This window comes from Macaca mulatta, chromosome 4, assembly GCF_049350105.2.
Source record: "Macaca mulatta isolate MMU2019108-1 chromosome 4, T2T-MMU8v2.0, whole genome shotgun sequence".
Classification (NCBI taxonomy): domain Eukaryota; kingdom Metazoa; phylum Chordata; class Mammalia; order Primates; family Cercopithecidae; genus Macaca; species Macaca mulatta.
This window is the reverse complement of record NC_133409.1, coordinates 122002386-122146564: the sequence shown is the minus strand read 5'-3', so window position 1 is coordinate 122146564 and position 144179 is coordinate 122002386. Positions and strand designations below refer to the sequence as shown.

The window sequence follows — 144179 nt, the reverse complement described above, 5'->3', positions numbered from 1 at the left end:
TCGCACCCGCCCTGCATGGAATATTCTTATCCTTCCTTCACTTTCAGTGTATGTGTGTCTTCACAGGCGAAGTGAGTTACTTGTAGGTAGCATATAGTTCAGCCTTGGTTTTTTTCCATCTATTCAGCCAGTCTGTATCTTTTTACTGGGGAATCTAAACCATGTATATTCAAGATTGTTATCAATAGGTAAGGACTTGCTCCTGTCATCATGTTAATTGTTTTATGATTATTTTGTATATCTTTTGTTCCTTTCTTCCTCTTTTATTGTTTACCTTTATGATTTGGTGATTTTCTGTAATAACTTGATTTGTTTCTCTCTCTCATTTGTGTATCTGCTCTACCAGTGACTTTTATACTCTCATGTGTTTTCATGATGTTAGATAGGGTTCATTTGCTTCCAGATGTATGACTCCCTTAAGCTTTTTTGTAGATTCCCTCTAACAGTGATGAATTCCCTCAGTTTTTGCTTTTCTTAGAAAGACTTTACTTCTCCTTATTTTCTGGGGGAAAAAAAAAAAAAAGCTGTACTGATTATAGTTTTCTTCTTAACTACTGGGGTGGTAATTTTTTCTTTCAACACTTTGAATATATCATTTCATTTCCTCCTGGCCCATAAGATATCTACTGAGAAATATGCTATTAGTCTGATGAGAATTTCCTTATATGTGACTTGGCGCTTTTGTCTTGCAGTCCTTAGAATTTTTCTTTGAGTATTGATAGTTTGACTATAACATGCCTTGGAGAAGACCTTTTGGGATTAAATCTATTTGGGAATCTTTGAGCTTCCTGTACCTAGGTGTCTATATCTCTCTGAAGATTTGGGAAGTTTTTAGCTATTATATTATTAAATAGATTTTCTACATGTTTCCCCATCTCCTCTCCTTCTGAAACTCCCAAAATTAAATATTTGTTCACCTTTTGGTGCCCTACATGTAACATAGGCTTTCTTCATGCTTTTTTATTCTGCTGTTGTTGTTTTGTCTGACTGGGTTACTTCAGACCGGTCTTCAAGTTCAGAAGTTCTTTTTTCTGCTTGATCTAGTCTATTGTTGAAGCTCTCCCTTGTGTTTTTTTCCCTTTTATTGAATTCTTCATTTCCAGGATTTCTGTTTGTTTGTTTTTTTAATGATATCTACCTCTTTGTTGAATTTCTCATTCATATTATGAATTGTTTTTCTGATTTCCTTGTATGGTTTATCTTTTATGTCTCACTGAGTTTCCTTAAGATCATTATTTTGAATTTCTTAGACATTTCATAGTTTTCCTTTATTTAGGATCTGTTATTACAGAATTATTATTTTCCTTTGGAAAGTCACATTCCCTTGCTTTTTTATGGTGTTGTGTGTGTGTGTGTATGTGTGTGCGCGCGTGTGTGTGTCTTTACATTGTTATCTGCATACCTGGGGTAACAGTCACTTATTCCAAATTTATGGATTGGTTTTTATGGTGAAAGGCTTTTTTCCTGTCAAAGTATCTATAGTGTTCGTTGGGTAGGTGCTTTGGCTTTAATTATGGGTGGACGCAGTAGCGTAGTCTCCATATGATTTCTTCAGCTATAATCAACACATCAGCAGTGTCTCTGAGTTCCTCAGTGACTTAGGCTGCACTTGTTAGTGTTGGCTTTGGTGAGGCTCTGCTGGAAACTGGAACACCAGGCAGGCCAGTCCTCAGGCTCCTGGGTAGTGCCTATAGGTACCAGCAGAAGCAAGCTGATCCTCAGGCCCCTAGATGGCACACATGGATTCCAGCAGTGGCAGTGGACAGGGCCGGCCGATCCTCAGGCTCCCACACAGCATGCATGGGCATCACTGGTTGTAGGTGGTATCAACTGATCCTCAAGCCTCCAAACAACATGTATAGACACCGGCAGTGGTGGGCTAGGCAGGCCTGTCCTTAGACTCCCAAGCAATGTGTTTGAGTGGATCGGTCTTCAGGATCCCTGAAAGCATGCTCAGGTGCTTGTCCGCCCTGACTCTGGAGTGGATGGGGTTGCTGTCAGTAGCAGCAGCCCCAGGAAAGTAGCTCCCAAGGCTCTGGAGATTATGCATTATGGCTCCCTTCATCCTGGGAGAAGACTTCCTGGTGTGCTAGTCCACCTGTTCCCTGGGATATAGGACACTGCATTGGCTAGTGTGATGGAACCCCCTACAACACTAGAAAGGAAGGGTCCAGCTAGCATTGTGGCACTGCAAACCCTAAACTGACATTTGAGAATGTCAGTGGGGCTAAAGGATATTTGCTTTGCCTTTTGGTTTCTGCCTAGCCTCTATAAACCTTCCTATATTGGGGGAAAACCCTATCTTGAGAGTCTTTGGGCAAGCTATACACTGATTATCACAACAGAAACAGAAAATATCAGATTCTCAAATGTCTAACAATGCAGCCAACCTGTGTACCTTATCTAAGCACAGACATGTGTCCTCTCTTTAACCACTTAGAGCTACCAGGATTCTGAGTCAAAGGAGCAAGGATACAAAGCAGCAGGGATGGTGAAGATTTCATTTTAGAGCTGGTAGCAGTGATTGAAAGTTCTAGTTTCCAGGGGTAAAAGTAGTGATGGTACAAGTCGCAAGACATGGTGTCCCATGGGTGATATCAGTGGGTCAAGCTACATCACCCAGTGTACAATGGCAGAGGTATCTTTGTAAGCCCAGTTCTGTGTCATGCTTTTAGTTGTAGTTCAGTCTGTTACTCTTCATTTCCAAGTTCCTTGATAACTCTGCAAGCTGTTCAATGTCTTTACAATTTTTCTGTTTAAATCAACCAATTTGATTTCTGTCACTGAGAACCCCAATTGACACATATTATTTATGCAATTATAGAATTAGTTCAGTTTAAACGATTTAAGAAATAGTATTTTTAACTTGAAATGTTATTATCTATGTATTGGCATATAATAGATGATTTAAAGCTGTTAAAATTATTTAAAATAGTTAAAAGAGGGTTGGAAATAGTCGTGACACATGCTATGATTCAATAAACATAATGAACATAGCAAGTAGTACACAAAAAATAGTTATACTTTATGTCTATAAAGAAAATATTAGAATCATATTTTTTAAATTCAGTCAACAAAATGAACTCGAATGTCAGTGTCCAAGAACTACCAAATAGAAAACTGCTCAATAATTTCATTATAGTGTGATTCATAAGATCTCACTAAAAGCACTGAAGTGTATTCTATATAGGAAGGTTTGGGGATCAGCTTTTTAAGTTTTACTTGCAAAATAATAGGAATTAATACTGTCCCTTTTTACATCGATCAGAACCATGCATTGAGACTCAGATATAACACCAGGCTTTCAAATTCTGGCCCTAGCCTATGTTAGCTTGATTGTGTCAGTTAGCCTTAATCCTTTATTCACCAATCATGTTTCCTGCAGTGATGTCACACTGACCATTTCCTGCAGTGATGTCACACTGACCATTAACCACTGAGGAGAACCACCAATCTCCTCTCTCCCCTACATTTACTTATTCAGCCTGCTTCTGAGTTGAAAGTTTTTCCTAGTTGGATCAAAATATTGCTTCTTCTCAAACATATGAGACCTTTTCAGATTTACTTCTTGGTTTTAATGACATTATAAAATGTATTTAATATAAAAGTCTTCAAGTTCCTTAGGCTTTCATTGCAATCATGACTTGCCTACTCACATCAGAGTTATAAATATAATAGTTTGAATGTTAATTATGATTTTATACCAACAAAACAGTTGAAAGAAAACAGTCTGTAAACTAACTCATTATGTAGGCTTGCATAATTTTTTAATTAAGTCCTATTCACATTTCAACCTTAATCTCCATAAAAGATTAGGCATTCAATTACATATTTATTATTTCCTAGTTACTTTCATCAGTCTGAGATATGATCCGCCATTTAAGAGTTCCTATCACTTTGAATTATATGTTTATAAAACAGAACAGTCAAAAAATGTTACTTAAATAAATGTGTGTGTTTAAAAAGGAATTACCCAGCTCACAATTTTTTCAGCTTATAAATAAGCAGTCCTGCTCTGCCCTTAGTTGCTTCCCTGTTACTCTCCATGTGATCTATAGTGGAAACCTAGGCTCTGGCTGATGACAATGAGTAGGGTATGGGGAACATTCCTACTCAAGCAGCAAGGAAGAGTATCAGAACTTCCCAGGAAAGGGAATGCTTTTTGCAAAATATGATGGTAGGCAGAATTCTAAAGAGAGATCCCCCAAGATTTCCTTCCTTTGGTTATTCAATCAAACTACTCCAGGTACTGCTGTGGAGGGATTTTGCTAATGCAACTAAAATCCCAAATCACTGATTTTAAAATACAAAGATTATCTGGGTGGGCCTAATCATATCCTATAAGGCTTTTAAAAGCAGTTTTCTCTGACTGACAGAAGGGAAATTCAGAGAGGCAGGAAACCATTAGGATTCAGTGCACCATTGCAGGCTTGAAGACGGAGGAGGCCACATGACAAACAATGAGAATGGCCTCTAGAAGCTGAGGGCTGCCCCCAGAGAACCACCAGCAAGGAAACGGGGACCTGAGTCCTACAGATGGAAGCCATATTTGATCAAAAATCTGAAAGAGCTTGGAAGTACATTCTTCCCCTTAACCTCCATATGAGAGCCCAGCCCAAAATCAAAACGTTGGTTTTGGCCTTGTGAGACCCTAAAACAAGAAAACTCACTCTGACTTCCAAGTTATAGAACTATGAGATAATAAATAGATGTTGTCCCCAAATTAGTAGTAACTCATTACACAGTAGTAGAAAATGAATACAGTGATAAAGGGCTAGAAATAAGCGTGGCTTGGACTTCTCAGGAGCAAAGCTGTAATTTAGAAGAAAATGTAAGTTACTTTTGAAATTCTGAGGAAAAGTAATTTCAAATTCAAAACTATCTATCCAGTCAAACTATCAAGCAGATGTGAGGATATACCAAGATATACTGAAGACACAGTATTGTGATTATGAAGTCTTTTAGAAGGTTACTAGAAGATGTGCTCCGCTACAAAGAAAGTCAAATAAAAAAGAAGAAATCATGCAGTTCAAGAAACAACAGATCCTACTTACAGAAGAAGTGAAAAGAGTTCCCATGATGATGGCTGTACACAGGGCCCACAGGGAAACCATTCCAGATGAAAGCAGTTCTGCAGGCCTGGGAGAGATTCTTCAGAATGATGGACATTGTAAGAATGCCTGGTGGGTCTGAATGTATGAAGAGGAGATTTAGACAACTGGCTGAGAGTTTACAGCCAAATTGATTATTAGTATATAGAAAGACAAGCAAATAGAAAAAAAAAAAAAACAACCGTTATTAGCCCAAAGGAAAATGAAAAGTTGTAGTACAGAAAAAAAAAAAATCATAGAATAATATTTGGCTAAGGAATAAATAGCCTTTATAGTCAAGATACTATAAGCACACATAATACTATAGACTTACAATGTGATAATGTGATTGTGTTAGAAATGCATACCACTATCAGTATTTTGGTTTATAGTATTATGTGTTCATTAAAATCTACCGTTGTCCTCTGTAGCATTGGTTCACAGGAAACCCAATCATCCTTAATCACTTAATTTCTAAAGGAAAATACATTCTATGACCTAAATAAGAGATTTACAAATACACTTTTGGAATTGACACCATTAGCCCACAAAAATAGATATTCCTTTCAAAAATTATAACATGAGCAATAGAAGGATGAAACCCAGACTCAGAAATATATGTTTTGGGTTGGGGAATTCTTTGTTTCCTGTTTAACAGATTTTAATAAGGTGGTTTCTTTTCTATTTCTTCTCTTTTACTTTTCTGTAAATTTTACATTTTAAATGCATATTCAATAACCTCACATCTGTGTCAGCTAAGATTGAGTTCATTTGAGAATAACAGAAAATCTAAAATAATAGTAGCTTAAACTAACTAGAATTTTATTTTCCTCCAAAAATAAAATTTAAAGACAGGCAATTCAAGTTTTGTAGTGTATTCCAAAGATATGGTATCTTCATTATGAGGCCTGTCTTAGGTGATTATTAAAAGTGCCAGAGATACCTTTTTTATATATCTTGTTACTCCACCAATCACAACCATTGCATTTTCCACATGAGCCAAGATAGTTGTAGGTAGCTGATATCATGTTCTCACTTCAGGCAGCAGGAAATCCCTGTCTAGGTGGTCATGCCCCTCACTTTAAGATTACAACCTTCTGCTTACATCCCACTGGTCTAGAATTAATCACATGGCCACCCTACTCCAAGAAAGATTGGGAAGTATTGTCTACTGTGGGCAGCCATTTGTCCATCTAGAAATCATGGGCTCCATAACTACAGAAGCAGCAAAGAATGAGCCAACGAACACTCTTTGGTCCAATATCTTTTACTTAAAAATTTAACCCCGCTTATTGAAAGACCATCCTTTTTATAAACTAAATTTCCAAAACTAAATGGTCTGTTTCTGGATTCCATATTCCATTCTGTTGATGCATTTGTTGAATCTTACACTAATTCTGCACTGTTTTATTTACCACAAATTTTAAGTATACTTTTGTGATATTGTGACATAGGAAATATCTATTTGGTCTCTGTCCCCAGTTCCTGGCAAATAACTCCCAAAACTCTTCTAATTTCCTGAGCAATAGGGGTGCTAGGTGAATATTTTGTTCTAATAAAGTCTTTGGCACAGAGCTCCCAATCCCTTGAAATTTCCTGGGTGATAGGAGTGTCTCTTGTTTTAATGAGGCAACTCTTCGTGGGCATCTGCATGAAGGTTGGTAACCAGAAAGACTAAGCCATGATTTGAAGCCCCGAACTTTTGAGCCCACCCCACCATCCTCCTGGAAGAGGAGAAGAGCTGGAGATTGAGTTAATAATTGATCATATCTTCTTGAAAAAGCTTCCACAAAAATCCCCGAACAATGGGTTTGGAGAGCAACTGGACTGCAGAACACATGGAGATGCTGAGCCCCAGAGAGGACGTGGAAGTTCTGTACCCCTTCCCCATATCTCGCCTTATGCATCTGACTGTTCATCTATATCTTTTATAATATCCTTTATAATAAACTGGAAAACAAAAGTAAAGTGCTTTCCTGAGTTCTTTGAGCCACTCTAGTAAACGATTAAATGATTTAACCTAAGGAGGGAGTCATGTGAATCCCAATTCATAGCCAGCCGGTCAGAAGTTCCCAGATTGCAGTTGGCCTCTGAAGTGGGGCAAACCTGTGAGAATGAGCCCTTAACCCATGCGATGTGACTCTAACTCTAGGTAGGTATTACCAGAACTGAATTGAATTATCGGCCTGGAACTTTCGAGCTCACCCCACCATCCTTTTGGAAGAGGAGAGAAGGTAGAGATTGAGTTAAGGATCTGTCATGCTTTCTCAAAAAAGCCTTCATAAAAATCCCTGAACAATGAATTTGCAGAGCTATGGACTGTTGAACACATGGAAAAGCTGAGAGGGGTAGCATGTTCTGGCGAAGTCTGAAAGTTCCAGTCTTCAAATCATAGCTTAGTCTTTCTGGTTACCAGTCTCCATTCAGATGCCCACCAAAAGTTGCCTCATTAGAACAAGAGGCACTCCTATCATCTAGGAAATTTCAAGGGATTGGAAGCTCTGTGCCACCAGAGACACTCAGTTGATGTTTGCTGGAGCATCAATATGTGGGCAAAAATAAATGCTACACTCTGGTGTCAGAAGTGAGGAAATGAGAATGAGTAGTGAGTAGGAAAGGGAAAAACAGTTCATGGGGCAAGTCTTACTTCATTATTTCTTTTCAAAACTTTCTTAGTTTTAGGTACTTTTCCGTACTGATTAATTTCAAAACCAGTCGTTTTTGAAAAAAACTCCAAAGTACTTTGAATTTGCATTAACTAAATATTTGGGGGAAATTGAAACTTTTACAATTTGGAGGGTTATCATAATGATATGGTTTACTATTTATTTAGGTCTTCTTTGTGCTCTTCAGATAAGTTATAAGGTCTAATTTACTGTTCAGACATATAATTCCAAGGTCTATGTCTTTCCTGCTTCAGTGTCTTTTCTAATCCATCATTATTCCATCAGTTCATTCACTCATTCATTCTTTCATTCATTCATTTTTTTCCAAGATGGCTTTTTTGAGTATGTTTAAAAGGCTAGAGAGGTCTCTAAGATAACGTACTGCTTTATCTTACAGTGACACATTTAATGAAATAAGATAATTGATGCCAAAGTCTTTTGAAAATTTGGAAAACTACCACGTAAATATCTGTTCCATTCTTATTCTCAATTAGTCACTAAGTGAAAACGTGTAAGCTGAATCTCACAATGACTAATGTTTCTGTAGCCTGCTTAAATAAGCGGTAACTTATTTAAAAATCCGAAATGCTTGCTGAGTCATATATGACTCATAGAGCAGAGTCCCTTAGTCAGGAATGACTTGTAGGGAAATATTCCTAATATTAGAAAAAAGTTAATTGTGTGAATAAGAAAATAACATATAAGATCAAGTCTGCTTCTAGCTCTTGAAAATTTTCTTAAAATTGGAGCAGAAACTTCTTTCTCCAGGTAACAAAAAACAAATAAAACTACTGATTTATAACAAAAGAAAGCATAAATAAGCTAGTCATTCAATACTAGCCAAGAGCTGAAGAATATAGTCTAACGTAAATACAGCAGCTCAGGAAACAATGACCTTGAAAACTAGCAGCCACAAAACAAAGAACAGACTATCAGACTAATATAAAAGTATGGATTGGGAGGCAGAGATGGGCAGATCACCTGAGGACAGGAGTTTGAGACCAGACTGGTCAACATGGCCAAAACCCCGTCTCTACTAAAAATACAAAAATTAGCTGGAAGCTGTAGTGCATGCCTGTAATCCCAGCTACTGGGGAGGCTGAGGCAGGAGAATGGCTTGAACTCAGGAGGCAGAGCTTGCAGTGAGCCGAGATCACACTACTGCACTCCAGCCTGGGCGACAGAGTCAGACTCTCTCTCTCTCTCTCTCTCTCTCTCTCTCTCTCTCTCTCTCTCTCTCTCTATATATATATATATATATATATATATATATATATATGTGGAAATGTAATTAAGTATTCACAATGCAGGTCTATGAGCTCTTAGTGTGCATGGCATTCTGGTTTCTATTTTGATGTTTTAGTTAATGGCTCAACAGATATTTTGGAACATACCATCTCTACAAGGCACTACTAGATGTTGAAGAGAGACATCTTATTGCAGATCTGGCCTATAGGAATCTGCATTTGGTAGGAGTAATGGAGCATTTATTTAGTATCTTAACCCAAAGTAGGATACTAACTGCACTAGAAATGCAGACTTTTACTTTTTTTTATTTTTTATTTTTATTTTTATTTTTGCTTTCTTAAAATAGAAGTGGGGTCTCTCTGTGTTGCCCAGGCTGGTCTTGAAATCTTGGCCTGAAGCAATCCTCCTGCCTCGCCTTCCCAAAGCACTGAGATTACAGGCATGAGCCACCACATCTGGTCAGAAGGACAGATTTTTAAAACAAGGTAGTAAAGGCTTTCAAAGGGGAACAGGGTAATGCAAAGTTCTTTGGAAGAGTTAGCATTGGAATGCAGCTTGAAACAACTGAGACTTGTTCCTGTAAAGTTGAAGATAAGGAAAAGAGGGCAGAAGTCAAAGCACTGAGCTTGCTATGCACTGAAAAACAAGGTGAATACTCAATTTAATGATGCGTGAAGAAAGGAACAGAAACAGGGTCCTTTAGACCTTGATTTTCAAAGACCTGTTTACATGCCATAGGATGCCCTCAAACTTTTGGTTGTTTTGTTGTTATTGACTTAAGTAAGATAACAAACTTCATCAGAACTGTGCTTTGGAATGATTCATTAAGAAGCCACTCTGTAATGTAAATTGTGGGAGTATTAGGCAGAGATTGGAGACTGGGGGCTAAATTAGGAAATGCTTGTAGCTGATGAGAAGCATGGTTGGCAGAATTCTAAAAAGACCCCCTAAATTTCCAACCTTAGTGTAAACATACCTTCTCCTAGGTATTCAATCAAACATTAATCTAGGTGTTGCTGTGAAAAGATTTGTGATGCGGTTATGGCCTCAAATCAGTTAAGGTTGAGAAACATTCTAAGAGAGTCTGACCTAATCATGAACCCTTTAATCCGTGTTTAGAGGTCAGCAACAGGGAAGTTGGAGAGATTCAAACTATGACTGCAATTCGACAAGGGAGAGTTTTTCCACCACTGCCTTTGAAGATGGAGAGGACCACACGGCAAATAATGCAGATGGCCTCTGGAAGCTGAAAGTGCCCTTGGCCAAGAGCCAGCAAGGAAACAGGAACCAGAGTCTTACAATAAAAAGGGCTTAAAATAACACAAATTTCCGATAGCACAGCTTCTGTAGATGAGATGTCCTAATGGCGTGATTGAGTTCTGTGCTCAAGTTACCATAAGACTGAAATCAAGGTGTTGGGTAGGTTGAGTTCTTGCACGGAGACCGGGAACAATCCACTTCTTAACGCATTCTGGTGGCATTTAGGGATAAGCTGGCTTATCCAGGCCAGCTTCATAGAATACGAATACAGTTCCATTTTAGTTATTAGAGACCTATGCAAAGATTTAGAAGTGAATGCTTGATTATTTGAAAGCATTTTAAAACTATTCATTCAACAAGGAAAAGTTGAAAAAGAGTTCAGTACCTATCATGTAAATTATTAAGGTTAGTGCAAAGTAATTAGCAAAAACCGTAAATACTTTGGCACCAACCTAATAATTAACTTATGAGGAACAGTAAAAGTGAGTAAGCCTTTTAGTTAAGAGAACTGGATTTATAGAGTTATTCTAGCTGTGCACTATTCAATTATTACCTTGATTTATTTCATTCTTTCTTTGGTTATAATATGAAAGCAACTACTATATTAATTATTTCACAGGGTTGTTAGTAGGACCAAATTTATTAAAATATACAAAGGACTTCACAAACTGGAAAATATTTTACAGATTTTAATTATAATTATTACTGGATCTAGTCATAGTTATTTGTCTGCAAAACATAAACTATCTCAGTGCATTCAAATTAACCTGGTTGTGAAGATTTAAATTTTTTTACTTTATTTCCGGTTTTAATAAACAGCATACTGAAAATAGTGCCACAGGCACATCACAAAACTAACTATAAAGTAAACAGTTCAGGCCGGGGTAGTGGCTCACGCCTGTAATACCAACACTTTGGGAGGCCAAGGCGGGTGTATCACCTGAGGTCAGAAGTTCCAGACCAGCCTGGCCAACATGGTGAAACCATCTCTCTACTAAAAATACAAAAATTAGCTGGGCATGGTGGCACACGCCTGTAATCTCAGCTACTCAGGAGACTGAGGCAGGAGAATTGCTTGAACCCAGGAGGTGGAGCTTGCAGTAAGCAGAGATGGTGCCACTGCACTCCAGTCTGGGCCACAGAGCGAGACTCCATCTCAAAAAAACATAAAACCAGTTCAGATGACCAATTGGTAAGTAAAACAATTGATTTTTTATCCTAATAAAAAAGAATTTGCCATTCAATCACTAACATCCAAAACTATTTACAGTGCTACATTCTGAATATTTGTGTCCCCCCACCCAAATTTGTACGTGGAAATGTTAGCCCCCAAGGTGATGGTAAGAGGTGGGACCTTTGAGAGGCGATTAGGTTATCAAAGTGGAACCTTCACAAATGGGATTAGTGTCTTTATAAAAGAGACCCCAGAAAGATCCCTTCCGCTTCCACCATGTGAGGTTACTGTGAGAAAACCCTGTCTGTGAGGAAGCAGACCCTCACCAGATGCCAAAGCCGCCAGTGTCTTGTTCTGGGACTTCTCAAACTTCAGAACTGTGAGAAATACATTTCTGATATTTATTTGCCAACCAGTTTATGAAGTTTTTTAATGGCAGCCTTAAAAGATTAAGACAACAGGAAGGGAAAAAAAAAAAGCAGATATTTGCTTGTAAATATCTTTGTGCGTGTGCGCGTGTGTGTGTGTGCGTGTGTGCGTGCGTGTGCGTGTGCGTGTGTGCGTGTGCGCGCGTGCGTGTGCGTGTGCGCGTGCGCGCGTGCGTGTGTGCGCGTGCGCGTGTGTGTGTGTGCGTGTGTGTGTGTGCGTGTGTGTGTGTGCGAGACAGAGAGAGAGAGACAGAGACAGAGTCTCACTCTGTCACCCAGGCTGGAGTGTAATGCTGCGATTTCGGCTCACTGCAACCTCTGCCTCCTAGGTTCAAGTGAGTCTTGTGCCTCAGCTTCAGGTAGCTGGGATTACATGTGCCCGCTGCCATACCAGGCTAATTTTTTGTATTTTTAGTAGAGACAGGGTCTTCCTATGTTGGCCAGGCTGGTCTCAAATTCCTAGCCTCAAGTGATCCACCCACCTCAGCCTTCCAAAGTGCTACAATTACAGGTATGAGCCACCACACTCAGCCTAAATATCTTAAATATGAATGTCAAAATAAAACTAACAGCTATCTAATGATCTTCACCCCTTTGATTTACATGGATTTTAAATGAGGTTTCAATGACATATACTGTATAGTCTTTTTAAACCTGAGACTGATTTACTGTTTCAACACATTAGGGAACATTTAAAGAAAATTGTGTCATTGCCTCAGGATTTTCCAATGTATAAAGAATTTCTTGTAATGCCCTTGTAGATATGGTACTTAAGAGTAAGTAATAAATAGACAAATAATTTTAAAACAAAAAATGGTTGAGACAGAAATGACCTTCCTGGAAAATAAATGCAATTAGAAAGAAGAGTATTGTTACATAAAGTGAATTATACTAAGGATGTTTCTAGGCAAACAGTAGGTGGCAACATCTACACAGACTTGTTTTCAAAAGGCTTGTATAACATCAAAACAAAACTTATAAGCTAATGATTCACGAAATATGGGATTTTCCAAAACTCACATATTAGTAGAGATATTTATGCACAAATCCATTGTTTTGTATTCTTTCTATTTTGGAATGTCATGCTTATGCCTTATCACAAGGACTCCACTAAGATCAATAATCTTAAAAATGTTTTATTTGGCCAGGTGCAGTGGCTCACGCCTAGAATCCCAGCACTTTGGGAGGCTGAGGCAGGATTGCTTGAACCAAGAAGTTCGGGACCAGCTCTGGCAATATAGAGAGTCTCCATCTCAACAAAAAATACAAAAATTCACCAGGCGTGGTGGTGCATGACTGTGGTCCCAGTCACTTGACAGGCTGAGGCAGGAGGATTGCTTGAGTCTGGGAGATCAAGGCTTCAGTGAGCCATGATTACACCACTGCACTCCAGCCTGGGCGATAGAAGCAAGACCTTGTCTGTCTCTCTCTCTTTCTCTCTCTCTCTCTCTCTCTCTCTCTCTCTCACACACACACACACACACACACACAGAGTTTTATTTGTGGGTTTTGTTAGAGACTGTTCACCTGTCTCGCAAATGAAGGGATAGAATTTTTTTCCCCTCACATTGTTTGGCCAGATTAGGTGGTTGAATTAGATAAGAGTAAGGATTAATGAAACCATGCAAACAGTTGGATTTTTTTTATTTTTTATTTTTTAATGCCACAATATGACCTCAATTACTGGAGTTCACAGAAGTTGCAGAAGACACATCCGGTGGTCAAGAAAAGGGGAAGTTACCTCAAGTTTCCTTTTCTCTTGTGAGCACAACAACCTCCATCTGTCTTCCTCTGTAACGCTGAAGACAGACAACGCACGCAACCCTGGTTCTCACAGATGAACTTTCAAACCTAAGAAGCCATTTTAGGAAATAATTGGAGAAGTCTCTGTAGCCTTTGAACTCCAGGATATTTTTGTTTTCCAGAATGATGAGATTGGTTATTGAATGTTTTAATGGTTGGAAACCAGAGTAGCTTTAGAGGCAAGCAGAGGTGCTGCTTTATAACAGCAGGGGTCAGTAACACCAAAGGGGAAGGAAATTGAGGAGTCTGGCCAGAAATTGCAGATTTCTGTTGCAGACTCAACAGGCAAGAGGCAACAGGCAACATCCTAAGACACACAGGATAACCTGATCCTTAGTACCCAACAGGGTCTCCTGTGAAGAAAATGTTTCCATCCCTGGCAACAGTGCCTTCCTGGATATGCTCACAGGTGTTTAAGACTCTCCCTACCAGAGAAATAGTTTCTACTGCAGAGTATTTTGTAGGGAACCATAACGGAACATAAAGTAAAGTTTTCTACTATACTCTTACAATTATTGAAATTTTTCCTACTTCATTAATACCTGGACTTAGATTTCTCTTTTAGCAAGAAGCAGTTTGTAGCAAAAAAAAAGAAAAAAGAAAAAAGAACGTTTTTCACAGAAATAGAAAAAACAATCTCAAAATTTGCATGAAACCAAAAAAGAGCCTGAATAGCCAAAGCAATCCTCAGCAAAAAGAACAAAGCTGCAGGCATCACACCACCTGACTTCAAAATATATTACAAAGTTATAGCAACCAAAGCATCATTGCAGTGATACAAAAACTGACACATAGACCAATGAAACAGAATAGACAACCTGGAAATAAGTCTATATATTTAAAGGTAACTGATTTTTTTAATAAAGTTGCCAAGAATATACGTTGGGAAAAGGGACACCGTCTTCAATAAATGGTGCTAAGAATACTGGATATTTATACACAGAAGAATGAAACTAGATCCCCATCTCTCACTACATATAAAAATCCACTCAAAATGGATTAGACTCAAACATAAGACCTCAGACTATAAAACTACTAGGAAAAAAACCTAGGAAAAACACTTTAGGGCATTGGTCTAGGCAAAGACTTTATGGCTAAGACCTCAAAAGCACAGGCAACAAAAATAAAAATAGACAATGGTACCGTATGAAACTAAAAAGCTTCTGCACAACAAAGAAAACAATCAATAGCATGAAAAGACAGCCTGCTGAATGGGAGAAAATATTCGCAAACTGCTTGTCTGACAAGGGACTGATATGCAGAATACACAAGGAACTCAAACAGCAAAGAAATAAATGATCCCTTTAAAACGTGGGCAAGGGGTCTGAATAACATTTCTTGAAACAAGACATACAAATGGCCAGCAAATACATGAAAAAATGTTCAACATCACTAATCATCAGGGAAATGTAAATTAAAACCAAAATGAGACACTATCTTACCCCAGTTAGAATAGCTATTATTAAAAAGACAAAAACATAACAGATGCTGGTGAGGATGCAAAGAAAAGGTAACTCTTATACATTGTTGACAGGAATGTAAATTAGTACAGCCACTATGGAAGCAGTATGGAGGTTTCTCGAAAAACTAAAAATAGAACTACCATACGATCTCTCACTACTGGGCATTTATCCAAAGGAAAGGAATCAGTATGTTGAAGAGACATCTGCACCCCCATGTTTATTACAGTACTATTCACAACAGCAAAGATAGAGAATCAACCTGTGTTCATCAACAGGTGATTAAAGAAAATGTGATACATATACACAATGGAATACTATTTAGCCATAAAAAAGAATGAGATAATACCATTTGCAGCAACACTGATGGAAGTGGAGGTCATTATGTTAGTGAAATAATCCAGACCCAGAAAAATAAATATTGCACGTTCTCACTCATATGTGGGAGAAAAAAAAAAAAAGTTGATCTCTTGGATGTACAGAGTAAAATGACAATTACTAAAGACTAGGAAGGGTATGGGTGTGGGTGTGGGTATAGGGGAGGGAAAAGGAAGAATAGTTTCTAATGTTCCATAGCAAAGAAGGGTGACTATAGTTAACAACAATGTATTGTATATGGTTCAAAATAGCTACACAGAGGACTTGAAATGTTCCCAACACATAGAAATGATAAATGCAAAAGGTGATGTGTATCCGAAATACCCTGACTTGATCGTTACACATTCTATGTATATAACAAAATATCACATGTACCCTACAAATACGTACAACTATTATGCATCAATTTAAAAAAGAATGAAAAATAAAATATTTACCCCTACATTCTTTTGGCAAATATGTATTGAGCGCTAGGCACTGCTCTAAGTACTTAAGGTACAAAAGTGAAGAAAATGTACCATGTCTCTTTCCTCTTGGTAATAGTCCTGTAGGGGCAGGCAGAAATTGAACAACAAAAATAGTACATCATATGCCAGGTGGTGTATTCATTTCCTAGGGCTGCCATAACCAAGTACTGCAAACTGGGCAACTTAAAACAGCAGAAATTTATTGTGCCATTCGTTCTTATGGCTGGAAGTTCAATCAAAATGTCCACAGAGCCATGCTGTCTCTGAAACCTGGAGGAAAATCTTCCTGGCCTTTCTCTCACTTCTAGTCATTTGCTGGCAATCTTTGGCATTCCTTGGCTTGTAGATGCATCAATCTACTACTCTGTCTTTGTTTTGTTTTGTTTTGTTTTGAGACGGAGTTTCGCTCTTGTTGCCCAGGCTGTTGTGTAATGGTACGATCTCGGCTCACTGCAACCTCTGCCTCCCAGGTACAAGCGATTCTCCTGTCTCAGCCTCTCAAGCAGCTCGGATTACAACATGCACCACCACGCCCAGCTAATATTTTTTGTATTTAGTGGAGACGGGATTTCACCACGTTAGTCATGCTGGTTGTGAACTCCTGATCTCAGGTGACCCACCCGCCTTGGCCTCCCAAAATGCTGGTATTACAGACGTGAGCCACCACACCTGGCCAATACTCTCTCTTTACATGGTGTTATTCCTGTGTCTGTTCACATATTCTTCCTTCTGTTCACATCTATATATGTGTCCAAATTTCCCCTTTGTATAAGGACACCCGTTATTTTGGACTAGAGCCCACCCTAATAATCTCATCTTCACTACATCTGCAAACATTGTATTTACAAATAAGATCACATCCTGAGATCCTGAAGGTTAGGACTTCACGTTATCATTTTGGGGAAAAACAATTCAACTCACAGTCCACATTTAAAAAATAATAATAATAAAGCAGACCAGGCGGAGTGGCTCATGGCTATAATCCCAGCACTTTGGGAGGCTAAGGCGGGAAGATGACCTGAGGTTAGGAGTTCAAGACCAGCCTGACCAATACGATGAAACCCCGTCTCTACTAAAAAAATACAAAAATTAGCCAGGCATGATGGCTCATGCCTGTGATCCCAGCTACTCAGGAGGCTGAGGCAGGAGAATCGCTTGAACCCAGGAGGCAGAGGTTGCAGTGAGCCGAGATCACGCCACTGCACTCCACCTTGGGTGATAAGAGCAAAACTCTGTCTCAAAAAACAAAACAAAAAAATAATAATAAAGCAGAGTAAAAGAAATAAAAGTAACAGTCAAGAGATGAGGCATGTTTAGATAAGGTAGTCAAAGACATGACATTTGGATAGAGAAGGTAAGATCTGAACAGACATTGAGGAATTGTGCCATGCATATACCCAGGACACGAGATATCTTCTCCTGCAAATATAGGATGTTAAGCGCCAAAACGGCAACATGACCAATTGTCTTCCATCTTTAAAATATCTTTATGGTTACAACAAAAGTATGTTAAAATTACAACCCCAGATTTTTAACTTGGAACAGGTGGATGATTTTCAGTTAACTTCTTGTTAGCAAGAATGAAGGGGAGGTTGATTGATTGTCAACTTTAATGATCATTATTTAAACAACAAATATTCATTTTGCAGATATTGCGCATCAGGCACACTTGTAGCTCCTGAAACACAGCAATGGACACAAAACATAAAACTCTTTGTCTTCACGGAGTTTTCATTTCAAGAGGGAGCAACTTTGAATTTGACTTTTCATTGATTTTCCTGACTGGTTTTGAAGTTACAGACAGACGCCTGCTCAGAGACTAAAGTGCATCTTACAACAACCAGGAATCACTGCATTTCCTAGGGACCCTTAAAGGCTATCTGGTCCAAGTACTCCTCTGATGGTGAATCTTTTATAGCACTCTCCCTGCAGCTTTATAAAATTCCCCTCAGCACCTTTAGCAGCAGAAATTCAAAATCCCTGACCTCACCATCTATGGGAACTTTCTCACTCTTGTCCCCTCTGTTCCAGAAATACAGTCCTGTTGGGATTCCTAGAGAATGCCAGGCTCTGTACTTGCTGTTATCCTCTAGACTCCTTCTCAGCTAACCACTTCCCCTCCTTCAAGCCTCTATTAAAATGTCACCTTTTCAGTAACTATTTCCCGGTAACAACCGTTTAAAATTAACACTCCTCCCCCCACCCCGTACACACAGCGTGTTGCCACTGCGATGTTCTTACTTCACTCGTCTGCATTCTTTTTCTTCAAAACATCCATCAGCCTCTAATTTTTAAAATTCATTTATTTTGTTTATTGTCTGTTTCCTCCTACCGGAATGTAAACTTAACAAAGGCAAAGATTTTTATCTTGTTTTGTTTACTGTTATGTCCTCTGGAGTAAGAAGGAAGCCTGGCACAGAGTCACTGCAAAATACATATTTGCATACAGAATGGATATTTAAACACACACTCCATCAGCATTCCTCTATTTGTGCTAAAGAGAAGTTGACCAAAAACCATCAACTTGTTCCAGGTGGGCCACATCTAAATATTAACACTATGATGACTACCTTCAATTACAGTTGCGGGAAATCCAGAGACTTTCCTTCACGTTGGTGCTGCTCATATTTGTCGCTATAAAGGTTAAGGGTATGTCTTTAAATCTGAACAAGGAAGGGAACATCAGTTTAAATGTGCTGTTTTATGATGACTTAACTTCATAAACAGAAAAGTTGGAGCACCTGACCAGAGAACTCTTACAATAATACCACAAAACATCCATCCAGCATGAACTGTAGGCAGAGTCTTAAGTCATGTGACTTGCAATATGTATACTTGCTACTTTTTGAAGTGTAAATAGATGTCCATTATGACTAATAAATATATCAGGAGAAATATGTCTACATTGGCTTGAACACATTCATATGCAGGTGTAATTGAAGGTATTGAATATTAGGTGGCAACAATGCTAGGTCACTTGAAATCTATTCTGATACTGAAAGGCTCCTGTTGTAAAATAATGTAGTGCACATCAGGTTATTCTGTGTGACAGGCAAAGCGGTAGTTCGCCAGTGTGTTTACAAATGAGAATCACCTGGGAAAATTTGGAAGCACTGATGCCCAGTCTTCACCCCAAAGGTTCTGCTTTGATTGTTGAACCATGGGGCCTACTAGTTTCTCAAGCTCCCTGTGCAGGTAGGTGGAGAGTCAATGCAATGAGAAAATGAATATTCTCTAGGAAGTGACTGAGAGAACTGTTAGACTTATATATTGAGTTTACAGAATTCTTTTCAGAAGCATGCTATCTTTATAGGAATAGAGTACTCAAAGCACTTAAGAAAAATAAGGCCAGGCGCGGTGGCTCACGCCTATAATCCTAGTACTTTGGGAGGCCAAGGTGGGCGGATTGCCTGAGCTCAGGAGTTGATACCAGCCTGGGCAACTTGGTGAAATCCCATCTCTACTAAAATACAAAAAATTCTCTGGGCGTGGTGGCACAAGCCCGTTGCCTCCCAGCTACTCGGGAGGCTAAGGCATGAGAATTGCTTGAACTCAGGAGGTGGAGGCTGCAGTTAGCCAAGATCAGGTCACTGCACTCCAGCCTGGGCGACAGAGTGAGACTGTGTATCCAAAAAAGAAGAAGAAGAAGAAGAAATATAAACAAAAGTCACATTTCTTTTCCAGGTATTTGCAACATGGAGATTTACAGACATTAGAATTTTGATAATAGAAATTCAATAATTTCAGCTTATTATAAAGACATTTGAACTATTCATGCCAGATAACATCCCCCTCAAGTAAGAAGTCACATTGCAAAGTCTGAGCCCTGAGGTAGATCCCAGAACACAGTAACCGACAAGATGTGCTGGCATGGTATCCCAGGTACAGGTATAGAATACCAGGTACAGGTATAGAAACCTAGGTTGAATTTCTCTTTTTTTTTTTTTTTTTTTTTGAGACAGAGTTTTTTGCTCTTGTTGCCCGGGCTGGAGTGCAATGGCATGATCTTGGCTCACTGCAACCTCCACCTCCACCTCCCAGGTTCAAGTGATTCTCCTGCCTCAGCCTCCCGAGTAGCTGGGATTATAGGCATGCACCACCAAGCCCAGCTAATTCTGTATTTTTAGTAGAGATGGGGTTTCTCCGTGTGGGTCAGGCTGGTCTCGAACTCCCGACCTCAGGTGATCCGCCCACCTCGGCCTCCCAAAGTGCTGGAGTTACAGGTGTGAGCCACCGTGCCCAGCCCCTAGGTTGAATTTCTAATTCTGTGACTTAGAAGGTGTGAACACTCATAGTTAACTTCTTTATCTATAAAATAAGAATCCCAAAACCTACTCAGAAGGACTTATAAGCAGAGCTATACAACCAGGGCAGTTACATGATCATGCAGATTCCCACACTCACATAAGCCTATGTTTAGGGTTTAATGCCCAGAGGCCACTACCTTAAAATTCTTAATTTTGTTTGACTTTGAATTTTGTAAGTGAAGTCCTGTGGGACATGGAGCAGGCACTGGAGGCTTGGAGGCTTGACTCACATGGGTCCTGCCTACACATCTCCCCAGGATGAGATCTCAAAGATGTTCTCTTCACCCAGCAACCGCTGGTGCCCTCCACCCCTAGCTGAGGCCTGTGCAGGGACACAGAGAGGGGCAGGGCCAGAGGTAAGCACTCTGCTTGCCAAGTATCAAGGCAGGGCTCTGGGTTCCTGTGAGGGTTTGCACTCATCCTGGAAGTAGTCCCATGCCAGGCAAACACAATATTAAATAACAAAATTTTTAAAATACTATGACTGGTAGAGAAAAAACTTCAGAAATAGGAAAAAGCATTTTTCCTGCTTTTGGAACAAGAGGCCTGTGTTTTCACTTTGCACCGGGCCCTGCAAATTACATAGCTGGCCCTGCTTGTGAAACACAGATTTTTATCATATGCAATTTTTGCGCACACATCAAAAAGGAAATATAAGACAAACAGATTGGTTCTGTCAGAGTGGCAAGTCTAGCATCTAGCATATATTAATTTCTCAAAATGTTAGTTAGCTTTCATCTCTATCATTATGTCTTTCCCTTTCAGCAAAGCAAGTTGTAAAACTACTAATGAGCATTTACTGAAAACTAAACTGTTTCTATTCAGATGAATCTAAGTAGTTAAAAAAAAAAAAAAAATCCTAGAACATATCCTGGGTGCTCTTCTAATGCTTTCTATTTTCTAGAATCTTTGGATCAGGACCAAGGTCAGTCCCTGCCATAGCAATTCAAGTCACAGGGCCCTGTCGTATAAGAACCAATTTCTATGAACACTTTTATAAACAACCGAACCAAGGGATTTGCTCTGTAAACCACTGAAAACGGCACTTCCCTCTAGGGAGACTTATATTCAGAACAATTAGAAGTTTCCACTCGACAATGATTTGAGATTTTGAACTATATTAAATCCTTTTTTTAGAAATAGATGGAACATAAATAAAAAATGAATGTAATCTCCGTTAGAGCCATCTGGTGTTGATATTTCTGCTGTACCTCTGGAGAACTCCTAAGAGCCAAAAGGAAGTCATAATTCTGTTCACTGCAGCTGCTGAAGTTGTCACCAACTTTTTTCCTACATTTACCTATAAATGAGAACCAGCAGTCAAATAACACATTTTCTTAGTATAAATGGTTATTAGTCAAATAGGGAATGATTTACATTGTTATAACCCAATACTAATGACTTTTGGTCCTTTAAAGTTCCTGGATTTAGACAATGTAATTTCTCAGGTGCGGGCTAATAATGGGAGAAAAAATAGAGGCCCAGAGTAGTTTTGGTAAAGAACTGGCTTATTCCTAGTTCATATTTTAACTGCAGCAAACACATTTTTCCCTTAATCTTCCCTTTGCAGAGTAAATACAGTATTCTCAAATCTTTTCATTTTTCATGAGAAAGGCTTTTACTCTAATCTATGCTTATTGTCACTGATGTCTGCAAAATCGCCTCCAATCTGGGTCTTCCTTGAGTTTGTTGACTTAGAAATTATGTGTATTTGTCTCATGAAGGCAAATAGGCTATTTTGTGACTACAAAGTCTCTGCTTATGCTACTACTCTTGTTTCACTTATCATGCAAAAGAAATACAGTGAATAAAACAGGCTCCTCTGGGGCTACTGTGTCCAGAAGACCCTAGGTGGGCTGCTTAGTCCTGGGCTGTTGACTATGTGGTAAAACAAAAATAAAAATCTTCCCAGCTCTCTAATAATAATACCCCATGAAGCACCAAGATGTGTGAAAGTGTTCAGTTAGGCTTCATTTCTTTGGTCAAGCTGACCTAGGGCTCTGTACGCACAAAAATCCAAATATGCTGAGATAGAATACTGAGTGATGCTACTGTCTTTCCTAACTCGCTTTAAATCAGTTGATCTGAATTTTTTTCTAAGAGCAGCTGTGTCCCTGTGTGTGGAGGAGTGGGTGGTAAGAGAGGGGGAAATAATGATTAGATGCCACCAACGGGATTTTCTAAATAGCAAAGAATTTATTCTACTTCATAGTTTTCACTAGGGCTCATCACGCTGATGATACATTGTAAATTATTTTCATCTGACTTTCTTTTAGAAACTGTAAGAATGCAATTTAGAGGGAAATGAAAGCAAAGAATAAAATAGTAAGGACTAGATCAGCAAAGTCCTTATCTTATAATGTCAAATCTTCCATCATATAGAATCTAAGACATCATAATTGTAAAACATGCCATAATGTACTAATAAAAAAGAAAAAAACAAACTATGATAGAAGGCTTTCCTAACACTAAGAATATTCATTTACACTTATTTTAAAAGTTCTTTTGCACTTAATTATATGTATATTTTTATTATACATCATTGTGTGCACATACCAAAAAAATAAGGTAAATAAATTGGTTACTTTTTTCCTACAATTTTTTACATCAAAGTCTACCTTTTGGGCTCAGTCTCATGTTTTAATTTACTTCCACAAAATATCCTCTGTTACATTAACTGCACTGGTGACACAGCATTTCATAAAATAATCTACCAAAGAACCAAAAGCCATTGTTGCTACTTGAGACTATGTAAAGCTGGCTGACATCCCTTTGACTCCCAATGCAAGCACATTGCAAACACATGTGACTCACCACCTCCTGTACCTCCTCCACAGCCATTTTGTTCCTATGGTTTAGAAGAGTGCTCAATTAAGAAATGATGAGAAGAAAAAAGATATTTAAGTGAGCACAGAGTTTCTTCCTACATGATACATGTTAATTACCAAAGGAAAAATAGTAACTACAGTGTGGAGGAACCTAGTGACGTCATGTTAACCCAGTGATCAAAGTGATAAGACAAAATGACATCATCAGGTAACTCCTAATATGCTACACTGAAAATGGTATCTGTGATTTTCCTGCCCCACCTCTCCTCCACCAAAAAATGTATAACCTGAATCTAACCATGAAGAAACATCAGAACAAACTCAAATTAAGATACATTTACAAAATAACTGGCCTGTAATCTTCAAAAATGTTAGGTCATAAAAGAGAAGGAAAGATTGAAGAATTGTTCAGATTAAAGGAGATTAAAGAGACAAGACAATTGAATACAAAATGTGACCCTGATGAGAATTATTTCTTTTGCTTAAAAAGGGCATCTATGGGGCGGGGAGCAGTGACTCATGCCTGTAATTCCAGCACTCTGGGAGGCCAAGGCGGGCAGATCATTTGAGGTCAGAGGTTCGAGATCAGCCTGACTAACATGGCGAAACCCAGTCTCTACGAAAAATACAAAAACAATTAGAAGGCTAAGGTACAAGAATGGCTTGAACCCAGGAGCCCGAGGTTGCAGTGAACCAAGATGGGGCCACTGCACTCCAGCCTGGGTGACAGACAGAGCAAGACTCTCTAAAAAAAGGCAAGGGAAGGGGAAGTGGCATCTGTGGGACAATTGACAAAATTGGAATGTCTTTAGATAGAATATTTTATCAATGCTAATGGACTAATTTTGATGTCTGTACTATGGTTATGTTGAAAATGACCTTATTTTTAGAATATAAACATTTAAGTACAGTATTATTTAGGTGTAAAGGCATTGTGTCTGCATGCCCGAAACTTACTCCTAAATTATTCAGAAAAAAAACACCACCAATATATATTACCTAGATAGAGACAGAATGGTAAAACGTGGTAAAATGTTAATCTTTGTGGAATCTGGGTCCAGCTTATAAAGAAATTATTTGCATCTTTTTTTTTCTGAAAGTATGCAATTATTTCAAAACAAAGTGGTTGCAATAGAGCTCCATGATTTTTTTTTTCTTTTTTTTGAGACAGAGTCTCGCTCAGTCACCCAGGCTGGAGTACAGTGGCACGATCTCGGCTCACTGCAAGCTCCGCCTCCTGGCTTCATGCCATTCTTCTGCCTCAGCCTCCCGAGTAGCTGGGACTACAGGTGCCCATCACCACCACGCCCAGCTAATTTTTTTTTTGTATTTTTAGTGGAGACGGGGTTTCACTGTGTGTGTGTCTCCTGACCTCGTAATCCACCCGCCTTGGCCTCCCAAAGTGCTGTGATTACAGGCATGAGCCACTACACCCAGCCAATTTTTTCCGACATTTTCTTTGAAATAGTTAACACTCATTCTGTAAGTTTTGCTGACAATGCTTCTAGGTTCCAAAAAGAAGGGTAATGCCACTACAGCACCTTTGCCATCTGACCAGTAGCAATTGTAAGATGTCATTGATTCTAAGATGCATCTCAATTTCCAAGAGGTTAAAATGAACAAAATACACCACTTAGGATAATAAAAACACCTTGTAGTTGGAACAGACACATTTGCAGACCAGATTTGAACAATGATTCTCCCATTTAGTATCCACATTTGTTTCTTATTGCTGCTATGACAAATTAACACAACTGTAATGGGTTAAAACAAGATAAAAGTGTTGTCTTATGGTTTTGGAAGTCAGAAGTTCAAAATGGATGCACAGGGAGGCTGGAAAGGAAAATGGTTTTTCTTGTCTTCCCCAGCTTCTAGAGGCTGCTTGCATCCTTGGAGTGAGGGCCCTCTCCGTTATTGTTTTCCACAGTATCCATGATAACAAAACCTACACCTAGCTCAGATATTACATGTGCTATTCCTGGATGTCTCAATATCTTGCTTAAAGAAATATTGCTGTGCAAATATGGTCTTGTAATAAAAGGAAATTGTGACTGGAAAAGAGAAAAAAAAAAGTTGCTGATAATAAAATGTTAGGAAAACCTGGTCTTGGGAAGACAGTTTGACATTTTGACACAAATGTTTCTTAATTATCATGGGAACTCTGTTTAGGTTATAAGACTCTATTGTTATTGATGTTATTGTGGATTTTCTGGGGCGATAAGAAAACATGTTATCAAGAATTAATTACGTTTTTGCTTTTTAATCATTTTCTTTTTAAAACATTGACTGAGAGATACAAATTCTAGAAATTCAGGAATTCCAGAATTTTAAAATTGGGTTAAATATACCCAGAGCTGATAAAAACACTATAGACTGGCCAAAAGAATACGCTGTTGGTAGTCCTCATAATCAATATGACTTCCTGTAACTGCATTAAATTAATTCTCACACACACATATATACATATATGTATATATTAGAAGAGTGCTTGACAATTATATGAGTTAGCTATTATTACTATCTATTTATATTTCTATTATTATATAGCAATTATTATGATCTTTCTTGGCAAATATTACTACTAGTTTGCACTGAAATTGCAATAAAACCTGGATCATATATGGAAACATTTTTATTCAGATTCCCTAGGTTGATACATGAAGCAAAATATGAAAACACTCACTTATGTGGATATGTATATATTTGTCTGTACACATTATCTACTTCATTAGTTGTTGGAGAGATTAAGAGGGTAATGTATTTAAGGCAGTTTGCCCTTGGCTGGTACATTATTTTTAATAATAAGTGTTACTATTTCTCAACTTTGAGAAACTTTTTAAAGGGTCTAGACAATGCTGAGTTTGGAAATGAGATAAGAAAAACAAGAGAGAAAGATAGCATGTTAGGAAGTGAGTAGAAAATTACCTCCTTTAAGTGAGATAATTCCCGAATCAAAAATATTGCCTATGATATTGATAATAATAGCTAATGTTTTTTGAGCACATATTATGTTCTAGGTATCATGATAATCACTTTCTACATATCGTCTCGTTAAAGTGAATGTTGTATTATCCTTATTTTGCCTAGAGATTAAGTAATTTTCTTAATGTCACAAATTAAATATAATAGTGCTGAATGATATCAAACCCAAGCAGTCCAAACCCATGTTCTAAGACACTGTGCTATGCTCTCTCCACGATATATGATTCTTTACTCCACAGACCCTACTTCATACCAGATTATTTTGCCCATGTTCCCCCAATGCTTGCTAACTGTGCTTACATTTTCTGTGTTTTGTCTCTCTAACCATTGCTACACTCTTCAAAGGCAGAGAAAAAGCTTTCTATTTCTTTTTTATTAATCCAAAAGCTTATTATTAAGGGCAGAACACAGACTGTTTCTAAAGAGACACCCTAGGCTCATGGCAGAGAGCAATGCAGATAATAAACACCAGGAGTACTATCTAAAACCTAAGAAACATCAAAATTATTCCCCTTCCTCACTTTTCTTAATCAATACTTTCTATTTATTCAGAGCCAACTTATGAAGGGTGAAGGTAGACTTGATGAAGAGCAAGCCCTCTGGCTACTGATGCTGACATCTCGAAAAATCACTATGCTTGGATTCAATATTCTGCACTATAGCTCCCTAATAGACTCAAACAAATGGCAATGGATACACTCAGCCTTTTCTGAGCTTCTAGAAAACATTCATCTATTGCATTTCTCTTTAACTTCTTTTATAATTATCTGACTGCCTCTTACCTGAGCCCAGTAGAATTTTAAATATGAGAAAGGAATCATCAGAGAATAGGCTTAAAATGAAAAAAAGAAACAGGAAATTGTATTTTATTTGACTTTTTAAAACTCATCTACTTTCAGATTGAATCAGTTTGCTAGCTAAAACAAGATTTTGGGGTGAATAACTTCTACTAGACATACAAAGTGCGTTTTAACAATGGTCTACATTCACAAGTGGCCACTATTCTTGTCCAAACACAGTTCAGCTGAGTGATCCTAGGCTACCAAACCCAGAACAAAACAGAACAAAAGAAAAATATACTATTTGAAGTGTCTTGCTTGTGCTTTTCTAATCTAAACAGACTGCTCCCATATTAAGAAAATTACTTTAAGTGCAAATGATACCTCAAAAAGAAGTAGATAGATACGCGCTGATTCTTTTTGACATTATAATTTATATCTAAAATTAATTTTAGACTAATTTTCCTCTTACTTAGAGCAAAATATTGCTAAGGGAACAGCCTGTCTTCATCTGGCTTATAGTAAACATTTGCCACTTAGTATTCTGGAGCAAGCTGGCTTTTTTAATCTTTGGCGATAGACACTAACATATCTTTTATGAATTATGACAAGCCAATAGGCAGAGAGAAACCCAGAGGGTGTAAAAGGTCTAACAATCAACCAGGGAGTACAGTGGGAATTGGTAACCATCAACTGCATGCCCTGAAGGCAAATTTTCCACAGCCTTCCAGATGCTGCCGTGCTGCCTCCCTCACTCCAGCTTTTGCCTCAGCTCTCCAAACTCAGCCCTGGGGAGTTGGTTCATTCAATCCTTCAAAGAAGTGCATTAGCATTAATCTATTCATGAGAGATATGCCCCCATGACCCCAACACCTCTCACCAGTCCCCACCTCCGATGCTAGGAATCAATGTCAACATGTGATTTGGGGGGACAATATTCAAACTATAGCAATTACTTTGTAAGTCATGTTTAAGGAGTTTGCTTTATTCTGAGGGCATCAAAGAGCCAATGAAGAATTTTAAGCAAGATAATTAAAGGACTGGATTCAGAGTTTTTTGCAGCTCATCAGGGTTTCCTCCCCTATTACTTCTCCTCACCTCTAAGTGGATAGGGAGTCTTTCAGAAAACTATCCATGAAAATAATGCTGTTAACAAATACGAGATAGTTAAAATCAACAGAATGATCCCTTGTCGCCCCCATCCCTCAATTAAAAGCATGTGCTTTTTTGAGTGCCTCATAGAGCAAATGCCCCCCTTCCCCTTCTTCTTTTTAAAAGCTCCTAGTTATGGTGTAGCAGCCTTGAGGAAGATGGATCATTCAGGCATAGTCAGGCAATGATATGTTTTAGTAAACAGAACCAAGAGAAGCGGGTACCATGAGGCCTGAGCATTGAGAATGAGGAGACACTGCTGTTACTGGCACATCCTTTCATTCCTTCTAGACACAAGCCTCAGCAGACATCCAGTGCCATCAGATCACTCTTAAAGAAGGGCCTCAGCATAGCATCCACAGCTAGTCACAACTTCCTCAGGGATGACTTGCACCTGGGAGGAAAAATAGGAGAAAGGTGGAAGTACAGTTGATGCTATTTCTTTCTTTATCTGTATTGCCGATAAAATTGCCTTTTCAATTTCTCTCAGTGATTAATATCTGTATGATGTGTGTGCATCAAAACAGACTATAGCAGGTCCTCTTTGACGACCCTTGCTCCAGTGGTCAATAACTCAATGATTAGCAGAAGGACCTCAGAAGCTTGTTAAAAATACAGAGTCTTAGTTCATGCATTCAAGTTACTTAATCAAACTCTCTGGAGTAGGATCCATGAAGCTAGTTTTAGTTGTTTTTGTTTTTTACAAAAATTTTACAGGCTTGTAAAATGTTGCTGTGGTTAATGTAGAAGAAATCTGCCATAAATTTTTTTCTTTTTTTTTTTTTTTTTTTTTTGAGATGCAGTCTTGCTCTTGTTGCCCAGGCTAGAGTGTAATGGCGCAATCTCAGCTCACTGCAACCTCCACCTCCCAGGTTCAAGCAATTCTCCTACCTCAGCCTCCCAAGTAGTTGGGATTACAGGCACCTACCACCACACCCAACTAATTTTTTTGTATTTTAGTAGAGTCGGGGTTTCACTATGTTGGCCAGGTTGGTCTCGAACTCCTGACCTCAGGTGATCCACCCGCCTCAGCCTCCCAAAGTGCTGGGATTAGAAGCGTGAGCCACCACACCCAGCCTCATAAAGTTATTTTCTAGCTAAAGATCTACTATGGCTTTTAGTCATTTGCAGGGTTTTGTTTTGCATTATTTAAATGTGTCTGTTTCAACACATCTCTCTCAAAAAAAGTTTTCAAAAAACCAGAGACCTTGTCTTCCTGCTGTTGAATTTCTGTGCCACTTTACACATTGGTAGGTACTTGGCAGACATCTAAAAAATAGAGAATAGAAAGCAATAAAATCAATGTGAATTGGTATTCTTGATGGAGATGAGTCTGCAGACGCATATTACAGGAAAGGAAACGGCATTCCTCCCTAGGGCACAGACCTATTTTTATGTTCAAGCTGCTCCCTTTTGGTAGACAGCGTCATAAGCATCACCAACTTAAATCTGCTGTTTGACAGGTGGAGTCTTATGTGATTGACTTGGTAACATTCACTTTCTGAACACATTTTTTTTTCAGCCTTCATAGAGAAGTTATGGAAGGAGCATTTTTATTGCCATGTTGCAGGTTAGCCAACAGGATAAAATTGTGTTCATTGTCGCATCAAAATAAAAAAATAGCTCTTTTCTTTCTTTCCTAAATTTTTGTGCTCTTTATCCTCACTCTAGATGCCATGAGTTGTATTTGCCTTTTATATGCATGTTTTTGCTTTGTATTTAACACAGGTTTGAATATTTCAGAAACTTTACGGAAATATGGAAACCCTATTTGGAATTCGATTTTAATTTGCAGAAGGAAAGTTCAGGAAAAAAAAATTTTTTTCAGTTAAGAGACAAGCAAATACCTATTAAAAGTGATGGGCCAGGCATGGTAGCTCATGGCTGTAATCCCAGCACTTTGAGATGCCAAGGCAGGTAGATCGCTTGAGCCCAGGAGTTTGAGATCAGCCTGGGCAACATGGCAAAACCCTATCTCTAAAAAACAAAATACAAAAAAATTAGCCAGGCGTAGTGGTGCACACCTGTAGTCTCAGCTACCCAGGAGACTGAGGTGGGAGGATCACCTGAGCCCAGGAGGTCGAGGCTGCAGTGAGTCATAATTGTGCCACTGCACTCCAGCCTGGGCGACAGAGTGAGACCCTGTCTCAAAGAAAGAAGAAAAAAATTTGAGAGAGAACAGCTTATGATGCAAAATAAAACATATGGATGTCAATTAATTTCAACTTTTCTGTAATCTGTATGCCAGTTTCATAAGGAAATAGTTCAAATCAGGGCACCCGAAGGAAGAAAGTAGTTGGTTGATGAAATTTCTTCCTCTGCTCAAAATTTAACCACCGCCCTTAAATTTCATCATGAAATACTTGACCTTGGTACTGAAAGAAAAGGGTAGTACTAAGAAAAACTTTTTCTTCTTCTGTATATCTTACCCTTCTTGAAAATAACTTCTTATGAAAAGTAATATCAAATAGGCTAGCATTTCCATCATAAAAATTATCCAGTAGAAAGCCTTCTCAGTACAACTGGTTAATACCATTTAAAGTTATTGTTTCTGAAAGACCATGAATATCACAACTTACCTCATCACCACAAGTTTGCAAATTAACCCATTCATCTGGAAAAACTAAGTTAGATCAAAATGGCCATGATAACTATAATTACAATAAGAAATTATAATAAAATGCAGGTGGCTGCTTGATATTGCCGTTTCATCTTGTCCAACTCCAGACCCAGCAAGCAATGGAGCTCAGAAATTGCCCTGAGTATGGCATTATTCCTAAAAGCATAGTACCCTCTAAGGAAACTGAAATGTTTCTCTGTCATTAGTTGAATGTCAGCAAACAGTCACTAAGGGATAATATTGTTTCTTTAATTCCAAAGAAAATGTTCCTTCCTGACAACATGACAACTCTTAGTTAAACACTGTATCGCATTTGCACACTCATGCTGAACCTACTAGCACACGTATTAAATTTCCTGATAACTTAAAAATAAAAGCAATCCCCCAGGTGCTATTCTTCTTCAATCATTAAGGCTTCTCATTTTTAAGAGAAAACAGAAAGCTTAAAATAGGACCCTTGAATATTGTATTTCCTCTGCAAAATATATTATACTTCATAAGCAAGCATTTTAAAATAGAGAGAATGCCATCCAACTGAAGAGAACTTATGTTTTTATATAGACTTAAATATCTCTTTACTATAAATACTTAGTAGTAATAATATTTGTTTTAACAATAAAACCCTAGTTAACCAAAATTATTGGTGTATGTCTATAGTACATTGGATATGTCTTTATGCATCCTTTTAGACCTTCACCTCACCTGTCTTGCATTCTGGCTGCAGGTGAGGCAACCAGTCTGTGCACCTCCAACCACTTTAGTATAGGTTCCCCTTTACAGCACCTTGCCTCAGATCAGTCCCCAAGAGCCTCTCTTCTTCTGCCCAGGTGTTCTCTGTTGACCCCACTATGTGAGATGACACAGAAGCATGTTTTGCACCCATGCATGTGTTACCCAGGAGGGTAAAGCCAATCATTTGACCATTGAGAGGTAAAGGTTTCTCACTGTCTCAGAAAGACAGTCCTAAGACACATTTTATATGCCTGGGTGATTGAGAAGCTAGTTACCTGTACAGATATACACTTAATAATACATTGTCATTTTGCATCTCTCTTCTGTTTGGCTCACCTTTGATCCCTGGACTCATACTTCACAATAAAGTGTTTTAAAACAAGACTTTGTCTCAAGCTGTGATTCCTGGCAAACCCAAGCTAAGATATAACTGTACAACATACACAAATATAATAAGATTTATGGTTGTCACATACTGTTAAGTTACAACAGTTCAAGAATGGGTAAAAGTCAATACTATTACCATTATTAGCCATGAAAAACACAAAAGAGATTATCTGGCTCAATGATCTTTCTAAGTTTATGTAAGACCCACATTCTAATTAATTAAATAGCTACAGGCATATGTATCTCAAATTCAAGAGACTGCTTAACCTTTCCTGCTTTTGTTCATATGAAGAAGGAAAACCTTAAGCACCTTTAAAAAGAGCAGATTTATTTATTTGTTTGTTTTTATAGAGACAGGGTATAGCTATGTTGCCCAGGCTGGTCTCAAACTCCTGAGCTCAAGCAATTCTCCTTCTTCAGCCTCCCAAAGTACTGGAATTACAGGTGTGAGCCACCATATCCAACCAAGAGTGGATTTTTTTTAAACTTTCCCAGTGACAGAAGGGAAGTCAACCAACTCATAGGTTCATACCCACACAAAATAGCACATAAACCTTGGTTAACCATTACACATACACATACACACACACTTGCATGAACATACACAGACCCAGGGGATCAATAGCATATTCACACAGGGATAAGAATATACCAGAACAGAATAGACTAAAACTTACAGATAAACCTTTTGAACAGGGCGTTTTTTAAATCCAGGTAATTACCTGATGATCATAGTGCAAATTACACCCTCATAAATAAAAATAAGACACAAAACAGATTATAGAAATTTTAAGTCTTTACTGAACTAACTTTCTCAAATTGTGCTGGACACAGACAAGTCATATACTAGATTCAATACTGTTAATTATATATTATAATAGTTTCTAACATCCATGTATTACTTTATATTTTAATAACTTTTTCACTGAGTTGTCTTATTTAATCCTCCAAATCTGTGAAATAATTGACTTTATCATTCTCATTTTACAAATAAAGATCAGAGAGGGTAAATAACTCATAGAGGATACAGTATATTGCCTGCACTGCAAAGTCAGAATTTATAGAACTATTTATTGAGCCGCTCTTTCAAACTCATTTTATCTCTCATTATCCATTAGTATTGTCTCCCATATACCAGCTTCTCTGCTAACCACTTCTCTAACTTGACATTCTAAAAGGATCTTAAATGTCTGGTTTCATTTCCCTAGATTTCACCACTACTTAGTGTATTTAAGATGGTCTCCTCTGCTTCTAAACATTTAGACCAACCCAAATCACCCATAAATCACAAACCTATGATGATTGTGCACACCAGTTGGCTGACTTCCTAGCAGTCCTCCCCAGTTTCTTCCATGCCTGAAGGGCCCTGATTTCATTTGATGCGTACCTCTCTTCCTGCTACAGAACCAAGGAGGGGTTACCCCATTTTCAGTTCCAAGAGTAAATCTTGATAGACCTATGCCAATAATTATGACCTCAGTTCTTTTTCTAAGGATTGGTGTAAGCATGATCACATGACCTAATTCTGCACAATGAGACACGAGGGAAGATGATATGGGAGAAACTTATGGAAAGGTTTTCTACTACCGTTATGAGCAGAATTATGTTGAATTCATATGTTGAAGCTCTAACTCCCAGGACCTTAGAATATGAATGCCTTTGGAAATAATGCCTTTTTAATTAATTAATTAATTTATATAATTTATTTGTTTGTTTGTTTGTTTTATTTTCGAGATGTAGTTTCGCTCTTGTTGCCCAGGTTGGAGTGCAATGGCGCAATCTCGGCTCACTACAACCTCCACCTCCCAGGTTCAAGTGATTCTCCTGCCTCAGCCTTCCAGGTAGCTGGGACTACAGGTATGCGCTACTACACTCAGCTAATTTTGTATTTTTAGTAGAGACGGGGTTTCACCATGTTGGTCAGGCTAGCTCGTCTCAAACTCTTTACCTCAGGTGATCCTGCCTCAGCCTCCCAAAGTGCTGGGATTACAGGCATGAGCCACTGAACCCAGCCAAGTAATGTCTATAAAGAGGTAACTAAAATTAAATGAGGTTATATGGGAAGTCCCTAATCTAATTTGACTGATGTCCTTTTCAGAGGAACTGTGGACACCTGAAAAGACACCAGGGATAAGTCAACAGAAGAAAGACCATGTGGGGACACAGAGAATGTGGCCATCTGCAAGTCAAGGAGGATGACCTTAGAAAAAAACAAACCTGTGATATCTTGGTGTTGAACTTTGAGCCTGCAGACTATGAGAAAATAAATTTCTGTTTTTTTGGAAACCCAGTCTGTGGTATTTTGTTATGGCAGCCCTAGAAATTTAATACAGTCATTTAAAAATGACATATAAATGAATTTTAAAATAATGACACCAGGAAGGAAGCACCCTTTCTGTTACTGGACATTTTGATTTCTGATTATGAAGATGGAACTGCTTTAGCCATCTTACACCTGTACAGAGAATCCATCTGAGAACTGGTTTCCATGTTGAGTATGGCAGATCTACAAAAATATATATAAAACAAAAATCTGTTTCTTAATGATGCTGCTGAACCACCAAATTAACTAAACTTGGATCACTCTGTCTTCAAGTGTCCTCTTATATGAAAATATGTTTCCCTGATTTCTTTAAGCCGTGGTTTTCTATAAATTATAGCCAAAATCATCCTACTGATACAATCAATTGGATAAAGTTTAGCTATTGACAAGCTAACGCTGTTTCAGCAGTTACTCTAGACTTTACTCCTTCATTCCTCATCAGTTCTTAGTCTTCTTCCATTTCCAACTCTATACTCTTGGCTCTTTGCCTCCAACCTGTCTCAGAGCTTTTAACTTATCTCTAACTTATCCATAGTTTTCTAAGCATTAGACTCTCAATTGTCCGCTATAAACTTGCTTAGTTTCTCTTAGGTAGGAATTACAATCTTGGATCTATCCACTTAAAATGAAGTCCAAGGTCAGTTCCAAAATGTAGGCAAATTCAGAAAGATAAGCTAATAACCTATCTTTTAGTTGACATGGTCAACCCAATACATATATCTGTGTTATGCTGTTTATAAGTAATGGCAAATTCCTGAAGGACCGACACCCAATATTACATAGGCAAAAAGTCTGAGACCTCAAACCCAATTTCCTAACACCAAATACTTTACTAATTCCATTATTCATTATTCTAACCAATTAATAAATTTGATGTTAATATGTTGGGACCAGATAGTATTCACTTAACAGTTTTAAAAGATTATAAGGTGATAACCACTACACTACAGAAACCACATACAAAACTCACCATCTGTGCAAAGCAAATGCAGTTTGGGAGTCAGGAGTTCATGCTCTAATATTGCTTTATCAGTTTATTTCACAGATAATGGCACCTTAATTATTATCAATGACCTGCATGCCGTTGCTTACTATTCCTTCTTAGATATGTTTTTCTGAGTTATTCAAATTGTATTGGTGTTTACCAGTTTGACTCTTCTAGGAACTAATACCTACATTTCTATAAGACAGAATTCTTCTACAAGACAGAAGAATTCTTCTACAAGACAGAAGAATTCTTCTATAAGACAGAAGAATTATCAGATTGATTTTCAGAAAATAAATTATATATGTCATTTTCTAGTAAGTTTTTGATAGTTTCAACTAAAAATAATAGATTCTAAAGAATTTTCTAAGTTAAAAAAGAAAACAGACAAGAAAATGTCTGGCAATGCTAATTTGGATTAAATTTGTTTAGAAAAAACACATTATACAATCTTTGAAATACAATCTATTATGGTTAAAGAAAAGCACTTGGAGTATCTGGTTCTTAATTTGTATTTTAAACAAAAGTAAAAGCACACTTATTTTGCATACTTATTTAATTATGTCTATTCATTTTTCATCTTAGTCATGTGATTTTCAGAAGCGATTTCCACAGACATAAGTAGCTTTAATCTCCATACATTGAAATATCAGTGAGAAATAAACACTTCCCATTTAATGGCTTTAACTAGAGAAACGCTTATGTTGATTAATGTCTATCAAGTTTTCCTTGATTTACTTGGAATGTGTTTTTTCTACAAATGAATAAAACATTAATGACTCACAAAAAAAAGATTATAAGGTGAAAATGTAGAAATACATACAATTTCTCATTAACTTTATAAATTGCCAGAGATTTAAGGATTTATAAAATATTAAAAGGATTTTGGAATTGTAGACTCTTACCTCCCTACTTGGAAGTTTGATAGAATCTTTATAAGCAAGAGACTCTGTGATAGACCCCTTTGTGGATACAGGTAGAATGAATACATAGAGCTTAACCTATAATCCAAAATTCAGCAGGAGAAGACAGGCCATCAGGTAAACATTTTACTTTCTGGCCGGGCACGGTGGCTCACGCCTGTAATCCCAGCACTTTGGGAGGCCGAGACGGGCGGATCACAAGGTCAGGAGATCGAGACCATCCTGGCTAACACGGCGTAACCCCGTCTCTACTAAAAACACAAAAAATTAGCCGGGTGAGGTGGCGGCGCCTGTGGTCCCAGCTACTCAGGAGGCTGAGGCAGGAGAATGGCGGGAACCCGGGAGGCGGAGCTTGCAGTGAGCTGAGATCGCGCCACTGCACTCCAGCCTGGGCGACAGAGCGAGACTCCGTCTCAAAAAAAAAAAAAAAAAAAAAACATTTTACTTTCTGTAGCTTAGCTACAAATACATTGACCTTAATCCAGCCATTGAGAATATCGTTGACTTCCAGAGTTTGGGTTTTTTTTTATTTTATTATTATTATTATTATTGCTTATTTGTTTGTGTGTTTCTGGCTAATTCTCCTTATCTGATTCCCTGACCCTATTTTAGTAACCTGTCTTTCATATTTCCAATCTCATTTCCTGCTTTTTGCATCACTTTTCATCAGGTATTGATTTCTGTATTCCTAGCCATAACCAGCTAACCTAAATATCATTCTTGACAATGCTTTGTATCTAATAATTCATTTTAATGGTCTTGGAACTGTACAATACTTTGATTATACACACAACATTGAAGTTCAACAAAAGAACCCATGTTCCTTTCCCTGACTCAATAAATATTTAGATAGGGTAATCTACTGGGAAAAGAGTAATGTGGTTTCTGTAAGGGGATATTATAGTCGTCTAGTAGCATTCTTTGAAGAAGTAAATTAATAGATAAATAAGGGGCGGGCGTGGTGGCTCACGCCTGTAATTCCAACACTTTGGGAAGCTGAGGCCAGTATGGATCAACTGAAGACAGAAGGTCAAGACCAGCCTGACCAATATGGTGAAACCCCATCTCTATTAAAAATACAAAAATTAGCCAGGTATGGTGGCATGCACCTGTAATCCCAGCTACTCAGGAAGCTGAGGCAGGAGAATTGTTTGAGGCCAGGAGGTGGAGGTTGCAGTGACCTGAGATCACACCACCGCACTCCAGCCCGGGCAACAGAACAAGACTCTGTCTCAAAAAAATTAAAGAAAAATAGATAAATAAGGACAACACGCAAAGGTAAAGTGCCTAGACTTTAAATTCAGACCTTCAAACCAAAGATTATCTTAAAGGTGAATCACTCACTGTCGGATTATACAATTAGCAGCCCTCTGTATCCATGGGTTCCTCTTCCATGGATTCAACCAACCATAGATCAAAAATATTCAGGAAAAAAAAATGCATCAGTACTGAACACGTATCGATGCATTTTTTCTTGTAATATACCTAAAACAACACAGTATAACAACTATTTACATAATTTACATATTACATATCTTTGCTGTGTTAGATTATAATGATTTAAGAGGTGATATAAAGTATACAGAAGTATGTGCATAGCTTACATGCAAATACTTTATCAGAGACTTGAGCCACTGTAGATTTTGGTATGCTCCAGAGGTCCTGAAACTAACCCCCCTACAGATACTAAAGAACAACTATATTCACAGAAAATATTTTATCATGGATTAAAAATATATATTAGTGCCAAAAATTAGAGCCTGAATTTTAGAGGAATCTATGCAATGGGAGAGATGTCACAGAGATCAGTACTGAGATTAACTTTGATCAATAATTTTTTTTTTGAGCCAGGGTCCCACTGCAGTGGCATGATCATAGCTCATGATCATTGCAGCCTCAATCTCCCAGGCTCAAGCCATCCTCCCACCTCAGCCTCCTGGGTAGCCGGATCTACAGGCATACCACCACACCTCGCCTGGCTAATTTTTTATTATTTATTTATTTATTTATTGAGTCAGAGTCTTGCTCTGTCGCCCAGGGGAGTGCAGTGGCATGATCTTGGCTCACTGCAACCTCTGCCTCCCAGGTTCAAGTGATTCTCCTGCCTCAGACTCCCGAGTACCTGGGAATACAGGTGCTCATCATCATGCCCAGCTAATTTTTTTGTATTTTTTTTTTTGTAGAGACGGGTTTCACCATGTTGCGCAGGCTAGTCTGGAACTCCTGACCTCAAGTGATCTACCCACTTTGGCCTCCCAAAGTGCTAGGATTCACGCCTGTAGCCACCATGCCCAGCAATAATTTTTGAAATAAAAGATGACTATAGAGTATCATTTCATAATTTAAAAATGACTTAACAGTGGTGAATTATGAAGATAAGGAAAAAGTTTAGGAAATTTCACAAGGTAGGCAGTTGGACAGAAATGTAAGATACCAGCTTCTTGATGAGAAAAGTAAGGTCCTATTATGAGCTAAATTGTTTCCTGAAGATTCATATGCTAAAGTCCTAACCCCCAGTTCCTCAGAGTGTGACCATATTTAGAGACAGCATCTTTAAGGAGGTAATTAAGTTAAAATGAGGCCAGTTAGGGTGAGCCATTGTTCACAGCAGAAGCCATGCTTTCCTTAAGGTTAAACACAGTTCCTTCAAATTTGTCTCTTTAACTTTTGGTTGCCACTCTGTGCTGCGAAACTGCTACATGGTTGCATTTCTTTTTTTTTTTTTTTTTTTTTTTTTTTTGAGACAGAGTCTCGCTCTGTCACCCAGGCTGGAGTGCAGTGGCCGGATCTCAGCTCACTGCAAGCTCCGCCTCCCGGGTTCACGCCATTCTCCTGCCTCAGCCTCCCGAGCGGCTGGGACTACAGGCGCCCGCCACCTCGCCCGGCTAGTTTTTTTGTATTTTTTAGTAGAGACGGGGTTTCACCGGGTTAGCAAGGATGGTCGCGATCTCCTGATCTCGTGATCCGCCCGTCTCGGCCTCCCAAAGTGCTGGAATTACAGGCTTGAGCCACCGCGCCCAGCAGCATTTCAATATTAAGTATGTAAGCCAGTGAGTAAACCAAACCATGGTATTTTGTGAATCTACTAATGGAGAAGATCATATCAGTACTATTATTTCAGTACAGAAATTCAAAGGTAATGCATACAGAAATAGAGATAATAAAATACAGTCATTTTAAATTACTTTTACACTAAAAACTAATTTAGTCATTGTGCTCCAGACATTAAGTGCATTAATAAGTACATGCTTCAAAGTTTTTCTCCTTTTTCTATTACTTCCCCATCCCCCACAAAAAAAAAGTGAGAGAAAATTTTCTAGATCTAATCTGGAAAAGACAAGACACCTTTTGTGAATGCTAAGTAGGGAGACTTAGAAAATGAAGAAAGAAAAGACCCTAATGGTCTCAGAAACTGTATAAGAAATAATTCTACAGCTGAAGTATTTGGGCACTTTCTTTTTTTTTTTTTTCTTTTTTTTTTTGAGACAGAGTCTCAGTCTGTCACCCAGGCTGCAGTGCAGTGGCGCAATCTTGGCTCAATGCAACCTCCGTCTCCCAGAGTCAAGCCATTCTTGTGGCTCAGCCTCCCAAGTAGCTGGGATTAAAGACATGCACCACCACTACTGGCTAATTTTTGTACTGTTAGTAGAGATGAGTTTTCACCATGTTGGTCAGGCTGGTCTTGAATTCCTAACCTCAGGTGATCCACCCACCTCGGCCTCCCAAAGTGCTGGAATTACAGGCGTGAGTCATTGTGCCGGCCGATTCCATAAATTTTGATCAACTATTATTTTCTTAGAATGCATGACCTATTGCCAAATTCACCACTTCATTGTCACATTTTTCTTTTTAATCAATAGGGAGAAGATTGTTACACAGGAATTGAATTTGTTTTACTGAAAATTGGAATTGAATTAGTTCAGATAATATCCTTAACTTTCTTATCTCTCTCCATTCACTTTCAATTATTCAAATTATAACAAGTTCCATTGGAAAAGATGCATACTTTTACCTTCTCTTTGAATTAAAGGTAATCTGAAATAAATTGATTGCTTCTGCTAAATAGACAAATATAATTACTAAGTATTATCAGGTTTCAAATAACATTAATAGAATATGTACACAGGTAAGACTCATTTAGTATTATTTAAAATCTCATTTTTAAAAAATATGATAATGGAGACAAATTTGCTATTAAATAATTTATTTGTAATGCATAAATGCCCTTAGCGGTCAATCCTATTTGGGTTTGAGAAAAACATGACATTTTCAAGTTATCTTAGTTGGTGTAGGTCTAAAGATACGGAAGGGAAGTAAGAACCAAGAGGTTGTGTCTTAGCAACTACTCAGCGGGCAGCTGGAACTGTAGCTCATTGAGAACACACAATGCAGAGGACTGATAGCAGCTCTTCCACTCAACAGCAACATCTGCAAAGATCCATTCAGCAGTAAACTTCTGCAGCTTTTCTATGACAAGGATTCCCAACTTGTAAGTGGGTTGATTTCAGTCTCTGCTTGTAACTCTGTATCCTCCAAAACTATTCTCTCCACTTGTCTTCTCTCCAACTCAAGGTCTGTGTTAGCTTTTACTGTCTTGTGACTTCTGAAACCTCAATGTGTCTCTAGTTTCTGCTCACTTAAGTTTCCCTCCAAACTCCCAAGGGAGATCTGCTTTATGGTTAGTCAACATCCAATATTGACCATTCTTGCTGGGCAGAGTTTAGTAACACTTCATGGGCTGATAGCTAGGATTTTAGCTATCTTTGTCTCAAAGGTTAATCCTTGAACTGAGTCAGCTGACCCAGGAAAGCAGGAGTCACATGATGTAAAGCATAATGGCCCTAGAAGCAGAGAAACACTCAGCTGTCGTTCATAGATGAGGTCTTTGGATATGGAAGGACAATGGGCACGGGTGTATGCACAGAGCGACATGGTCTCCTCTCCAATGTAAGTCTTCTTTAGAGGAATCAATGATACGAACGTTTATTTTTAAAAATTATAAAACAATAATGTTGGTTTCATCCTCCATCCCAAAATTCCAAGTAATTATATTCAAGTACTGTATAACAACATTTTGGTCAACAATGGACCACATATAAAACAGTGGTCCCATAAGATTTATAATAGAGGAGGGGCATGGACCAGAAATCTGAGAGAGGTCAAAGACACCCAGGCCAGGTGCCCTGCCACAGGTACTCCGGTCCTGATATGCAGTACGAGGGGCACAGTGTTAGAAGCCCCTTCCTCAGTGCTGCCAACCAGACACCCAGCCCATGGCGAACCCTGGCCTTGGGGCTGCTCCTGGCCCTGGGCCTGCCTCTGCTGCGGGCCTGCTGAGGCCCAGCCTTGAGACAAACCTCCACAGCAGGGGCCCCTTCTGTAAATGAGAGCAGCACTATTATGCCCACCAGGTCTAGCTCCAGTGGGGCCCTGTCTCAGGGGCATTACTGCTATCATGTGGACTTCTCCATCCTGACCACCCTGCTCCTGGCTGTGGGGCTGGAACTACCAGTGCAGAAGCTTCGGAAGAAGCACAGATGGAGGCGGAAACCTACCCGCCCAGCAGCAAGGAACAGGTGGGTGCCCATGTACCACAGACCCTCAACTTCAAGTTGCCTCTGGAGGAGTAGCAGCTCATCTGAACACTGGTGTCAGAGGCCTTTGAACCAAAGTGACTCCATCTTGAATAGGGGCTGCGTAAAATTGGTAAACGAGTTAAGAAGAAATTACTTAGGCAGATAATGAGGGTACGGAAGTCTTCGGGAAGGTTGTCCTTTTAATGAAAAGCAGCCCCAAATTACTTTTTCTTTCTAACGAAGCGCAGCCTGTAAAATCGAGCTGCAGGACACAGATTGGCAGTTGTGCCAATCATGTTCAATATGGGGGCTCCATCTTCCCTTGTTTTTTTTTTTTTTTTTTTTTTTTTTGAGATGGAGTCTCACTCTGTCGTCCAGGCTGGAGTGCAGTGGCGCCATCTTGGCACACCACAACCTCTACCTCCTGGGTTCACGCTATTCTGTCTCAGCCTCTCCTCCCCCACCTGTAGCTGAGATTACAGGTGTGCGCCACAAAGCCCGGCTGATTTTTTTTTGTATTTTTAGTAGAGACGGGGTTTCACTATGTTGGTCAGGCTGGTCTCGAACTCTTGGCCTCAAGTGATCTACATGCCTCAGCCTCCCAAAGTGCTGAGATTACAGGCTTGAGCCACTGCACCTGGCCCATCTTCCCTTCTTCTGTACAGTAAGGAGCAGACAAGATGGCGCTGGTTAACTGGAAAGCCCATTTGCACAATAAGATTAGGATGGGGGCAACCAGCCTTACCACAAGCACTATGAAAACATCATACCTGATCGAACCAATCTGTGAGCCTTATGTAAATCAAACACTGCCTCCTCAAACCTGACTATAAAGTCTGGCCCATCCACTGCTGGCAGGTCTTTCTTCTCAGAAGTTCCCTCTCTCTCAACAGACAGAGCTGTTTTATTTTCTTTTCTTCTGCCTATTAAACCTTTGCTCCTAAACTCCTCATGTGTGTCTGTGTCCTAAATTTTCCTGGCACCAGATAACAAACCCTGGGTATATACCGCAGACAATGTAGCCGCTTCAAAATGAAGCTGAAATCTACTGGGCTGTATTCCCATGAGGTTAGGTATTCTAAGTCACAGGATGAGATAGGAGGTCCACAAAAGATGCAGGTCACAAAGACCTTGCAAAATAAAACAGGTTGCAACTGGGCGCAGCGGCTCACACCTGTAATCCCAGCACTATGGGAGGCTGAGGTGGGCAGATCACCTGAGGTCAGGAGTTTGAGAACAGCCTGGCCAATATGGTGAAACCCGTCTCTAGTGAAAATATAATAATTAGCTGAGCATGGTGGGTGCCTGTAATCCCAGCTACTCGGGAGGCTGAGGCAAGAGAATCACTTGAAACCAGGAGGCGGAGGTTGCAGTGAACCGAGATCACACCACTGCACTCCAGCCTGGGCAACGGAGCGAGACTCTGTCTCAACAATAATAATAATAATAATTAATAATAAAACAGGTTGCAGTAAAGAAGCTGGCCAAAACCCACCAAACCAAGATGGAGATGAAAGTGACCTCTGGTGGTCCTCACGGCTCATGATATGCTAGTTATAATGCATTTATAATGCATTGGCATGCTAAAAGACACTCCCACTAGCATCACTATGGCTTACAAATGCCATGGTAATGTCAGGAAGTTACTCTGTATGGTTTAAAAGGGGGAGAAACCCTCAGTTCCAGGGGAATTGCCCACCCCTTTCCTGGAAAACTCATGAATAATCCACCCCTCATTTAGCATATAATCAAGAAATAACCGTAAAGATAACCACCAGCCCTAGGGGCTGCCCTGCCTATGACATAGCCATTCTTTATTCCTTTACTTTCTTAATGAACTTGCTTTCACTTTACTCAATGGATTTGCCTTGAATTCTTTTTTGCACGAGATCCAAGAACTCTCTCTTGGGGTCCGGATCAGGACTCCTTTCTGGTAACACTAGGGCCCACTGCAGCCACTGCCACTGCCCAGGACTGCCGGGTGCTGGCTTCCTGTATACAGCAGCTGCCACCACCTCTGACAGCTCAGAAGGACTTGCAGGAGGGGCTGGGGGCACCCGCCTGGCAGGCACTTGGCTGTGCCTGCAGCTGAGGGTGTCAGGGCTAGGGATCCACCTCCTCGCTTGTAGAACCATCTTCCCTCTGTGTGCACTGCAGGCCTGACAACTCCCTCTCCTTTCTTTCAGTTCTCCCATGCAGTTGAGGCCTAGGTCCCTCAGGACTCCAAGAAGAAAAGTGTGGGGCTGTGGGGCTGCCTGCCCATCTAGTTCCCCTCTCCCCCATTTGTCCCACTTCATGGCTGTGTGACCTTGGGGAAAGGTAGAGCCCTCTCTGGGCAATCAGATCCACCCAGTTCTTAAGAACAGCAGGGAAGAAGGTGTTTCAAAGACTGCTCCTGAGGGCAACGGAGGGTAGGGCTGCTAACTTTTTATACACTTATATAAAATGAATAGTGAAGTATAATAAAGTTTGTTTGTTTTTGAGCTGGTGGAGGCATTAGCCAAGATGGAAGACACAAATGCAGAGGAATTGTAAGGCTGTAAGGATCCTAGAGTATTGGGGGGCTTCCTGGAACTCCCTTCTAGGAGCCAGTTAAAGAGGCTGCCCTTGGAGGGTGAGAGGTGGGTAGGTTGTGTTCCCCTCCAGAGAAAGGGCCTTAGAGAAATTCACCAGGAAAAACCAGCTTCTGACTCTTGTGGCTTTATTGAAGGACAGGAGTCTCCTCCTGACCCTTGATCCTTAACTGTCAAAGCACTTCAGATCAGCTACTCTGGGGGCTGGCTCCTGGCCTGGGGCTCTTGCTGGTTGCTTGTGGGTGACAGAATTCAGGCCTCCCAGTTCTTCCAGTGACTGGAGGTGAGTGTGCTCTACTAGCAGGACCTTGGGAGGCTGGGCTCTGGGGTTCTCTGGAGAACTAGAATCTGGGGAAGGATCAAGAGGCTGGGCTGTCTGGGCAATATCAAAGTTGGATTTTGTGGGGGCTGGAATTTGGGGGCTTTCTGGAGGGCTGGGCTGGGTGGGCACAGTGGAGAGCCTGGAACTGGGGCTCACCTGGGCTCTAGAATCTTTGGCTGCCTTGTAGGGAGGGGAGGGATAAAGGATTAAGGACTCTGTGAGAGGAGAGTGTTCGGGGTCCCCTCCACTACTTGGGTCTGCAGGAGCTATTGAGGACTGAGATGGAGAAATGACTTCTTGGTCAGCCTCTAGGACAGCTAGGACTTGAGATTCCTTGAGGAGGAGCTTGTAGCATCCACAGATGAGGTATTTTGCAGAGACGGCAGGTCTGCAGGCAGGGCAGGGGCTGAAGCTCCTCTGGCAGTTTCTCATTGTCTAGTTGCTATCTTGCTCTTCCTGGTATGTTGGGCCGGGCAGGGTGGAGAGATAGGCAAGTTGTTGACCTTTAGATGGCAGAGGGGTTGGCAAGATGGATAGACCATTCGGGTAAACCTTGGGGAGGAGGCAGGGCATCCACCAGGATGAATCAACTGTCTAGGTCCCCTCTGTGACAGCAGTTTAAACTCTGGCCTGGTCTCAGGCTGCCTGCACTCTTGGCTCCAACACTCCAACTGTCCAGAATCTCACTCAACAAATCCAGTTGTTCTCTAGACCTCAAGATGCTGCTGCCTATAGCTTCTTTTGCCCATAGATCCCCCTCATCCTCAGGACTCAGAGGAGGTGTTCTGGGTGATGATGGGCAGTCTTAGGTACTTGCCTGAGAGCCCCAGCCCTGGCCAGGCTGCTCTGGAGTTTGGGGACCCTTATCCCCATCAGTTGTGGCTCCTGCTTTCAATATTGGTGCTCCCCTTTAGATTTGCCCCTCCCTTGGCGGCTCAGAAGGTTCCTCTTCCAGCTGGAGTCTCCTGCTGGGGTGGAGGGGCTGGTTCTGCAAAGTGGGGGGAATGACAGGACCTCAGGAGCTGCAGAATCAGGGGGCTGAGGCTTGTTGGAAGAGGGCGAGTGTGAAGTGGGTGCCAAATATTAGGGTAAGTGATGAGGGAGGCAAGATGTCTGGATGGGGACTGTGGTGGGTGGAGGATTCAGTGATAATACCAAGTGTGTCTATGGCGGAAGGGGTGTTCTCACCTGTTAAAAGTGCTGAGTGACAGGCAGGTGCTGCTGCAGGTGATGTGAGTGGCTGGTGAGGGCTGGGCCCTCACCAAGCACCTCCTCTGGAGGCCAGAATCCCCATCTGAGGAAGAGAATGCCTGATCTGGGAGCCCCCCCCCACACCTCCTAGACATTAGCCTTTGGCTGGTCTTACCTTATACATTAGCAGGCTCTGCATCCCCCTCAAGCTACTCTTGGCCTATGGAAGCACGAAGGGAGAATTACACCTGAGGCTGATTGGACCCTGGGCATTTCAGAGCTCAATCCTCTTATCTCAAAAGACAACTTCATCTTGCCATCTGTCCATCTCTGTGTCTCAAATATGTCCACAACCCTCCATGCACCATCTAAGAAATCAACACAAACTTTCACTCCTTTGGCTAATACAAAAGGAGTATTCCGGGAGGAAATAATCCCCACATAAAATGGAAAGTGGCAAAACAACATTGTACAAGTGTTCATGGCTCAAAGCCATAAAGTATAAAATCATGTGAACAATTTTGAGCTGCAAAAGTTGGCTCCAGGAAACTTGTGGGCTTGGGAGGAAAAAAAAACCCCACATAAGGGCAAAAGCTGGGATTATATGGTCCAAGGACAAAGGATGTTTGCCAGTGAATCTTGGTTGTCAATTTTAAAGAAGCAGGCTATGATTCTGACAAAAATGAGCATGATAAATGGAAAATAAAAGTGAGAAGACTTGTTAATAGAAAAAAAAAAAAAAGATTATGGGCTGGGTGTGGTGGCTCACACCTGTAATCCCAGCACTTTGGGAGGCCAAGGAGGCTGGATCACTTGAGGTCAGAAGTTTTTGAGACCAACCTGGCCAACATGGTGAAACCCCATCTCTACTAAAAATACAAAAATTAGCTGGACATGGTGGCACACCTGTAATTATGCCTGTAATTACACCTGTAATCCCAGCTACTCTGAAGGCTGAGGCATGAGAATCACTTTAACCTGGGAGGCAGAGGTTGAAATGAGCCAAGATCATGCCACTGCACTCCAGCCTGGGCAACAGAGTAAAACTGTGTCTCACAAAAAAAAAAAAAAAGAAAGAAGAAGACGACGACAATGAAAAGAAAGCAAGAAAGAAAAGATTATAATGAAGCTGAAAAAAATTTATTGCCTAGCGATATCATAGCTGTCATAATGTTGCAAGGCAACACATTACTCGCATGTTTGGAGGGATACTGGTGTGAACAAACCTACTGCATTGCCAGTCATATAAAATTATAGTATGTACAATTATGTACAGTACATAAAACTTGATGATAATAAATGTTACTTATTTATATATTTACTATATTATATTTTTAATTGTTATTTTAGAGTATACTATTTATTAAAGAAAAAAGTTAACTGTAAAACAGATTCAGGCAGGTCCTTCAGGATGTATTCCAGAAGAAGGCATTGTCATCACAGGAGATGACAGACAGCTCTATGTGTGTTATTGCCCTTGAAGATCTTGAAATGGGAAAAACTGTGGAGGAGGAAGCCAATGATATCAATGACCCTGACCCTGTATAGGTTTAGGGTAATGTGTGTACTTATGTCTTAGTTTTTAACAAAAATGCTTTAAAAGTAAAAAATACATGTAAAAATAGAAAAAAAGCTTTTAGAATAAGGATATAAAGAAAGAAAATATTTTTGTTTGACTGTACAATGTGTTTGTGTTTTAAGCTAAGTGTTATTACAAAAGAGTAAAAAATTTGAAAAAATTATAAAGTTGATAAAGTAAAAAAGTTATAGTAAGCTCAGGTTAATTTATTATTGAAGGAAGAATAATTTTGAAAAATAAATTTAGTATAGCCTAAATGTGCAATGTGTATAAAATCTACAGTAGTGTACAGTAATATCTTAGACTTTCACATTCACTCACCACTCACTCACTGACTTACCCAGAAAAACTTGCCTTTTTGCAAGCTCCATTCATGGTACCATTTTTTTTAATATACATTTTTTTCTTTTGAGATACGGTTTTGCTCCTGTTACCCAAGCTAAAGTGCAGTGGAAAGATCACTACTCATTGCAGCCTGAACCTCCTGAGCTCAAGCGATCCTCAGACTTCAGCCTCCCAAGTAGATGAGATCACAAGTACATGCCATGACACATGGCTAGTTTTCAAAAACTTTTGTAGAGATAGGGTCTCCCCATCTTGTCGAGGCTGGTCTCAAGCTCCTAGGCTCCAGCAGTCCTTCTGCCTCAGACTCCCAAGGTGATGGGATTACAAACATGAGTTATCGCACATGGCTTCATTTTTTAAAAATATTTTACACCATATTTTTACTGCACCTCTTCTATGCTTGGATACACAGATATTTATCATTGTGTTACCATTGCCTACAGTATTCAGTACAGTAATGTGCTATACAGGTTTGTAACCTCGGAGCAATATGTTATACCTTATAGCCTAGGTGTGTAGCAAGCTATAGCATCTAGGTTTGTGTAAATACACTCTATGATTTTCATACAATGAAATCACCTAATGACACATTTCTCAGAATATAGCTGCATCATTTAGCAACACATGACAGTATCAAATTTTTTTTTTTTTTTTTTTTTTTTGGAGATGGAGTTTCGCTCTTGTCACCCAGGCTGGAGTACAGTGGTACGATCTTGGCTCACTGCAACCTCCGCCTCCCAGGTTCAAGCTATTCTCCTGCTTCAGCCTCCCAAGTAGCTGGGATTACAGGTGCCTGCCACCACGCCCAGCTACTTGTTGTATTTTCAATAGAGATGGGGTTTCACAATGTTGGGCAGGCTGATCTCGAACTCCTGACCTCAGGTGATCCACCTGCCTCAGCCTCCCAAAGTGCTGGAATTACAGACATGAGTCACTGTGCCCAGCCATTATTTTCTATTTTTTAGTGATGGAATCTCTCTCTGTCATCCAGGCTGGAATACAGTGGCACAGTCGTAGCTCACTGCAGCCTTAAATTCCTGAGCTCAAGGAATCCTCTCACCTCAGTCTCTTGTGTAGCAGGGACTACAGGTGCATGCCATCACACCCAGCTTTATTTATTTATTTATTTATTTATTTATTTATTTTATTTGGTAGAGATACAGTCTGGCTATGTTGCCCAGACTGATTGGTCTTGAGCTCCTGGCCTCAAGTGATCTTCCCATTTCAGCCTCCCAATACACTAAATTACTTTTAGGGTTTTCTTGTTCTTAACATAGACTTAATTCTCTGTTAATGTGTTTCTACATAATTTTGATATAGACTTCAAATTTATTGCAAAAATAGTCCTCATTTTGTTTATCTTTTAATATTCAGTATCATGAAGATGGCCTGGCATATAAAGGGTAATAATACATGTTAGTTGAATCAAGTCCATGAAACAAGTAAATGATGACAGAGACATTTGTATTGATGTCACTGAAGACAGCCTCAACTTCAAGCCTGGTAAATGAGAAAACTTGGTTGGCAGGGGCAGGACCCCTGGGCATCTGGTCTACTGGGCAGGTGCACTGTTAACAGAAGGGCAAGAACATTTTCTTATAAGCTGTAAACTTCTTCAGGAGTCTAGGAAAGTGGGAGGGACACAGGTAGGAATATAGCAGAGGTCCTACCAAAAGATGGATAAAATGCACCTCCAGGACATTTAATGAGCAGGCCAGCTCGCTAGATAACCGTAGACATCCTCCTGGCTTAATGTAAGATGAAATACAGTCAAGGACTCCACATGAACATATGCATGCTCTGTCTTCTAAATGTGGTTTCTGTAAATGTTGCAATGTAAATACATGCATATCTCTACTAATCTTTAAGGTAATGATACTGTGTTTGGGGGCATTTCATATGGAGATTGCATCAAACTGACATCATTGTTACCCAATCATCCAAAAAATAAATATTATGTACAATAAAACATAAATTCCAGCCGAGAGTAGTGGCTCATGCCTGTAATCCCAGCACTTTGGAGGCTGAGGTGGGTGGATCACCTGAGGTCAGGAGTTCGAGACCAGCCTGGACAACACGGTGAAATCCTGTTTCTACTAAAAATACAAAATTAGCTGGGCATGGTGATGGGCGCCTGTAATCCCAGCTACTTGAGAGGCTGATGCAGGAGAATCACTTGAATCCAAGAGGTGGAGGTTGCAACGAGCTGAAATGGTGCCATTGCACTCTAGCCTGGGCGACAAGAGCAAGACTGTGTTTAAAAAAAATAATAATTCAATATTAATACATATTTGATAAGCCCATTATTATAATGTAATTGGACTTTTATACCAACCTGTCATAAGCAAATTCAATACATTTTTCTATACCTATGTCCTTCTTATGCACAAGGATAAACTCAGAGTTCTCCAATTATTAAGACTTAGTTATAAAACCAGTTTAAGCACAGGATTTCAAACCAGCCTGGGTAACATAGAGAGACCTCATCTTTGCCAAAAATTAAAAAAAAAAAATTTGCTGGGCATGGTGGCACATGCCTGTGGTCCCAGCTACTTGGGAGGTTAAGGTAGGAGGATTACTTGAATCCAGGAAGTCAAGGCTGCAATGAGCCATGATCATGCCACTGCACTCCAGCCCGGGCAACAGAACAAAAATGTGTCTCAAAAAAAAAAAAAAAAAAAGCAATTAGTTACAAAACTAAGGTACAGGTTAATTCAAAAGTGAATAATTAATAAATACAAAAATAACAAGTTTATAACTATCACAACATGTCCATTAATCAAACTAAGAATGACAAGGGCAGAAAATTTTGAGGTTATGTAAAAAGCAAACTACTTTGGAAGAATGCAACTTGCAAAAGGCAAAATTTAAACCAATCTATTCATGAATTGCCTAGCTGTAAGCGGGAAGGATCAGTAGGAATACATGCCATGATCTATAATATCAGCCATGGGCATGTAGGTGAAAATTGTGCCACGTCTTTCACCTTTGGCCTAATATCTGGTTTAGCTCTAGAGAAGTCTGTGTTAAAATGTATGCAACTGGAGCATACAGTGATGATGACAGGGCAAAAGGCTGATTTAAGATTTTCTATTGGTCAGGGTTACATAAGTAAATAGATGGCACACCCAAAGGTTTAATCAAAGAAAGCTTAATGAAGGTAGTACTTACCAACATGTGAAAAGGGATTAAGGCAACTGACAAGGAGGAGTAAAACTCCCAGTGATGAGCAACTGTAAGCAGCCATTACTACTGCTAAGCATGAAGGCGTGAGCAGCAACCAGAACTCTTGCTGCTAGCTGTAGAGGAGCTCTTGTTTTCTTGAAGACGTAGGAGGTGAAAAAATACTATGAGAGTGACAAGGTGAAGGTGGATGTGGAAGTTTGATGAGAGTGTATTTTTTTTAGTCAATTTAAAGTGAGAAATTTAGCTAATGAACGAAATACATAGCTGTCAGGCAACTGAAAACCATTGAGCCTGTTGAACATAAATTCTTAGTGAATTCTGCACTCTTGTGTCTTTTCTCCAGTAGTTTTCAGATAGCCAGAAGCAAGCTTGGAGAAAATATGTGGATTCACCCCATGTTGCTTTCACCAAGAAGATATGATGGAAAGATAGAAAAATAATGTTTAATATTTTTACAAGAGAGTAATTTAAGAACTTGACCATGACATCTAAGATAGATAAGGAAGAGCCCTGACTGATAAAGAGTAAGAATCAAGGGCCTGAAGATTCTTATCTCTTCTAAAAACTTTTACCATAAAAGTACTTGAACACATAAGCTGAAATAATAAGGGACTTTGGTCAGGAAGTGGACTATTTGAATTAGTGACTTTGGAGTAGATCCTGCCTGGTGATTTTCAGGCTCTGAATGTAATTTTGGAATAGATATATAATTGGAGCAGGCAGGTCATTGGAAATGAGAAGTTAATAATTGAGCAATCTGGAAATTAGCTGGGTGATGTGACGATAAATCTCATGTGTCAACTTGACTAGGCCATAGTACCTAGATATTTGGGCAAACGCCAACCTAAATGTAGCTATGAAGGGTTTTTTGTTTTTTTTAAAGATGAGATTAACATTTAAATAAGTAGACTTTTGATAAAGCAGATTACCCTCCATAATGTGGGTGGGGCTCATCCAGTCAACTGAAGGACTTAGGAAAAAACTGAGGTACCCCAAAAAATAAGAAATTTTATTTCCAAACTGCCTTCAGAATCAAGCTGCAATATCAACTATTTCCTGGCTCCCCAGCCTGCCAACCTATCCTGTAGATTTTATGCTTGCCAGGCCCCACAGTGGTGAAGGCAATGAGATATACGTGTTTACATGTATCAGGTTACATGAGAGACTTGCTAGTCTCTCTCTCTCTCTCTCTCTCTCTCTCTCTCCATTGCTGGCTTTTAAGAAGCAAGCTGCCATGAGTCCTACAACCACAAGGAAATGAATTTTGCCAACAACCCATTAGAGCTTGGAGGAATATATTTCCCTAATAAGAATCCAGTCCTAGATGACACTTTAATTGCAGCCTGTGAGACTCTAAGCGAAGGACCTAGCTAAGCCATGCCCAGACTCCTAGGAGATGCTCAGAAACAGAGATAATAAATGTGTGCTTTAAGTCACTAAGTTTGTGGTAATTTATTACATAGCAATAGATAAATTATGTACAACTTAAAATGCAATCACGGACACTTTGATACAAATGTGTTAACTTAAATTTCCTCAAAAAATACGAATTACCAAAGTTTACTCAAAAAGAAATAGATAATATTAATATATGGAATCTACCAAAAAAAATCTAGAACTAATATGTAAGCTTAGTAAGATTTCTATTTGTGATAGAAATCTTAGTCTGTTCAGGTTTCTATTAAAAAATACTATCAAGTAGGTTATACACAACAGTTTATTACTCACAGTTCTGGAGGTTGATAAATTCAAGATCAGGATACCAGCAGATTCAGTGTCTGGTGAGGGACCACTTCCTTGTAGATGGACATCTTCTCCCTGGAATTCCATATAACAAAAGGGTCAAACAAGCTCTCTGGGGTCCCTTTTATAAGTACACTAATACCATTCATGAGGGGATCACCAAAGGCCCCATCTCCTAATGTCATAACCTTAGGAGTTAGAATTTCAACTAACTTTTATGGGGGAGACATAAACATCCAGTCAATTGCAATGATCAATATACAAAAAAAATTTTTTTTAAGTATTTCTATATACTAGCAGCAAATAATCAGGATTAAGTATTTTTAAATATATTTGTTTTTCTTTGAGATGGAGTCTCACTCTATTGCCCAGGCTGGAGTGCAATAGTGCAATCATGGCTCACTGCAGTCTCGAACTCCTGGGCTCAAGTGATCCTCCCGCCTCAGCCTCCCAAGTAACTAGGACTATAGGTGCATGCCCAGCTAATTTTTAAAATATTTTGTAGAGACAGGATCATGCTATGTTACCCAGGCTAATCTCAAATTTCTGCCCTCAAGTGGTATTCCTGCCTCAGTCTCCCAAAGCACTGAGATTATAGGTGTGAGCCACTGCGCCCAACCAAAAATATTTTTCGTAATATCATAAATATATGAAATATTTAGGGATACATCTCACCAAAGATGTTAAATATTTCTTTAGATTAATGTAATCTTTCTTTAGATACATTAATAACCACCAAATGTAATCTATTCAGTCTATTCAGGCTTTTTAAGATAGTTTTACATGTATCTAAACTTCTTGATTAAGTATTCACTTTACACAATTGTCAGAAACAACCAATTTATATTTTGCTAAGTTTTAATGATTTCTAACCATTATGGCAGTTCTTAAATACCAGATTTGGGGTCAGATGATCTTATTTTAAATTCCAGCTCTGATCGTTTATAGCTGTATAATCTAAGACAAAAATTCTGGATCCCAGTTCCCACATTTATAAAATTGGGATAATAATACTTAATAGCTCAGATGGCCTTGTGTTTTTATACAAACTCTGAGACTTTCTTGCTACATGATTTGGGTCATGTTAAATATTTATGGTCTTTAGGTATTACCTCAGCCAGGTGTGGTGGCTCACACCTGTAAACCCAGCACTTTGGGAGGTTGAGGTGGGCAGATCACTTGAGGTCAGGAGTTCAAGACCAGCCTGGCCAACATGGCGAAACCCCACCTCTACTAAAAATACAAAAATTAGCCGGGCGTGGTGGTGAGTGCCTGTAATCCCAGCTATTCAGTAGGCTGAGGCAGAGAGAACTGCTTGAACCCAGGAAGTGGAGGTTGCAGTGAGCCAAGATAGCGCTATGCACTCCAGCCTGGGCAACAGAACAAGACTCCATCTCAAAAAAAAAAAAAAGTAAAATAAAATAATAAGGTATTACCTCATCTATAAAATAGTACCTGTCTCTTAATATGGCTATGAAGATACAATGACATAAAATATTTTAAAATGATTTAGAATAGTACCTGGCACTCAATACGTGTTAACTTTTATAATGTTCACAAAAATGGGTACAGGTTTGACACATATAAAGTATCATAATGTTGATGGCTAAGTCTTTTTTCCTATTATCTATAATTGGGCCATTCTAAACTCAGGAAAGTATACATATTTGTCAAAATGTTTTGACTTTTTGTAGACATTCATTTAATCAAAAGTGGGACTCTATAATATTATAAAATTGAGTAAAGTCTTCATGGAATGTTTATATTAATTTTTAATAAGACTCTGAAATGAGATACCTGAGATCATTAGTTTTTCAAACTTTGTTTAGCAGCAGAACCTTTTTTCAACTAAAGTCTTATTCAGAAGATCAATATATAAATATAAATCAACTGTATAAAGCCAATAAAAGTTTTTCAGTTGAACCGTAAACCCACAAGGCTAATACAATTTGGGCATTTATTATGTGCTAGGTGCAATTCTAAAATTATACCAACCCCAGTATTGGCTCTGGGGCTTCTTTCTTGGAACCATAAAGTGCAATGAACACAGTTTAAAACCTGCTCCTTTGAAATTGTTAAGCTAGTCAAGGACAAGAACCTATGACATGTGTTTTAACCAAGTATTTAGTATGGTATTGGGCACTTAATAGGTGTTGAAAAAAAATTGGTGGACTTGGTTAGCACAGAAAAAACTAACGAAATCTTAATGACCCCACATGCTGTTAAATGGTTACTGCCTCATGCTCCAAACATACCACTTCCTCAGAGTAAAACCAGTTTTTCTCCAATTCCCAAGCAATGAGGTTTGGCATAAAGCTAGGCCAGAAATGTCAGTCCAGACTATTTCCTGGGGATTTTTAGAGATGCCTATTGAGTTAGTAGGAAATGTAAATTGTGCCTAAAGTTATCTGGATTATTTTTCAGACACACAACTACAGTTCATCTCATCTCTGAAGTAGCCTCAGGACTCCAGAATTACTCCAAGGGCCTCTTCTTAAAATTGACTAGAAATTTTGCCAGCTCTCTAAAGAATAATATTGACTGTCCCAAAGATCTCTTGGTCAAAGTCTATATTCATGATTTGGAATTTTTCCAAGCACCAGGAATTACACTGTGAGCTAACATTTATGCAGAAATTCTCCCAGTTACTTTCAGTTTTCGGTTCTGTTAGTTATCAAGTAAAGGGGATAGCGGATAAGGAGAAAGTAGGCAAAGGCATCAGAGATAAGTTACACTAGGACGCAGCCTTGGCTTGTGTGTCCTCTTCTTTCTAAATGCCATTTCTCCTCCATTACTGAATTTTAAGATCTGTCCTTGAAGACAGAGACTTTGATCTATAGTTATATTGCACTGCTCACACTAGTAATGGTAATAAAAATAAAATGAACTTTTATTGAGGCCTTATGAAGTGCTTAATATTGTGCTAAGGCCAGGCATAGTAACTCACACCTGTAATCCCAGTACTTTGGGAGGCCAAGGAGGGAGGATCCTTTGAGCCCAGGAGTTTGAGCTAACCAAGGCAACATGGTCAGACTCTGGGTCTACAAAAATGGTCCCCCTGCACTCCAGCCTGGGTGACAGAGTGAGACTCTGTCTCAAAAAAGAAAAAAAAAAATTGTGCCAAAATAATTAAGCGCCATCAAATGTGCAAGTGTTCAATGAACATTTGGCAATTAAAAACTCTAAAATAAAATATCTTACGTAGAAATATTTCTGGGTAAGCAAACAAAACAAGTAGAAATAAATGAGTTTTTATTTCTTCTTATACTAAAGGTAAAGAGAAAAACTTAAAATAATGAATTTTCAGGATTGTTTTTAGAGACTTGAAATGATGGCAGGTTGGGCGAAGTGGCTTACACCTGTAATCCCAGCACTCTGGGAGGCCGAGGTGGGCAGATCACTTGAGCTCAGGAGTTCAAGACCAGCCTGGTCAACATGGTGAAACCCTGCCTCTACTAAAAATACAAAAATTAGCTGGGACATGGTGGCACAAGCCTGTAATCCCAGCTACTCAGGAGGTTGAGGCAGGAGGATCACTTGAACCCTATGCAAACTGAGATCGCGCCACTGCACTCCAGCCTGGGCAACAGAGCAAGACTCCGTCTCAAAAAAAAAAAAAGAAAGAAAGAAAGAAAAAAGGAAAACAGAAAAGAAAAGGAATGAGGGCAAGTTAGAAAGGAGAAATTAATCATAAAATCATTTGCTAAAATAAGTCAATAAAATGAGAACAATATAGGGGGTATCATAATCCCTATAAACAATTATACAAATCCTGAAAAAGTAAAAACAGTTTCTGAATTAAAGTACCAGTGTTGAACACTCATATTAATAAAATATAAAGCAACACCATACATTACAGAGGTTATGCATTATCATGGAGATCTGTGTAATTAATAATAATCTATTATTATTTGACATCTAATTTTAGAGACACCATTGAAGCTTTACAAAATTAACTCTAAATGCAATTTCATTCCAACCAAGGAAACTGATAATCAAAAATAGTTATATTATTTTCCTAAATTTATAAAACTTTTCTTCTAAGAAATGGATACATAATATTATGAAATTAGTTTAAAAAGAAAGATTGGTTGACATTTATTACATAAATGGTTGTTTCTCCTAATATCTAATTTTTACTCCTCTCTTACTTAACTAGATTTGTGACTGATGACATTGCTTTATGAATAGCATAAGCCCTGTTTTAACTAAGTGGATCATTGGGCTAGAAATAGAGATTCCTGTGCTGTATTTCTATCTCTGCGTAGTTCTGTGACCTTAGGCAAACTTCTCAGGAGGAATCTCAAATTATTCTAATTAAAACTAAAATGTCATTTTCCACCCACTATATGTATTGCATAAAGGTTGTGACATGATTATCCCTCTTTTTACAAATAATTTTTACTTTGTATAAAGGCAAAATGCCATAAAATTATTTCTACATTAATGTCATATTTAATAATCTGAAATGATTTCACCTTAATAGGATAAGATAGTGCAAACAGAATAGAGTTCTGATTATCCTTTAAAGTTAGTAATTATTGTTAGAATATATACTAGCTTTCGTGTATATATATATAATTCATTTATGTTCAACTAAATCACCATGGCTATCTTGAATACTAGAGGCAAGAGAATTCACTATTATATTCACCAATATATTCAGTATCAGTGGCTGTTATTAAAGGCTTGGAATTAATATAAGGGGGCCAGTTGAGAAGACTGGCCACTGGAATCACAAACACTGCACTTCCTCTCCCATGTCCTGCTTTGTAACTATGATCAAGTCACAATATCTCAGCCTCAGACATGAGGATAATAATGCTGTCTTAATTTTGTTTTGTTTTGTTTTGTTTCAGGAGAGTTAAATGAGCTTCTGGGTATAAACTATCTGGCACAGGGCCTGATGCACCTGAGGTGCTAATTTAAAAAAGTTAGTCTTTATTCATTCAAGAAATCCTATGAGATCCTTGATCTTTTTGTTGTCACATATATCTGTAAAATATCCCATTTCCTTGAGAACCTGTCGTTAAATAGGTATAAAGTTTCAGTTATGTCAGATGAAAACGTTCCAGGAGCCTGCTATACATCATAATGTATATCATGTTGTAGTCTCCAAAATTCTTAAGAGAGTAGATATGTATTCTTTAGGGAAAAAACCCAAAGGGACACAATGAAACTTTGAAAGGTGTTGAATATGTCTATTACCTTGATTATGGTAATGCTATTGCCAGTGTTTGCATATGCAAAAACTAATAAAATTGTACACATTAAATATGTGCAGCTTTTTGTATATCAATTATCCCTTAATAAAGCTTTTTTAAAAAAATAGAAAATGTGCTAGGTGCAATGGCGCATGCCTGTAATTCCAACACTTTCAGAGATAGTTCCCTTGAGCTCAGGAATTCTAGACCAGCCTGGGCAACAGGGCCAAATCCCATTTCTACAAAATACACAAAAATTAGCCTTGTGTGGTGGTGTGGGCCTGTAGTCCCAGCTACTCAGGAGGCTGATATGGAAGGATTGTTTGAGACCAGGAGGCAGAGGTTGCAGTGAGCCAAGGTCATGCCACTACACTCCAGTTTGGGCTACAGAGCCAGACCCCCTTTAAAAAAAAATTAAATTAAATTAAAAATGAAAACTTTAAAAATTTAAAAATGGAGACTTTTTAAAATAAAGAGTAAAATAAAATATTCCTATTAGTTCGTTTTCATACTGCTATAAAGAACTGCCCACGGGGCACAGTGGGTCACGCCTGTAATTCCAACACTTTGGGAGGCTGAGGAAGGTGGATCACCTGAGGTCAGGAGTTCAAGACCAGCCTGAGCAACATGGAGAAACCCCGTCTCTAATAAAAATACAAAAATTAGCCAGACGTGCTGGTATGCACCTGTAATCCCAGCTACTCAGGAGCTGAGGTAGAAGAATCTCTTGAACCCTAGAGGCAGAAGCTGCAGTGAGCTGAGATTGTGACACTGAACTCCAGCCTGGGAAACAGAGGGAGACTCCATCTCAAAAAATAAAAAATAAAAATAACTGCCCAAGACTGGGTAATTTATAAACGAAAAAAGTTTAATTGACTCACAGTTCAGCATGGCTGGAGAGGCCTCAGGAAACTTACAATTACAGTGGAAGGCAAAGGAGAAGCAAGGCACCTTCTTCACAAGGCAGCAGGAAGGAGAAGTGCCAAGGGAAAGGGAAAGAGCCGCTGATAAAACCATCAAATCTTATAAGAACTCACTATCATGAGAATGGCATGGGCGAAAGCGCCCTCATGATCCAATTATTTCTACCTGGCCTCTCCCTTGACTCATGGGAATTATGGGGATTATGAGGACTGTAATTCAAGGTGAGGTTTGGGTAGGGACAGAAAGCCTAACCATATCAATCCCCATTTCTCGAGATACCTAGAGTGACTTCCACGGCCTAAAAGTCAAAGAGCTTCCTCAATCAATTACGCTTTGCCACTTCATGAAGTTCTAAATTGTTGATGCATTTTACTTTGCACATTTTCCTTTCACACTCCTATAGAGGTTGAGTAAGTAGTGTTATGTGAACTCTCTTTCTTTAGATTCACCTGGGCATTTATTATTCTTTCATCTAATACCATCAAATACATGGAAAATGTATGCATTGGGAGGAGGCCATTCATTTGATCTAATAGATTAAATAAAATAAAACATCCAAAATGAAGCAAAATGTCCTCATTCCCTATTTTCCTCACCATTGAGAAGAAAGCTCATAAGCTCATAAACCTAGATTATTTCATCTTTATCTCAGATTTCATCTTTCCCTTCCATTTCCAAGGAAGATGCTTTTCTCCTTTTATTTGTTTTTTCAGAATATTTAGCTAAGGGTTGGCTCCATGGCTCATCTCTGAAAAAAAAAATTACTTAGAGGCAGCATGATTCATTGCTACTGTCTCAAATGCTCCTAAGACAAAGAATCTTCTACCAACATGGGCATACATGTTTGAACTAAGCATTCCCTATAGAAGTGAGCAGTTAATGGTCCAAGGAAACATCAGATGGCATTGAGGGCCAAACTGAGAAATAATGAATATGTAGATATATTTTTGATATCCTGTATCGCATCCTACCTCATGTAACTCAGTCTTTCTTTGCACTCCTTACGCCCTTCAGGCTGCCACTAATAAATGAAATTTAAAATTCTTAGAGTAGCTGAATATGGGTTAAAATAAACTGAATCTGTTCATAAATAGAGTGGTTTACGTATTTTGTACACACAATTTATAAAATACGTAGTTTTTTTTTTGTTTTTTTTTTTTTTTGGTTTTTTTTTTTTTTGAGACGGAGTTTTGTTCTTGTTGCTGGGGCTGGAGTGCAATGGCACGGTCTCGGCTCACTGCAACTTCCACCTCAGCAATTCTCCTGCCTCAGCCTCCAAAATAGATGGGATTACAGGCACCCACTACCATGCCCAGCTAATTTTTGTATTTTTAGTAGTGACGGGGTTTCACCATGTTGGCCAGGCTGGTCTTGAATTCCTGACCTCAAGTGATCTGCCCGCCTCGGCCTCCCAAAGTGCTGGGATTGCAGGCATGAGCCACTGGCCCTGGCCTAAGTAGATATTTAAAGGAAATATATATACATATATACACACACACACACTTTAAAAGTGTATGTACATACATATGTATACACACACACTTTAATGAAAATTGAATTTACAGAAGAGAAATAAAATACACAGTCCTCATCAAAAACAGATGTGAAACAACATGAAAATACCCTCTTCTTTAACCTGTTTTGTGATGCTGCACCTGGCACCCTGCAAACCACAGTTCTGCTTTGCCAGCTGACCCTTGAAGGCGCTGAAGGGAGACTACAGGCTGGAGGAAGAAGAGACGTACTTCTTCTTGTCTGCTTCCCATTCCTATGAGAATCATTCCATTAATACTTCTTTCCCCCAGCTGCAGCAGTTCCTTTCCATGGCTGCAGCTGAATCTTGTGTGCAGTTTTTTTAACATTCGCAAAACCAGGCTTATCACACTCACACCCCTGCCCCACAACACACCAGCACCAGTCAAGTAGTGTCCTCAACTCTGTAGTTTGAGTTTCAGCTTTTCAGGGCCCTTCCTCTAAGATTCTAAGTTTCTAAGTTTTACTAATTCTCCTATCTTCTCTTTATTCTCTCAGTCTTAAGGGTGATAGCTGCTTCCTATAGTTGCTACCTCCTTGATGATTAGAATTCACTTTTTACTCTTTCAGTTACCTGGTTAACAACTTTATATTTTGTTACTAATTCTTCTGATTCTGTCTGTTTAAATAGCAGATGTGATTTCTGTCTCCTATCTGGACCCTAACTATTATATGGCTTAACACATATAAACTGGCATCACATAAACCGAGTACACCAAGATTGCTTTAAAATAAAACTACGTAAAAGTGTGGCAGGGAAAAAGAGTAAAGTAAATGTGTAGCTGTTAGAGGTTGTCAGATGGAAGGAGGAGGAAAATGGTGGAAGAAAGGAAAGGAGGACCCATGGTACTGAGTGTGAAGACCTGCCCATGAATAGATACAGTGACCGTGTGACTGTAACTTGATGTTACACTGGTAAACCATAGAACTGAAGATTAATGATATATGCCAATAAGATTGAGAGAAGAATAAAGATGAGGGCAATGCAACCAAATTAAATTATTTTGTAACACAGCAGAATAACGTTTAGAGGTTATACATTTTAAAATAATGAACAAGTGCATTACCATATTTAACTATATGGAGATAAACCCCCAAATACCTGGAAACACATTATTACAGTGTTCTTCTCTAAGAAACAATACTAGACGTATGCAGAAGTGAGATAAGGGTAATTGCCTTTCCCATAAATGTTTCCATTTAATTTTTAGTATTTTATTAATTTGATTGTTTAAATTTTAGAAATGCAAAGAAAAAGACGGTGACTTCTGGAATTATGTAGTAGACACTTTTTCATATTCCTCACACTAATGTCAACAAAAAACCCTAAACATTATATATAAAACAAACAGGAGAGGCGCAGTGGCTCATGCCTGTAAACCCAGCACTTTGGGAGGCCGAGGCGGGTGGATCACGAGGTCAAGAGATCGAGACCATCCTGGCCAACATAGGGAAACCCCGTCTCTACTAAAAATACAAAAATTAGCTGGACATGGTGGTGCACGTCTGTAGTCCCAGCTACTTGGGAGGCTAAGGCAGGAGAATCTCCTGAAGCCGGGAGGCGGAGGTTGCAGTGAGCCGAGATTGCACCACTGCACTCCAGCCTGGCGACAGAGTGAGACTCCATCTCAAATCAAAAATAAAAATAAAAAATGAAACAAACATAAAACTCTGGGAGATAGAAAGAAGGCGGACAGGCTAGGAACCTCAGGACTCAAGGGAAAATATAGTGATGACATCCCTGGATTTTCTTTTTGTCTCATGTATTCCAGATTTAGAGCTGAAGAAGTCAGTAACTGGGAAACACCAATGTGTATAGACTAAAAAGCCCCACAAAAGTCAGCTACTTCTAGCCAAAAAACCGGGAAAGGTGCAGCCTAGCAGGGTAGAAAACTTATAGAAAATAGCTATTCTAAACAAACCCACAGAAAAAGTTGTGCCCCACCCCTACTGTGCCAGCAAAGAAAGCTAGACTTTCCTCTTCATAGCGTGAGGGGAACTTTAATGCCCAGCCTAGCAGTAATGAAGCAACCTTCCCTTTCCCCACTGAGGTGGTGCCAGAGGATGCCCAGCAGAGTGTCAGGGCTTTCACTATCACCCACAGGCAATGAGGCCACACCTGCCATGGTGTCAGTAGAAGCCAAGTGAGGAGCACTGACTTCTTCAGCTCTAAATCTAGGATACAAGAGACAAAAAGAAAATCCAGGGATCTTATAACCGTATTTTCCTTGAGTCCTGAGGTTCCTAGCCAGTCAGCCTTCTTATTTCTACCTTCCAGAGTTTTATGTTTGCTTTACATACAATGTTCAGGGTTTTTAGTCGTCATTAGTGTGAGGAATATGAAAAAGCCTCTACTATAATAAAGCACTAAGGCGCCTGGTTGCAGTCAAAATCCTATGTGTGATTTTTTTTTAGGCACAACCATAGATAATTACGAAGGCTTTACCTAGCAGGCCTCAAGGAGGAAAGATGCTCTCCCCACACCAGATTTGATGCACAACCAATACACTGCAAACTGTGAAGGGAATTAGAGCCAAGGATTCAATCCTCCCTGACCAGCCATGCTTTTATGTATATCTGCATTCCAAGCCCAGGCTCCTTCATTTTGAGGTATCCTTACCGAAGAAGCTTGAAGACATTTTCCTGCACTCTGCCTTAAGTGCTTGATTCGGCCGGGCACGGTGGCTCATGCCTATAATCCCAGCACTTAGCAAGGCCGAAGTAGGCGGATGCCTGAGCTCAGAAGTTCGACAGCAGTCTGGTCAACATGGTGAAACCTGTCTCTACAAAAAATACAAAAATTGGCCGGCCCTGTTGGTGGGTGCCTATAATCTCAGCTACTCGGGAGGCTGAGGCAGGGGAATTGCTTGAACCCGGCGGGGCAGTGGTTGCAGTGAGCAGAGATCGTGCCTCTTCACTTCAGTCTGGGTGAAACAGCAAAATTCCCTCTCAAAAAAGGTACTTGGTACTTTTTCACTCCTAGTCCTTTCCCTTCTGCATCCCCCCGGCCCCCTGGGCCCATAAAACTACAGTAGCCTTGAAGAGGTCCTTTACACCCCTTGTAAGTTGGATTCCTAGGTATTTTATTCTCTTTGAAGCAATTGTGAATGGAAGTTCATTCCTGATTTGGCTCTCTGTTTGTCTGTTACTGGTGTATAAGAATGCTTGTGATTTTTGCACATTGATTTTGTATCCTGAGACTTTGCTGAAGTTGCTTATCAGCTTAAGGAGATTTTGGGCTGAGACAATGGGGTTTTCTAAATATACAATCATGTCATCTGCAAACAGGGACAGTTTGACTTCTTCTTTTCCTAACTGAATACCCTTGATTTCTTTCTCTTGCCTAATTGCCCTAGCCAGAACTTCCAGCACTATGTTGACTGCTCAGTGAAATAAAAGAGGACACAAACAAATGGAAGAACATACCATGCTCATGGATAGGAAGAATCAATATCGTGAAAATGGCCATACTGCCCAAGGTAATTTATAGATTCAATGCCATCCCCATCAAGCTACTAATGAGTTTCTTCACAGAATTGGAAAAAACTGCTTTAAAGTTCATATGGAACCAAAAAAGAGCCCGCATCTCCAAGACAATCCTAAGTCAAAAGAACAAAGCTGGAGGCATCACGCTACCTGACTTCAAACTATACTACAAGGCTACAGTAACCAAAACAGCATGGTACTGGTACCAAAACAGAGATATAGACCAATGGAACAGAACAGAGTCCTCAGAAATAATACCACACATCTACAGCCATCTGATCTTTGACAAACCTGAGAGAAACAAGAAATGGGGAAAGGATTCCCTATTTAATAAATGGTGCTGGGAAAATTGGCTAGCCATAAGTAGAAAGCTGAAACTGGATCCTTTCCTTACTCCTTATACGAAAATTAATTCAAGATGGATTAGAGACTTAAATGTTAGACCTAATACCATAAAAATCCTAGAGGAAAACCTAGGTAGTACCATTCAGGACATAGGCATGGGCAAAGACTTCATGTCTAAAACACCAAAAGCAACGGCAGCAAAAGCCAAAATTGACAAATGGGATCTCATTAAACTAAAGAGCTTCTGCACAGCAAAAGAAACTACCATCAGAGTGAACAGGCAACCTACAGAATGGGAGAAAATTTTTGCAATCTACTCATCTGACAAAGGGCTAATATCCAGAACCTACAAAGAACTCAAACAAATTTACAAGAAAAAAACAACCCCATCAAAAAGTGGGCAAAGGATATGAACAGACATTTCTCAAAAGAAGACATTTATACAGCCAACAGACACATGAAAAAATGCTCATCATCACTGGCCATCAGAGAAATGCAAATCAAAACCACAATGAGATACCATCTCACACCAGTTAGAATGGCGATCATTCAAAAGTCAGGAAACAACAGGTGCTGGAGAGGATGTGGAGAAATAGGAACACTTTTACACTGTTGGTGGGATTGTAAACTAGTTCAACCATTATGGAAAACAGTATGGCGATTCCTCAAGGATCTAGAACTAGATGTACCATACGACCCAGCCATCCCATTACTGGGTATATACCCAAAGGATTATAAATTATGCTGCTATAAAGACACATGCACACGTATGTTTATTGCAGCACTATTCACAATAGCAAAGACTTGGAATCAACCCAAATGTCCATCAGTGACAGATTGGATTAAGAAAATGTGGCACATATACACCATGGAATACTATGCAGCCATCAAAAAGGATGAGTTTGTGTCCTTTGTAGGGACATGGATGCAGCTGGAAACCATCATTCTTAGCAAACTATCACAAGAACAGAAAACCAAACACCGCATGTTCTCACTCATAGGTGGGAACTGAACAATGAGATCACTTGGACTCAGGAAGGGGAACATCACACACAGGGGCCTATCATGGGGAGGGGGGAGGGGGGAGGGATTGCATTGGGAGTTATACCTGATGTAAATGACGAGTTGATGGGTGCAGCACACCAACATGGCACAAGTATACATATGTAACAAACCTGCACGTTATGCACATGTACCCTAGAACTTAAAGTATAATAATAATAAATAAATTAAAAAAAAAAAAAAAAAAAAAAAAAAAAACTACAGTAGCCTTTTGTTCCGCAGTGAGACACCACCACTTCTGTGCTGGTCCACCTGGCCCTCAACTCATGTGCCGTTCTGAGAGGTGACAACGTGCTAGCAGTCCTCGCTCGCTCTCGTTGCCTCCTCGGCCTCCGCGTCTGCTCTGGCCGCGCTGGAGCTTGAGGAGCCCTTCAGCCTGCCACTCTGCTATGAGGGCCCCTCTCTGGGGCTGGCCGAGGCCGGAGTCGGCTCCCCCTGGTCGGGGTGGGGGGAGTGTGAAGAGAGAGGCGCGAGCGGGAGCCGGGGCTGCGCCTACCGGCGCGGGTTCCAGGTGAGAGGGCCTCCGCAAGCCCCCCACTCAGCGCGGCCAGCGCCAGCGCCTGCTGAGCTTGATCGGAGGCTAGGTCCTGTCCGTGGACTGTTCCCTCTTGGCGGGGCCGTTCGCCACGATGGCGGGTCTCAGTCTCTTTCTCATTTCCCCTCCTTTCCTCTTGGTTGTCTGGCACCAGCTCCCTCTGGGCTGCCCAGTGCCCAGGCTAGGTGCTGCAAAGTCCCACGGCCAGTGCCAGTGAGAGGTGACGCCTGCTGTGCTTTTGGGACGGGTGGGGACTTGGAGAACTTCTGTGTCTACCTAAAGGTTTGTAAACGCACCAATCAGCACTCTGTCAAAACGGACCAATCAGCACTCTGTAAAATGGACCAATCAGCACTCTGTAAAATGGACCAATCAGCAGGATGTGGGTGAGGCCGGATAAAGGAATAAAAGGAGACCTGTGGAAGCAGGGGTAACACACTGAGGTCCCCTTCCACTCTGTGGAAGCTTGGTTTTTTTCACTCTCAGGATAAAACTTGCTCCTGTGTACTCTGGGTCCTCTCGGCCTTTGTGAGCTGTAACACCGCGAAGGTCTGCAGCTTCATTCCTGAGGCCAGCGAGACAATGAACCCACTGGAAGGAATGAACAACTCCAGAAGTGCCACCTTTTAGAGATGTAAGACTCACGGAGAAGGTCTGCAGCTTCATTCCTGAAGTCAGCGAGACCATGAACCCACCAGAAGGAAGAAAATCCAGATGCACCATCTTTAAGAACTGTAACACTCACCGCAAGGGTCCACGGCTTCATTATTGAAGTCAGGAGACCAAGAACCCACCAATTCCAGACACAATTCCATGGAGCAAAACAGCCAGAGGAGGCAGCACTTTCTTTTTAACGTCTTGTCTATGCTAACACAGGAAGTGATTAAAGACTTGACTGTTACTTTCATTTTGGCTTGTTGCTTTAATTGACTACTCTAACATCTGTAAGTTCAGTACTCTTCAGCTCAGCTGGGCCTCTGAGAGGTACTAATACTCCTTCCAGTGTGGGACGTATCATTAGAGGCCTAGTTAGGAGCCACAATTCACAGACTACCTGGCAATAACAAGGGGGTATTCCCTTCCTTTGCTGCAGTGTTATCAGCAAAAGCCAATTGAAACATAGGTTTCAATAAATCCAGAGTCTCAAAACACAATATTCAAAATGTCCAGGTTTCCATTGAAAATCACTCATCATACCAAGAACCAGGGAGATCTCAAAAGGAATGTAAAAAAAAGATATCATAGATAATGGAACTACCTAACAGATTGTAAAGCAGTTGTCATAAAAATGTTTCGATGAGCAATTGTGAACATGCTTGAACAATTTTTTTTTTTAATCTCAGCAAAGAAATCAAGTCTAGGTAAAGAAATGGAAGATAAAGAAAATGAAGAAAAATCAAATTAAAATTTTAGAATTAAAAAATACAATATATGAAACAAAACTCGGATGAACTCAATAGCAGAATTTGGTTTGGTGAGTCAGGTAAAAAAATGATTTAAAAGAAAACAACAGAATAAAAGGAACAAAGGAAAGAATAAGTAAACTAGAAGATAAAACAATAGAAATTATTCAATCTGGCCAGGCACAGTGGCTCATGCCTGTAATCCCAGCATTTTGGGAGGCTGAAGCAGGTGGATCACTTCAAGTCAGGAGTTCGAGACCAGCCTGGCCAACATGGCAAAAACCCACCTCTACTAAGAATACAAAAATTAGTCAGGCATGATGGCACACACCTATAATACCAGCTACTCTGGAGTCTGAGGCACAAGAATTCCTTGAACCTAGGAGGTAGAGGTTTCAGTGAGCCAAGATCATCGTGCTACTGCACTCCAGCCTGGGTGACAGCGAGATTCTGTCTTAAAAAAATATATATATATTCAGTTGGAGTCAGGCACGGTGGCTCATGCCTGTAATCCCAGCACTTTGGGAGACCAAGGCAGGCGGATCACCGTGTCAAGAAATCGAGGCCATCCTGGCCAACATGGTGAAACCCCATCTCTACTAAAAATACAAAAATCAGCTGGGTGTGGGGCACGTGCCTGTAGTCCCTGCTACTCAGGAGACTGAGACAAGAGAATCGCTTGTACCTGAGAGGTGGAGGTCGCCATGAGTCAAGATTGTGCCACTGCACCCCAGCCTGGCGACAAAGTGAGACTCCATCTCAAAAAAAAGAAAAAAAAAGAAAAAGTAATTTTTCAATATGAACAATAGAGAGAAAATAGGGAAGAAAATGAACAAGTCCTTAGGGACCTGTGAGACTATAACAAAAGTTCTAACATTCTTGTCATCACAGTTCTGGAGGGAAAGAAAAAAGAAGGCAAGAATGAAAAAGTAGTTGAATAAATAAATAATAGCTGAAAACTTACCAACTTTGACAAAAAAGATATACAAATTCAAGAAGCTGAGTGAACCCCAAATGGCACAAACCCAAAGAAACCTACAGGAATATACATATAATAGTCAAACTTCTGCAAATTAAAGATCAAAAAAAATTGTTTTGTTTTCTTCTTTTTGATACAGGGTCTTGCCTGTATGTCGCCCAGGCTGGAGTGCAGTGGCGCGATCTCAGCTCACTGCAACGTCTACCTCCCAGGTTCAAGTGATCCTCCCACCTCAACCTCTCTAGTAGATGGGACTATAGGCATGTGCCACCACACCCGGCTAGTTTTTGTATTTTTAGTAGAGACAGGGTTTCACCATGTTAGCCAGGCTGGTCTCGAACTCCTGACCTCAGGTTATCTGCCCACCTCAACCTCCCAAAGTGCTGGGATTACAAGTGTAAGCCACTGTGCCCGGCCCCCCAAAAAATCTTAAAACAGTAAGAGATGTAACAAAACATACCATTCTAATGTTCAGTGTTGACAGTGGGTGTATATATGCAGTATATATGAGAATGCATTATATGAAAACTCTGTGCTTTCTGCTCAATTTTGCTATGAACCTATAAATTATCTAAAAGATAAATTCTGTTAAAAAAAAAAAAAGATACCCATTTACCTATAGGAGTAAACAATTTGAATGATGACATTAGTAGACTGAGATAAGTTATGTATATATAACATATTACCTTTCGCTCAAAGGTCTATACAAAGAGATACACATGAAAATACTATATATAAAGAAAACTAAAACTTAGAAATAAAAATAAGAAATAAATACCATAGATAATCAAAATAAAGTTCTAAAAATTGTTCAAGTAACCCCCAGGAAGACAGGGAAAAGAAAAACAGAGAAACAAAAACCAGAAAGTACAAATAAAAAATCAAAAAACAAAATGGCAGACTTCGCTCCTAATGTATCAATAGTTATATTAAAAGTAATTGGTTTAAATACCCCAATTAAAAGACAGAGATTGGCATAGTGGATTATGAAAACATAAACCAACTATATCCTATGTATAACAGTTTGAAAGTAAAATGATAGAAAAAATAGCATGCTAGCATTAATCAAAAGAAGAGTGCTAAACTAATATCATTTAAAATAGGCTTCAATCAGGTACAGTGGCTCACACCTGTAATCCCAACACTTTGGGAGGTCAAGGTGGGAGAATTGTTTGAATTTAGGATTTGAAGACCAGCTTGAGCAACAGAATGAGATCATGTCTCTACAAAAAATAAAAAACGAGCCAGGAGCAGAGGTGCCCATCTGTAGTCCCAGCTACTCAGTAGGCTGAGGTGAAGGGATTGCTCCAGCCAGAAGGTCGAACAGCAGTGACCTGTGATTGTGTCACTGCACTCCAGCCTGGGTGACAGAGTGAGACCCTGTCTCAAAAAAATAATAATAATCTGGGTGAAGTGGCTCACGCCTGTAAAATCCAAGCACTGTAAGAGGCAGGCAGATTTCATGAGTCCAGGAGTTCGAGACGTGCCTATGCAACATGACAAAACTCTGTCTCTACCAAAAAAAAAAAAAAAAAAAATAGCCGAGCATGTAGTCCTAGCTACACAGGAGGCTGAGGTGGGAGGATAACCTAAGCCCCAGAAGCAGCGGTTGCAGTCAACCAAGATCGCACTGCTGTACTCCATTCTGGGTGACAAAGCAAGACCCTGTATCAAAAAAAAAAAAACAAAAAAATTATGTCATAATAAAAAAGTAATCCACCAAGAAGAAATAATCCCAAATGTGCATATATCAAACAACAAAGTGCAAAATACTTGAAGAAAAAAACGATAGAACTGATCAGGCATGATAGCTCATACCTGTAATCCCAGCTCTTTGGGAGGCTGAGTCAGGCAGATCATTTGATGTCAGGAGTTCGAGACCATCCTGGCCAACATGGTGAAACCCATCTCTACTAAAAATACAAAAAAAAAAAAAAAAAAAAAAAATTAGCCGGGCATAGTGGTGCATGCCTGTAATCTCAACTACTCAGGAAGCTGGGGCAGGAGAATCATTTGAACCTGGGAGGCAGAGGTTGCAGTGAGCCAAGATCATGCCACTTACACTGTAGCCTGGGCAACACAGCAAGACTCTGTGAAGGGAGGGAGGGAGGGAGGAAGAAAGAGAGGAAGGGAGGGAGGAAGGGGAAAGGAAAGAGGAAGAAAGGAAGGAAGGAAGGAAGGAAGGAAGGAAGGAAGGAAGGAAGGAAGGAAGGAAGGAAGGAAGGAAGGAAGGAAGGGAGACTGAGTAAAATTCCAGCAATACTGACAAAGAAAATAAGAAAAAGACATATATTACCAATATCAGAAATAGGGGATTCACTATAGACATCAAAACTATAATAGGGAGCACTACAAACAACTGTATACATATAAATTTGAAATCTAGATAAAATGAATCAATTTCTCAAAAATAAAATAAATAAACTACCAAAACTCATCCAATATGAAAAGGAACATTTGAGTCTCCCTACAACTATTAAGGAAATTGAATTCATAATTTTAAAACTCTCATAAAAAGAAATCTCCAGGCCTAGATATTTTCATTGGAGAATTCTACCAAATATTTCAAGAAGAATTTACACTGATTCTGCACAATATCTTCCAGAAAATCGAAGAGTAAGGAACCCTTCCCAGTTTATTTTATAATGCTAGTATTGTCCTGAAACCAAATCCAGACCTACATACACATACAAAACAATGAAATCTATAAACCAGTACTTGCAGAATACATATCCAAGAAAGGACTAATATATAGAATATAAAAAGAGCTCTCAACATTAACCAGTAAAGACCAGGCACCGTGGCTAACACTTGTAATTCCAGAACTTTGGGATGAGGATTTCTTGAGGCCATGAGTTGAAGACCACCCTAGGCAACATAGTGAAACCCCATCTCTACAAAAAAGTTTAAAAATTAGGCAGACATGGTGGTGCTTGCCTGTAGTCCTAGTTATTTAGGTGGTTGAGGTAGGAGGATCTCTTGAGTGCAGGAGTTCAAGGCTGCAGTGAGCTATGATGCACCACTGCACTCCAGCCTGGGCAAAAGAGTTAGACCCTATCTCCATAAAAAAAGAAAAAGAAAAAAAAAATCACTAGTAGAAAAATAATCCAATTCCAGAATGGAAAAAAGACGTAAGACATTCTATTGATGGCTATAAGCACATGAAAAGATGTTCAACATGATTAGCAATCCGGGAATTACGAATTAAAGCACAAGAGATACATAACTATCAGAATGGCTACAATGAAAAATAGTGACACTAAATGCTAGCAAGAATGTGGAGAAACTGTATCACTCACAGATGGCTATTGAGAATGTTAAATGGTACAGTCTCTGCAGAAGCAGTTTGACAGTTTCTTAAAAAGCTAAACATGCGACTATGATACAACCCAGCAACTGTATCCCTAGGCACTTATCCCAAAGACATAAAGACCAATGTTCATGGAAAAACCTGTACGTGAATGCTTATAGCAGCTTTAATTCATTATAGCTAAAATCTGGAAACAATTCAGCTACCTTTCACTGGGTGAATGGATTAAATAAATTTTGGTACATACATGCCATGGAATACTACTCTAAAATAAAAAAAGAATGGACATTTATACATGCCACAACTTAAATGAATCTCCAGATGACACTACTTAGTGGAGAAAAAAGCTAATCCCGAAAGTTTACATACTGATTCCATTCATATAACATTCTTGAAATGATAAAACTGTAGAAATGGACAACAAATCAGTTGTCGAAGTTAGGGAATGGGGGAAGGGAGAAGGGAAGTAGGTATCGACATAAAAGGCAACATAAGAGATCGTGGTGGTGTCAGAAATATACTGGATCTTGGCTGATGCCTGTAAATCCAGTACTTTGTGAGGCTGGGGTGGGAGGATTCCTTCAGTCCAAGAATTCAAACTAGCTTGTGCAGCATAGTGAGACCTCACCTGCATAAAAAATAATAAAAACAATAAAAGGAAATATACTGTATCTTGACTATATTAAAGCCAATAACTCAGTTGTATGATATAGTTATATTATATATATACTCAATTATAGTTTTGCAAGGCATTACCATTGGAGGGAACTGGCTAAAGGGTACACAAGATCTGTCTCTGTATTATTCCTTACAACTGCATGTGAACCTAAAATTATTCAAAATTAAAAATGGAATTTTAAAACTTTTTTTATTATACTTTATGTTCTAGGGTACATGTGCACAACATGCAGGTTTGTTACATATGTATACATGTGCCATGTTGGTGTGCTGCATGTAATGTAAATTGTCATTTACATTAGGTATATCTCCTAATGTTATCCCTCCCCCTTCCCACCACCCCACAACAGGCCCCAGTGTGTGATGTTCCCCTTCGTGTGTCCAGGTGATCTCATTGTTCCACTCCCACCTATGAGTGAGAACATGCGGTGTTTGGTTTTCTGTTCTTGCGATAGTTTGCTGAGAATGATGGTTTCCAGCTGAATCCATGTCCCTACAAAGGACATGAACTCATCCTTTTTGTGGCTGCATAGTATTCCATGGTGTATATGTGCCACATTTTCTTAATACAGTCTATCATTGATGGGCACTTGGGTTGCTACCAAGTCTTTGCTATTGTGAATATTGCCGCAATAAACATATGTGTGCATGTGTCTTTATAGCAGCGTGATTTATAATCCTTTGGGTATATACCCAGTAACAGGATGGCTGGATCAAATGGTATTTCTAGTTCTAGATCCTTGAGGAATCACCACACTGTCTTCCACAATGGTTGAACAAGTTTACAGTCCCACCAACAGTGTAAACGTGTTTCTATTTCTCCACATCCTCTCCAGCACCTGTTGTTTCCTGACTTTTTAATGATTGCCATTCTAACTTGTGTGAGATGGTATCTCATTGTGGTTTTGATTTGCATTTATCTGATGGCAAGTGATGATGAGCATTTTTTCATGTGACTATTGGTTGCATAAATGTCTTCTTTTGAGAAGTGTCTGTTCATAGCCTTTGCCCACTTTTTTATGGGGTTGTTTGCTTTTTTCTTGTAAACTTGTTTGAGTTCTTTGTAGGTTCTGGATATTAACCCTTTGTCAGATGAGTAGATTGCAAAAATTTTCTTCCATTCTGTAGGTTGCCTGTTCACTCTGATGGTAGTTTCTTTTGCTGTGCAGAAGCTCTTTCATTTAATTGGATCCCATTTGTCAATTTTGGCTTTTGTTGTCATTGCTTTTGGTGTTTTAGACATGAAATCCTCGCCCATGCCTATGTCCTGAATGGTATTGCCTAGGTTTTCTTCTAGGGTATGTATGGGTTTAGGTCTAACATTTAAGTCTTTAATCCATCTTGAATTCATTTTTGTATAAGGAGTAAGGAAGGGATCCAGTTTCAGCTTTCTACATATGGCTAGCCAGTTTTCCCAGCACCATTTATTAAATAGGGAATCCTTTCCCCATTTCTTGTTTTTGTCAGGTTTGTCAAAGATCAGATGGTTGTAGATATGTGGTATTATTTCTGAGGGCTCTGTTCTGTTCCATTGGTCTATATCTCTGTTTTGGTACCAGTACCATGTTGTTTTGGTTACTGTAGCCTTATAGTTCAGTTTGAAGTCAGGTAGCGTGATGCCTCCAGCTTTGTTCTTTTGGCTTAGGATTGTCTTGGCAATGTGGGCTCTTTTTTTGGTTCCATATGAACTTTAAAGTAGTCTTCTCCAATTCTGTGAAGAAAGTCACTGGTAGCTTAATGGGGATGGCACTGAATCTATAAATTACCTTAGGCAGTATGGCTATTTTCACAATATTGATTCTTCCTATCCATGAGCATGGAATGTTCTTCCATTTGTTTGTGTCCTCTTTTATTTCATTTAGCAGTGGTTTGTAGTTCTCCTTGAAGAGGTCCTTCACATCCCTTGTAAGTTGGATTCCAAGGTATCTTATTCTCTTTGAAGCAATTGTGAATGGAAGTTCATTCCTGATTTGTCTCTCTGTTTGTCTGTTAATTGGTGTATAAGAATGACTGTGATTTTTGCACATTGATTTTGTATCCTGAGACTTTACTGAAGTTGCTTATTAGCTTGAGGAGATTTTGGGCTGAGACGATGGGGTTTTCTAAATAGACAATTATGTCATCTGCAAACAGGGACAATTTTACTTCTTCTTTTCCTAATTGAATACCCTTTATTTCTTTCTCTTGCCTGATTGCCCTGGCCAGAACTTCCAGCACTATGTTGAATAGGAGTGGTGAGAGAAGGCATTCCTGTCTTGTGCCAGTTTTTAAGGGGAATGCTTTCATTTTTTGCCCATTCAGTATGATATTGGCTGTGGGTTTGTCATAAATAGCTCTTATTATTTTGAGATATATTACATCAATACTAAATTTATTGGGAGTTTTTAGCATGAAGGGCTGTTGAATTTTGTCAAAGGTCTTTTCTGCATCTACTGAGATAATCATGTGTTTTTTGTCTTTGGTTCTGTTTATATGCTGGATTACGTTTATTGATTTGCGTATGTTGAACCAGCCTTGCATTCCAGGGATGAAGCCCACTTGATCATGGTGGATAAGCTTTTTGATGTGCTGCTGGATTTGGTTTGCCAGTATTTTATTGAGGATTTTTGCATCAATGTTCATCAGGGATATTGGTCTAAAATTCTCTTTTTTTGTTGTGTCTCTGCCAGGCTTTGGTATCAGGACGATGTTGGCCTCATAAAATGAGTTAGGGAGGATTCCCTCTTTTTCTATTGATGGGAATAGTTTCAGAAGGAATGGTACCAGCTCCTCTTTGTACCTCTGGTAGAATTTGGCTGTGAGTCTATCTGGTCTGGACTTTTTTTGGTTGGTAGGCTATTAATTATTGCCTCAATTTCAGAACCTGTTATTGGTCTATTGAGGGATTCAACTTCTTCCTGGTTTAGTCTTGGGAGAGTGTATGTGTCCAGGAATTTATCCATTTCTTCTAGGTTTTCTAGTTTATTTGCGTAGAGGTGTCTATAGTATTCTCTGATAGTAGTTTGTATTTCTGTGGGGTCTGTGGTAATGTCCCCTTTATCATTTTTTATTGTATATAGTTGATTCTTCTCTCTTTTCTTCTTTATTAGTCTTGCTAGCAGTCTATCAATTTTGTTGATGTTTTCAAAAAACCAGCTCCTGGATTCATTGATTTTTTGGAGGGTTTTTTGTGTCTCTATCTCCTTCAGTTCTGCTCTGATCTTCGTTATTTCTTGCCTTCTGCTAGCTTTTGAATGTGTTTGCTCTTGCTTCTCTAGTTCTTGTAATTGTGATGTAAGGGTGTCAATTTTAGATCTTTCCTGCTTTCTCTTGTGGGCATTTAGTGCTGTAAATTTCCCTCTACACACCGCATTAAATGTGTCCCAGAGAGTCTGGTATATTGTATCTTTGTTCTCATTGGTTTCAAAGAACATCTTTATTTCTGCCTTCATTTCATTATGTACCAAGTAGTCATTCAGTAGCAGGTTGTTCAGTTTCCATGTAGTTGAGCGGTTTTGATTGAGTTTCTTAATCCTGAGTTCTAGTTTGACTGTATTGTGGTCTGAGAGACAGTTTGTTATAATTTCTATTCTTTTACATTTGCTGAGGAGTGCTTTACTTCCAACTATGTGGTCAATTTTGGAATAAGTGAGTGTGGTGCTGAGAAGAATAAATATTCTGTTGATTTGGGGTGGAGAGTTCTGTAGATGTCTATGAGGTCTGTTTGGTGCAGAGTTGATTTCAATTCCTGGATATCCATGTTAACTTTCTGTCTTGTTGATCTGTCTAATGTTGACAGTGGGGTGTTAAAGTCTCCCATTATTATTGTGTGGGAGTCTAAATCTCCTTGTAAGTCTCTAAGTACTTGCTTTATGAATCTGGGTGCTCCTGTATTGGGTGCATATATATTTAGGATAGTTAGCTCTTCTTTCTGAATTGATCCCTTTACCATTATGTAATGGCCTTCTTTGTCTCTTTTGATCTTTGTTGGTTTAAAGTCTGTTTCATCAGAGACTAGGATTGCAACCCCTGCCTTTTTTTTGTTTTCCATTTTCTTGGTAGATCTTCCTCCATCCCCTTATTTTGAGCCTATGTGTGTCTCTGCACGTGAGATGGGTCTCCTGAATACAGCAAACTGATGGGTCTTGACTCTTTATCCAATTTGCCAGTCTGTGTCTTTTAATTGGAGCATTTAGTTCACTCACATTTAAGGTTAATATTGTTATGTGTGAACTTGATCCTGTCATTATGATATTAGCTGGTTATTTTGCTCATTAGTTGATGCAGTTTATTCCTAGCATTGATGGTCTTTACACTTTGGCATGTTTTTGCAATGGCTGGTACCAGTTTTTCCTTTACATGTTTAGTGCTTCCTTCAGGAGCTCTTGTAGGGCAGGACTGGTGGTGACAAAATCTCTCAGCATTTGCTTGTCTGTAAAGGATTTTATTTCTCCACTTATGAAACTTAGTTTGGCTTGATATGAAATTCTGGGTTAAAAATTATTTTCTTTAAGAATGTTGAATATTGGCCCCCACTCTCTTCTGGCTTGTAGAGTTCCTGCTGAGAGATCTGCTGTTAGTCTGATGGATTTCCCTTTGTGGGTAACCTGACCTTGCTCTCTGGCTGCCCTTAACATTTTTTCCTTATTTCAACTGTGGTGAATCTGATAGTTATGTATCTTGGAGTTGCTCTTCTCAAGGATTATCTTTGTGGCATTCTCTGTTGGCCTGCCTTTCTAGGTTAGGGAAGTTCTCCTGGATAATATCCTGCAGTGTTTTCCAACTTGGTTCCATTCTCCCCATCACTTTCAGGTACACCAATCAGATGTAGATTTGGTCTTTTCACATAGACCCATATTTCTTGGAGGCTTTGTTCATTTATTTTTAGTCTTTTTTCTCTAAACTTCTCTTCTTGCTTCATTTCATTCATTTGATCTTCAATCACTGATACCCATTCTTTCAGTTGATCGAGTCAGTTACTGAAGCTTGTGCATTTGTCACGTAGTTCTTGGTTCTCGTGTCATGGTTTTCAGCTCTATCAGGTCCTTTAAGAACTTCTCTACATTGGTTATTCTAGTTATCCATTCATCAAATCTTTTTTCAAGGTTTTTAGCTTCTTTGCAATGGGTTCAAACTTTCTCCTTTAGCTCAGAGAAGTTTGGTCGTCTGAAGCTTTCTTGTCTCAACTTGTCAAATTCATTCTCTGTCCAGCTTTGTTCCATTGCTGGCAAGGAGCTGCATTCCTTTGGAGGGGGAGAGGTGCTCTGACTTTTAGATTTTCAGCTTTTCTGCACTGCTTTTTCCCCATCTTTGTCAGTTTATCTACCTTTGGTCTTTGATGATAGTGATGTACAGATGGGGTTTTGGTATAGATGTCCTTTCTGTTTGTTAGTTTTCCTTCTAACAGTCAGGACCCTCAGCTGCAGGTCTGTCGGAGTTTGCTTGAGGTTCCCTCCAGATGCTGTTTGCCTGGGTATCAGCAGTGGAGGCTGCAGAAGAGTGAATATTGCTGAGCAGCGATTGTTGCTGCCTGATCGTTCCTCTGGAAACTTTGTCTCAGAGGGGTACCCGGCCATGTGAGGTGTGAGGTGTCAGTCTGCCCCTAGTTGGGGGTGTCTCCTAGTTAGGCTACTCAGGGGTCAGCGACCCACTTGAGCAGGCAGTCTGTCCATTCTCAGATCTCAAACTCCGTGCTGGGAGAACCACTACTCTCTTCAATGCTGTCAGACAGGGACATTTAAATCTGCAGAGGTTTCTGTTGCCTTTTGTTTGGCTATGCCCTGTCCCCAGAGGTAGAGTCTACAGAGGCAAGCAGACCTCCTTGAGCTGCGGTGGGCTCCACCCAGTTCGAGCTTCCCAGCTGCTTTACCTACTCAAGCCTCAGCAATGGCAGGTGCCCCTCCCCCAGCCTTGCTGCTGCCTTGCAGTTAGATCTCAGACTGCTGTGCTAGCAGTGAGGGAGTCTCTACGGGCATGGGACCCTCCAAGCCAGGTGTGGGATATAATCTCCTGGTGTGCCGTTTGCTAAGACCCTTGGTAAAGTGCAGTATTAGGGTGGGAGTGAGCCAATTTTCCAGGCGTTGTGTGTCACGGTTTCCCTTGGCTAGGAAAGGGAATTCCCTTCCCCCTTGCGCTACCCAGCTGAGGCAATGCCTCACCCCATTTTGGCTCTCACTCCACTGTCCTGCACCTAGTGTCCGACACGCCCCAGTGAGATGAACCCGGTACCTCAGTCAGACATGCAGAAATCACCCATCTTCTGTGTCGCTCATGCTGGGAGCTGGAGACTGGAGCTGTTCCTATTTAGCCATCTTGGAACGGCCCCCTCAAAAACTTTTTTTTTTTTAATGCAAGGAAAAGGACCACAAACTCAGTAACTTGACATGATAAGGAAATACTTGAAAAGGTGGCACACATTTTTCCAAATTATGAAGAGTGGTTGTTTTACATTGTATTTCATAAAAGATATTAACTTCCTAGCATCCAAGTTTTATGATCCTTAGAGATTTGCTTCTCCCTTTGGAATTCTGCAATTCTAATATAAATTAAATTTAAGCTGATCCAACTGGGAGTTGCTAAACTCCATAAATGCAATTATAGTCTAAAGAGATGCTATAAAAATTGATATTAGAACTATGCAACCCTCAACTGCTTCCCACCCTCTACCTACTTCACATACACACACAAACGAAGTGCTTGCCATTTTTCCTTGTGCCTGAGTATAATGACCCAGGTAACTGTAGGCTGCAAAAAGTTATTTGTTTTGTTTTATTTATTTATTTATTTATTTATTTACTTATTTATTTTTGAGAGAGTCTTGCTCTGTTGCCCAGGCTAGAGTGCAATGGCACGATCCCAGCTCACTGCATCCTCCACCTCCCAGATTCAACCAATTCTCATGTCTCAGCCTCCTGAGTAACTGGGACTACAGGCATGGTTCCAATATGCCTGGCTAATTTTTGTATTTCAGTAGAGACAGGATTTTGCCATGTTGGCCAGGATGGTCTTGAACTCTTAGCCTCAAGTTATCCTCCTGCCTTGGCCTCCCAAAGCACTGAGATTACAGGTGTGAGCCACCACACATGGCCCAGGTATTGATTTTAAATTTTCCTTTATTAGGTGTATGTCAAGAACAAACTATTATCTTGATATTCTGAATGACTATGGCATAAAACAGCTCATAAAATCAATGTGTCCTGTCTTTTCATCCTTCGTATCTTGGACACAACAAAGGTCCTTTTATATTCATATAGGGATTCAAGACAATAAAAGAAATAACTAACTAATGACTGACACCCAGAAATTTACAGACCTTTCCCTTTTTTCATTTTTTTCTTTTTTAGACGGAGTTTCCACTCTTGTTGCCCAGGAGTGCAATGGCACAATCGCGGCTCACTGCAACCACCACCTCCCAGGTTCAGCGAGATTCTCCTGCCTCAGCCTCCCAAGCTGGGATTATAGCCATGTGCCACCATACCTGGCTAATTTTGTATTTTTAGTAGAGATGTGGTGACACCATGTTGGCCAGGCTGGTCTTGAACTCTTGACCCCATTTGATCCACCCACCTCAGCCTCCCAAAGTGCTGGGATTACAGGCATGAGCCACCATGCCTGGCCTCCCTTTTTATCATAGTTACTTCTTCCCCCCGGCGTAATAAATATCATGGTCATTGTTATACTGCAAACTTGTATTTTTCCTTACTCGGGTGCTGGAAAACTAAAAATATAAGCAGAGGCAGATTATAGGGGGGAAAATAGGCTATTCCTGATCTACCCTCACAATATAAAGTGTCTCAGTACAGATTCTCAATTTTTTAATGTGCTAATTTGAAATGTTTGGAAAACAAATACACAGCATAAAAATAGTTCACAGTAGTTTGCCAGTCAAATCAGTTCTCTTCAGTTTATACTCTAAGCCTTTTCCCAGCAATTCAGAGGTTTTTTGGTGACTAAATTATTATAAATCTGTTTTCTCCTTGTGGGTAGCTTAGTTAAAATAAGATTATGAACAGGGATACTCTTCTTGTGACCAGAGAACTATTATCATAATCGAATTATCAAAATGTTAAATATACTCTGGCTCCTTCAAAATTCTGCTCACATCTAAGAATCAATCTAAGATAATCAGTTTAAATAAAATGGTAGCCAACACTAGAAACCCATTTTCTTCAAGTTATTGATTTAAAAAAAAAAATCTATTAACAGGCACCTAATTATATATCCCAGTATTCAAAAAATAACACAATAAATACTAGCATAATTATTTTAATTCAATATATAATTGAAGGAAGCCACGGGACAAAACATAAATCACAGCATTTAAATTATGCTGTTTTTATCACAAAAGTAAATTGTCGTTAAAAATAAAACAGCTATATTTGTGATTTTTCTCATGCTGAGAGCAACATTCCAGTTGCTGTAGGTGTTTATTTTCTTCTAACCATACACTACTATTAATAACACCTCATAAAAATAAAACGTTTGCACAATAAAGCAGGTTCCCCAACCTACCTTCTTCCCTAATAAAATGCTGCTTGTGTTCCAGTTTGCAACCTCCTCCTTATTTAAGTAAAGCCACTTTTAGTTTTGTGACTGGAATATGAGGTATTTATTTTCAGAACTAGACGAATGAATACAGGCATAATTATTTATTATTTATTTATTTATTTTTGAGATGGGGTCTCACTCTGTCACCCAGACTGGAGTGCAATGGCACAATCTCAGCTCACTGCAACCTCTGCCTCCTGGGTTCCAGTGATTCTACTGTCTCAGCCTCCTGAGTAGCTGGGACTACAGGCATGCACCACCATGCCCAGCTAATTTTGTATTTTTAGTAGAGATGGGGTTTCACCATGTTGGCCAGGCTGGTCTCGAACTCCTGACCTCAAGTGATCCACATGCCCTGGCCTCCCAACATATTGGGATTATAGGCATGAGCCACCACACCCAACCAGGTATAATTATTTTAAATGAGCAGGACATTCCAGCACAGCCTTCACAACAACTTCTAGATAGACAATCTTGTGACCCAGAACTAGCTTGCCAATTAGCTGCTCCCATTTCTTCATTCACATTCAAAGAAATGTCCTTAAACATTCATGGCTTATAGGGAAATCAGGATCCCTGATGTTTCGGCTCTCATAAGATGAAATTTTCTCTAAGAAACTATGATGGAGAAAATTGTTCATTAAGAAAATTATAGCAGCTGGGCATGGTGGTACACACTTATAGTCCCAGCTACTCAGGAGGCTGAGGTATTCCTGAGTTACCCAGGAGTTTGAGGCCAGCCTGGGCAGCATAGCAAGATCCCAAAAAGAAAAAATTATAGCAAATTCGTGACCTTAACACCAACTCTTTGCTAGACATTACATGAGGCTTCAGCAGTTAAGCAGTCAGAGAAAAGCATGGTCCCATTAGCACAAAGTCTTCAATCTAACTGAAGACAACAAGCAGGTATGTCAAGTGAAAAAAGTGTGACAAAATTAGTAACAATAAGGTACTTGGATGTAAATCTCACTGTTTAAAATATTGGGACTGTATGAAACCAGATACCATATTTTTACTTCCTTCATTGAGAGAATCCTTTACTCTCACTATTTGGGCTATTTTTTAATAAGAGATTTTATTGTATCTCCTCAGACCAAATATAAACAACATCTATGAAAGAACTATGCTATATTATATACGAATTGGACCAGCCGAAAGTATATAGACTCAAAAATTTCTTAAAAATCAAGAAATCTGGGCCAGGTGTGGTGGCTCACGCCTGTAATCCCAGAACTGTGGGAGGCTGAGGCAGGCGAATCACTTAAGGTCGGGAGTTCAAGATGAGCCTGGCCAACACAGTGAAACCCCATCTCTACTAAAAACACAAAAACTAGCTGAGTGTGGTGGTGGGCACCTGTAATCCCAGCTACTCAGGCAGCTGAGGCAGGAGAATCACTTGAACCCAGTAGGTAGAGGTAGTGGTTGCAGTGAGCTGAGATTGCGCCACTGCATTCCATCAACAGAGCAAGACTCCATCTCAAAAAAAAAAAAAAAAAAAAAGAACTCTGAAGACAGGGATTACAGGCACTGACTCAGCTGCTTAAGAAGGCCACTAGAGACCCAGGCTCCTCCTATCATTCTGCTCCAACACACTTGACATGTTGTCCTTTGCCTCCATGCCTATTGCCTCATGACTGCAATATAGTTGCTGTTCTGATCATCACATCCTCATTCATAGACAGAAGGTAAGGAGGAATAAAGGTAACTGTTCATCCATACCTGAGAGCTTTCAACAGGAAAGCCAAAATTTCCCAGAAATGCCTACAACAGACTTCTCCCTACATCTTATTGATCAGAATGATGTCAGATGGTGAGCTTCTTTGCCTTATGGCTTCTGGTCAGGTAAAATAAGAGACGTGAACAAAGATTGGAGGGTGTGTGTTGAGTGAAATCAGGGAATTTCTTCCTTGTTCCTTCCCATTGTCCCATTTCAGCAGAATTCTGGGACTGGTCATGTCCCCCATCACTACAGCTTCTTCTAGACACCCTTCTCCGAGGCTCCAGCCTCTCTGGACTCTGGTAACTTTCCATCTCTTGCTTTGTCAGGCCTTGGGGTGGAAACAGCTGGTCTCTGGGTGCTTTATTGACATCTTTAACCCTGCCACATCTCCATAAGTGGATTCATCATTAAAATATTTTATTTTATTTTATTTATTTTAGATGGAGTCTCGCTCTGTCTCTCAAGCTGGAGTGAAGTGGTACAATCTTGGCTCACTGCAACCTCTGTCTCCTAGGTTCAAGTGATTCTCCTGCCTCAGACTCCCGAGTGTCTGGGATTACCGGCACGCACCACCATGCCTGATCACTTGTTGTATTTTTAGTAGAGATGGGATTTCACCATGTGGCTAGGCTGGTCTCAAACTCCTGACCTCAAGTGATTTGCTTGCCACGGCCTCCGAAAGTGTTAGTATTACAGGCATGAACCACCCCATCCAGCCTAAAATCTTTTAAATTTATCATTGGGGTGAAATTGTGTTCCCTGCCAAGAGTCCAACCAATACATATAGAAGTTGAACTGCAAAGGAGGCAGAACATCAGACAACAGGTGAGCCATGTCAACAAACAAATTATGATCCACTGCCTGAGGTCAGGCACACTGCCATCCTGAACAAATGTATGATTAGGTTAAAGAGATGGATATTTGGTGGGTGCTTTAATATTGTCTACCACATATGATTTATAATTAAGAGCAGTTTAAAAAGCAACCTGAATGGTCATGTATTATTCATTTTGTTATTGCCTTCAACTAACTCAGTGCCTGGAAAAATATGTCTACTAGTGAGTAAATAATACCTTACTCTTCTAAAAACTTTGTAGTCTACTAAGTGCTTTGATATACATTATCCCGTTTGATCTTCACAGATAACCCTGTGAGCCCTGTGAGTAAGGCAACCCCAGCATTTCCATTCCCATTTTACAGATTCATAATCAGAAGTTGAGAGACAATAACCACCGTGCCTTGAGTTACCAAATGATTAAGTACTAGAACTAGAAAGTAAAGCCAGGTTTTCTGACTCCAAATTCAGGCCTTTCAGAGCCAAGCCTTGGCCAATGTACCTGCCTGGGTTCAGTACACAAAGCCAAAACTTGAGTGTTGGTTGGGGCCAGGCAGAAGAGAAAGAGCATTGTATTTCACAGTATCTCTGATCCCCAGATGTTGACATCTATCAGCAGAGAGAATGGAGCACTTCTACGAGTTTCCCATTGAAGAAACAAATTCTGCTTCCAACTGCATCAGTTAAGAGCATGAGTTTTGAAGTCATATAAACATGAAGTGGAATTCTAGCTTTACCACTTACTAGTTGTATGACCTTGGCAAATTACTTAACCCCCATGAGCTTTTATTTTTCCATTCTGTAAAATATAGATATTAAATATCTTTCTTATGAAATTGCCAAAAGTTTTAAATTAGATAATTTATGTTAAGTGATTGGTTTTAACTAACTAAATGTAACATCTTACATTCATGATTATTTCGACTATAAATTATCTTGGATTCTGCAACAAGCTTTCAGAAGTTTTGAATTTCATTAAGAAACAGCCTTGACCGGGCACAGTGGCTCACGCCTATAATCCCAACACTTTGGGGAACCGAGGCAGGCGAATCACTTGAGATCAGGATTTCAAGACCAGCCTGCCCAATATGGTATAAACCCAACTCTGCTGGAAAAAAAAAAAAATTAGCTGGGCATGATGGTGGTGGGCACCTGTAGTCCCAGCTACTCGGGAGGCTGAGGCAGAAGAATCGCTTGAACCCAGGAGGCGGAGGTTGCAGTGAGCCAAGATCATGCCACTGCACTCCAGCCTGGGTGACACAGCAAGACTCCATCTCAAAAAAAAAAAGAAAAGAGACAGCACTAATGTAGTACAGAGAAAGCCAGCAAGTTTATCAAACAACTTCCAGATAGAAATAAACCTCAAAAGTTACCTGCAATTTCCAGTTTTCATGCCTTCTGTTCATTCACAAGATCCTGATAACTAACATTTATATAGGGCTGCTATGTGTCAGGTGTCAGAAATAAATTTTTCTCCACAGAGTTTTCTAGAAAAATTTACTGGGACTTAGGTTAAAGAACAGCCTTAAACCCAAAAGATTACTGAATAGATAATAAAAGATTTACCTCCCCAGAGGTACGTGTTTACACTTCTAGGAAAAGATGAGACCCAAAGACATAATGACATTCCAGGAGCTGTAAACCTAAAGACATTTGTCTTATCTTCCCTTGGAGACGGGTACTTACATTTTAAAAGATAAAAATCTATGCTCTTTACCCTTCTATTCCCAAAGAGAACTTCTTTATTGTAAGGAGCAAAAGTATCTCTCCCTTTCTCAAATAATGAAAGGACATCTCTTTCCTTTATAAATTCCAAGATTCATCTTTCTAGGGCTTCTCTCCTACGGTAAACCCCAAACACGCCCATGTGTAAGCCTGTCCATCTGGCTTTTTTATCATCACAGTAGGGGGAAAGTTGGGGGGGTGGTAAATAACAAATAAAATTATTGCTCTAAATAATAATAATCAGTCTCTGTCCCAGAAACTTCCTGTCTACTTTCAGGATAATACAAATAGAGTAATTAAATACTTAGCAACAGACAATATCTTAAGGGCCTTAGATGAATTAACTCATTTATTTCTTATAACTATACTATGTTAGACACTTCTATTTTTCTTCTTTTAAGACAGGGACACTTGGCCGGGTGCGGTGGCTCAAGCCTGTAATCCCAGCACTTTGGGAGGCCGAGGCGGGTGGATCACGAGGTCAGGAGATCGAGACCATCCTGGCTAACATGGTGAAACCCCGTCTCTACTAAAAAATACAAAAAACTAGCCAGGCGTGGTGGCGGGCGCCTGTAGTCCCAGCTACTCAGAGGCTGAGGCGAGAGAATGGCGTGAACCCGGGAGGTGGAGCTTGCAGTGAGCCGAGATCGCACCACTGCACTCCAGCCTGGGCCACACAGTGAGACTCCGTCTCAAAAAAAAAAAAAAAAAAAAGACAGGGACACTGAAGCACAGAGATACCAACTTGCCTAATGTCTCCCAACTAATAAATACCAGAGGCAGGATTTGAACCCAGGAGCTCCAAAATCTATGCTCTAAATATGATTGCATGCTGCCTGTAACCAGTAATCTTTCTCACTGAGTATCTGTGATTCACAGTGAATTAGTATTCAATGTGTCTCATAACTAGAAGTCTCTTATTCAATCACATCCCACTACTACTTTTGCCAATTGAAATAATTGTATAAGGAACTTCTTCCTAGTTGTGGATATATACACACAGACATTTAAGGCTTACTATAAACACTCTCTCTTCAAAATAATTCTACCAGTTCTGCTTAGAAGAGGTGCATATAGACCATGAGTATTCATGTGTTGATGGCCATAGACAAACGGATAGACTAATTTGAGAATCCCCTTTTCCGCTACTTTAAGACAAACTTGTTTCTGATATTTAAACAGCTTTAAGTATTTTCAGTAAAAAAGTTGTATACTTTCCCATCCAGCTCTCCCTGTAGAGGAACCTCTGTGTATCCAGTCATGGGACTAGCAGGTACCAAATGGAACAACTGAGGAGAGTTTAATAAAACATTTTTTTACAAAGGAGTAGGCAGTGTTAAGAGAAACAAAGGCTGGTGCAGCTCCCTGGAACCAAGAACAACTAGGAGCCATTACCATGCCTTGGTCTGAAAGGTCAGAGAGAGTTACTAGAATCCACTGAGAAAACTGTAGTTGTCACAGAGGGCTGCCCCCTCAGAAGTTGTGATCTGGCCCAGCACAGTGGCTCACGTCTGTATTCCCAGCACTCTGGGAGGCCGAGGAGGGCAGATCACCTGAGGTCAGGATTCCGAGCCCAGCCTGGCCAACATGGGGAAACCCCATCTCTACTAAAAATACAAAAAATTAGCTGGGCATGGTGGTGGGCACCTGTGATCCCAGCTACTCTGGAGGCTGAGGCAGGAGAATTGCTTGAACCTGGGAGGTGGAGGTTGCAGTGAGCCAAGATTGCGCCACTGCACTCTAGCCTAAGCAACAGAGCAAGACTCCATCTCAGAAAAAAAGAAGTTGTGACCTTTGGGCCAGGCACGGTAGCTCACGTCTGTAATCCCAGCACTTTATGAGGCCAAAGCCATCAGACCACCTGAGGTCAGGAGTTCGAGACCAGCCTGGCCAACATGGAGAAACCACATCTCTACTAAAAATTCAAAAAGAAAGAAAGAAAGAAGTTGTGACCTTTATCAGAGAGACAAAATTAATGACTGGCAACCCAACAAAAAGGAAGCTGGAGCAGTAAATACCCAAAACCCATTCCCCTCTCATTATCAGATCTCCACAGGTGTCTTCCACTGGCCAAACCCAACTTGAAACCAGAGGGGAAGGGAGCCTTTGGGAAAGTTCATAAAAGTCAGCCTCTCAGGAAAACAAAGCAGAGTGAAGAAAGGGGAAAAGGTACATCATGAGAAAGAAACAGAAAATATCAAGCACCCTCTGGGTTAAAAGAGTTCCATAGGAGCTTTTCCCTGTTATCTCTTCTTTGCCAAAGAAACTTCTCTCCTTAAAAAAGCAGTTTTCACATTCATTAACTACATGTATTCAGGAGCAAGATGTACACAATTAAGGGTTTCTCTGCTATCAACAGCAATAACACAATTATCATGTGCCTCGAGCCATTTTATCAAGGACAGAAAGCCCTGACCCACCACGGAGATGCCATCTGAGTCAGAGGACATTGGCTGTGCAGGTGCAGATACAAGAAGATAAGTGTGGCATCAAAGGAACACAGCCTGAGGCCAACCAAGATTGGACAACAAAATGAGATTTGCAGAGAAACTGAACTCTGTTCAATCAACCTTGTTCAGCCAAAGAGAAGATTCCATTAAGGCTTGAGGATAGAGAAAATTGAAGTTTACTGAGCACCAATTCTTTCAAGTTTTGCATGTGTTAATCCATTTTAAGAAAACTATAAAACTTCTATATAAAAGCTAGTTGTTATTTTCCTATCCTTAACACACATGATAAAAGATGTTTGATGAATACTAACGGTGATAAGTAAAGTTACAGAAAGAACTGAACGGACGCATCTCCCAGCTTCCACCTTTGCCCCTCACCCACCCACCCAAGGTCTGTTATCCATACAACAGCTGAAATAATTCTTTTAAAATCATATGCTTAAAAAGCTCTAATAATTCCTTTTATATTTTCAATAAAATCCAAACCTTACCAATCAACAAAGCCTCATCAGAACTTTCCAAACTGTGAATCATGGCTCATTCATGGGTCATGAAATTAATTTAGTGTGTCACACTCAGTATCTTCTTGAAAATAAAATCAAATTGAATTGAATATTTAATTTTGAATTGAATAAAATAAAAATATTAGAATGTATAGCAAATAAAAATAGGAAATGTTTCACAAAAAGTTTTCTTTCAGTTTTAAGAATATGTATGTGGTTATAGTATAAAAAAGTATTTCTTTGAGTCATCATCCAAATTTTAAAAAAGTAAAGAAAAACCACTATTCCCACTTCCTGACTTCATCATTAATCTCTGTCCTCTGGCTCACTCTGCTCCAGCCATCCTCCTCTTTTTTGTGTTTTTTTAAATCCTTGACTGGAGCACTTTCCTCCAAAACCCACAAAGTTCACACTTTACTTTCTTCAAGCTCAAATGTCACATTCCCTGGAAGAACGTTGCTGACCACCTCATGTAAAGTAGCCCAGTCTCTTTTTCCTTATATCACTTTATTTTTCTTCAAAGCTTTTATTAGCAGATGAATTACTATGTACTTCTGTCTCTCTACTAAAGTGTAAACTTTATGAGAGCAGGGACTTTATTGTATTCACTACTGCAGCTCCAAGTCTAGGACAATGCTTAGCACATAGTAGGGACTCAAAAAAATTGCTAGTATATCCATTGGATGGATTGGTGAGTGGATGATGGAGAATAATGGACAGATGGATGGATAGATAAAGGAATAGGATGGTCCCTAGGAAATAATATGCTTAGAGGATCCTGAAGCTAACAAAGGAACCAGTTTTCGCTTGCCCCTTCCCTCCACCTGTTCTACAGCTTCCTACTCAACCCCATACACACACATATATACGTGTGTATCTCCCTCATGGCTCTGCCTACTGCTAAAATCAAGAAAGGTTTTTGGCCAGGTGAAGCTCCAGCCAGTAGTGGTGGGGAAATGAGTATGGAGTATCTATATATCTGCTTTGGCCTGCCTAGATTGAACACACGCAGAGTGTTCCTAGAGCCTTCAGTCTAGGCAGGCCAAAACAGATATGTAGATACTCACTCCTTACTCTCTGTAGAAGGATCGTCTACAGATTTGGGCAACTCACTTTAAAAGCTGTAGCGAGCAAAAGCCTTCACTGTGATCAGCAAGAACCCCCAACTATTTCAGATCCTTGGCTCTAACCTTCACCTCTTCACAGTTCTCAGACTCATTTCAGCCTGCCTTATCCACAAATCCACTCTTACTCCAAACTTCTTTTTTTTTTTTCTTTTTTTTTGAGACAGAGTTTTGCTCTTGCTGCCCAGGCTGGAGTGCAATGTTGCAGTCTCAGTTCACTGCAACCTCCACCTCCTGGGTTCAAGCAATTCTCCTGCCTCAGCCTCCTGAGTAGCTGGGATTACAGGCATGTGCTACCACGCCCAACTAACTTTGTATTTTTAGTAGAGATGGGGTTTCTCCATGTTGGTCAGCCTGGTCTCAAACTCCTGACCTCAGGTGATCTGCCTGCCTTGGCCTCCCAAAGTGCTGGGATTACAGGCGTGAGCCACCGCGCCCAGCCCCAAACTTTGTTTTTTACCTCAGTAGTCCCATTAAGTACATTGACTAAATGGATAATTTTTAGTTAAGTACGTTGCTTACACCTGTGGCAATTTTTAAATAATTCTTTTTTGTTTTTGTTTTTTGAGATGGAGTCTTCCTCTGTTGCCCAGGCTGGAGTGCAGCGGCATGATCTCGGCTCACTGCAACTTCTACCTCCTGGGTTCAAGTAATTCTCGTGCCTCAGCCTCCTGAGTAGCTGGGATTACAGGCATCGCCACCAAGCCCAGCTACTTTTTGTATTTTTATAGAGATGGGTTTTCACCATGTTGGCCAGCCTGGTCTCAATCTCCTGACCTCAGGTAATCCACCTGCCTTGCCTCTTAAACTGCTGGGATTATAGGCATGAGCCACCGCACCTGGCCAAAATGTTTCTTTTCTAAAACAATTATATAGCATTAGTTATTAACAACACATTACCTCAAAACCAACTGTTTTCAAAATAAATGAATGGGTTCACTTCATTTGCAAGTATAGTGGCTGTGGTGACCAGGAATCCTACACCTCCAGCTTTGCTACATGTTTACCCTCTTACATTGCCTTCATAGAACCCTGCCTGTCCTTGAGAGCGAGAAGGCAATTGCCACCATTCCCCAGACAGCAAGGCTCAGAATTAACACAAAGGCAGAGAGTGAATTGTCCCAGATTCAGAGCACACTCATTGGGTTTGGACACCCAAGAGCTCCACAGAGTTCTGAAGAATAAAAAGATATTCTTAGAGGCTGGGCGGAGTGGCTCACGCCTATAATCCCAACACTTTGGGAGGCCAAGGCAGGTGGATTGCTTTAGCTCAGGAGTTTGAGACCAGCCTGGGCTAAATGGTGAAACCCCATCTCTACCAAAAGTACAGAAAAATAGCTGGGCATGGTGGTATGTGCCTGTAATCCCAGCTACTTGGGAGGCTGAGGCAGGAGAATCACTTGAACCCAGGAGGTGGAGGTTGCAGTGAGCCAACATCGCACCACTGCACTCCAGCCTAGGCAACAGAGCAAGGCTCCATCAAGAAAGAAGAAAGAAAAGGAAGGTAAAGGAAGGGGAGGGGAGGGGAAGGGAAGGCCAAAAGGAAGGAAAAGAAAAACGAAGGAAAAAGAAAAAGAAAGAAGGAAGGAAGGAAGAGAGGGAGGGAGGGAGGGAAGAAAGGAAAGGAAGAAAGGAAACAACAAAAAAGAAACTGCACCAAAATACCATTTTTTTTTTCTCCAATCAAATCATCAGAGATCTAAACATTTGCTATCTCATTCTTCATGACTGAGCCTGATACATGTCTCCTGGCAGACTGGAGCTTCTTGCTCTCTATTGCTTTGCATTCCCCACGGTATACAATGCATAATAGGATTCTAATAAATATTTCTTTCTAGTTATATTTTGTATTGTCTTGTTTTTGTTTTTTTGAGACAGAGTCTCACTCTCTCGCCCAGGATAGGCCACCGTGCCCAGCCTTAATAAATGTTTCTTGAGTTGACTTTAGTGAAGAAAAGGAACTCAAAGCCCTGTTAATTGTAGAAGCCATAGCAGGATTCTATAATGATTGCTGGAGTCAAAATGTATTTGTTCAAATTCCAGAAATCCTAAAAACATTTTTCCTCTCATAATAATTAGTACAGGCTGGACGCAGAGGCTCAAGCCTGTAATCCCAGCACTTTGAGAGGCTGAGGCGGGCGGAATTGAGGTCAGGAGTTCCAGACCAGCCTAGCCAACATAGTGAAACCCCATTTCTACTAAAAATACAAAAATGAGCCAGGTGTGGTGGCAGGCACCTGTAATCCCAGCTACTTGGGAGGCTGAGGCAGGAGAATCCTTGAACTCCAGAGGCGGAGGTTGCAGTGAGCCGAGATCACGCCACTGCACTCCAGCCTGGGTGACAGAGTGAGACTCCATCTCAAAAAAACAAACAAAAAAAAGAATTAGTACAATAACCCACTCATCCCCCTCCAAATCTATTCTCTCTCCCTACTCTAATCTCTGTCCACACTGTCATGAAAATTACTTTTTAAAATCTCACAGTTCATTAGGTCTGCATTGTACTAAAGACTATTTGGCATTGCTTACATAGTATGAGTATATATGAATATAATTCAAAAGAAACTACTTTAGGGCCAGGCACGGTGGCTCATGCTTGTAATCCCAGCACTTTGGGAGGCCAAGGTGGGTGGATCACTTGAGGTCAAGAGTTTGAGACCAGCCTGGCCTACATGGTGAAACCCTGTCTCTACGAAAAATACAAAAATTAGTTGGGCGTGGTGGTGCGAGCCCATAATCCCAGCTACCGAGAGGTGGAGGGTGCAGTGATCCCAGATCGTGCCACTGCACTCCGGTCTAGGTCACGCCACTGCACTCCAGCCTGGGCGACAGAGCGTGATTCTGTCTCAGGAAAAAAAAAAAAAAAAGAAAGAAAGAAAAAAAGGAAAGAAAAGAAACTTTTTTTATTTTTTTAATTTCATGCCTGTAGAATAGTCTGAAGTATGGGACAGGAGGTCATTTTACATTCTTGTTCCAAACAGTCTTTCCAGGCACATCTCCTGTCACTGCCTTCCAACCACTCTTGTCCTCCACCTCTTCTGAATTCTAATTCCCCCAATCTATTTTGTTTCGCAGACTAAATATGCATGTTCACATCTCTAATTCTTTGGAATTCCCTCTGGTAGAAAAGCTCTCCCTTTAAGTCCCACCCCACTGCACCATTTGTCAAAGCTCTACTCTTCTTTAAGATCCAATTCAAATATTTAATCTTCTCTCTATATACACATATTCCAATGTGGTCAGAATTTATCATCCATTCTTTTATGTTTCCATAGCCCTTTACTTATACTTCTCTTCTAGCTTTGAAATCTCTGCCTTTTTGTTCATTGTGCTTATTTTTCATTTATTCAACATTCATTAATTCAAAAAATATTTATTGAGTGTCTACTATATTCCAGGTGCTGGTATATGTTTTAAAAAGACAAACATAGGCCGGGCGCGGTGGCTCACGCCTGTAATCCCAGCACTTTGGGAGGCCGAGGCGGGCGGATCACAAGGTCAGGAGATCGAGACCACGGTGAAACCCCGTCTCTACTAAAAATACAAAAAATTAGCCGGGCGCGGTTGTGGGCGCCTGTAGTCCCAGCTACTCGGGAGGCTGAGGCAGGAGAATGGCGTGAACCCGGGAGGCGGAGCTTGCAGTGAGCCGAGATCGCGCCACTGCGCTCCAGCCTGGGCGACAGAGCGAGACTCCGTCTCAAAAAAAAAAAAAAAAAAAAAAAAAAAAAAAAAAAAAAAGACAAACATAGGTTCCTCCACCACTAAAACAGTCTTCTAAGTCCTCATGGAGTTCAGATTCTATTTGTAAGTTCTGAGTTTTTCGGATGTCGGTATTGATAGAGACAGCAGACAGCCAAGGGTCCCTGGGGAAACCCTGCCTGCCTTCAAGCCTAAAACCAGACTGCTGGTTCTAGATGAAACCCGTCCTTTCTCGACTGATTCTCTCTGCATAATGTCCACCTACGCTCTGGGAGGACGGGGTGGAGCCTCGCGAAGTTCAGGCCGTTTGCAGGTGGAGGAGCCCGGCCTCCTCAGTTCCTGTGTGGTGCCTTGGGATTCAGTCTGTGAGGCGGGAAACCTGCTATCAAGACTCTTTCTCATTTTGCGGAGAATTCCTCTTTCCTTTTTTTCTTTTCACCCAATAAACCCTACAATGTGTCTGTGTGCCTAAATTTTCCCGGTCGTGTGTCGAGAACTCAGTTTTTCTGCAATAGTATCACCTTCCCCAGTACCAAACACAATTTCCTTCCTGTATACAGCAGGCACTCTACAGATATGACTGCCTGTTTCTCCTTTCCCTAGATATCTGTTTCTCTACAATTAACAGGGTGTAGGCACGGAGGGCTCAGGTGTGGTGGGTTGCGTGGGGGCCCCGCTGAACTGACCAGCGGCATTTCAGCTCCTTCCCCTTGCCGGTCGGAACCCCGGAGCCAGGTCAGCTCAGCCAGCTTCACCATCACCAAGGCAGGTAGCGAAGGCGGGAACCTCCGCCACCAGCTGGACTGCAACCAACTGGACCTGAGCCTCAGCGACCTGAATGAAGTCCCGGTCAAGGAACTGGCTGCCCTTCCAAAGACCACCACACTGGATCTGTCTTGTAATAAACTGACTATTCTACCGTCGGATTTCTGTGGCCTCACACACCTGGCGAAGCTAGACCTTAGAAAGAACAACCCACAGCAGCTGCCGGTGGACTCTGGTCATTTGGTCAACCTCCAGGACCTGGCTCTCCTCAACAACAGGCTGCTCACCTTGCCTGTCAGCTTTGCTCAGCTCCAGAACCTGAAGTGGCTGGACCTGAAGGATAACCTCTGGATCCCGGCCTGGCCAAGATGGCAGGCGACTGCTTCGGTGGGAGAAGCCGTGGAAGCAATGTGCAAACAAGGCGTCACACACAGCACAGGAAGGCCGTGCAGGCAGACCAGGAGTGGGAGAGGCAGCGGGGCCGGAAGTAGAAGGAGAGGCAGAGGAGAAGCTGAGGCCAAGCAGGCAGCTAAGGAAGCTCAGGAGAGGGAAACGCGGAAGCGGGAGAACGCGGAAGAGAAGGAGCGCGGGAGAAACGAGTATGATGCCCTCAAAGCAGCCAAGCGGGAACAGGAGAGGAAACCTAAGAGGGAAACAAATCAGGCACCGAAATCTAAGTCCGACTCTTGCCTCCGCAAGCCACTCCCCGGGAAGCACACTCATTCCTGGGCTATGCTGAGGCTGCTGCTGCTGCTGCTGCTGCTTTGTGCGGCAGGAGGGCTGGTTGCTTGTCCGGTGACATAGCCGCAGCAGCAGCCCCTCTGCACCAGCGTGAACATCATCTACGACAATGCGGTCCAGGGTCTGCACCGCCATGAGATCCTCCAGTGGGCCCTCCAGACCAACTCTCAGCAGTGAGCTTGTCCCCAGCACCTGCTGCCTCCCAGCCTTGGAGCTTGGATTCCTGTGGAATTGGGCTCTGCTAGACACAAACTGTTTTTAGCATCAGACCTATCTGCCATAATCAAATGGCTGCAGATTGGTACTTGAGACCTCCTCTTTGTAGGACTTCTTCGTTCCTTAGTCAGGGTTTCCGGTTTCCGGGTGGAATGAGGAGAAATGGGAGGTGGCGGGGGACAGTTACCTGCATGCCTAAAGGAATAGGCTTGGGGTTCGGGAGAAAGAAAACATAGCCATTTCTAGTTGTTACACAACTGTGTAAAGACTCGTTTCTACTAAATGATCAGCTGTCACCAAAAAAAAAAAAAAAGTGTAATGAGACCTTTATGAAATATGCCAATAGGGTATGGGAATTACCTAACTATTTTGAAGGAATCTAAGTAATTAAAAAAAAAAAATACCACTGCCCTAACTAATAGCAGTTAACCAACTCATGATAGTAGTCACCCAGAGAAATTTTTATCATCTAGAAATAATGGCTTGTTTCATCATTGGATGATGATGCCTCCCGATTCTTTATTATGCACCAGGCACTGTCTGAGAGATTTTAGTATTCACTCATTTAATCTTCTCAGCAACTCTAAGTAGTATGTATCTCTTTAAAAAAAAAAAAAAAAAAAATATGGAAACAGAAAGACAAGTTAAATTCCTTGCCCAAGATCACACAACTGGTAAAGGATGGAGCTGGCATTTGAATTCAGGTAGGCTAGCTTCAAATTCCATGTTCTTCTCCACTACACATTAGTGATGTAGACAGTGAAAATCTTTCCCAATGTGTGATAGCCTAAAATCATTGATAGATGATTACAAATGCAAGAAGACTGTTAACACAAGTGGTTATAATTTCTGTTAGGCTCTTTACATGTGAGGAATAGAGATGTATTCAGTTTGCCCCAAGTAGTGTAACATGAGGAGGGATAGCAATACAAGTTAACGCATACATGGAACTCAGGGAAAGCAGGAATCACTTAGAATCTGCCTCACAGAGCCAGAAACTAGAAGGCCATTCAGATTTTTAAACTTCCCTAGGGACCTGAGAAGCAGGACTTCAAGAATTTTTCTTACTCTAACATTCCACTGTTAACATATCTGCTCCTGTCTGACCCCTTCTCTTACTGTTATCAATTAGTTTTCTTTTCATTCTTCTCAGTTAAATCCCTGAGAAGAATCTGGTTGAATCAGCACAAAAATATTTAGATGGAGCCTTTTTTCCCAGGCCCACTCCTGAAGGACTAGCATGCCATGGCTGACTGTACTTGAGTCCAATTCCCTCTCTAGTCAATCAATGCAAGGCTGGAAGGAAGGAAAGGACAGGTCACTTTGTCCAAAACAGTTGAGCTGATGCAAGGTTTGGGCATGGGTAGCTTCCATGGGAAAGTGCCACGTGCGGGGCAGACACTCTTGCAGAAGAATCTCATAGCCAGGCGCGGTGGCTCTTGCCTGAGTCTCAGCACTTTGGGAGGCCGAGGTGGGTGGATCACCCGAGGTCAGGAGTTAGAGACCAGCCTGACCAACGTGGTGAAACCCCATCTCTACTAAAAATACAAAAATTAGCTGGGTGTGGTAGCAGGTGCCTGTAATCCCAGCTACTCAGGAGGCTGAGGCAAGAGAATCCCTTGAACCTGGGAGGCAGAGGTGGCAGTGAGCAGAGATCGCATCACTGCATTCCAGCCAGGGTGACAGATGGAAACTCCGTCTCAAAAATTAAAAAAAAAGGGCCGGGCGCAGTGGCTCAAGCCTGTAATCCCAGCACTTTGGGAGGCCGAGGCGGGTGGATCACGAGGTCAGGAGATCGAGACTATCCTGGCTAACATGGTGAAACCCCGTCTCTACTAAAAATACAAAAAACTAGCCGGGCGTGGTGGCGGGCGCCTGTAGTCCCAGCTACTTGAGAGGCTGAGGCAGGAGAATGGCGTGAACCCGGGAGGCGGAGTTTGCAGTGAGCCGAGATCACGCCACTGCACTCCAGCCTGGGAGACACAGCGAGACTCCGTCTCAAAAAAAAAAAAAAATTAAAAAAAAAGAATCTCATGCCGGTCAGGCATGGTGGCTCACGCCTGTAATCTCAGCACTTTGGGAGGCCGAGGCAGGTGCATCACTTGAGGTCAGGAGCTTGCAACCAGCATGGCCAATATGGTGAAACCCATCTACTAAAAATACAAAAACTAGTCAGCATTGTGGCAGGTGCTTGTAGTCCCAGCTATTTGGGAGGCTGAGGCACAAGAATCGCTTGAACCTGGAAGGCGGAGGTTGCAGTGAGCAGAGATGCTGCCACTGCACTGCAGCTTGGGTGACAGAACAAGACCCTATCTCAAAAAAAAAAAAAAAAAAAAAAAAAGGAAAAAGAAAAAAGAATCTCATGCCTTGTATAAGAATTAAGAATGTGTGGTCATTACCTTCAATATCAGCATAGATTTAGACTTTTAAGTTTATAATCAAATACTTAATATGTTTGGAAGCTTTATAAACTCTCATCTGAATTACTACAGTTGCCTGCCAACTGTGTTCTTCTTTTCATCCTAGATTCCTTATCATCTATTCTCCATTCACACACAGCCATAGTGATCCTTCTGAAGGAGTATCTCAGACATCTCAATCCCCGCTCCCACCGCCCCATGACCTCTCCGTCATCACACTCCAAGTAAAAGCATCTTGACAATGGCCTACAAAGTGTACATGATCGGCCGGTACATTACAGCTCATGCCTGTAATCCCAGCACTTTGGAAGGCCAAGGCAGGCAGATTACTCAAGGTCAGGAGTTAGAGACCAGCCCAGCCAATACAGTGAAACCTCACCTCTACTAAAAATACAAAAATTAGCTGGATCATGGTAGCACATTGAGGCACAAGAATCGCTTGAACCTGGAAGGTGGAGGTTGCTGTGAGCAGAGATCGGCCACTGCACTCCAGCCTGGGTGACAGAGTGAGTCTCTGTCTCAAAAAAAAAAAAAAAAAAGGTGTACACGATGGCATGCCCTCTCACCTCACTGACTGGATTGCCTCCCCATTGTTCTGCCCAGGAAATGGGCCTTCTCATAGTTTCTCAAACATACCAGGGACATTCCCACCCCCACAGCTTAATCTATCTCCCTCTACCCTGCCATAATACTTAAGAACTTCACACCCTATATCATTTGTTAATTTATTATGCTTATTTTCTACCTCCTTCTGCTAGAATATAAGTTTCATGAGGTCAAGGATTTTGTTTACTAATGTATCCTCTTCAGCAGAACAGCACCGAGCACATAGTATGCACCCAATACAATGTTTGTTGAGTGAATAAATTTGCCATCAGTTATGTAAGGCATTATCATTCTATTTCCTAACCTATGAGTTTTGAAAGATTTCTGACATGACCTTGAGCTTTTCAATTCATGCTGGCTGTTAAGTTGATGTGAGTTGGTGGTCTTATTTGACCCAAGAAAAATTCAGTATGGTTGAAAAAGTTAAGTACGGCCGGGAGCAGTGGCTCATGCCTGTAATCCCAGCACTTTGGGAGGCTGAGGCAGGCGGATCGCCTGAGGTTGGGAGTTCGAGACCAGCCTGCCCAACATGGAGAAATCCCGTCTCTACTAAAAATACAAAATTAGCCAGGGGTGGTAGCGGGAGTCTGTAATCCTAGCTACTCGGGAAGCTGAGGCAGGAGAATCACTTGAACCCAGGAGGCAGAGGTTGCAGTGAGCCGAGACCATGCCATTGCACTCCAGCCTCGGCAACAAGAATGAAACACCATCTCAAAAATATAAAAAATAAAAAAAGTTAAGTTCAACAGGAATAACTTTCGCATTGGATAGTAGTTAACAGCAAAACAAGTTTGTTTGTTCATGTTTGGAAATCTTGCTAAACTAATGCAGACTCTGCTGTCAATGTGCTTCATGATAGCAGCCTTTCTGTTTTTATAAACAGTTATGGAATGTATGAATATCTGCTAAATGTGAGGGCTGGCATGTCTCTACCTCAATAAAGTTCTGGCTTTTTTGACATCTATTGTGACCACTCAGGGCCCTTTTTAATTTATGTTTAGAGTCTCAGCTGCATGTTTAGGTTGGGTTGCCAGAACTCTGACTGCCAAATAAGCAGTGTTGCTATATTTAGAAATGAAATAGTAGTCTACAAAACAGAATATCGGGTATTGCTACCTTACTTGGCTCTATGTTACTGGGATTAACTTGGGATTTTTAAAAGTTAGTAATATGTATATGAAATAACTATTTTGAATCTCTTACTAAAGATGAAAATTTATGTCTAGCAAGATTTACTGTCCAGGTAAACACAATCTTTATAGTGTTCTTAAATCTATTTCCCTGTTAATCTGTACTAATGACCATAAGGAGTCAAAATAACTGTTAGCATCCTATTCATTTTTCAGAATATTCTTGACACAATCTTGGCATTTCTATTACTTTGGAAACTAAAAATATAATAAATATTACAATAACTTTTATGTCAAAATCTTTCATTTATTTGTGCCTCTAACTTTTGGGCAGTCTTCATGAGACTCCCCATTTGGGTTAGTTTGTAGATGCTAATTTCAGGTATGGAATGCCATGAAACATGTTATTAATAATTAAATGATGGCACTTCTCCATAACTCAAAGTAGGAAATCCAATCAGTTGTCCAACAAAATTTAGATGCCATCCTACAAGAAACTCAAAGAGCCTAGTGAATTATGTGTCAGCATACTCATCTGATTCTCAGAGTTCCATAAAAGACTGCTTCTTTCATTAAAATACTATTTTGTACAGCTGTGCCTCATAAAATAATAATATTTCATCTCAGAATGAGGTGCTTTTAAATTAAGAACAAAACAATCTCTCCTTCAAGTTACAAAGTACTTGGCAAACCTTCTGGATAAAAGACACCATGCTAATATAGAACATTACTATCTCACTACGTTATTTTAAAATGTCCTAAATAAATTTTTGTGATACAAGGAAAATATAAAACAAAAAAGGCTCACCATGTACAAAGAGGATGACTGGACATCTTATACTTTTATATCAGAGAATCAGCTATTCAGATTGGTCTGAAAAGCTAAAATTTAGCTTATACCTAAATCTCCCATGAGTTCATCCTTATTTACTGAATGTCATATGAAAGATAAAGTATTTTAAGCATGACTCATAGGGACAACTGTCTAGGATATTTCAAACAAAATCTATGAAAAATTAATAAGCTATCAGGGAGGGTGTCTCAGGGGTCCTACTCTGCCCCTCCCTCTCTCTGGAAAGGGAGGGAGGGAGAGAAGGCAGGCAGGCCCAACCCCTAAGTATTATATACCCTTGATCATTAAAAAAAAGAAAAGTTAACAAATTTGGTCCAGTTACATACATATTAAATCCACATTTTTTATTTTTTTGTTGTTTTTGTTGTTTGTTTTTTTCTTATTCTTTTTGTTTTCTTTTTTTCTTCTTTTTTTCATTTTTGTTAAAATTCACATTTTTATCTTGACTTCTACCCCAAATACTGTCCACCTTCTGTACCCACAGATTTCACATTTGCAGATTCAACCAACCATGAACCAAAAATACTCAGAAAAAAATAAATAACTTCGAGGTTAAAAGTGTGTTTAACAAGCTAAAATAGAAAACAAAAAATAACAATATAACAATAAAAAATGCAATTTTTTAAGTACAGTATAACAACTATTTGTATAGCAATTTACACTGTATTTGATATTATAAGTAATCTACAGATGAGTTAAAGTATATTGGAAGGATGTAAGTGGGTTATATGCAAATACTATGCCATTTTCTATAAGGAACTTGAGTTCTGGGGATTTTGGTATCTGCCAGAGGCAGGATTGTGGGGAGGTCCTGGAACCAATGCCCTGCAGACACAGAGAGACAACTGTACCCATAAAATGACAGTTATGAAATTTTAAATAAATAAAACCAGCAGGACAGCAGAGAGAGAAAGAGCCAACATAAGAGCAAAGGAGGAAAAGCATAAAAGAAAAGAAAAAGAGAGGCTGGGCGTGGTGGCTCACGCCTGTAATCCCACACTTTGGGAGGCCGAGGCAGGCAGATCACGAGGTCAAGAGATCAAGACCATCCTAGCCAACATGGTGAAACCCTGTCTCTACTAAAACTACAAAAATTAGCCGGGCATGGTGGCGGGCACCTGTAGTCCCAGCTACTCGGGAGGCTGAGGCAGAAGAATTGCTTGAACCCAGGAGGTGGAGGTTGCAGTGAGCCGAGATCATGCCATTGCACTCCAGCCTGGTGACACAGCGAGACTCCATCTCAAAAAAAAAAAAAAAAGAGAGAGAGAGAAAAAAAAAAAAGAAAGAAAGAATCTGGGATCATGGTGAATAGAAATTCAAAACGACAATTGTTCAAAATTCCTAGAAAACAACCAGTCCAAACAGGATCAAGAAGATAAAAGAAAGGGTATCCCCCCAAAGAAAATAAAAATGAGTATGTGATGTGTGAGGCTATTCAGAAAAGATTTTTCAGTCGTAGGTACAGTTTGAGGATAAATTAGTGGTTGGAGCCTAAGAAACAATAGAAACAAAACACTAACACTGAACATTACTAACTAGAATATACAACTAGTTGAACAAGTAATGTAAGTCACTATGTGACTTAGCTGAAAATAATGAGCTGTCACATAATAACATAAACATAAGAATTTATCGAATGAAAACATACCCTTTTTTTGTTGTTGTTTTTGAGACGGAGTCTTGCTCTGTCACCCAGGCTGGAGTGCAGTGGCTCGATCTCAGCTCACTGCAAGCTCCGCTTCCTGGGTTCAAGCAATTCTCCTGCCTCAGCCTCCCGAGTAGCTGGGACTACAGGTGCCCACCACCATGCCCGGCTAATTTTTGTATTTTTAGTAGAGATGGGGTTTCACCATGTTGGCCAGGCTGGTCTCGATCTCCTGACCTCAAGTGATCCGCTGGCCTCTGCCTCCCGAAGTGCTGGGATTACTGGCATGAGCCACCGCGCCCGGCCGAAAACATACCCTTTTGAGGGAACATGTGAGACATGGGGAAGCATGTATCTGAATGTGTGTGTGAGAGAGAGAGTTTGAGAAAAAGAACAAAGTCCTCATCTTCCTTAATAGAAAACCAATTAATAATGTCTAAAGTTGAAATATGGCCGGGCATGGTGGCTCACGCCTGTAACCCCAGCACTTTGGGAGGCTGAGGAGGGTGGATCATATGAGGTCAGGAGTTCTAGACCAACCTGGTCAACATGGTGAAACCCCACCTCTACAAAAAAAAATGCAAAAAAAAAAAAAAAACAATTAGCCAGGCATGGTGGTGAGCACCTATAATCCCAGCTACGCAGGAGGCTGAGGCAGGAAAATTGCTTGAATCTGGGAGGCAAAGGTTGCAGTGAGCAGAGATAGCAGCACTGCATTCCAGCCTGGGTGACAGAGTGAGACTCCATCTCAAAAATAAATAATAAATTAATTAATTAAATTAAAAAATAAGCTGGGTGTGGTGGCAGGCCCTCTAATCCCAGCTACTCAGGAGGCTGAGTCAGGAGAATCCCTTGAATCCGGAGGCAGAGGTTGCAGTGAGCCAAGATTGCACCACTGCACTTAAGCCTGAGCAACAAGAGCAAAACTAAATTCCACCTCAAAAAAAAAAAAAAGAAAAGAAAAATAATTTTTAATAAAACGTTAGTAAACATGTTATCTACAAACACAAAGGTAAATAAAAAAGCTAAAACCAAAAACAAAACAGCTAAAAATTGAAAACAATTGTAATGGTTTTTTGTTTTGTTTTGTTTTGAGACTGAGTCTCACTCTGTGGTCCAGGCTGGAGTGCAGTGGGGCAGTCTTGGGTCACTGCAACCTCCACCTCCTGGGTTCAATTGATTCTCATGCCTCAGCCTCCTGAGTATCTGGGACTGCAGGTGCACACCACCACACCTGGCTAATTTTTTGTATTTTTAGTAGAGATAAGGTTTTGCCATGTGCCAGGCTTGTCTCGAACTCCTGAGCTCAGGCAAGCCCCCTGGCCTCGGCCACCCAAAGTGCTAGGATTACAGGTCTGAGCCACCGCACCCGGCTGTAATGGTTTTCAAGAAAGCAAAAATCAAAAGGGACAGGGCACTGTCTTTTTATGTCTAGTAATACTATTTTAAATGTTCTCATTGATTAAAATAAATTTAAAATTAAAAAACAGCTAAATGAAAAAAAGCATACACTGTTGGTGGGAATGTAAATTAGTTCAACCATTGTGGAAGACAGTGTGGTGATTCCTCAAAGACCTAAAAATAGAAATACCATTGGACCCAGCAATCCCATTACAGGATATACACTCAAAGGAACATAAATCATTCTACTATAAAGACACATACATGTGTATATTCATTGCAGCACTATTCACAATAGCAAAGAAGACATTAAATCAACCTAAACACCCATCAAAGATAGACTGGATAGAGAAAATGTGGTACATTTACCTTTGTCAGTTTGTAATGAGAGGATTTCCTTTTACCCTTTGTAGCTCAGAGAGCACCTGATGTATCATCTCAAACACAATAAACATCCTCCTAAAGGAAAAAAAAAAAGAAAATGTGGTACATATCACCATGGAACACTATGCAGCCATATAAAAGGATGAGATCATGTCCTTTGCAGGGACATGGGTGGAGCTAGAGGTCATTATCCTAAGCAAACTAACGCAGGAACAGGAAACCAAATACTGCATGTTCTCACTTGTAAGTCGGAGCTAAATGATGAGAACACATGGAAACATAGAGGGGAACAACACAAATTGGGGCCTATTAGACAGTGGAGGGTGGGAGGAGGGAGAGGATCACAAAAAATAACTAATGGGTACAAGGCTTAATAACTGGGTGATGAAATAATCTGTACAACAAACCCCCATGACACAAGTTTACCTACGTAACAAACCTGCACATGTACCCCTGAACGTAAAATAAAAGTTAATTTAAAAAAAAAGAAAAAAGTAACATGAAAAAAATGCATACATATATCTTATGCATCAATTGAGATGGTCATACGATTTTTCATCTGTCAATGTGGTATATTATTTTGATGCATTTTAAATTTTTTAACTAAATTGAAATTCCTAGAATAAACTCACTTGGACATGATCTATTACTTTTTACATATCGCTGAATTTAATTCTGTAATACCTCGGATTCCATTGATTAGAAGGAAAAATTACTGTTAAGAATTTTTGCATCTTTGTTTATGAGAGATATTAGAATTTTGTTTTCTTGTCTTTTTTTTTTAAGGTCTTCATTAGAGTAATGCTGGTCCCATAAAGTGAGTTGGGACATGATCTCTCCTTTTTTATTTTCTGGAGGAGTTTGTGTAGAATTAGTATTTTTTCGCCGGGCGCGGTGGCTCATGCCTGTAATCCTAGCACTTTGGGAGGCCGAGGTGGACGGATCATGAGGTCAGGAGATCGAGACCATCCTGGCTAACACAGCGAAACCCCGTCTCTACTAAAAATACAAAAAATTAACTGGGCGTGGTGGCGGGCGCCTGTAATCCCAGCTACTCAGGAGGCTGAGGCAGGAGAATGGCGTGAACCCGGGAGGCGGAGCTTGCAGCGAGCCAAGATCGCGCCACTGCACTCCAGTCTGGGTGAAAGTGCAAGACTCCGTCTCAAAAAAAAAAAAAAATAAGTAAATAAAAAAGAATTAGTATTTTTTCTTTAAATCAAATGTTTGGTAGGTTTCACCAAACTGTCTGGGCCTGGAGTTTTCTTTGTTGGTTTTTTGTTTGTTTATTATTCTTTATTTTAGAGACAGGATCATCCTCTGTCACCTAGACGGGAGTACAGAGGCGTAATCATAGCTCACTGCAACCTCAAGCTCCTGGGCTGAAGCAATACTCCTGCCTCAGCCTCTGGAGTTCCTGGGATTACAGGCATGAGCCACCCCACCCAGCAACCTGGGGTTTCTTTGCAGAAAAATTTTTCACTGTGACTTTTATGGATTTTATTAGGTTATTCAGATTTTCTCTCTCTTCTTGAGTAAACTCTGGTAGTTTGTGACTTCAAAGGAATTTGCAAAGCTCATCTGTTTTCAAATGTATTGAAAAAAATAATTCATAATATTTCTTTTTTTAAAATATTTGTAGGAAATGTAATGATGTCCTTAATTTTATTCCTAATATTGATATGTTATCTTTCTCTCTCTCTCTCTGTCTCTCTGTTTTCCATCAGTCTGGCTACAGGTTTATCAGTTGTATTGATCTTTGCAAAGAAGTAGTGCTGCATTCCATTTTTTTTTTTTCTGCTTTCTATCTTATTGATTTTATCTCTTATTTTTATTACTTTCTTCTTTATGCCTACTTTAGCCTTAATTTGCGCTTTTTTTTTCTAGTATGTTAAGATTGAAGCTTGAATCCTTAATGTGAGATCTTTCTTCTTTCCAAATATATGCATTTAATGTTATAATTTTCCAGCCAAGTGCTGTTTGGGCCACACTCACAAATCCTAATAGGTTTTGTTTTCATTTGGTTTCATTCAAAATATTTTATAATTTTAACTATGGTATCTTGTTTGACTCATATTTTATTAAAAGCATAGTGTTTAGTTTTTTAATATTTGGAGATTTTTAATATCTTTCTATAATTAATTTCTATTTCTATTTTATTTTGGCCAGAGAACATACATTGTATTATTTTATCTCAATTCAGCTAAGTTTGATGAGATTTGTAGGCCTAGAATATGGTCTATCTTGGTGAATGTTATATTTGCACTTGAAAAGAATATGTATTCTGCTGCTGTTACATGGAGTTTTCTATAAATAAATAGATCATGTTGGTTGTCTTCTATATCCTTTCTAATTTTCCCTCTATGTTTTCTATTCGTTACTAAAAAAAAAAAACAAAAAAACAAACAAACAGAGTTGATATATATAACTACATTTGTAGATTCATATATTTCTCCTTTCAGTTCTGTAAGTGTTTTGCTTCAGGTATTTAGAAGCTCTGTTTTTAGGTGGATATGCATTTAGGATTGCTAGGTCTTCTTCAATTGACCCCTTTATTGTAATGTAATGTTCTTCGTTATCCCTGGTAATACTTTTTATCATAACGTCAACTCTGATTTTAATAGAACCACCCTGCTTTTTTTGTTTGTTAGCATGGTATATTGTTTTCTGTTCTTTTACTCTGAACAAACATATGTCATTATAATTAATCCTCAAAACAACTCAATAAACTAGGTACTGTTATTATCCCCAATTTACATGAAAGAAAACTGATACAGAGCATTCAATACTGCCCCTTGCTGCCTCTCCACTCAGCCTGTTTCCAAAGCTTTTAGTGTTCTCCTGATGCTACTTCTCAAATATGTTCAGATTTTAATATTTTTAGTGTCTTTTTTTTTTCATTTACCATCTAATGTAAATTAAATACTCAAAATATGTGTGTTTTTCCTATCACCATTATGGGACCACGGTAAGGTTATTAGCATTTTGCATGAGGGAAGTTTAAACACAGATTGAAACATTTTTGATTTCCTTGGATAGGTACTGGAGAAAAAATAAACTCTTAACCACATTTCTATGGACACCAATATTAAACCCCAGTTCTTTTTTGATTCCCAGTAGACTAATTTCAGCTGAAGTAAACTAGTAATCTAGTTATTGACAGATAAGAGGCTTGACACTAGCTCTATACTAGAAGTTTTTACATTTTCTTTCCTTTTTTTTTTTTTTTTTTTTTGAAACAGTCTCACTCTGTCATCCGGGCTGGAGTGCAGTGGCGTGATCTCAGCTCACTGCAATCTCCACCTCCCGGGTTCAAGCAATTCTCTGCCTCAGCTTCTCAAGTAGCTAGGATTACAGGTGCCACCACACCCGGCTAATTTTTGTATTTTCAGTAGAGATGGGGTTTCACCATCTTGGCCAAGCTGGTCTTGAACTCCTGACTTCATAATCCACCTGCCTCAGTCTCCCGAAGTGCTGAGATTACAGGCGTGAGCCACCGCGGCTGTTCTTACATTTTCCTTTCTCTTTTTTTTTGAGGGGGATGGAGTCTTGCTCTGTAACCCAGGCTGGAGTGTAATGGCATGATCTCCGCTTGCTGCAAACTCCATGTCCTGTGTTCAAGCCATTCTCCTGCCTCAGCCTCGCAAGTACCTGGGATTACAAGTACCCGCCACCACCATGCCCAGCTAATTTTTCTATTTTTGATAGAGACAGGGTTTCACCACGTTGGCCAGTCTGGTCTCGAACTCCTGACCTCAAGTGATTCGCCCGCCTCAGCCTCCCAAAGTCCTGGGATTACAGGTGTGAGCCACCACGCCTGGCCAAGTTTTTACATTTTCTATAAGGAAGTTAGCCACAACATTCCACAAATAGCACCGACTGGATCTCAGTTACAAGGAAAAAAAAAAATAGCTCAGAGCATTCTGAGCTACGTGAGACATGCAAAATTTATCCAATTCAGAAAGACAGGAATATGGGACTTCACTCTCCCTATCCTCCCACACCAGCACGCATGCCCAAGGGCAATTTTTTAAAGGGATTTTGTTTCTGACCAAACTGCCTCATACAAAGAACAATGTATAGCCAATCAATAGCTTAAGCTATTTTAATGTAAATTCTTATAAAACAACTTAAAAATCACCCCTTCTTTTTTCATTTAAAAACTCATTTGTGGCTCAGGCTCCATGGCTCACACCTGTAAACCCAGCACTTTGAGAGGCCGAGGCAGGGGGATCACCTGGGGTCGGGAGTTCAAGACCAGCCTGACCAACATGGAGAAACCCCATCTCTACCATAAATACAAAATTAGCTGGGCGTAGTGGCATGTGCCTGTGATCCCAGCTACTCAGGAGGCTGAGTGAGGAGAATCACTTGAACCTGGGAAGCAGAGTTTGCAGTGAGCTGAGATGGCGTCATTGCACTCCAGCCTGGGCAACAAGAGTGAAACTCTGTCTCAAAATAAAAATAAAAATAAATAAAAACTCTTCTGTGGCCCAGAGGCATAGTGGCTCAGGATTATAATCCCAACACTTTGGGAGGCTGAGGCAGGAGGATCACTTGAGCCCAGGAGTTTAAAACCAGACTGGGCAACACAGCGAGACCCTGTCTCAAAAAGAAAAAAAAAAAATCTTTAGATTATTAAAAACAAGAGCCAGGCGCGATGGCTCATGCCTGTAATCCCAGCACTTTGGGAGGCCAAGGCAGGCAGGTCACGAGATCAGGAGTTTGGGACCAGCCTGGCCAACATAGTGAAACCTCGTCTCTACTAAAAATACAAAAAAATTAGCCAGGTGTGGTGGCGGGTGCCTGTAATCCCAGCTACTCGGGAGGCTGAGGCAGGAGAATCCCTTGAACCCAGGAGGCAGAGGTTGCAGTGAGCCAAGATCTCACCACTGTACTCCAGCCCTGGCAACAGTGTAAGACTCTATCTAAAAAAAAAAAAAGTAAAAGTTAAAAAAATAAAACTCACTCGTAACTTCTGCTAATTGGAGCATATCTTCAGGGCAACTTGCCTCTGTACTCCCAGGTTGCAGACCTCAAACTTGGCAGAAATATAGATATATATACACACACACACACACACACACACATATATATATATATATATATATATATATTTTTTTTTTTTTTTTTTCGGTAGAGACGACTGTCTCTCTCTGTTGCCCAGACTGGTCTCAAACTCCTAGGCTCAAGCACCCCTCGGCCTCCAAAAGTACTGGGATTACAGACATGAGCCACCACACAAACGACCTTCTTGTACTAATTTTGCCTCAGTTTTTTCCTTCAGGTTGACAGTTATTAGCTCATGTCACAGAAGAGAGTAAACCTGTAAGTTGTGCTCCCTGGAATATACCACACTGCCCCTCATACTCAATAGAGCCTCCTCATTCTGCAGCAGCTCCTTAGAGCTTAGGCTATGGGTCTGTCACCAAACATTGCCTCTGTTCCTAACAGACTGAAAATTCTGGCACTGGCCAAAGAACAAGGGGTTTAGGAGCTATTTTATAGAATCCTTTCATCAAAGCAGAGAGGGAAGAAATTCTTGGCCACTCGATCAGGTTCCAACCACATTGTTGCTGAATGAGAAGATCTGAATGAGAAGCTTTGGGGAATTCTGTAGGCTTTACCCTGAGCAAAAGTTTCCAACAAAAGAGTTCAGAGTTCCTGAACCTCTACCCATTTCATCATACTGCTTCTCCACCTTAACATGGAGAAAACGACCTTATTCTAAAGTCAAAATGCCTGACCTCATTAAGGAATGCTGCTCACCTGGAGCATTCCCCTCATTCTCACCCTCATCAGTTAGAGACCATTGATATTTTAAATGCCTAGCAAGTGGTTGCTTAATCCAAATATTGGTTTGACAGATTTTCTTTCATACTAAGTTATTTTGTCATCTTGTAGATGTATTTCTACTTTCTAAAAATATAGTCTGGGCCGGGCGTGGTGGCTGACACTCGTAATCCCAACACTTTGGGAGTCCAAAGAGGGCGGATCACTTGAGGTCAGGAGTTCGAGACCAGCCTGGCCAACATGGTGAAACCCCATCTCTAATAAAAATACAAAATGTAGCCAGTTGTGGTGGCACATGCCTATAGTCCCAGCTACTCAGGAGGCTGAGGCATAAGAATCACTTGAACCCAGGAGGTGGAGGCTGCAGTGAGCCGAGATTGCTCCACTGCACTCCAGCCTGGGCAACAGAACCAGACCCTGTCTCAAAAAATAATAAATTAAATTAAAATATAGTTTGGCAATCCAATAATCCAGGGTATTTTTCTGTCTGGAATTTAGGTTTTTAAATTCAAATCAGGCCGGGCATGGTGGCTCACGCCTGTAATCCCAGAACTTTGGGAGGCCGAGGCAGGCGGATTACTTGAGGTCAGGAGTTCAAGACAAGCCTGGCCAACGTGGTGAAATTCCATCTCTCCTAAAAATACAAAAAATTAGCCAGGCATGGTAGTGGGTGCCTGGAATCCCAGTGACTCAGGAGTCTGAGGCAGGAGAATCGCTTGAAGCCAGAAGGCAAAGGTTGCAGTGAGCCAAGATTGCACCATTGTACTCCAGCCTGGGTGACAAAGCGAGACTCCATTTCAAACTAATTAATTAATGAATTGAAATAAATTCAAATCAGATTTAACTAATACTTTCACATATTTACCATCTACAAGGCACTAGGTTGGAAACCTTTATTTAATGTCATAGTAGCACAAGGTCAAGCTATTATTTTCACAATTCTTTCCCCATTGATTATCATTTCTTTTTTTTAATTTTTATTTATTTATTTTTTTTGAGACAGAGTTTCCCTCTTGTTGCCCAGGCTGGAGTGCAATGGCACAATCTCAGCTCACTGCAACCTCCACCTCTGGGGTTCAAGTGATTCTCCTGCCTCAGCCTCCCGAGTAGCTGGGATTACAGGCATGCGCCCCCACGCCCGGCTAATTTTGTATTTTTAGTAGAGAGAGGGTTTCTCCATGTTGGTCAGGCTGGTCTCGAATTCCCGACCTCAGGAGATCTACCCACCTCGGCCTCCCGAAGTGCTGGAATTGCAAGCGTAAGCCACCACACCCAGCTATCCTTTCATTTTATAAAGTGACCATATATATTAGCATTGGAAACAAACACTGTGCCTATAATTTTCTAGATTTTTTTCACTTCAGTTTCTAAAACTACGACATTGTTAGTGTATTTATTTATACCTTCCTTCAGAACAAAGGGTAAACAGTAATTCTCCACTGTATGTTAAAAAAAGAACTGAGCTGAAAGCTTTAAGATCTCGGTCCTAGGACCTAGCTAAGGTTGGAGGACTATGTGAAAGTTACGCAAACATTCGTGGTCTTGGTTTCATTGCCTATGACATTAAAAGATTAGACTGGGTTCTCGCTAGGGACCCCTCTCATTCTAGGAGTCTAAAAAGCCTTCAGAGAGAGAATGTACTTTGGAAACAACTAACCAGGTATATGTTTTTTGAAGTGTTAATGATTGATAGATTGTGACACTGAAATCAGTAAAACACGAATCAAATATTTACACATACCTTCCATGCAGTGTATTTTCCATCATGGGAAGGTATTGGGCAATGGAAAATTTCTCAAATACTTTTACTGGAAGAGACTAATTAGGCTCAGTTTTTTGTTACCATTATGTAAAGCTTGTAATAATGCTATGTGAAACCCTCTGTTTATTCACAGATGAAAATACCACGGCGAGAATTATTTAGCAAGTTGCTCTCAGACTAAGATGCTTATGACTGGCTTTAGAGTGTTTTCCTTTACATAAGATTTTACCTGGAAGACCAAGTCTATTGCTGTATTATTAACAATTATCATTCAAAACATCAACAATGTTTCCATTAATTATAGGCATTGTTCCTTGAAGCTGGCCTAAAATGGAAGTCGGAAATCCGGGCTTATTCTCAACTCAGACAGTAACTTGTAAGACAGCAAAGTGTCAAACCATTTTGGTTCTCTCAAAAGATTTTTTTTATGCCATTTAACTGAATACCCTAATTCTGTCTATGAACTAGGAGAGACCATATTAATTGTTTTCCATGCATTAACACGAAAAGCTTTGGAAAATACGTCACATGCTTACATGTTTACTGAAGTATATTATAAATTAATTATTGTACTTTTTTGAATTTTAAATTTTCTATTTAAATTTTCAATCTATTCATTATAGGATCTCACTATGTTGACTTGGTTGGTCTTGGACTCCTGCCCTCATGCAATCCTCCCACCTCAGCCTCCCAAAGTGCTAGAATTAAAGGTGTGAGCCACCACACCGCCCCCTGCCCCCCAAAATCTTTTCATTCTTTCAGGATGAAATCTATATGTATATTGCCCATGTTTTGAAGTAGACCTTCCTGTCACTTATTCGGTAATAATCTTTTTGAGACTTTACTGGAGGCCTCGGCGGGCAGATCACTGGAGGTCAGGAGTTCGAGAACAGCCTGGCCACCATGGTGAAACCCTGTCTCTACTAAAAATACAAAAATTAGCCAGGTGTGGTTGTGGGTTCCTGTAATCCCAGCTACTCAGGAGGCTGAGGAAGCAGAATCACTTGAACCTGGGAGGCGGATTGTACCATTACACTCCAGTCTGGGTGACAGGAGCAAAACTCCATCTCAAAAAAATAAAAATAAATTTAAAAAATAAGCTTTTCTGATCACCTAATAATGCTAAAGTTTAGGAATTTGATGACCAACTTCACGTGTTCCATGTCCACGCCCTTCATTGTGCAACAAACTTTGATCATATCTCCTTCTGGGCCTTTTCCACATCAAAATCCTAGTCTTTCAAATCTACCTTAAATGGAAGATTTCCATTCCTTTTTTTTTTTTTTTTTTTGTGAGACAGAGTCTTGCTCTGCCACCCATGCTGGAGTGCAGTGGCACAATCTCGACTCACGGCAACCTCCGCCTCCCAGGTTCAAGTGTTTCACCTGCCTCAGCCTTCCAAGTAGCTAGGATTACAGGTGAGCACTACCATGCCAGGCTAATTTTTTTTTCTTTTTTTTCTTTTTTTTTTTTTTTTGTATTTTTAGTAGAGACTGAGTTTCACCATGCTAGCCAACCTGGTCTCGAACTCCTGACCTCGTGATTTACCTGCCTCAGCCTCCCAAAGTCCTGGGATTACAGGCATGAGCCACCACGCCCGGTCCCATTCCCTAACTTTTATTACCCTTCTACTTCTGACCTTCATTCACTTATTTTTAGCTTTATTGTCTTCCTTGAGTGTGACGCCCAAAAACACACCATAGTTTTCTGAGTGAAAGAAAACTGTGCTTTCTTTCATGAGTCTAATAACTTTCCTAACAGTAGCCAATATTTCACTTGTCTTGTACTAAATTAATACATTAAAAAACGAAAATAAAATTCTATCTTTGAATTTAAATTGATATCCTTTACTCCTTTACCTTGAAATCATACTTTCTATCATTCATAACTGGATGCTGACCACTGCATTTGCCCGTGCTGAATATTATTTGCCACTTCCTTGTTCATTTCTATTATTAGGAGGAATTTTCTTAGTTCCTTTCCTCCTACTATTACTTAAGTTAAAACTGTGTTTCCCTGAACAAACCAGCCCAACGGGGAAAAAAATAATAATCAGAATGACAATCAGGCTTGCAGATTTTTCCTGTTCTGTCCCAGCATGCCCGGTGGAAAACTGAACCTCCCAAAAATTAGGAGTGTGTTCTTCTGAATATTCTTTTGGCTGTTCTCTTCTGTTCTCGTTCACTAAGGTCATGACTCCTGTTGCCCTTGACACCCAAAGCAGCAGCCAACAAACAACATCTACTGAGGAAGTCTCCCACAGATCAAACTGTGTACAGAACCATGGCGTCAAAGTCCACACTGAATGTCTGGCATGAGGGGACCAAGTGTCCCTCAGGAGGGCTTCTATCTTCTGTAGCTACTGGGGCCACTGCCATGCCGTCTTGTATCACAAATGTCTCTGCTGCTGTTTTGTTGTTGTTGTTTGTTTTGTTTGTTTCCCCAAGATGGAGTCTCACTCTGTTGCCCGGACTGGAGTACAGTGGCACAATCTCATTTCACTGCAACTTCCGCTTCCCGGGTTCAAGTCTCCCGAGTAACTGGGATTACAAGCATGCACCACCACACAGGGCTAATTTTTGTATTATTAGTAGAGATGGGGGTTTATATTGGCCATGCTGGTCTTGAACTCCTGATCTCAAACCAAGCCCTTGCTCATGAATATTGTGAACTTTTTCTTCCCACATGACAAGTTATTTCCTGTGAAGTTTCTTGTTTCCAGAATGTGTTCTACATATACATGATCTAATTTAATTCTGATGACCACCCCCAGAAGAGATATGCTGCAATTTTACAGATGAAAAAACAAAGGCATCAAGAAACTACATTAACTACTTTATATTGGACAGTTGGCAAAGGACAGATCCCAAATCAATCTGGTCTTCAGACCCCACAGCCCTGAAGTATAACTTCTCTACTTTCTATTAATTTGTATTCCAAATGTGTTACTTCCTAAACATCATATACTGCATCAATGTCAGGAAACTAGAAGTTTGCTGACCCCATGCCACTGCTCTAAAAGACATGCCCAGACCTTTTTGAATTCTAGTATAAACACAGTTCTGACTCCAACTCTAATTCTTATCATCTAAGTATGAACATAGATTATGCACATACTAGTATAGTCCCCTGAGCTTCATTTTTTTCCTCCTGTATGCAATCAGCTAATAATTATTTTCTAGGGTAGAAAAGAATCTGGTACTACTAGAATTTTTCCTTCCTTTCTTCTGCAAGCTTTGGAGTTTTCTCTTCCAGGTCTTTTCCAAAAGTCATAAATAAGCCTTCTCTGATTCTCCAAGGCAGAGCCTAAACTCTCTTACTCTATAAACTTAGCACCTTATAAAAACTTCTTTCAACCCATATATCACACTGCTTTAGCATATTACAAGCCTGTCCTGCCCAGTGGGCTGTGAAATACTTGAGAACAAGGATTGTATCTGATTCAGAGCATATACCTAGTGTCAGGAAATAATAAGAACTACTAGGAAAATCCATGACTAATACTCACTGTTTACAAACATATGGCCGGGTGTGATGGCTCACACCTGTAATCTCAGCACTTTGGGAGGCCAAGGAGGGTGGACCACTTGAGGTCAGGAGTTCAAGACCAGTCTGGGCAACATGGTGAAACCCCATCTCTACTAAAAATACAAAAATAATAATTATAATAATAAGTTGGGCATGGTGATGGATACAATAGTCCCAGCTACTCAGGAGGCTGAGGCAGGAGAATCACTTGAAACTGGGAGACGGAGGTTGCAGTAAGCTGAGATCGCACCACTGCACAAAACAAATATATTCCTAGATTTTGGTTTTTGTTCTCTAAGCCTTATTATGTAAGAAGTTTATTTCAAACTTTTCACTCACATGTCTCTAACAACCAAGGAGTGTTTCCAGAGTGTCCCAAGGCCTACCTCTACGACGTTGGCAAATATCTTAACCTCTCTGTGTCTGTTTTCCCATCTTTCAGAGGGACGTAATAATTGTGCCTACCTCACAGAGTTGTTGTGAGGATTAAATGAGTGAATATCTGTTAAGCATCTAGGATAGTACCTGACATGTATAAAGAACTATGTAAGTATATGCTGATATTATTATCTTTATTTATTATTATTATTTAAAAGAATGTTTTATATTTATGGCAGAATACAACTGAGGCTCCAGTACACTTTGCCACAGAAACCTTGTCGCTTCATTTTGTCTCATCTGTCACCCTTGTACATTGCTGCATATATCTAGGAATGCTAAAATATTTGTATTTGAGAAGCAAATTCCTATAGATTCTTATAAATACATATGATGTTCAAGTTCCTCTTTACTACAATATAAAAGTAATACTTTATTTGTTTGCTTTTAATACTTTATGATCTTGCAAGGCCTTGTACATTATGTGTGACCGCTGACTCTCTGTGAGAACTCTGGCATATTTATAAGGCATGATACTATTTGGGAAAACGTGTTGCTGGGAAAAAGCAGGTCATGCTTGTAGGTATTCAACCAAGCTCGGCTTTGATGTAGAGTCTTTAATTGTGTCAATAGCACAATTTGGGTAATGACATATGTGTTGAAAACCTGAACTTTAATAGTGCTTTGTAGTATAACAAAGCGTTTTGAATATATTGTCTAATTTAATACTTGAAAAAACCTGATACATCAATTTTGCAGATGAAAAAATTTTGTCTCAGAACTATTAGTAAAATACCAACAAACACTAAGCCAAAAATGGGCAGCACCAAATTTCCAATGAGAGTGTGCCCTATCTTATCCTTTACAGATAAATGGTAATTTGAATTTCCTTCAAAATAATCTAGCCAGGGAAGGGAGCATAGATGAAAACAAATTGACAATGAACTGATCATTACTGAAGCTGGATGATGGATATTTGTGTTTCATTTTTCTATTCTGTCTACTTTAGTCCATTGTTGAAACTTTCCCTAATTAAAAAAAAAAAAAAGTTTAAAGAAAAAATGTGAGACTATGAATCTTGGCTGTGTTCTTTATCATGTGTCATTGGGCAGGCCTGTGCCCAGTTTCCTCATCTATAAAATGGTAATAACAATCCCTCCCTCACAGGAAAGTTGTGTGAATTAGATGACCTATTGCATGTAACTGTTGCATGCAGCAATTGTATGGAGTATTTTTCTGATTCCCAGTTGTTTGCTTTTTCTATTTCAGGCTAATATCCATTTTGAACAAAATATTAATAAACTCATTCATTCCTTCAAAAAATAATGTGCAAGTCATGTTCTAAGCATTGACAGTACAGAGATAAACAAAATAAGTAAAGTACCTAGCCTCACTTAGCTTAAAATCTAGTATGGAAGAAAAAAAAAGTATATATATATAATGTGTTAAATATTAATGGAGAAAAATGTATCAGGATAGAAGGAATGAAGAGAAATTAAAAAAGGACATTTAATTTATATAAGATGATCAGAGAAGTGGCCAATGTTATGCACACAATCATCACTAAAATTTAAATTACATAAACTTTAAATTTTATAAAAAGAAACATAATAAATATTTAAAACTTCCTGGCCAGGCGCAGTGGCTCATGCCTGTAATCCCAGCACTTTGGGAGGTCGAGGCGGGTGGATCACCTGAGATCAGGAGTTTGAGACCAGCCCGGTCAAAATGGTGAAACCCCGTCTCTACTAAAATAACAAAAAATTAGCTGGGCATGGTGGCGGGTGCCTCTAATCCTACCTACTCGAGAAGCTGAGGCAGGAGAATCGCTTGAACCTGGGAGACAGAGGTTGCAGTGAGCTGAAATCGCGCCATTGCACTATAGCCTGGGTAACAAGAGCAAGATTCTGTCTCTCAAAAAAAAAAACCTCCTAACTTTTTTACTACATTTTACTATTACCCACCCCATGCCTTGTGGTTATTCAAGTCCTATCTATCTGTATGGTGGAAATACTATATAATGGTGTGCTACTACTGCACATCTATTTCCTTTTTGTTGTTAATTGTTTGTTTGTTTTGAGACGGAGTTTCGCTCTTGTTGCCCAAGCCGGAGTGCAATGGCTCGATCTCTGCTCACTGCAACCTCCGCCTCCCGGGTCCAGGCGATTCTCCTGCCTCAGCCTCCTGAGTAGCTGGGATTACAGGCACACACCACCACACCTGGCTAGTTTTTTGTATTTTTATTAGAAACGGGGTTTCACCAGGTTAGCCAGACTGGTCTCGAACTCCTGCCATCAGATGATCTACCTGCCTCGGCCTCCCAAAGTGCTGGGATTACAGGCGTGAGTTACCGCAACTGACTATTTTATTTTATTTTATTTTATTTATTTTATTTTATTTGACTTGGAGTCTTGCTCTGTCGCCCAGGCTAGAGTGCAGTGGTATGATCTCTGCTCATTGCAACCTCTACCTCCCGGGTTCAAGTGATTCTCCTGCCTCAGTCTCCAGAGTAGCTGGGATTATAGGCACCCACCACCACACCCAGCTAATTTTTGTATTTTTAGTAGAGAAGGAGTTTCGCCATGTTGGTCAGGCTAGTCTCAAACTCCTGACCTCAGGTGATCCACCCACCTTGGCCTCCCAAAGTGCTGAGATTACAGGCGTGAGCCACCATGCTCGGCCTGCACGTCTATTTCCAACTCCACCTTCAGTGACAAATACTTAAAACTTCCTGGCCAGGCTCAGTGGCTCACGCCTGTAATCCCAGTACTTTGGGAGGCCGAGGCAAGTGGATCACCTGAGATCAGGTGATCAGATTAGGAGCTTGAAGGTAGCCATAGTGAGAGTATTTTCTACTGGGAAATTCAGTGAATACAAAATCAGGCCTTAGTCTATTATTTACTGATGGTCAATTTGAACTTAAAAAACTGATGAATAAAACGCCAACAATGCAGATTAAATTTAAGTTTGTGTTATAATGTATATACTAGGATATATTTTTTTTTCAGAGAACCAGTTATTAAACTTTCACCAGCACACCATAGGATAAACCTCTCTCATAAAGTTATATTGATTAATAAACTGAAAAAAAGACTCAAAGGTGAGCGTGAGCTTTGCAGATATCCTGGAGAAGAGGAGATTCTGTTCCACCCCAAAGAAACAGCAAGCACTCTGGCCAGTGTGGCTGGAAACAAGTGAAAAATGAGAAATGCTTTGGGTCACAAGCTAGATCATATTGTGCCTCTGAATCACTATCAGGATTGCCTTGTTTGTTTGTTTGTGACAGTGTCTCACTTTTTTGCCCAGGCTGGAGTGCTGTAGCACCATCATAGTTTACTACCAACTCAAATTCTTGGGCTTAAGCAATTCTCCCACCTCTGCCTTCCTTGCTAGGTTGCCCAGGCTAGTCTTGAACTCTTGGCCTCAAGAGATCCTTCTGCCTTGGCCTCCCAAAGCACTGGAATTACAGGCATTACCTACCATCCCCAGCCAAGACTGCCTCTTAATCATCTGAGAGAGATGGGGAAACCCCTAGCGAGTTTTTATTTTTATTTTTACTTTTATGTGTAGAGACGGGGTCTCACTTTGTCACCCAAGCTGGCATGCAGTGGTGCGATCATAACTCACTGTAACTTCCAACACCTGGGTTCAAATCATCCTCTCACCTCAGCCTCCCAAGTAGCTAGGACTACAGGTGTATGCCACCAAGCCTGGGGATTTTGAACAGAAAAGTAATCTGAATGACTTACATTTTAATGGATGCTCTGGCTACTGTGGAGAATAGGCTGCAGGGGAGAAACACAGAACCAGAAAAAACATTTAGTCAGCAATAATCCAAGAGTTGTGATGATAGTGGCTTCCACCTTTGTGGTAAGGAAAATGTTAAAAATTGTCCGTTTTTAAGTATATTTTGATGCAAGAGCCAGCAGGGTCTGTTGACGAACTGGAAATTGTAGATAAGAGAAAGTAAAGTATGACTCCAAAGTTTTGGTCCCAAGCAACTGGAAGGATAGAGTTGGTATCTACCAAGCTGGAAAAGACCAAGATGGCATTTACCAAGACTATGGGAAGAGTAGAAGAGGAGAGAAGAAATTGGAGTTCAGATATGTAAAGTATGAGATGTCTATTAGACATCCAATGAGGATATTGAATTGACAGTTGGATATTGGTGTGAGGAGTTCAAAGGAAAGGTTTGGGTTTTATATATAAAACTTAAGAACTTAAGAAACTGATGAATAAAATAATATATAAATCAGCATATATAAAACCAGTGTTTAAAGCCATGAGACTGGCTGAGTCTCACTGAGGAGTAAGTCGACACAGAAAAAAATTCAGGTCCAAGGACTGAGCCCTGCAGCACTCCACCATTAAAGGGTCTAGGAAATGAAAGAGACCAGCAAAAAGGAGACGGAGAAGATGTGCCTATAAAAGAGAAGAATTTGTAAGTATCAGGAATTCATTTGAAATGTTCTTTATTTCTTTGTAACCTGTTTCTTCCCTACAAAGACTTTGAGGCAGTGAGCAATTAAAAAAAAAAAAAAAAAAGTTAATAAAAGTGAAACACACACACACACACACAAAACCCCAAGTCACAGAAGACTAAAAATATGAGAACTACAAGAATCAACATGGTTAGTGTAAACATGTTTGCCTCTGAGTTTCCTACAACTCAGAGCAAAAATAAAACACAATCAGTGTATTTGTTAGTGCTGCAATAACAAAATACCACAGTCTGAGTGGCTTAAAAAACAAATTTATTTTTTCACAGTTCTGGGAGCCAGAATTTCAAGATCAAGGTGTCACCAGGTTTGGTTTCTCCTGAGGCCTGTCTCCTTGGCTTACCAAGGGGGCACTTTCTCCCTATGACTGCACGTGGACGTTCTCTGTATGAACAAGCCTGGTGTCTCTTCCTCTTCTTATAAGGACAGCAGGATACCAATCCTATTGGATGAGGACTCTAACCTTATGGTCTCATTTAATCTTTTTGTTTGTTTTTAAGATAGAGTCTCGCTCTGCTGCCCAGGCTTCAGTGCAGTGGCGTGATCTCGGCTCACTGCAACCTCAGCCTCCTGGGTTCAAGTGATCCCCCTGCCTCAGATGCCTGAGTAGTGGAATTACAAGAACATGCCACCACACCCGGCTAATTTTTGTATTTTTAGTAGAAACAGAGTCTCACCATGTTGGCCAAGCTGGTTTCGAACTCCTGACCTTGAATGATCCACCCACCTCAGCCTCCCAAAGTGCTGGGATTACAGGCATGAGGCACCAGACCTGGTCTTAATTATCTCTTAATTATCTCCAAATAATTCATATTGAAGGTTAGGAATTCAATACATGATTTGTTTGAGAGGACAAAATTCAGTCTGTAACAAACAGTGATACTGTTATTTACTTATTTTTTAATTTTTATTTATTTATTTATTTATTTATTTGAGAGTTTCACTCTTGGTCACCCAGGCTGGAGTGCAATGATGCAATCTTGGCTCACTGCAACCTCCCTCCCGGGTTCATACGATTCTCCTGCCTCAGCCTCCTGAGTAGCTGGGATTACAGGCCCCTACCACCACACCCAGCTAATTTTTGTATTTTTAGTAGAGACAAGGCTTCACCATGTTGGCCAGGCTGGTCTCGAACTCCTGACCTCAAGTGATACGCCCTCCTTGGCTTCCCATAGGGCTGGGATTACAGGCATGAGTCATTGCACCCAGCCTATTTATTTATCTATTTAGAGACAGAATCTTGCTCTGTTGCCCAGGCTGGAATGCAGTGGCAAGCTGTCAGTTCACTGCAGCCTCTGCCTCCTGGGTGCAAGCGATTCTGTTGCCTCAGCCTCCCAAGTAGCTGAGATTACAGGTGTGTGCCACCACACCGGGCTAATTTTTGTATTTTTAGTAGAGACAGGGTTTCATTATGTTGGTCAGGCTGGTCTCAAACTCCTGACCTCAAGTGATCTGTCTGCCTCAGCCTCCCAAAGTGCTAGGATTACAGGCATGAGTCATCGCACCCGGCCATGTTTTTAGTTAGTTAGTTAGTTTTGGAGTTTTTTTTTGAGATCGAGTCTCACTCTATTGCCCAGGCTGGAGTGCAATGGCACAATCTCGGCTCACTGCAACCTATGCCTCCCAGGTTCAAGCAATTCTCCTGCCTCAGCCTCCCTGGTAGCTGGGATTACAGGCTTGCGGCACCATGCCTGGCTATAGTTTGTATTTTTGGTAGAGGTGGGGTTTCACCATGTTGGCCAGGCTGGTCTCGAACTCCTGACCTCAAGTGATCCACCCGCCTCAGCCTCCCAAAGTGCTGGGATTACAGAGGCGAGCCACTGCGCCCGTCCTTTATTTTTTAATTCTAAAAAATATTATCAAGTAGGACCATATTTTATAAATGTTCTATTTACCCTCTTTACGTCACTGCTATTATAGGATGTTTGGTTTGCCCCAATATTACTTTGAATGAATTTATTACATGTACATATGAGTCCAGAAGGAATGTTCCTGAGCTGAGCCCAGGAGTCAGAAACTTAGTATGCCTCAATCTGCTATCTTCAGAAGTGCAAATGTTCTCTGTAAGAAATAAAGGCTGCTGTTTTTCTATTTTGATTGCTTCTTTATGCTTTGATGCTGAGGAGTAATCAGGCAGGAAATGTTCTGCATAATCCTTTCTAAAAGCCAAGTCAGATATTGGAAGGCAATGCTGTAAGCATCACCATTAAAAATAAAAGTAAAGATCAAAGGCCTAGAAAAATGTCGGCGGACCAGGACCACCAATATTCAAGACATGGTGGGGTGGGGAGTTAAAAGATATTTTAAGAAGATTGCCTATTGAAAATATAACTTAATTATACTGATAAAAAATTTTGTAAGATCAAGCAGAATTAGTGCTTTTGCTGAAATGTGTCATACTGGAAAATTTTAAAGTTAATTTAGGGCTCTGATTACGCAGTATTTCCTTATATTTGATTTCCAAGCATAAAACAATGCTGAAAAAAAAGTTAAGTTGCATTTATTGTTTCTTTGTTTTTGTTTTTGTTTTTTTTGAAACAGAGTTTCACTCTTATTGCCCAGGCTGGAGTGCAATGGCACAATTTTGACTCTGCCTCCTGGGTTCAAGCGATTCTCCTGCCTCAGTCTCCCAAGGAGCTGAGATTACAGGCATGTGCCACCATGCCCAGCTAATTTTGTATTTTTAGTAGAGACGGGGTTTCTCCATGTTGGTCAGGCTGGTCTTGAACTCCCGACCTCAGGTAATCCACCCACCTTTGCCTCCCAAAGTGCTGGGATTACAGGCGTGAGCCACTGCACCCGGCCACATTTATTGTGTTAAATTATCAGTATTTGTAATTTCATCTAATAAAGCATTTGTGGTGAAAAAAAGGAAAGATGGAGGGAGTGAGGGAGAGAGGGAGGAGACAGAGAAAGAGAGAGAAGGAAGGGAGGAAGGAAAGAAGGAAGAAAGGGAGGGAGGGAGGGAGGGAGGAAGGAAGGAAGGAAGACTTATGGTCGGGCGCAGTGGCTCAAACCCATAATTCCAGCATTTTGGGAGGCCAAGGTGGGCAGATCACCCGAGGTCAGGAGTTCAAGGCCAGCCTGGCCATCATGGCGAAATCCCGTCTCTACTAAAAAATATATATATATACACAAAAATTAGCCTAGCATGGTGGTGTGCATCTGTAGTCTGAGCTACTCAGTAGGCTGAGGCAGGAGAATTGCTTGAACCCAGGCGGCAGAGGTTGCAGTGAACAGAGATCGCACCACCGCACTCCAGCCTAGGCGACAGAGCAAGACTCTGTCTCAATCCAAAAAAAAAAGAAAGAAAAGAAACTATGACTTATTTATATTACCTGGAAGATACATAAATATATATATTTTTTTATTTCAACCTGAAAAAATAAATGTGTAATGATTCTAAAGGCTTGTGACTCCTCATGGTTTACTAGGATTTTTTAATCCCCACCCATTTCCTTGCTCTGATAAGGAATACACCTTAAAACTGAAAAGGGGCTTGTTTGTTCTTGGTCGCGGAGCCGCTGGAGACGGAAATATAATATAGACTATGTCCGCTTTGAGGTCATTCTCAGTGGGGGCACAAGAAGAACACCAAAGAACATTCCTAAGGGATCTAGAGAGAAATAAGTACAGTGAAGAGAAAATTCTATGAGAAGGGTACTCATTTGAAGTTATTGACTCTGAATCCCAAAACCTTAAATTTAAATGCAGCGGAGATTCAGCCTTTTCTTTTCTTTCTTTCTTTCTTTCTTTCTTTCTTTTTTTTTTTTTTTTTTTTTTTTTTTTTTATACGGAGTTTTGCTCTTGTCTGCCAGGCTGTAGTGCAATGGCACAATCTCAGCTCGCTGCAAACTCCACCTCCCAGGTTCAAGTGATTCTCCTACCTCATCCTCCCAAGCAGCTGGGACTACATGGGATTACAGGTATGCGTCACCATACCCGGCTAATGGTTTTTTTTGTTTTTTTTTTTGGATTTAGTAGAGGCAGGGTTTTGCCATGTTAGTCAGGCTGGTCTCGAACTCCTGACCTGAGGTGATCCACCCACCTTGGCCTCCCAAAGTGCTGAGATTACAGGCATGAGTCATTGTGCCTGGCCCAGATTCAGCCTTTTCAATCCAGGTAGCAATGTACAATAATGGGAAGAGATCTCTACTTAGGAACTGTTGACGATTATGCAATAGTTAGCTAAATATCAGTAAACCAGGCTGGGAGTACTGGCTCATGCCTGTAATCCCAGCATTTTGGGAGGCCAAGGTGAGTGGATCACTTGAGGTCAGCAGTTCAAGACCAGCCTGGCCAACATGATGAAACCCTGTGTCTACTAAAAATACAAAAATTAGCTGGGCATGGTGGCAGGCGCCTGTAGTCCCAGCTACTTGGGACGCTAGGCAGGAGAATGGATTGCACTGGGGAGGTAGAGTTTGCAGTGAGTTGAGATCACTGCCACTGCACTCCAGCCTGGGTGACAAGAATAAGACTCTGTCAAAAAAAAAAAAAAAAAAAAAAAAAAAAACTGTAAACCAATATAATGGAATGAGGATTTACATTCATTTTACTACCTGCTATAGATTGAATTATGGCCTCCCAAAATTCATATATTGAAGCCCTAACCCCCTGCGCAATGAATGGTATTTGGAGTTGGGCATTTGGAAGGTAATTAAGGTCAGATGAGGTCATGAGGGTGGGGACCCTCAGGATGGGATTAGTGCCCTTACAATAAGACAAAAAGAGATCAAAATCACATTCTCTCTACCATGTGAGGACCCAGCAAGAAGGTGGCTGTCTACAAGCAGGAAGGGAGCCCTCACCAGAAATCTCACTTCTGTTTTATCCAGGATTATTTTCTTTTTCTCTAATCCTCACCCTAACTTTATTCTTGCCTCTGCAGCTACAGATTTAGCCATCTTTCTGATTTGCTTCCTTGTACTTTGTATCTTTAAATTCCTTTGTGTTTTTTGATAGTGCACACACTTGCTGATTCTTGTGTCTAATGAGAAGGCTTATTTTATTTCTCTGTCCAAAGCATCCCCATCCCAAACTCTGGCCCTTCGGCCTACATTTGGTTGAATCGGGACTGGCCCTGTCTTGGTTGAAAGTTTATTCAAAATTAGAAATGGGGGTAGAAGTGCATGAAGAAATACTATCAGGATTCCAAAGTTCCTTTAAAGGTGGAGAAATAACAAGATAAATTAATAAATGAAGATTCTGAGGATCTTCAAGACAAAGTGGACTGGATTTCAGTGATTCTTGAAGTGCTTCAACATTGGGTGCCTAGGTACAGCACTCAAATGCCACTCTCATGTATGAACAGAATCTGCTATCTCTATGAGCTCCCCAGAGACAGTCAATCTCTGGAATAGCTGGACTTTCTGATACTAGTGCAAGACTACATAGACATCTATAGCCACTGCTTTGGGACAATCCTCTTTTTTTTTTTTTTTTTTTTTTGAGACGGAGTCTCGCTCTGTCGCCCGGGCTGGAGTGCAGTGGTCGGATCTCAGCTCACTGCAAGCTCCGCCTCCCGGGTTTACGCCATTCTCCTGCCTCAGCCTCCCGAATAGCTGGGACTACAGGCGCCCGCCACCTCACCCGGCTAGTTTTTTGTATTTTTTTTAGTAGAGACGGGGTTTCACCGTGTTCGCCAGGATGGTCTCGATCTCCTGACCTCGTGATCCGCCCGCCTCGGCCTCCCAGAGTGCTGGGATTACAGGCTTGAGCCACCGCGCCCGGCCGGGACAATCCTCTTATTCCACCAAACACTGAAGGCAGAAAGACAGCTCCCTTCTTAAAAATTACGCCCAATTCAAGGCCACATTTTAAAAGTTTTGGCAATTTCTGCAAATTAGGATGAGGTGAAAAATCAGATCTCCCAGTTCAGCCACGCAGAAGTCCACCAACTAACTGAGCTCAAGGAAAGGAAGTGGTTTGACATACTGTCCTGGACTCAATTCAGGGAATATCCCAGGAGACAGCTTCATTAAAAAATCTTTCAGTAGGCGAGGCACAATGGCCCATGCCTGTAATCCCAGCACTTTGGGAGGCCGAGGCGGGCTGATTGCCTGAGCTCAAGGGTTCAAGACCAGCCTGGGCAACATGGTGAAACCCCGTCTCTATTAAAAATACAAAAAATTAGCCAGGCATGGTGGTGCATGCCTATAATCCCAGCTACTAGGATGCTGAGGCACTAGAATAGCCTGAACCCAGGAGGCAGAGGTTGCAGTGAGCTGAGATCATGCCACTGCACTCCAGCCTGGATAACAGAGCGACACTCTGTCTTAAAAAAACAAAAATCTAGCTCATGTTTAAAGTCAGTTCTTGACCAACGTCTCAGCCACAGCAGGCCTGCTCTCCCACCTCTAGTCCACAACCTATACATAAATAATGTCTGGAGGAAGTATATTTTAATAGATTCTATATCAATTTTTACTCCTTCATTGTTGTGAAACAGATGAATAACCCTTGGCAGATATACTTGAGAGAAGACTCTGCTCTCTTCCTGACTGGGGTCCAAGTAGTCCTAATCCCATTTATCCGCATCTGTATATTCCACGTTGGATTTGTCTCACACATGTCCTTCTTGAGATGTTACTTCTCTCTCTAGAAAATTGTCCTTGGTCATATCTGCTCAATGTTTGCTATTAATAATGATACACATCATAATCATATGAAAAGCCCAAAACTATAACAACCCTTTAAAGATACATGCTCCATTGGCAGCCCTCAAGTCATTTATTGTCACAATGTACTGAGTTTAACTCATTCATTTATTTATAAATTGACTTGGTTGCCAATATCTGGAATCAGAAGATGTTTATCCCAAATCCTACTTTCCATGGGAAATCAGACAATGTGGGAGAACTTGACCCATATTATGACATTCACACATGACACACAGGTAGAACTGGGTGACAATGTCCTTTTAAGAAGCTGCCTACACTTTTCATTTCAACCCAGTAACTACCACTTTCTGTTTTTCTCTAACATGCAAACCAAGTATGGATTGCCATTTATCACTATATGTGGACAGCCGACTTTCTTAGAACACAGAAATATTTCTTTGCATTCATGTCTGTGTAGAAAGTGGGAAAATGGGCCAGGTAGGAGGCCGGGCGCGGTGGCTCAAGCCTGTAATCCCAGCACTTTGGGAGGCCGAGACGGGCGGATCACGAGGTCAGGAGATCGAGACCATCCTGGCTGACACGGTGAAACCCCGTCTCTACTAAAAAATACAAAAAACTAGCCGGGCGAGGTGGCGGGCGCTTGTAGTCCCAGCTACTTGGGAGGCTGAGGCAGGAGAATGGCGTGAACCCGGGAGGCGGAGCTTGCAGTGAGCTGAGATCCGACCACTGCACTCCAGCCTGGGTGGCAGAGCGAGACTCCGTCTAAAAAAATGAAAAAAAAAAAGAAAAAAAAAGAAAATGGGCCAGGCGCAGCGGTTCATGCTTGTAATCCCAGCACTTTGGGAGACCAAGGTGGGCAGATCATGAGGCCAGGAGATCGAGACCATCCTGGTTAACATGGTGAAACTCCGTCTCTAGTAAAAATACAAAAAAATTAGCCGGGCATGGTGGTGGATGCCTGTAGTCCTAGCTACTCGGGAGGCTGAGGCAGGAGAATGGCATGAACCTGGGAGGTGGAGCTTGCGGTGGGACAAGATCATGCCACTGCACTCCAGCCTGGGCAACAGAGAGAGACTCCATCTCAAAAAAAAAAAAAAAGAGAAAGAAAAGAAAATGGGAAATTGGGCCACACGCGGTGGCTCATGTCTGTAATCCCAGCACTTTGGGAGGCTGAGACATGAGGATCACCTGAGGTCAGGAGTTCAAAACCAACCTGGCCAACATGGTGAAACCCCATCCCTACTAAAAGTAAAAAATTAGCCGGGCATGGTGATGGGCGCCTGTAATCCCAGCTACTTGAGAGGTAGAGGCAGGAGAATCGCTTGAACCCGGGAGGCAGAGGTTGCAGTGATCTGAGATTGCCCTCCAGCCTGGGTGACAGAATAAGACTCCATCTCAAAAAAAAAAAAAAAAAAAAAAAAAACAGGAAAGAAAAGAAAAGGAGAAAATGAAAGGTTGACTTCCCTATGGATTTTGTGCAAAATGAGACAAAGAATATTTATTTGTGGAAACAATAATTATTCCTACAAGTTTAATATGCAAATGAACTGTCTCCATTGTAGACATTCAACTAAAAACATCATTATAAAACAAACCACTGTAAGAACAATCACCTCTATAAGGACAAAACAAGTGTAAGAACTGAGGTGTCAAAAAGAATTTGTTTTGGGATGCAGAAATGCTGCAATAAAATGCATTTACAAATTTACTATCTTCGTTCATATACCTCATCATACACCTCATAGTCCCCACACCCTAACACCCAATGCCAACCCCATTGGCATACTGCTGCAGTGGCTTTTGGGTTTGCAACTTCTGTATTAAATGAAAAGATCTGCCAAAAAAAAAAAGACACCCAATTGCCCTCTATTGCTACCCGTAGAGACCCAACATACTTGACATCCAAAGATATCATACCAACCCAACATGGTATGTTTCTGGTTAATAATTATTACAAATCATGGGAAAGTGATATGTGTGTACTTGGACATGATTAATAAAATTCAGTGACCTAATAGTGAATCAAAGAATGAGGCATTTATACAATCGAATATTTCAAACAGGTTGGTATAAATTTTGTCTCTTATCCTAGGCCAGTAAAGAGGTATTTGAAATAAGGCCTGAAATATGTTTCAAACTTCATATAGAGTATACCAGATAGGGGGCAGGGACTGACTGATATACCAAAAACACATTTCTAATATTTGGACTAATAGTAGTTAACAACCCCAAGTACTAAGTTTAAAAAAGAAGCAGCAGCACATCAACAACAACTGTTGTTGCTAAAGTAAGAAAATGTTTTGGGCAGATCAGAATTTAGTCACACACCAGTTTTGATGCCAGCAGGTCATGCTCAGAACAGCCTGCCCTGGAACCTACTGGCACTGCTGAAATTCTGGCAGGCCAAAGGAGTGCTAAAATCAAAGGCAGCCTTCAGAGGAGACGGAGAAAGCAGAGTGTCTGGTAGCAAAGTTCAAGCAGGCAGAGTACTGACCCCTTCCATCTAACATCATTCAGATCAAGAGCCGAGTGGAGATAAAGGACATTATTATGTAGGGCTTTTGTTTTATCTTGGTTTGGTGTTTTTTTGTTTTGTTTTGTTTTTTTACTGATAGATGTAATGAAGCCACAAGAGAGAGGCTTAAGGAGATTCTTCCCTAAGCAACAAAAGCATTAAAAGTTCACCTTGGTGGGATAGTGCTACCTCATAATTACATGACTTGTTTATTGCAAGTTTTCAGATTGTATTCTATCCTTGCAAATCTAACAGCCTCAGCATACAAAGCTTGATGTGACAGAAGTTGTTAGAGCAGTTGAAAAAACCAGGACTGTTCCATTAACTCTTGTGGCATAACAAATTACCCCAAAATTTAGTAGTTTAAAACAACCATTTCATTTTGCTTACAATGTGAGATGTTAGTAGTTCAGGAAGAGCTCAATTGAGCAATTCTCCTTAGAGTCCCCCCTACAGTTGCAGTCAGATATTGGCTGGAACTGCAATTATTTGAAGGCTCATCTGGACTAGATGCCAAAGATACCTGGCAGTTGGTGCTGGCTTTCAGCTGGGAGCTTAACTGGAGCTATTAACTCAAGCACCTACATGCTGTTTCTCCATGTGGCTGGGTCTTCTCACTGAGTAGCCGCTAGACTCCAATACATAGTATCTCAAGAAGGGAGAGTCTGAAGAGCACAGGAAGCAAACATTCCAAGAGACCAAGAGTGAAGGTGCAAGGAGACCCAGCCTTGGAAGTCACTCAGTGATACTGGCACTGAACTTGATTCATCAAGGAAATCACTATGACTAGCCCAGATTCAATGAAGAGAAATTAGACCCTATCGTCTAGGAAAAGAAGTCTTATAAAATTTGTCATCGTTTTTAATTCATCATAAACACTTTTTGGTCATTCTTCTGTTAATCCTCTATAACTGTTTCTTCTACCTGTCTTACGTTATTATTCCCATCTAAATTTGGAAATAAGCGTCCTTTACTCTGAAGCTATGGCTTTTAATTGAAACCCTTCCTAGTAGTCAAGCCTAGGCAGATGGAAAATAAGTTCTCTTTTTAAATTTGTTTCTAACATTTGCCCTACTGTCTTTCTGACACCAAAACTGTTGGAAGCAGCATTTCTCATCTACAGTTTGTGATAGGAATGCTATTTTAGAGTTAAAATTTAATATACAGAATTTCAGTTAATCTTCCTTGAGGAAACAATACGAAACAAAGTTTCATAAGCTTAAAAATCAGAAAAGACAGACAATAGACTTAGCTTTGTTACATGCTGTTCTAGAACAGTTGGTTTTATGTCATCCATTCTTAATCATAAATTACCTTCATAAAATAAAACTCGTAATATCACATTTAATCATTCTTCTTTTGTTCTATGTAAAAGCATGTATCTGATCTCTTAAACTTTACAAAGTAAAAGGATGTTCTTAATATTTCCCAAAATTATGAAAGTGCTGTATCTTCTTTTCTCATGGCTAATAAAGCATTTAAAGTTCACATATCCAAATCAGATGGCTTATTGAAAGGAAATAGGGTTTAATATAGAAATGGAGAGTTTCTTTGAAATATGCCATAGGGGCCTCTGTCCTAGTCTACGAAGATTCAAAAATGTTTTTCATCACATACATCATGTAAGATCCAGTTTTGGTTTTCATCCTTTTTTTTTTTTTTTTTTTTTTTTTTTTTGAGACAGGGTTTAAACTCTGTCATCTAGGCTGTAGTGCAGTGCTGTGATTGTAGCTCATTGCAGTCTCAAACTCCTGTGCTCAAGAGGTCCTCAACACCTCCGCCTGGACTATACGTGTGTATCACTAGCACGCCCAGCTAATTCTGGTTTGTTTGTTTGTTTGTTTTTGTAGAGACAGGGGTCTCACTCTGTTGGCCAGGCTAATCTCAAACTCCTGGCCTCAAGCAATCCTCCTTCCTTGGCCTTTCAAAGTGCTGGGATTACAGATTACAGGTATGAGTCATCACACCCAGCCTTCGTCCCTTTTTGTTTGCAGAGGAGGGGGGTAATGTTTTCTAGAATCCAATAGTGGCTGTTTCTTTGGTTTCATCAATAAAATTTTCCTTTCTCTATGACACTGTCATATTCCTCCTCCTCCCTCTACTCATCTTCTTCTTTTTTCTCCTCATCCTCCTCCTACTTCTCATATTCTTTTTCCTTCTTTAGTATTCTTTACTCTTGAACAGAACTTAAAGGAAAAAATAAAATAAAAGAGGAATAACTGAACATAAAGTCTTATATAGCTTATACTGTAAAGATTTATGGAATCAAATACATAGTTATACACTGAACCTACCTAAATTGGAAGAGTTCCAGTTTAGTTGACAGTCTAATTTAAGTTAAACCAAAAGGCTATTAGAGCAAAGAGGGAGGATTTTAAGAGGTTAGTAAATGATTAAGCCAAAAAATATTTCAAATATATAAATGGGTAGTAGGCAAATCCATAGTGACAGAAAGTACTTTAGTGGTTGCCAGGGACTGGGGGAAGCACAGTGGGGAGTGACTGCTAATGGACACATGATTTCTTTTTGGGGGTGATGAAAATGTTCTGGTAACTAAGTGCAACTCTTCATGTATTGCTTTCCCTAATACTCCTGTGGGTCCTAGGATATTCTGAAAGAAAAATCTAAATTTCCATCATCCACCCTAAATAGGTTGAGTTACATCACCCAGGTGGGGTTGTGAGAGGTAAGCTGGAAAGAAGTATTCCGAGGAACAGAGAGCCAAAAATAATCCCAAGCTGAAAACGCTGCCTCACCACCCCCATGTACGGCTCATTCTAATCATATAGACGATCATCAGTTCATCCTACTCTAAAGATTTAAGAATTTAAACTTATCTCCTCAAAGAAAACTGCAAAAATCAAAGACAAGCTTGAGTAAACAATTAAGGTGTTTATTGGTTTATGAACTAGAAATTCAAAAGGTAGGGTGTGCTTTAGGGTTGGTTTGATGCAGGAGTTCAATGATTTTATCAAAGACTTAATTTTTCCTCTCTCAGCTTTTCCTTCTACAGTGTGAGCTTATTCCAAGGTTTACAACCTTCATGATGCCACAGTGGTTACAATGGTTCCAAGCTTACACAGACATATAAAAGCATACAGACAAGAGAGAACATGTCTTTCAGTTGTACTCTCAGAAGAGCCAAGAAACACTTTTCCCAAAAATTCCTTTATCCATAACTCACTGGCCTGTCTGGAGACAGAAGTCCGTTTCTGACAGAGAAATGCTAACCTAACTGGTTAGATTAGAGAACCCAGGCCTCAACCAATCACTGCATCAAGGGAGATGGGCTTACTGAGATTGGCTTTGGTCAATCACAGTCCATTTCTGGTGATCAACTGATTTCAAAGCGTATCAGCAGGGGAGACCCAGATGAAAATTTAAGTACTCTTAGGCAGGGAAAAGGAAGTAATAGCTGCTGGAAAGACAAACAACATTCACTATAATTTTTCTGGCCAATCAATGAAAATATACCTAGTAAAGTAGATAAAGTGAAGTAGGAGGTACAGTAACAACTTTTTTTTTTTTTTCCTCCAGCAATGGAATGTTAGAGCTAAATGAAATCCTAAAATGTACCCAAGGCTGGGCGCGGTGGCTCACGCCTATAATCCCAGCACTTTCAGAGGCCGAGGCTGTCGGATCACGAGGTCAGGAGATGGAGACCATCCTGGCTAATATGGTGAAACCCTGTCTCTACTAAAAATACAAAAAAATTAGCTGAGCATGGTGGCGGATGCCTGTAGTCCCAGCTACTTGTGAGGCTGAAGCAGGAGAATGGCGTGAACCCAGGAAATGGAGCTTGCAGTGAGTCGAGACCGTGCCACTACAGTACAGCTTGGGTGACAGAGTGAGATTTCATCTCAAAAAAGAAAAAGAAAAAAATGTGCCCAATCTGAACTCCTCATTTTATAGATGAAGAATCTGGGACTCTGGTTCATTGATTTGGCCATGTTTACAAAGTCTAAATCACCTATTTGCTAATCATTTAGTCATTTATCAGCAATTATTTATCAAGCACTTATTATTTGCCAGGTACCTCTTTAGTCACTGGAGATACAGGAGGGAATAAAACAAAGCAAAACTGTGCCTTCATGTAGTTCACATTTTAATGGGGGCCTTTTCCCTAAAGTCATTGCTCCCACTCACTCTTTACAACAACTCTGTCTCCTCTCAGCGCTAGGCATCCACAACCTGTGCTCCTTCCTTTTGCTGCTACCCAGCTCTCAGATGCAGCTGATGCCATGGGTTTCAGAGACCTGAAAAGCCCCACTGGCCTCCAGGTGAACAATGATTACCTGACTGACCAGAGCTGCAACAAGGGGTATGTGCCATCACAAGCAGATGTGGCAGTAATTGAAGCAGTCTCTAGTCCATTGTTTGGCAACTTGTGTCATGCTCTACATTGGTATAATTACATCAAGACTTACGAAAAGGAAAAAGCCAGCCTAGCAGGAATGAAGAAAGCTTTGGGCAAGTATGGTCTTGCTAATGTGGAAGGTACTAGAGGAAGTGGAGCTACAGATAGTGAAGATGACGATGACATTTATCTATTTGGATTTGATGAGGGGGAGGAAAGTAAAGAATCAAAGAGGCAAAGGGAAGAATACCCTGCATAGTATGAATCAAAGAAAGCCAAAAAAACAAAACAAACAAACAAACAAAAAACCTGCCCCTGTTGCCATCTTTCATCTCACTAGATGTGGAACCTTGTGATAATGAGACAGACATGGCAAAATTAGAGGAGTGTCATTAAAAAGTCAAAAAACAATAGATTTTGGCATGGATGTGGTGAAAAGGAAGCACTTACACATTGCTGGTGGGAATGTAAATAAGTACAACCTCTATGGAAAACAGTACAGAGATTCTTTTTTTTTTTTTTTTTTTTTTGAGACGGAGTCTCGCTGTCTCCCAGGCTGGAGTGCAGTGGCATGATCTCGGCTCACTGCAAGCTCCGCCTCCCGGGTTCATGCCATTCTCCCGCCTCAGCCTCCCGAGTAGCTGAGACTACAGGCGCCCGCCACCACGCCCGGCTAGTTTTTTGTATTTTTAGTAGAGACGGGGTTTCACCGTGTTAGCCAGGATAGTCTCGATCTCCTGACCTCGTGATCCACCCGCCTTGGCCTCCCAAAGTGCTGGGATTACAGGCTTGAGCCACCGCGCCCGGCCCAGAGATTCTTTAAAGAACTAAAAGTAAATTTACCATTTGGTCCAGCAATTCCACCACTTGTTATCTACCCAAAGGAAAAGAAGTCATTATATGAAAAAAAAAAAATTGCCGGGCGCGGTGGCTCACGCCTGTAATCCCAGCACTTTGGGAGGCCGAGGCGGGCGGATCACGAGGTCAGGAGATCGAGACCATCCTGGCTAACACGGTGAAACCCCGTCTCTACTAAAAATGCAAAAAATTAGCCGGGCGAGGCGGCGGGCGCCTGTAGTCCCAGCTACTCGGGAGGCTGAGGCAGGAGAATGGCGTGAACCCGGGAGGCGGAGCTTGCAGTGAGCCGAGATCGCGCCATTGCACTCCAGCCTGGGCGACTAAGCGAGACTCTGTCTCAAAAAAAAAAAAAAGAAAAAGAAAAAAAAAAATTGTAGCAACACAATTACAATTCACAAATGCAAAGATATGGAACCAACCTAAGTGCCCACTGACTAATGAGTGGATAAAGAAAATGTGGGATATATGTATATACACCATGGAACACTACTCAACCATAAAAAGGAACGAATGTCTTTTGCAGCAACTTGGATGAAGCTGCTGGCCATTATTCTAAGTGAAGTAACTCAGGAGTGAAAAACCCAAAAACCATATGTTCTCACTTATAAGTGGAAGCTAAGCTATGAGTATGCAAAGGCATACAAAGTGATGTAATGGACTTTGAGACTCAGAAGGGGGCGGCGCTAGGAATAAAACTACATATTAAGACAATATACGCTATTTGGGTGATGGGTGCACTAAATTCTCAGAATTCACAACTATATAATTCATGCATGCAACAAAAAACCACTTGTACCCCAAAAGCTTTTTGTTTTGTTTTGTTTTGCAACAAAGTCTTGCTCTGTTGCCCAGGCTGGAGTGCAGTGGTGCAATCTTGGCTCACTGCAACCTCCAGCTCCCGGGTTCAAGCGATTCTCCCACCTCAGCCTCCCGAGTAGCTGGGGCTACAGGCGCATGCCACCAGGCCCAGCTAATTTTTTGTATTTTTTTAGTAGAGACGGGGTTTCACCATGTTAGCCAGGATGGTCTGAATCTCCTGACCTCGTGATCCGCCTGCCTCAGCTTCCCAGAGTGCTGGGATTACAGGCATGAGCCACCGCGCCCAGCCCCAAAAGCTATTAAAATAAAATTTTTTTAAAAAATTAGGGAAGTGAGTCAGAAGAATTAAAGCAGACCGCTTAGTCTGGGGCTCCTCTCTACTAGTTCCAGTGGGATATGGAATTTTAAAACTTCAAATATCGTGTTGAAGATGATAAAGTTGGAACAGATATGCGGTAGGAGCAGATCACTGCTTTGAGAACTATATGCAATCCATGGATATGGCTGCGTTCAACAAGATCTCAAATCCATCCTCGATCATTGCGCTTAAATAAAAGCTAGAAAGAATTAATTAGTTAACTTAGTAAAAATAAAACAACCTCAGGCAAAGGAAGTTTTCATTATCTTCTATTTCTGATTATCTACGAAATCTTTGTCTTCTGGCATGTTTATTCTGAATAATGGTCATTTAGTTCCCATAAGATACAGTAATTCAACATAACTCCATCCTTTAAATTCTCAGCCTTCTTTTCCCCTCACTTTGCCTTATTTATACTTGACATATTTTTTTTTTATTTAAGTGTATATTTTATCTTCCCCTCCCACACATATATATACACATGTTGGATGTAAGCTTCATGAGAACCTGAACTTTTAGTTCAAATTTCTATATTCCCAACACCTAGATCATAGGACAATTCCTGGAACATGGTAGGCAGCCAAAAAATATTTATTGAATAAGTAAATCAAGTCTTCCTTCCACCTGGATCCCTTCATTAGAGTAAAATACTCACTGAGTTTAATCTAATAATCTTGTTGCCTAAGGTTGAAGAACTTTAGGTACTATCCAAAAAGGTTTATGGGACAGGCACAGTAGCTCACGCCTATAATCCCAACACTCTGGGAGGCCAAGGGATGGATTGCTTCAGGCCAGGAGTTTGAGATCAGCCTGGGCGGCATAGCAAGATTGCATCTCTACTAAAAATACAAAAATTAGCCAGGCATGGTGGTGCACGCCTGTGGTCCCAGCTTCACAGGAGAAGGCACAAGAATCGCTTGAACCCAGGAGGCAGAGGTTTCAGTGAGCCAAAATCACACACTGCACTCTAGCCTGGGTGACAGAGAGAGACCCTGTCTCAAAAAATAATAATAATAATTAATTAATATTTTTGAAGAACAAAAACGAAAAGATTAATGGACTAGAGTAAAACAAGAATGGTAAGTTGTTATTACCTAAGGTATGACCCCAAAGATGCCCTACAACACTGACAGAAGGAACATAAGCAAAGTTATTCTAATCTATGTGGAACCTGCCCTGAGAGCCCCCCAAAGAAAACAAAACATGTCAGTATTCTAGGGCTGTCACAACCAGACTAGTTGCATAGACTAGATGGCTTAAACAACAGAAATTGATTTTCTCACACTTCTGAAGGTATGATTCTTAGTGTCTGATCTAAAATCCATTCACTCTATTCTTTCTTTTTTTTGGAGACAGAGTCTCACTGTGTCACCCAGGCTGCAGTGCAGTGGCACGATCTTGGCTCACTGCAACCTCCACCTTCTGGGTTCAAGCGACTCTCCTGTCTCAGCCTTCTGAGCAGCTGGGACTACAGGCATGTGCCACCATGCCCTGCTAACTTTTGTATTTTTAGTAGAGACAGAGTTTTACCATGTTGGTCAGGCTGGTCTCGAACTCCTGGCCTCAAGTGATCTGCCTACCTTGGCCTCCCAATGTGCTGGGATTACAGGCGTGAGCCACCATGCCCGACCTATTCTTTCAGCAAATATTCTTTGACCGCTTACTGCATGTCAGGCACTGTTCTCAGGACTAAGACTATAGAGTTAAACAAGACAGCTATGCATCTGCATTAGGAATGCTTTCAGCAGCCACTAACAGAATAGGCAATTAAAAGTAGCTAAACCATACGGACATTCAGTGTTTACCTAGCAGAAATTTAGAGAGCGTCAACCCCTAGATCAGCTTCTCTAAAATGTAACCAAATGTCCGAGTTCTGTCTTCTCTGTGTCTTTAGCATGCTGGCTTGTGTCTTTATTCTTTTCACCTCATTGTTCCATGGCTGTCATAGCTCTAAATACCTCATGGATTTCAAACTAGGGAGAAGTGGAAAAGGAAGCTCTTTTTTTTTTTTTTTTTTTTTTTTTGAGACAGTGTCTCACTTTGTCACTCAGGCTGGAGTGTAGTGGCATGATCTGGGCTCACTGCAACCTCTGCTGCCTGGGTTCAAGCAATTCTCCTGCCTCAGCCTCCCAAGTAGCTGGGATTACAGGCATGCACCACCAAGCCCGGCTAATTTTTCTGTGTGTTTTTAGTAGAGACAGGGTTTCACCATGTTGGCCAGATTGGTCTTGAACTCCTTACCTCAAGTGATCCACCTGCCTTGGCCGCCCAAAATGCTGGGATTAAAGGCATGAGCCACCGTGCCCGGCCAGAAGCTCTTTTCTTACTGTTTTCTGCATTAATCTTCTAGAACTGCCATGACAAAATGCCACAGACTGGGTGGCATGTCAGCAGGGTTGGTTTATTCTAACGGCTTTCCCATGGCTTATAGATGGCCATCTTCTCCCTGTGCCTTCACATGGTCTTCCTTCTGTATCTCTGTCCAAATTTTCTCTTCCTTTTTTTTTTTTTTTTTTTGTAAGATGGGGGCTCACTCTGTCATCTACTCTGAGAATCTTTAAAGAGGTATCTCCAGTAGTCACATTCTGAGGTACTAGGGGTCAGCACTAATGAATTTGAGGGAGTACATTTCAGCCCATAACATACAATCAACTAGGTTTCCGAGTTAAAAAAATAAAACATACAAAATTAGCCAGTCATGCGGGCGAGCACCTGTAGTCCTAGCTACTCAGGAGGCTGAGGTGGGAGGATCGCTTGAGCCCAGGAGTTAGGGGTTACAGTGAGCTCTGATGGCACCACTGCACTCCAGCCTAGGCAACAGAGTAAGACTTTGTCTCAAAACAAAACAGAAAACTGATTCATGCACCACCGACCCATCCTAAAACAAATGAGCATCAAAAATCCGAGCAGACTCAATGGCTCACGCCTGTAATCCCAGCACTTTGGGAGGCCAAGGAGCGCAGATCACCTGAGGTCAGGAGTTCAAGACCAGCCTGGCTAACATAGCAAAACCCATCAAAACCCTGTCTCTACTAAAAATAAAAAAATAATTTAAAAATAGCCGAGTGTGGTGCCACACGCCTGTAGTCCCAGCTACTCAGGAGACTGAGGCAGGAGAGTCACTTGAACCTGGGAAGTGGAGGTTGCAGTGAGCCAAAATAGCGCCACGACACTCCAGCTTAAGCAACAGAGCTAGACTCCATCTCAAAAAAAAAAAAAAAGAAAAAAAGAAATCCCAGAAGACTACCCAGATGTAAAGACCAATTGACAGCATTTAAGTAAAGATGTAGCAGACAAAAAATCTAGAGAGCTTTACAAGAGTGCTTTGTCTTTTGCCAGTGGACAGGTTCAATCTAGTTTCAGACTGGCACTGCAGTCCCGCATTCTAGACCAAGGTACATATTAAAAGATGATTTACTACGCAAGAGAATATACCCAAAGTATTATACTGGCTCTGACGTGAATAACTTCTGGACCAGTTGTGTCAGTAATACCTACTATTATTGTGAGGAATCAAAGTAGCAAGGTCCTTAGTAAGGAAGCCCTAAATTTGTTTCAGTATGTTAGAACCAAAGTGCTAAGTTAATGTGTCAGAGGCGGACACCCTGTATTTTTCCCCAGTGAAAGCTGCAAGTTTTGAAAGAAAGATTTAGGTTTACTCTATGTGTTTTATCCACTTTGTCTTGTTACTTAAAGACACTACTCGTTTTTTGTAATTGTGTTTTCTTTTTTTAATTTTTAAGTTCAGGGGTACATGCAGGTTTGTTACATAGGTAAACTTGTGTCATGGGGGGTTGTACAGATTATTTCATCACCCAGGTATTAAGGCTAGTACCCATTAGTTATTTTTCCTGATCCTCTCCCTCCTCCCACCCTCCGCTCTCCAGTAGGCCCCAGTGTGTGTTGTTCCCCTCTATGTGTTCATGTCTTCTCATTATTTAGCTTCCATTTACAAGTGAGAACATGTGGTATTTGGTTTTCTGTTCCTGCATTAGTTTGCTAAGGATAATGGCCTCTGGCTCCATCCATGTCCCTGCAAAGGTCATGATCTCATTCTTTTATATGGCTGCATAGTGTTCCGTGGTGATATGTACCACATTTTCTTTCTTTCTTTTATTTTTTTTTTCCTTCAGGAGCATGTTTATTGTGTTTGAGATGATACATCAGGTGCTCTCTGAGCTACAAAGGGTAAAAGGAAATCCTCTCATTACAAACTGACAAAGGTAAAAGGTAAAACATTTTTCACGACAGCATGAACCACCTACTCAGAAATAGATCTGTGTTTAATACAAATGACATAATTCCTAGTCATCTACAGCTACTTTTATAACTTCATACAGATAATGAATTAGGCTAAAATGCACTATAATATATGGTAGACTTCAGGACCAGTAAGTATCCTTAGTAAATCACAAAATACATTTTGATATCCCAAAGAAGCAAGACTTGCAAGTAGGCGTTTTAAACATAACTAATCTACAGCTACAAAGTCCTACTCTTGATAGCATTTACCTTTTTGGGGAGTCTCCAAGGCTCCAAAGGATAAAAGCAGAGTAGAATCAGTATAACATATACACAGAAGTCTGTATTTTGAAGGCTATAAAGATTTGCAGCACAGTAAGAAGCCTTCAGCTCCTTCACACTACATACAAACGATGTGAATTTTGTTGCGTGTCTCTTGGTCCACTGTCTGGCTAGCCTGTCGTGTTCTGCTCGGTGGTTAAATACTGAGTGGCTATGCTTCCAACCAGAGGATCCGCAGGGTTGCAGTCTGTCAAAAGGGAACAAACAGACAGCAAAACCTTTGAAATAGTCAAAGCGGGACTCCAGTTGTCTTTAAGGATGTCCAGACAGATGACTCCTTGACTGTTGATGTTGCAGTGATAGATTCCGGTGCAGAAGTAACCTTTGGTAGCTTAAATGGATAATCTGTTGAAAATGTGATATCCAGAAAAAACACACCACCTTCATAGACAGAACCCAGCGGACCAAGTATAGTTCATCTCCATTCATAAATGTTAGCTCCTTTAGGCCCAGCACTGCAGTTAGGAGGAGGATCAAGGGTTATTTCAGCTAGCTCTTCTGAATTCTTTTAGCACTAGTGGATAACTTAGCAGTGGTTTTGCTGGAGAGTTTGGTGTTTTTCTTCTGCTGGGAGGCAGAAGGTTTTCTTTCCTCTTGTTCTTCAGGGTCTAGAGAGGCTGGGTCTCGCTGGTCCGCATCTGAACTGCCACTGCTGGTGCTGGGGCTCTCATCATCGGACCTTTGCCTATCACTGGACATCTTGGTGAAGTTATCTGTTGGAAAACTCGGCCGCCCGCCCGACCCGCTCATGCGCCGCTACGGTGTGGAGGAGGGAGAGAGATAAAAACCCTTCCTTAAGGAAATGGAGGCAGCCGTGCGGGGGAGGGGGAGGAAGGAGAAGGAGGCAAAAAAAGAAGCCGAGAAGGCTCTGGCCTGGGAGTGTGGAACTTTGAAAGTCCCACATTTTCTTTATCCAGTCTGTCTTCAATGGGCATTTAAATTGGTTTCATGTCTTTGCTATTGTGAATAGTGCTGCAATGAATATATGTGTACATGTGTCTTTGTAATACAGCGATTTATATTCCTTTGAGCATATAGTCATGGTCAAAACCATTTGATTGCTGGGTCAAATGGTGTTTCTGGTTCTAGATTCTTGAGGAATAGCCTCACTGTCTTCCACAATAGTTGAACTAATTTACACTCCCACCAGCAGTGTATAAGCATTCCTTTTTCTCCATGACCTCTCAGCATCTGTTATTTTCAGAATGTGAACAGATTAAAATTGTGTTTCTTTTTCTTTTTTTGAGATGGAGTCTCACTCTGTCACCCAGGCTGGAGTGCAATGGCACGATCTCGGCTCACTGCAACCTCTGGCTCCCCAGTTCAAGTGATTCTCCTGCCTCAGCCTCCCAGTAACTGGGACTACGGGCACGCACCACCACGCCCAGCTATTTTTTGTATTTTTAGTGGATATGGGGTTTCACCATGTTGGCCCAGCTGCTCTCAAACTCCTGACCTCAGGTCATCCGCCTGTTTCAGCCTCCCAAAGTGCTGGGATTACAGGTGTGAGCCACCACACCCAGCCGAACATTGTTTATAGAAGTTGATCAGGATCTCCTAATCAAAATAGTAACTTTGGTGATGGATGAGTGAGGGGGAAATGCTCCTTAAGATAGCAGGAAGGCAATTATTGACAAAACTAATAAATTTGTACCGAAGACATTTATGAGTTTTAAAGTACTCATACACACATTAACCTAAATATCATTAATACTTTTACTAATATCTCTCACATGACTATGGACTCTCCTACAAAGTAGAAAGCATAGGTAAGAATGGGAATTTGCCTTTCAGGTAAGGAACTCGTGATCAACATTTTTTTGGAGGTGAACATCCTACCTGTCAAGCAGCCAAACAGATCCTGAACAGCAGTCACACAACAGCTGCTAGGTCAGTTTGCCAAACTTCCACAGATTCAGTTAGTAGGGAGACAATGAGCCCAGATGGATTTGTTCAGTTTATTACATATATTATACATGGCACAGTCAACAGCACGAGCTTCATGTGCACATTGATTCCCCCAGCCCCCAAGTCCCAGGGCAAAGATGCAGGGGTAGTCCCAGGCAGATGCTGCACACACAGTGGGTTTGTGTAACAGCTAACCCAGTCTTTCAAAGGAGCTGCAGTAATATCCACTCATCCACCTCTGTAGCAAGAGACATTGCCTTTATTTTCTTCTTTTTTTTTTTTGAGACAGAGTCTCACTCCATTGCCGCGGCTGCAGTGCAGTGGTGTGATTATGGCTCACGGCAGCCTCGACCTCCCCAGGCTCCGGTGATCCTCCCACCTCAGTTATTGTATGTTTATTTTATTATTGTTATTGTTATTATTATTACTATTTGAGACAGAGCCTTGCTCTGTTACCCAGGCTGGAGTGCAGTAGTGCAATCTCAGCTCACTACAACTTCCACCTCCTGGGTTCCAGCGATTCTCCTGCCTCAGCCTCGTGAGTAGCTGGGACTACAGGCATGAGCCACCACGCCTGGCTAATTTTTGTATTTTTAGTAGAGATGGGATTTCACCACGTTGGCCAGGCTGGTCTCAAACTCCTGACTTCAAGTGATCCACCTGTCTCGGCTTCCCAAAGTGCTGGGATTACAGGTGTGAGCCACTGTGCCTGGCCTGTTTTTGTATTTTTAATAGAGATGGGGTTTCACCATATTTCCCAGACTGGTCTCGAACTCTTGGGCTCAAGAGATCCACCCACCTTGGCCTCCTAAAGTGCTGGGATTACAGGCATGAGCCACCACACCCAGCCTGTCTTTGTTATCTTGATCAGGAAACAAATCTGCCTTCTGACACATAAAGAGATATTATCTTTACCACCTGGACTATCTCCAAGGAGGGAGGGAAACTAGCTTTATTAACCTGGAGTGTAAGTCACTCTGCTCCCTGCCCTACAGCAAACTTTGCAAATATTCTCTAACAAAGTTGTCAATGCTTTTTGCTTGGAAGACATCCAAAAATGCCAAAATTATCTTTCAACACGACTCTTTAATATTTTTTGCTTGATAACTCAAAAGCTAACCTGAATGTTAAGAGAACTCAAACTTGTCTTCTTGCGTGGGCTTCAGAAGACAGAAAAATGAACACAGACTTCAGAGTTTTTCAGTGGTGTAAATCCTCAAAATCCTGCATGGAGCCTCACAAGAAATAAAACAAGGCTGAGCATGGTGGCTCATGCCTGTAATCCCAACACTTTGGGAGGCCGAGGTGGGTAGATCACCTGAGGCCAGGAGTTTGAGACCAGCCTGGCAAACATGGTGAAACCCCATCTCTACTAAAAATACAAAATTTAGCCTGGCATGGTAGTGGGCACCTGTAATCCCAGCTACTGGCTGAGGCAGCAGAGTTGCTTGAACCCAAGAGGTGGAGGTTGCAGTCAGCTGAGATCACACCTCTGCACTCCAACCTGGGAAACAGAGCAAGACTCCGTCTCAAAACAAAAAACAAAAAGAAAAATCTACTAGCTTTGAAGGCATTGAATTTTATAAACTCTAAATACTTTCATAATCCTAAAATTGTGTGATCAGCTAACCAATAATGCACATCAGGGAAGCTTTTCCATATTAATAATATCCAACTGCTTTTCTGACAAGATAAACTCACAGTCACAAATATCCCAAGCAGAGACTAATTTCTCCTTGGTCTGGAAGCTTGATCTTGAGAAGATACACCTTTTATCAAAAAATGATAATACCTACTACTGTGTTAAGTGCTCTAGATATATTATGTCATTTAGCTTAATCCTCATAACTACTTTATTAGTTAAGTACTATTCTTTTGCAAGTGAGAAAAGAGAAGGTCAGGCTGCTAGGTAATTTGCCCAGCATGCCACAGGTAGTAAGAGGCAGAGCTCAGGTTGACTGATCCCCATTCCTGGACTCCTCACAACTCTGCTCCATACCTTGATGAGGAGGAAGCCATTGTCATCACCTTTTCCTGCCTTCCTTTCAGCTTTTTTCATGAAGGGAAATTCATCTCTTCATTTTCTTTGACCAATAAGCCCCCTACAGCTTTCTTTTCCCAATAATTGTCTGGAAAAATATGAGAATATCTGGAATTAGAGGTGTGAGTTTTCATTTTATTACTCAAAAACAGTGTCTTCTGCAATTAAAAAAAAGCAACTGATAGCCAGGTGTGGTGGCAGGTGCCTGTAATCCCAGCTACTTGGGAGGCTGAGGCACAAGAATAGCTTAAACTCAGGAGTCAGAGGTTGCAGTGAGCCGAGATCACGCCACTGCACTCCAGCCTGGGCAACAAAGCAAGACTCCATCTCAGAGAAATATAAAATAAAGTTTACCAGAAAAAGAAAAAAAAAAAAAAGCAAGTGAATTGGTAGAATAAATTCCAAGAGTATTAGTATTAAATCTTAAGAAAATTTTGAACATACCAAATAATGTTTATCTTAAATCGATCACAGAATCTTTTCGGAAAGTCACTTGAAAATGAATTATGTCCTCCAATTTTAAACTGGCAATCCATAACAAATAAATATAGCAGATACCAAAGTAGGTAAAATAATACTGAATTTTTGCTAAGGATCATGAAAAAAATTGATATACTACTGAGCAAAAATGCTTAATTTTGTATTCTTTTTAAAATATAACCATTTTAGATATGGGAAATGGGCCATAAAAATCATAGAACACTTTAACTAAGCTAAATGAGTATTTTTGCTGTACAAAATTCATGTAATTTATCCAACAAATACATAATGCAAAAGAGGTAAGAGTAGTATTTATCATACAATTTAAATTTCTGCTGGAAGTAATCTAAATAGCCTGGAATAAGATTTCCTTTTAATTCAAAAGCTACTTAAGTCTGTATTTTATTTTATTTATTTATTTATTTATTTATTCTTTGGACACAGGGTCTCACTCTGTTACCTAGGCTGGAGTGCAGTGGTGTGATCTCAGCTCACCACAACCTTCACCTCCCAGGCTCAAGCAATTCTCATGCCTCAACCTCCCAAGTAGCTGAGATTACAGGTGTGCACCACCACTACCCAGCTAATTTTTGTATTTTTAGTAGAGAAGGGTTTTTATCTTGTTGGCCAGGCTGGTCTCAAACTCCTGACCTCAAATGATCTACCCACCTCAGCCTCCCAAAGTGCTTAGGATGGCAGCCGTGAGCTGCCACACCTGGCCTGGATTTTATTTATTTATTTATTATTTTGAGATAGAGTCTCGCTCTGTCATCCAGGCTGGAGTGCAATGGCACAATCTTGGCCCACTGCAGCTTCCACCTCCTGGGTTCAAGTGATTCTCCTGGCTCTGCCTCCCGAGGAGTAACTGGGATTACAGATGCTTGCCTCCATGCCCAATTAATTTATGTATTTTTAGTAGACACAGGGTTTTACCATGTTAGCCAGACTGGTCTCAAACTCCCAACCTCAG

At 40.5% G+C, this 144179-nt stretch overlaps 1 long non-coding RNA gene and 4 pseudogenes across 1 annotated transcript; 2 read left to right on the top strand and 3 right to left on the bottom strand.

Annotated features, from left to right (window-relative positions):
- Positions 1-27010: 27010 nt before the first annotated feature.
- LOC144340740 (uncharacterized) lies at positions 27011-102819 on the bottom strand. Its single transcript, XR_013417030.1, has 3 exons — positions 102695-102819; positions 52493-52582; positions 27011-28416 (listed from the first exon to the last, which is right to left on the bottom strand). It is a non-coding gene; the product is annotated as an uncharacterized LOC144340740 (long non-coding RNA).
- Positions 44074-47608, bottom strand: LOC100426900 (DENN domain-containing protein 1C pseudogene; annotated as a pseudogene).
- On the top strand, positions 92674-94665 carry LOC716028 (leucine-rich repeat-containing protein 59 pseudogene; annotated as a pseudogene).
- Positions 102820-132045: 29226 nt separating the features above from the next.
- LOC100427070 (elongation factor 1-beta pseudogene) lies at positions 132046-134392 on the top strand (annotated as a pseudogene).
- Positions 134393-138294: 3902 nt separating this feature from the next.
- LOC713695 (ubiquitin-conjugating enzyme E2 E3 pseudogene) lies at positions 138295-140009 on the bottom strand (annotated as a pseudogene).
- Between the last annotated feature and the right edge of the window lie 4170 nt (positions 140010-144179).